The 124,338-nt window shown below is 38.2% G+C and overlaps 1 protein-coding gene across 3 annotated transcripts; it reads left to right on the top strand.

Moving 5' to 3' along the window:
• The first annotated feature begins 32,776 nt into the window (after window positions 1-32,776).
• On the top strand, window positions 32,777-118,889 carry ZFR (zinc finger RNA binding protein). 3 transcript variants are annotated; one of them, XM_032851271.1, is made up of 21 exons: window positions 32,777-32,912; window positions 33,206-33,305; window positions 53,223-53,246; window positions 54,717-54,999; window positions 57,267-57,411; window positions 59,776-59,994; window positions 66,476-66,723; window positions 70,104-70,295; window positions 70,798-71,089; window positions 73,252-73,445; window positions 75,350-75,469; window positions 76,671-76,816; window positions 82,702-82,864; window positions 83,920-84,125; window positions 85,053-85,203; window positions 88,271-88,412; window positions 92,954-93,051; window positions 93,920-94,015; window positions 112,094-112,205; window positions 112,317-112,414; window positions 117,354-118,889. In XM_032851271.1, the coding sequence occupies exons 1-21, from the start codon at window positions 32,876-32,878 to the stop codon at window positions 117,531-117,533; spliced, it is 3,246 nt and encodes a 1,081-aa protein (XP_032707162.1). In that variant the 5' UTR covers window positions 32,777-32,875; the 3' UTR covers window positions 117,534-118,889. The 3 variants fall into 3 exon arrangements, with proteins under 3 accessions (XP_032707162.1, XP_032707163.1, XP_032707164.1); XM_032851272.1 differs by lacking the exon at window positions 53,223-53,246; XM_032851273.1 differs by lacking the exons at window positions 92,954-93,051; window positions 112,094-112,205; window positions 112,317-112,414; window positions 117,354-118,889 and having other exon boundaries at window positions 93,920-94,016.
• Window positions 118,890-124,338: the final 5,449 nt, after the last annotated feature.

Raw genomic sequence — 124,338 nt, 5'->3', positions numbered from 1 at the left:
CCAGGGCTGCCTGCCCAGCTTCCCCGCTCCTTTGTGGTGTCTGGACCCCTCATTATGGACCCCAGAATCTGCTCTTAGGGACACAGCTTGCATTCACCCTGTGGCCCCTGGGCTCCACCAGGCTTGCAGGTCTACTCCCTCCCCACCGCCCTAGTTAGGGGAAACCTCACAACTGGAAAGTAATAGGAAAAAGGCCTTTGAAACTTCAAAACAAGCTGGTTTTCAACCAGACATTCTACTCACCTGCAAGACTTAATTTTTAACTATTGATTAGGCAGATATATTCTATTGTCAAAAAAAAATCAAAGATACCATACAGAAGCCATTGTTATTAGTTTGGAGTAAGTCCTCCCAGAACTTTCTATATGTATTTACATATGTAAATATACATAGAGAAATACATACATACATATATATGTGTATATATATATATATATATAAATGTATATACATACTTTTCAAAAAAAACAAATAAGTTCATACTGTACCCATCTTCTTTTGCAGCTTGTTTTTTAAAATTAACAAGAAGACTATTATCAGGGCACCTCGTGAAGCATGTGACTCTTGATCTCAGGGTTATGAGTTTGAGGCCCATATTGGGTATACAGATTACTTAAGAAAATCTTTAGGGGTGGGGCACCTGGGGGGCTAAGCTAGTTAAGCAGCTGCCTTCAGCTCAGGTCATGATCTCAGGATCCTGGGACGGATCTCTGCATCTGGCTCCCTGCTCAGCAGGGAGTCGGCTTCTCTCTCTTTCCTTCCCCCTGCTCATTCTCTCTCTCAAATAAATAAATAAAATCTTTTTTAAAAAGTCTTTAGTAGGTGCCTGACTGGCTCAGCCAGAAGAGCATGTGACTCTTGATCTCAGGGTTGTGTGTTCGAGCCCTACGTTGGGTGTAGACATTACTTAACAATGAAATCTTTTAAAAATTAAAAATTAAAAATCTTTTAAAAAGATTTCTTTTATCAATACATCATCCCATTTGTATATATATGGAGCCATTTAGTTCTTTTTAACTGCTACATACTGTTCCACAGTATTGAGAATTTAGAAAGCCAAAATAATACTCCTGTCTCTCCTAAGTCTGTGATCAATGGAGAAAGACAGATATAAATCGAAAACTTAACAGAAATCAAAATGTCTGTGCTGTTAACATGCTGATTGGAAAACATGGCTTAAAGGAGCATCTAGAGGGACTTGCATTTCACCCCTGAACACTTATGGCCTTACCTGTGGGGTCACAGGCATTCTTGGATATCCACATGTCCTCAGCCTTCAGAGCAGGGCACAGGCATGAATGCCCTCTAGACAGACACCTTGGGAAATGGGAGCAGAAGGGCTGAGCTAAGATGCCCAGCCCCTTCTACCTAACCCTCAATCAGGCAAACCAGTCCTCTTGTCCTAGGAACGCATGAGAGGATGAGGAAAAGGAGGGAGGACAGGAGTGCAATCTAGAATCTAACTGAGGCCAGGGAAATGGAGATTCCCTGATCATTTTCCAGCTTTTTGTTCTTACAACTATTTTAGACCAAAATGCACCATGGCATGGTTGACTCCCCCTTTCTCCCTGGAGCAGAGAACAAGCATTTATCAGAATGTTCCTGGCTTCTGCCTTCCTGAATCCATTCCCTCAATACCAATCACTACTCCTTTATACATCTGTCTTGTGAACATGCACATTGTACATTGTGAAGTTTTCAGTTTAGCCTCAGGAGTCTCTAATATGGGTCAGGACGGTCCTTTTATTAAATTGACTCCTGGACCTTGATGTTATCTAAACAAAAATGTGCTCCGTATTTTGTTTCCCATCATAAACATGCCCAATCACATTGTCCAGTGTAACTCACCAAAGGTTATACAGCAAAAAGATACTCCTTTTAAAAATGCAATATCTAACATAATAAAGGTCATGTATTAAAAACTCAGAGCTAACACCATATTGAGCAGTGAAAGATTGAAAACTCTTCTCGGAGATCAAGAACAAGACAAGGATACATGCTTTCACCACTTCTGTTCAACATAGTATTTAAAGTCCTAGGCAGGGTAATTAGGCAAGCAAAAGAAATAAAAGGCGAAGAGACGAAGAAGTACAATTACCACTATTTGCCGAAAACACGATATTATGTACATCATATATAATTATCTTTAGGGTTAAGGACTTAACCAAAAAAAACTGTTTGAACTGATAAACAATCTCAGTAAAGTAGCAGGATATAAAATCAATATACAAAAATATGTTGCATTTCTATACATTAATAATGAACTATCAGAGAAATTAAGAAAACAATCTCGGGGCGCCTGGGTGGCTCAGTGGGTTAAAGCCTCTGCCTTCAGCTCGGGTCATGATCCCAGAGTCCTGGGATCGAGCCCCGCATCAGCCTCCCTGCTCGGCGGGGAGACTGCTTCCTCCTCCTTCTCTGCCTGCCTCTCTGCCTACTTGTGATCTCTGTCTGTCAAATAAATAAATAAAAATTTAAAAAAAAAAAATTTAAAAAAAAAATAAAATAAAATAAATAAAAAAAAAAGAAAACAATCTCATTTACAGCTGCATTGAAAAGAATAAAATACCTAGGAATAAATTTAACCCTGTACTCTGAAAACTGTAAGATACTGACGAAAGAAACTGAAGAAGACACAAATAAATAAATAAGTATTCCATGCTCATGGATTGGAATTATTAATACTATGAAAATGTCAGGGCACCTGGGTGGCTCAGTGGGTTAAGCCTCCGCCTTCAGCTCAGGTCATGATCCCAGAGTCCTAGGATCCAGCCCCGCACTGAGCTTTCTGCTCAGCAGGGAGCCTGCTTCCCTTTCTCTGTCTCTGCTGCCTCTCTGCCTACTTGTGATCTCTGTCTGTCCAAAAAAAAAAAACTATGAAAATGTCCATGCTACACAAAGTGATCTACAGATTGAGGAATCCTTATCAAAATTCCAACAGCATTTTTCATAGAAATAGAACAACCCTAATATTTGTATGGAATCACAAAAGACCCCAAATAACCAAAACCATCTTGAGAAAGAAGAACAGAGCTGGAGGCATCTCTCTCCTTGTTTTCAAACTATATTACAAAGCCATTGTAATTAAAAAACCATAGAAATCAAAACAGACACATAGATCAGTTGAACAGAATAAAAAGCCCAGGAAAAAAACCCACATATCTTAGATCAATTAATTTACAAGAAAAGAGCCAAGAACATACAATGGGGAAAGGACAGTCTCTCCAGTAAATGATGTCGGGGAAACTGGACGGCCAAACATGAAAGAATGACACTGGACTGCTTACACCATACACAAAAAACAGCTCTAAGTGGATGAAAGACTTGAATGTAACACCTGAAACCATAAAACTCCGAAGAAAACAGTAGGCAATCAGCTCCTTGATGTCCTTCTTGGCAAAGATTTTTTGGATTTGACACAGAAATCAAAGGCAACAAAAGGAAAAATAGGGGCGCCTGGGTGGCTCAGTGGGCTAAAGCCTCTGCCTTTGGCTCTGGTCATGATCCCAGGTCCTAGGATCAAGCCCCACGTGGGGCTCTCTGCTCAGCGGGGAGCCTGCCTCCCTTCCTCTTTCTCTGCCTGCCTCTCTGCCTACGTGTGATCTCTGTCTGTCAAATAAATAAATAAATAATCTTTTTTAGAAAAAAAAAAAAGGAAAAATAAAAAAGTGGAACTATGTCAAACTAATAAGCTTCTGCACAGCAAATGAAACCAAGACAACTTACCTAATGGGAGAAAATAGTTGCGATTTATATATTCATAAGGAATTACTATCCAAAATATATAAAGAACTCATACAACTCCATTAAAAAAACGAATCCATTTTTTAAAATGAGCAGAGGAACTGAATAGACATTTTTCCAAAGACATACAAATGGCCAACAGACACATGAAAAGATGCTCAACCTCATAATCATCAGGAAAATGCAAATTGAAACCACAATGAGATATCATACCTCACACCAGTTAGAATAGCTATCATCAAAAAGACAAGAAATAACAAGTGCTGACCAAGATGGGGAATAAAAGGATCACCTGTGCACCTTTGGTAGCAATGTAAATTGGTGCAACCACCATGGAAAAGAGTATGAAAGTTCCTCAAAAATTAAAAGTGGGACTACCATATGATCCAGGAAAGCCACGTCTGAGTATATATCCAAAGGAAAGGAAAACAGGATACTGAAGAGATAGTTGCACTCTTAAGTTCATTACAGAATTATTCATAATAGCCAGAAAACAACTGAAGTATCCATCAGCAGAGGAAGGGAGATCGATCGATCGATCTATAATCTATCTATACACACACATATATATACTATATATGCATTACATACTTATACATACATACACATCATATATACATACACACACACACACACACACACACACACACAGATAATGTTATTCAGTCATGAGAAAGAAGGAAATCCTGCCATCTGTGACAACGTGGATGGACTTTATAGCAATGAAATAATTATAGCAAGTGAAATAAACCAGACAAAGAAAGACAAACACTGCATGGTATCACTTATGTATGGAATATTTGTTTTAAAAATCAAACATGTAAACAGAATAGAAATGTTGTTCCCAGACCTAGAGAATGGGAGAAATAGGGAGAGGTTGGCAAAAGGCACAAACTTTTTGCTATAAGTAGAGTAAGTCCAAGGATCTAATGTAAAATGGGACTATAGTTGGTATTGTATTGTAAAACTGTATTGTAAAACTGAAATTTGCTAAGAGACTACAAGTTAAATGTTCTCACCAATAAAAGACAAACGTGAGGTGATGGATGTGTTCATTAACTAGATGGGAAGAATCATTTCACAATGTATACATATATCAAATCCCCATGATGTACACTTAAATAGCTTACAATTATATATATGTCAATTATACCTCAATAAAGCTGAAATTTAAAAAAAAAAAAACTTACTACAAAACTACAGTGATCAAAACACTGTAGTATTGGCATAAAGACAGACATATGGATCAATGAAATAGAATACAGCACCCAGAAATATATGGTTAAATGATTTCCAACAAGGATGTAAATACCTTTCAGTAGGGAAGGAGCATGTTTTCAGCAAATGGTGCTGGGAAGACTGAGTATCCACATGCAAAGGAATGAAATTGCACCATATACAAAAATTAACTCAAAATGGATCAAAGACCTAAATGTAAGGCTAAAACTATAACACTCTTAGCAGAAAACATAGGGAAAAACTTTATGACATTGGATTTGGCAATGATTTCTTGGATATGACACCAAAACGCAAGCAACAACAAAAACAAAACTAGATAAATTAAACTTCATCAAAATTGAAACCATTTGTGCATCAAAGGATTCTGTCAACAGAGTGTGGAATAAAAGAAAACTCTTGTAAATCATGTATCTGATAAGGGATTAATATTCAGAATACTCAAGGAAACCCTACAACTCAACAACAAAAGGAAAACCAATAAATCAATTAAAAATGGGCAAAGGACTTGGAGATGGTTAATGTGATGAGTCAATATTACTGGGCTAAAGGATACCCAGATAGTTGGTAAAGCATTATTTCTGGGTGTGTCTGTGAGGGTTTCATTGGAAGAGATTAGCATTTCAATCAGTAGACTAAGTAAGGATGATCAGCCCTTGCCAATGCAAGCTGACATCATCTGATTCTTTGAGTGCCTGAAGAGAACAAAAATGTGGGAGAAAGGAGAATTTCCTCTTTCTCTTTTTGAGCCAGGATATCTATTTTCTCCTGCCATCAAACATCAGCACTCCTTGTTCTCTGGCCTTCAATACTGGACTAGGAGTTACACCATCAGCTCCCCTGGTTCTAAAGCCTTCAGACTCCAGTGAAATTGTACATCTGGCTTCCCTGTTTCTCCAGCTTGCTGGTGGTAGATCATGGAATTTTTCGACCTCCGTGACAGCAGGAGCAAATTCCCATAATAAACCTCCGTCTATATATATGACATATATAACCTATTGTTTTTTTTCCCCCCCTCTGGGGAATCCTAATACAGACTTGAATAGGTATTTCTCCAAAGAAGTTATATAAAAGGGCAATAAACAAATGAATAGATGCTCAACATTACTAGTCACTAGGGAAATACAGATCAAAACCACAACAAGTTACCACCGTACCTGTTAGGATAGTTATTATCAAAAAAACAAAATAAATATTGGTGCAGATGTAGAAAAAATGGAGCTCTTTCACATTGCTGATGGGAATATAAAATGGTGCAGCCATTGTGGAAAACAACATGGGGCTCCACAAAAAATTAAAAATAGAATTATCATATGTTTCAGCAATTTCACTTCTAGGTATATATCCAAAAGAACTGAAAACAGCAACTCCAACAGATTTCTATACCCAAATTCACAACAGCATTATTTATAATAGCCAAAAGGTGGAAATAACCCTAGTATCCACTTATGGGTGAACAGAAAATGTGTATAAACATACAATAGAATATTATTCAGCATTACAAAGGAAAGGAATTCTGACACATGCTACAACATGGCTGACACTTGAAGACACTATGCTGTAGAAGAGAAAAAATAATTTTCCCTCTACTCTTCTGAGTTCTTTGCTGAGACTCCTGTAATAAAAGACAGTTTAACTCAAGAAAACCAAGTAAGTTTATTAACATATATACTTCATATGGGACATAATCAAGGAAAAATGAATGACTCTCTGAGGTGGCATTAGAATTCAAGATTAAATACCATCTTAATAGGGAAAGGGGAAGGTAAATGATTTTTAGAAGAGATGAATGAGCTCCTAGAAGAATATGTTGGTTTGTAACAGAGTTTGTCTTGGGGTGGTGTTAACTTCTCATCTGCTCTTCTGTGACAAGAGTCAGTCCTCCCTGGTTGTTGAAACTCCATGGGAAGGGATTGATGACAACTGAGTTCCTTTGGATGACCTGTCTTTGGGAAGATACAGGGAGATCAGGGAAAGCCTCTTCCTGCATTTGCTGTTTTTCAAGTGCCTGTAGCTTAAAGTAATCAGTATACTAAAGCAGCATATTTTGGGGTGATATATTCTGCTACCCTTCAATGCTAAGTGAAAGAAGCCGGTCATGGAAGGACAGATACTGTATGACTCCACTTACATGAGGTACCTAGGATAATCACATTCATAGACACAGAAGATTGAATTTTATCTGCCAGGGGCTAGGGGCAGGGGAGAAATGGGTAGTTGTTTTACAGGTATGGAGTTTCAATTGAGGAAGATGGGAAAGTTCTGGAGATGCATGGCATTGATGGTTGCAGAGTAAGGTACGTGTACTTAACACTATTGAACCATACACTTAAATAGTTAAAACAGTAAATGTTATTTGATGTTATGTATATTTTGCCACAATAACCAAAAACACAATATCTGTAACACAGAGATTGGAATATGTTCTCCCTCCTACAATGGCTAGCTCATAGAAAAAGTCCAAGGACAGAATTCCCTTAACCTTGTTAGTTAAAGTTTGAAGAAGTTAAAATTCAAAATTCTTCCTCTCTGGTTGATTTCTTAATTATGCTCAGTTTCTGTCTGAAGTTTCTCACACTGATGCCCAGTCGAGTGAAGTTTATGTTAGCAAAATGCATCCCTGTTGATGTCCACTGGAATGAGTGTAGTTCTTTTTTTTTTTTTTTTTAAGATTTTATTTATTTATTTGACAGAGGCAGAGAGGCAGGCAGGGGGGGAGGGGAAAGCAGGCTCCCTGGTGAGCAGAGACCACCCCCCCACCCCCTCACCCCCACCCCCGCCACCCTACCCCCACCCCCAGCCAGGCTATCAATCCCAGGACCCTGAGATCATGACCTGAGCTGAAGGCAGAGACTTAATCCACTGAGCCACCCAGGTGCCCCAAGTGTAGTTCTTTTAAGCCCTCACACATGGAATGAGGTAAGACTCTGATGTCAGACTCTAATGTACCTCTCAAAGAGTAAATAGATTCTATTTATAAGTAGATTTTACATGAAAAATATAATATAGAATATATATAATAATTATATATAATATATAAATTTATTCTATAAATAAATTCACAGGACTGTCACAGCATAAGTCACATACATACCCTATTTTGGGAACTCAAGCAATTCCCAGTCCCCCATGATGGATGTAAGTACACAAAGCTTGAGTTAGAAACTTACGATTACCAAAGAACAAGGCCATGGGATCTGAGAGAAGACTAGTTGGAGAAATCTTTGATTCCAGCCCTACCAGAAAGCAAATCATCCACGTCAGCTATCTGGAGACCGTAGCCTGAAAACAAACTACATCCAAAAAAAAAAAAAAATCAAGAGGTGAATGAGAGAACCATACATTTAATATACATAGAAGAAAAATGTCTCCTCTGGAGGATGGCACTTGAGACATTCCTAACTTCTTGCAAACTCACCATGTTTTATCTAAGGTTCTTTTCTTAGCCGCCCACTGACTTCCAGACTCTTAGTTTATATCTCCCCCCTGTGATCCTGGCCACTCAGTGTTCTGCCTGGTGACAAAGCCTTCACACTCTTTCTCGAACATTTTTGGTCCTGGGCTCCTCTTGCTGTAGATATTCTGGTCTATGCAGGGCTGAGATTCAGAAGAGATGCCCCAGGAAAGCTCTTGCCTTTGTTCAGCACCAACATTCCTTGGGACCCAAGGGCCTGTTTTCCCCAGTCCCCACTATGGTTTTAGCTGGAGCCTCCTGCAGCAGATTCTGAACTGAAGCATTCTCCTAGAGGCCTGGAGAGGGCCCATACCTCTGCCATCTGTTCTCCCTCAAACCCTATGCTTTCTTTAGCTTTGCATCTTTTTGAGGTCCTGTCTTTGAATTTTAGGTCTTGAATTACTTTCTTCTGCCAGATCTTTTTCTATAGTAACGAGATAAACCTCTGGGGTTCCATATCCCCTGTAGTTCCCATCCTCCTTCCGGATGATTCCAAGCAGTATAGCTAGTTATTTATGTCCATTCACTCTCTTCTCTGACTCCTGTGTGGCTGGTAATGCTAACTGTGCCCGAGTGCCTTCATCCCTACCAACCTTTTGCTTTCTGGCCCAGATATTGTTTTTCTAACATAATCACCTGGAATTCATCTTGTGGGGTCCCTGAGAGAGAAACATTAAATCAGTGAGTTCTGGGTTTCCTGAAAGCATTCATTTTCAAACAAAAGACAACAACAAACAAATTCTAATATCTTCCTGAATCAAACAATTCCATCCTGGGGGTAGGTATTGGAAAAAAAAAAAGAAAAAATCCCTCTACCCTTTCTAAGTTCTTAACTGAGACCTCTGTAATAAAAGACATATTAACATGAGAAAGACAAACAGAAATCTATTAACATGTATACCTCATGTGCTCATGAGAAATAGCCAGGAGAAAATGAGTAACTCCTAGAAGGGGCTTTAGAATTCAAGATTAAATACTATCTTAAAAGGGAAAGGGGCAGAGGGATGTAGGCCTCCGGCAGAGAGTAAATGATTGTGGGGAAAGATGCACGGGCCCTTAGAAGAACAGATGGAATGTATGGCAGTTCATGACAAAATCTGTCATTTTCTCTTTCAATTCCACCTAGCCTATGCTCTAAGATAGTTCTCGATCTTTTAGCAGGGATCAGAATCTCCTGGAAGGCTTGTTGCTGGGCCCTACCCTTGGAACTTGCATGAAATAGGTCTGGAGAAGGGCCACAGTATTTGCATTTCTATCAAGTTCCTAATGACCTTCATGCTGATGCTCTGGGGACCACACATTGATGCCAAGGCTCTTAGATCTCAATCTTTTCGAAGACAATCTCTTCATTTATTTTGCTTGCATTCTTCCACTGCTATATCCTAAAGCAGATTTTTTTTTTTTTAAAAGCAGGCTCCATGCCCAGCATGGGGGCCAAGAACAGGCTAGAACTCACAACCCTGAGATTAAGACCTGAGCTGAGATCAAGAGACAGACACGTAACTGACAGAGCCACCCAGGCACCCCCTCAAACAGATTTTTCAGACTCCTTTGAAACAACTCGTTCTTCTTTGACTCTTTGACTCCTAGATTTGGTCTTTTATTTTTTTTTTTTTAAGATTTTATTTATTGATTTGACAGAGAGAGATCACAAGTAGACAGAGAGGCAGGCAGAGAGAGAGAGAGAGAGGGAAGCAGGTTCCCTGCTGAGCAGATAGCCCGATGTGGGACTCGATCCCAGGACCCTGAGATCATGACCTGAGCTGAAGGCAGTGGCTTAACCCACTGAGCCACCCAGGCGCCCCTAGATTTGGTCTTTTAATCACCTTCTTAGCTTTTGTCTTTGTAGTAATTCTATTGAGTTGTTCTACTTTAACCCAAAATGGTTGGCATAGTTGCTAATAAGATACTTTTTCTATTTTGACTGAGTGGTGGGTATTGGTAGTGCTCACTTGAGTAGTTTTTTGTATTTTTTTAATTTTAAAAATATTTTATTAATGGGGCACTTGGGTGGCTCAGTTAGTTAAGCATCTGCCTTCAGATCAGGTCATGGTCCCAGGATCCTGGGATTGAGCCCCATGTCTGGCTCCCTGCTCAGTGGGGAGCCTGCTTCTCCCTCTCCCTCTCCCCGTGCTCATGCTCTCTCTCTCTCTCTCTCTGTCAAATAAATAGGATCTTAAAAAAAAAAAAAAAGTTTATTACACACCCATGCACAAGCATGCGCACACACAGACACATTCATTCTGATGATGGAGCTATATTTTTGAGTCTCTAAAATCCAAAGTCATGGTCAGAGGTTATATAATTGGTCAGCATGGTGGATGTGACTCTTAACCTGTAGACAAGCCAAACAAAGAGGTTAGTTTCCTGCTTGACCCTAAAAGCTGATATAAAAAGTGACTGCATTTCAAACTGTTTTCAAAGTCAAGGGTAAAATGAACTTTGGCCCTGTCCCTCCTACAACAGCAACAAAGCCTGATGCCAGCAGCCCTGGTTGTGCCAGGAGCACGATCTCTCCATGTGTTGTTTTCTGTTCTTTTTTTTTTTTTTTTTTTTAGATTTTATTTATTTATTTGACAGACAGAGATCACAAGTAGGCAGAGAAGCAGGCAAAGAGAGAGGGGGAAGCAGGGTCCCTGCTGAGCAGAGAGCCTGATGTGGGGCTCGATCCCAAGACCCTGGGATCATGACCTGAGCTGAAGGCAGAAGCTTTAACCCACTGAGCCACCCAGGCGCCCCTCGTTTTCTGTTCTTAAAGCCAGTCCCAGTCTACTGCTCAAGGTTCCAAGTTGTTGGGTTTTTAGAAGGCAACTATTTACAGTTCTTTATTCCCACCCCAAAACAGAAGCACCTGAAGAATAGATAGTAGACCACAGTGTCTGCTTTTTCACTGCTGAGCACTGGATAAAACACGGATTCAAATCTTTGGCTACAAGCGGTTCAGCCTATAATTAGATAGATGGCTGGAAGTAGATAGGCTTCCTCATTCATTTACTACTGTGTCAGGCAGTAGAAAACAGGTCAAAATGCATCGTCCCTGAGGGTCATCAAAAAAGAGAAAAAGGAAGGACTTGGCTGAGTATGTCCAGTTCTTTCTTTCAAATTCACTAATCATAGACATCCCCCTCTTCCCATAGAGAGGTCTGAATAAGGGGACAGAGATGGGACTCTAATTTCCTCTCGTTGGAAATATGAGACCAGAAAAAAATGGAAGTTCCCCCGTCATACAGTATGGGCCAACCAGAGTCTTTTTAACACCCTCCCCATTGATTGTCTCTAGTCTTTCACACAATGAACGGGTGCCAGGGGAGATCCTATATGTTTCACAGCACACATGCAAGTGTCCTCAGGCAAGCCATCTGGAAACTGAATGTATAAACATTAAAAAATTTAATAAAGACTGACAATTTGCTTTCCAAAAAGTCTACACATGATTTGCACTTAAGCCAGAATGTGTGTAAACAATTGTTTCCCCATATCTTTGTCAATGTTCGTTTTAAGTGATTTTTACCTTGTTGCCAACAGGACAAGTAAAAACGATATTATATTTTTGTTTTGGTTTACTACATACTGCTCTATCACTGGGGAACATGAACAACTTTTTATGGTTTTGGCCATTTGTATTTCTTCTTCACAGAACTGTCTGTTCATTTCCTTTGCCCATACTTATATCAGGTTATCTTTCCTTATTAATTTATAGGCATTCTTTATATATTTTAGGTGGTAATATTTTGCCTTTTGTATTTGTGATATCTATTCTTTCTAGTCTTTTGCTTGCTTTGTAAATTGAGTGTGTATCTTTGGTAGTACAGAAATTTTATTTTTATCAAGTTATCATAATTCACTGTTTTTTTAATTTAAAAAAAAATTTATTTAAGTCATGTCCACATCCAATGTGGGGTTCAAACTCACAACCCTTAGATCAAAAGTCTCGTGTTCCTCCAACTCGGTCAGCCAGGCACCCACATAATTAATTAATTAATTTTGAGTGAGAGAGAGTGAGAGCAGGAAGGAGGGGCAATGGGAAAGGGGGAGGGAGAGAGAGAGAGAGGGAATCCCAAGCAGGCTCCATGTTTAGCATAGAGCCTGACTCAGGGCTCAGTCTCTGGACCCTGAGATCATGACCTGAACCAAAATCAAGATGTGGACACTTAACCCACTGAGCCACCCAGGCACCCTAAATATCCTGTGTCTTTAGGAAAAGACTGAATTATGTTTAGGTCCCTTTGTTTTTTAAGACTGTTAAGTTACATATTTTAAAGCAATTTCTATTTTTAAAAAGTGGTTAAAATAAACCGTTTTGGCACTTGAAGGGGCAAGTTTCCATTACATGGAAATATCAGTTGCATGGGATCTTGATTTTCACACACTGTCAGTACACTAAGTGTTGCTGACTTAGAAAGGAAGTCATGGTAGAACCAAGCTCATAAATGCAGAGCAAGGGAGACCTTACCGTCATTTTAAACAAACTTGAAAAAGACCCAAGAGCTTTATTTTTCCACGCCGGGCCTGGCTGCTGCATTTCACTGCCTGAACCTACAGCCCCTTCCATGACAAGCTGCAGCCTCTACTCTGCTCAAGTTCTCAGCCTTGGTGCTTCCTGCCAGAGACAGAAATTCATGGCCTTGTAACCTGAGCTTCCACAGGCTCATATTTTAGCCTGGGGTTAGAAATCAAGGAGGCTCAAATTTTAGCCTGAAGGGTAAAAATGAAGGAATATGTATCAAAGTAAGAGTAACAAAGGAACAATCTTGGCTGTATGGTCCTATGGTAGAGATTGTACTCTTCTCCCTCAAGATGTTTCCATGGTAACTGACTTGTGACTCTAAACAGCTCTGATGGACCCCGTAGGGTATTAGGTTACTGCTCCTTCACTTCCTCCCAGCAAAAAAAGAAACATCCAGAGCCTGCCACGCGACTTCGCAGGATCTCCCAGTACAGTGACTTTTCATGCCTCATTGATGTCAGGCTAGACTCTGGGGTTGGTTTGTTAATGGAACATTCGTGGACGTCACACAAGCAGAGGCTTTAAATGTGCTTGCAAGGTCTGGCGTGGCTTCCTGGACCTAGCCGTGTGCCAGGAGAAGCTGCTGGTCCAAGCGTAAGAGACATAGGAAGCTGACCTGAACCAGACCCACAGCTTGAAGCAGAACCACTCCAGCAACTTATGGTGAGAAGCACAGATGTCGTGATATTGATATAAGCCTCTGAAATTTGAGTTAGTGTTTTTGGTTTTTTTTTTACACAAAATCATTGCAGGAAAACCTGACTGATCCAGCTTTTTGTTTTTTCTTTTTCTTTTATTTTTTTAAAAGATTTTATTTATTTACTTGAGAGAGAGAGAACACAGAGAGAGAGAGATAAGCAGGTTCCCCACTGAGCAGGGAGCCCGATGCAGGGCTTGATCCCAGGACTCTGGGATCACGACCTGAGCTGAAGGCAGATGCTTAACTGACTGAGCCATCCAGGATCCCCCAGCCCTCACCTTTTAATAATAGAAATTTTTCTAAAATATATTATTACCTGTCCTAAAAATAAAAGGGCTCCAGGGATGCCTGGGTGGCTCGGTCAGTTGAGCATCTGACTCTTGATTTTGTCTCAGGTCGTGATCTCAAGGTCGGGGGATCAATCCCCACACTGGGCTCCCCACTCTCTCTCCCTCTACCCTCCCCTAGCTTGCATACTCTTTCTCTTTGTCTCTCCAAAATAAATAAATAAATCTTTAAAAAAAAATTTTTTTTAGAGCTCTAGGGGCACCTGGGTGATTCAGTCTGTTAAGTCTCTCTCTCTCTCTCTCTCTCTCTCTCTCAAATAAATAAATAAAACCTTTTTAAAAAAAAAAAATGAAAGGGTTCTAAACATAATTTAATCCAGCCCCTTGCTGGGCATATCCCCAGAGTTTACTGCACACTTCTCCTGTCATCCCAATAGTCACTACTCACCAGACACACACTGAGACTTGCTGCACAAGTCTTCACCCTCCCCATTCTGGCTGGTGCCCCCACCATCCCCTATAACATCTCTCGTGTCTCCAGGGTCACGGGTGAGGTACAACTCCCCTCAGTTCCTGCTGACATGAAACACTTACTTTCTTCCAACCTGGGTTAAACTGTACAAGGTCACCAAACAGAGCCATACTGTGCTGCTATCTACTGTTCTGAAGCTTAACTAATTCTTTCATTTTAGCGTAAGACTTCTCTCCCCAGGAGACAGTTACAAGACAACTGGACCTAAAGATCATTTGAGACTCACTGAGGAGGCTGCATTCAAACCCTCTCTCCTCAGCAACCCAACCAGTGCTCATGGGCCAATTATGAGTGTTCCTGCTGGGGTGAGTTGCTTTCCTTTTAGAATACCACGAAGAAGGTTAAGGTAAACTTAATGATCTCTGACTGAATGTGGGTTCAGTCCTGGGGGCCAGGTGTCAGTCCCAAGGTACCAGTATCAGACTCTTGAGAAAAGAATCCCCGATAGCCCATGTGGAAATTCACATGAACTCCATAGCTTACGCCTGCCCTCTGAGAGTCTAAGTAGGATAACAAGCTGGTGTTTTTATTTTCCCATTCTCTAGAGAAGATAAGTCTGTATCAGACCAGTCCTAGAAGATGCATTCACTGAATTCACTCAACAAATACTTATTCAATCACTGATTTAAGCCCTAGAGATACAATGGTGAAACACACAAAGTCCTTGGCCTCTTGAAGCCTACATTCCTGGGAGGAGGAGGGGAAGGAAACAGAAAATAAGGAAATAAACATAAATATATCATTTTAAGTGGTCATAAGTGCTATACAAAAAAATAGGGTATACAGGAGGGTAAATGACAAGAAGGAGTAAGGCTCTTTTGTATAGAGCAGAGAAAAGACACTTATTAGAACCTAACATCTAAGTAGGCAGTTGAAACCAAGGGAGGGAACAAGCTGGAAGAACCAACTAGTAGAGAAAGAGCAAATACTAGGACCTGAAACTGTTGCAGACATTCGAAGAGCATCACCAAGTCCAGGGGCGAGAAGAGAATGAGCCAAAAGGAGCAGGAATCAGAGGGTAGGCAGGAGTCTGTCAGCCATGGAAGGAATTTGAATTTTGTTATAAGTAGAAAAGGAAGCCACTAGAGAGAGTTGAGAGGGAAGTAGGGGGTGACTTGTAATCTGATTTAGTATCTTTAAAACCTAATCTTCATCGATACAAATAATAAGGCAGGAAGTAGCAAAACCGGTTGGAAGCTTACTGCAGTGACTCAGATGAGAGACACTAGTGATTTGGATCGAACAGTAGCGGTAAAGCGGTGAGCTGGAGTCAGGTTTGGGAAACAGCTTGAGGGTAGAGTCCCTGGGACTTAGTAAGCAGCTGGATGTGGACAGCAAAGAAAAGAGAAGCATCAGGGATGACTTCCTTGGAAGGACACAGGGGTACGGGGGAACCTTGAGGAAACAGCTGGCGCCCTGTTACACAGAATATCCTTGAGCATTGAGATGGGAAGGTCACAAAGTCAACATTTGAGTAGGCAATCAAGAGAGAGGGCAGGGCTGGAGGCGTGAGCCTGGGAATCATCGCCTTGTAGATGAGTAGAAAGCTGTGAAGTGGGATGAATTCTTGAAGGAGAAAGTGTAATGAGAGAAGGGAGTTGAGAGTTGGACGTATCTCACACTCTGGAACATGTCCTGAGAACTGTGGATGGTTCGCCATTTAGGCGTAATGGTGGACTCATGTTCTTGAGGGTGGGGGCCCTATCTTAATCATCTAGGCGACCCCTCTGGGTTTTGCATAAGCCCCAGTGTCTGACTCCTGTCTCTGTAGCAGGAAGAGCCTCATTCAAGGCTTCAGCTGGGAACCTGAAGGAACACAGCCAACTCAGGGCTGAGTTGCAGCCAGAAACCAGAAGTGAGCTGACAATTTACTTTGTGTTGTATGTGGTTTCACACGGGTTTGGTTCTGCAACCGGAATGACAATTATATTGTGTGGGAGGAGGAAAATGGAGATGAAAATTTCTTAGCATCTGAAACTTTCAACTATCTTTTGAATGAACCTCTAAATTTTTAAATAAGTCTTTCACAGTTGCTGAGGTAGAAATAATTACCTACAATTAAATTGTGCTAGACATATCATAATTCTTTAAATCTTTTTATTTGTAGAGAATTTCCAGCTTACACAAAAGTAGACCAAATAGTATAATAAGCCCTCTATGTATCACTTAATCCCCAACCATATCAACCATGACAATTTTGCCCCATCCACACCCTTGTCCAATTAATTTTGAAACAAATCTCAGACATAACATTATTTCATACTTAAAATTTTGAGTATGTTGGGGCGCCTGGGTGGCTCAGTTGTTTAAAGCCTCTGCCTTTGGCTCAGGTCATGGTCTCAGGGTCCTGGGATCGAGCCCCGCGTCGGGCTCTCTGCTCGGCAGGGAGCCTGCTTCCCCCCCTCTCTCTCTGCCTGCCTCTCCCTACTTGTGATCTTTGTCTGTCAAATAAATAAATAAAATCTAAAAAAAAAATTTTTTTAGTATGTTTCTTTAAAAGATAAGTTTTTTAATATGTAACCACAATACAATCATTACACTTAAAAAAAAAAAAAAAAGGGAGGGGCGCCTGGGTAGCTCAGTGGGTTAAGCCTCTGCCTTTGGCTCAGGTCATGATCCCAGGGTCCTGGGATCAAGCCCCACATCGGGCTTTCCGCTCAGCAGGGAGCCTGCTTCCCCTTCTCTCTCCCTCTGCCTGCCTCTCTGCCTACTTATGATCTCTGTCAAATAGATAAATAAAATCTTGAAAAAAAAAAGTTTAGTGTCAAATGTGTTGTCAGTGTTTAAATTTCCAATTGCCTCATAAATGTTATGAATTTTTCCATTTTCATTTTTTGGGGTTTTTTAAAAAATGGGATCCAAATAATGTCCATATATTGTAAATGGTTGCTATGTTTTTAAAATCTCTTAATCATAGGTTTTCCTTCTACTTCTTTTTATAACACTTGCAATTTCTCTGTTGAAGAACTAGGTTGTTTGTCCTGAATAGTTTCCAATAGTCATGGGTTTTGTTTATTGTATCACATGGTTTATTAAGTGTGTCCTTTGTCCTCTGCATTTTTTATAACTGGCAGTTGGAGTTGGATCATTATTTATAATATGACATTTTTTAACATAGATCATTTGAAAGCATACCAAAAAATAGAAAAGCTCCCCCAAAAAAACACCATTTATTCAAAGTTCCACTACTTACTTTTACCCCTCTTTTTGAACAGTAAAGAATAAAAATGAAGTTCTCCCTTCTCCTCCTGAAATTGGACCCTGTACAAGTAACCGCCAGTAACAATTTAGGATTTGGAGCAGATAGTTCCAATTCAAAAATGAAGGAAGGTGTGATGGTTAAATTTTTTTAAAGATGTATTTATTCATTTGTGGGGGAGGGCAGAGGGAGAGAATCCTCAAGAAGACTCCCCACTGAGCGTGGAGCCCAACTCAGGGTTCCATCCCACAATCTATGAGATCACGCCCTGAGCCAAAACCAAGAGTCAGACACTCAACTGAATGAGCCACCCAGGCACCATTTATGGTTAATTTTATGTGTCAACTTGACTGGGCCATGGGATGCCCAGACATTTGGTCAAATCTTATTCTGGGTAGGCTGCATGTTTTTGGATGAGATTAACATTTGAATTAGTAGACTGAGTAAAGCAGATGGCTCTCCTTCATGTAGACAGTCTTCATCAAATCGGCAATAGAACAAAATAGACTGGCCCCCTTTCAAGTAAAAAGGTACTCCTCTTGCTTGACTGCCTGAGCTGGCCCATTGGCCTATTTTCCAGACTTTGGACTCAAACTCAAACACTGACTCTTGAGCCTGTGGGCTTTTGACTCAAACTTACACCATCCAGTCTCCTGGTTTGAGTCCTTTGAACTTGGTCTGGAATTACACAGAAACTCTCCTGGCCCTCCAACTTGTCAATGTAGATCTTGAGACTTCTTATCCTCCATAACTGCATCAGCCATTTCCTTGCAATAAGCATCTAAATCACATATTGTCCATATAGGATATACACATATGTCCCCTATTGGTCCTGCTTCTCTCGAAAACCTAATGCAGAAGCCTAAGTGGAGGGAATGGAAACTGAAGGATTTGTGGCACTTAAACGGTTAAAGACAAGGGGAAAGAGTATGCCAGCAAAGCAGAGTGGAAGAGTCTGGAATATGAATGTGTTATTGGGGTTCAGAGTGGAGATTGGGCAGACTGCAGCTAAGATTTGGTGGTTTTGAATTACACAGAGTTTTGGAGGCCAGGGTTGAATAAGTACACTATCCTACAAGCAAACAAGAATCACTGCCTACTACTTACCAAGATGGAAAGGCAGGTATTGAAGAAGTCTGCTGTTGTACGCAAAACGGCTCAAAGCCACGGAATTTTCTGGACAGATTCCATTGTGGAATTCTGAAGGAACCCAAGATTCTCATTATCAACCTAGTGTCAGAAGTCTCACATGCATGTTAAGAAACACATTTGGAGGGCAGAGATGCCTGGTTGGTTCAGCTGGTAGGACATGCAATTCTTGATCTTGGGGAGTAAGTTCAAGCCCCATGTTGAGTGTAGCAATTACTTAAAAAATAAAATCTTAAGAAAAATAAAAAAGAAAGAAAGAGGTGCCTGGGTGGTTTAGTTAGTTAAGCGTCTGACTCTTGATTTCAACTCTGGTGATGATCTTGGGGTCGCAAAATCGAGCCCCACACTGGGCTCCAAGCCTAGCATGGAGTCTGCTTGAGATTCTCTCCCCTGACCCTCACCACTCCCCTCACTTGCATTCTCTCTGTCTCTTTCAAATAAATAAATAAAATCTTTTTAAAAAATAAAGAAAGAGGGACACCATGGTGGCTCAGTTGTTAAGCATCTGTCTTCCTCTCCGGTCATGATCCCAGTGTCCTGGGATCGAGTCCCACATCAGGCTCCCCGCTCAGTGGGGAGTCTGCTTCTACCTCTCCCACTCCCCCTGCTTGTATTCCCTCTCTGGCTATGTCTCCTCTCTCTGTCAAATAAATAAATAAAATCTTAAAAAAGAAAGAAAGAAAGAAACAAACAAACAAACAAACACATTTGGGAGCTCTCCAAAGGGAGGTACAAGGTAAATGAGGGCTAAACACAATTGTGCCTCAACATGGTCACTCCCTCACACCCCAGCTCTGTGACACTCCCTCCTACTCTCCAACCCTTCTGGCTCTCTGGTTCTCAAACTTGGAATGCATCTGCATCTGTGTCTTCTTGACTTCTCATTCATTCTCTTTGCCAGTCCATAGTCTGCTTTGGGGCCTAGGTTTATCTGCCTGGCTTCCATGAGAGGCAACAGAGGCTACAGCATTTGAGTACCTCAGGAGCCATATTGTCAACGTTTAAATCCCAGCTCTGTCTCTTCAGTCAATGGACTGCTTTATTCAGTCTACTAATTCAAATGTTAGCCTCATCCCAAAACACCCTCCCCAGCATACCCACACTAAGGTTTGACCAAATGTCTGGGCACCTCAGGGCCCAGTCAGGTTGACACAGAGCGTGATCTGATGCAAGTGCCTTAAACTTTCTGAGCCTCAGTTTCCTCATCTGTAAAATGAGGAGCATGATGGCAATGTACACAACAGGGTTCTCAGGACGACTGAAAAGATGGTACATGTGAAGTGCTTAGAAGAGGTCTGGTGCAATAGTCATAGCTGTTTTTCATGAAAAACATAAGCAAAACATGTGGTCTCTGCTTCCACGGCTCTATTCCACTGCTGAGGTAATCCGTGGCCCTGAGTCTCAGCCTCTCTGATCTCAGAGCTGTGTGCTCCCCTCTCTCAGAGAGCTTCCCCGAGAATGTGGGGTTTCTGCACTTGCTAAGCTGGTTTCCTATCCTTTGCCCCTAGCTAACTGAGCCTCTTCACCAGGAGAAGAGACGCATGATATCAGTCCCTGCTCAGCTGTGGGCCTTGAGGCCTTTCCCCCCAACTCCCCACAACCCCCAACAGGCTGAGCCGATCCTGACTAAGAATGGAGGGGTATTGGGAATACCAAAGCCACCATGGAAGGATCTAGAATCAGTCAGGCTGCCATAGGCCTAGTCCTCCTAGTACCTGCTGTGCTTACTTCTCAAAGCCCTCATCCACAAACAGGTCCCCTCCAAACCTCTGAACTCCGCCTCTACCTCCCATTGCTGCTCTAGATAAGGAGTCCTCCCCTAGACAAGCCTGGCTTGTATGTGACACCCTGCCCTGCCCTGTCGGGCCCAAAAGGGCTCTCTCTCTGTTTTCCTCTAAAGGCTTTATTGATTTTTTTCCTTTCACATTTAAATTTGCAAGCCATCTGAAATTGATCCTGCCTTTAGCTCAAATGTTCTGCAGAGAATTGAATTGAAAATGGCTGGCTTTCATTCATTAGACAATGGTATCTATCCAGGCTATTCCAGAAGCTCCTGCTTCTTTACTTTCCAGAGCGGACTTTGTTCCTACCCAATTCCCAGCGTGATCCTCCAGCCTTCCTGCTAAGCATGTGAGCTTTCTATAGCTTCTTCTAAAGCCCCCTATGGATTTCATCAGCCAGAGTTGTTTTCCATTACTTGTAATCAAAGTAATTTCTAATACCCAGAAAGAAATTTCTAATTTCTCATCCCACTCATGCTCTCTCTCTACCTCTCTCAGATAAATAAATAAAATCTTAAAAAAAAAAAAAAAGACAGTCATTGAACTACTATTCCCCTTTTTCAATAATGGAAAATTGGGGTGGGCACATCAATCAGTTATGGCCAACGAGATGGGAAAGAAAGCTGGCCATTAAAAAAAATCCTTTTTCCTCTGCCCCTTCCTCTGTCTTGTATAGTTGGAGCATTGGCAGCCATCTTGTGACCAGGAGATAATATATGAGGAAGAAAAGCTAATTACCCTGATGATGGTGAAACCAAGGGTACTTAGGGATACCGAGCCATTTAACAATTCTGGGACTTCCTGTTAAGTAAGCAATCAATGTCCTTATTGTTCATATTAACTAGTCAGCTTTCAGTTATTCAAAGCTGAATATAATCTCATTAATACTGGAGACCACCAGACTTGTCCCCAGGCAGGCTGAATTGCCAAGGCCATTTAGTCAATGGAAGACCACACTACGTCTCTATGCCTACGGTACAGGTTCTTGGCAGAGGGATGTTCTCCTTGGGGGGCAGAATGCCATACCTGCTAAGAGATCCAAATTTGGAATAAGATGCCTGGGTTCAAATCTATCCTGACTTATAACACCAGAGACTAATTTTGCCTGGTTTTAGTTAAGACTCCAAGTAAAAAATTTTAATTATGGGAGCTGATGAATGTGTTAACACACTTTATCGTGGTAACCATTTCACAACATATACATGGGTCAAATCATCACATGGTACACCCTCAACTTCTGTAATATATCAATTATATCTCAGTAAAACTGGGTGAAAAAAGAAAAGTTTTATGAAAATGACACAGAACCTGTACCTATGTCTTTTTTTCTCAATGATATCTTTGTGAGTACCATCTATGCTGCTGCATGTTTCAGTCATTCATTCTCATTGCTGAATATTATCTCAGGAATAGACTAGAACTTATTTTACCTCTTTGTTGATGAATACTTGAACAGTCTCCAGTGTTCGATGATATGAATAGTTGCTCCTATGAATATTCTTGAACATATCTTTTAGTGAACATATATATACACATTTCTGTAGATACAGCCAGGAGAGGTATTGCTAGGCAGTAAACCTGGACTTGTGGAGCTTTAATAGATATTGCTCAAAGTTTCCCAAAGTGGTTGAAACAATTGGCCCTCCCATTGTAGTTAAGACAGACCCACTTGGGGCGTCTGGGGGGCTCAGTTGGTTAAGCATCGGCCTTTGGCTCCAGTCATGATCCCAGAGTCCTGGGATTGAGTCCCGCACCCAGTCCCGCATTAGGCTCCCACTCAGCCCAGAATCTGCTTTTCCCTCTGTCCCTCCCCCTCCAATCCTTCAGCTCCCCCCTCCCCGCTCTCTATGCAAAAATAAATAAAATCATAAAAAAAAAGCTCCATTTGTTCCACACTTGGATGTTTAGACATTTAAATGCATTTTTCCGACCCCACCTGACACAGAACATTGCTTGTGGGGCTTTGAGATGCAGCTACGAGAAACTAGGGAGGTAGTACTATGGCTACAGCTTGGCTTGGAGTCCTTTCTGAAAGTACAGGAGGCTGACCGCTACTTCAGGTCCCTGTTGGCAAGGGCAGGAGAAAGGTCTTGGCTGAGTGACAGCCAAGCCCAGAGGCTCCGAGGCTCTGAGGGTCTGACTGCGTCTCTGCAGGAGGATGACAACTCCAGGGCCTTCCAGGCAGAGAAAGGGTCTCTCGGTCTGACGCTCCTGGCCTCCAGCCTAGCTGGGTGACAGCAGAAAGGCGGGGTGGACCACACAGGTGGAGTGTGGAGTGGGCAGAGGAAGGGGAGATGAGGGGGCAGTGAGACAGCTAGAAAGCAGATTCAAGGTAGGTGGGAGTGGGGAAGCCCGGGTACAAATGACTATATTTCCAAGATGTATGCAAATCAGATGTACTTAGAACCAGATTTTTCATTTAAAAAATCAATTCATTATACAAGGAGAACTTCTCAGCCACCACAAAAGGGCAAATAAAGTCTCTTCCACCTCTTAGAAATTCTGGTCCTCCAGGCCCTTTCCCCAAAGCGAAGCAAGTCCTCTAGAAGCAGCCTGATTATGCAAGCATAGAGCCAGAGAGGAAGGTGTAAGGAGCACAGTCTGGAAAGACCCAGCCTCTACTTCTCCTGGTTATTTCTGACATAAAGGAGAATAAGGGCACTTAATACAAGTTTATTTTGCCAAGTTGGGATTGTTATTATTCATTAGTAATAAATCTCTATGTTGAAATGAAACTGGCTTTGGAATAGAAGTCGAATGTATCTGGATATGGTCCCGTGGTTAAGGAGTTCTGTGATCTTGGACAGATCACTTAGCTCTCTAGACCTATTTCTTTATGTATACAGCAGAAGAATGGATTGGGTGGTATCTTATTTTACTGATTCTAAGATGTATGGTTTGTGGGTTGTTGCTGTTGTTTTTCACATTTTAATATCTCTGAACTTGGAATGCATATATAATAATTATAATCAACTTTTTCTTACAATTATTATTGACAGAGTTATTTTCCTTGCTGCTTTTATAACCTATGGCAGACTAGGACCAATGAAATTTATTAAATGACATTTACTAAAAATTCACTTCTAGCCTGGGAGACTTCTGGACCCTAGGAGAGACCTGACTCGGAGATACCAAGTACCTAGGAGAACTGTCCATCATGAACTGGGTATTATCCTCCCCACCAAACTAAAAAATGAAACACATCTAACACCATCCCAAAATAAAAGTGGTATATATATGAGACCAGGCTGGAGCAAAATACACTATCACAACCAGGCGGCCCAGGATCCCCCTGTTACTTGCTCCTGTACTTTGCTCTCTCTTCCTCCAGTCATTGTTAGCTTCACCAGGAATCCCTGTGATCAGTGAATGAAAGAGGCAAATGCAGAAGAATCCTTGATCAATCTGTATGCTGTACCGCTTCCAGCTAGAATTGGAAGATTTTTGTCTTACTGCCCCACTCAGGGTAGCCCTGAAATATAGTGGTAAAGGAAAATCCTCCCAGAGGGCATTCCCAGAGGATTTAAGGTGTACGCCTTATTATCTACTTCATGTGTAAATAAAGATAGACTGAGCATAGATCTATATTTATTAATGAGCACTGGCTAGTAGCTTGGCCAGCTGAGCAGGGACTTGAGAAAGAAGAAGCCTAGAAAATGATGACAGGAAGATCCAGGGGAGAGGTACCTGGATGGACTTTTCAGAATGGTCAGTGAATATGAAAATGTCCCTATCCCATGTGTGGTAGGAAGAATAATGGTCCCCTAATCTATATTCTCTTACACGGCCAAATAAATTTGCAAATGTGAGTATGTTAAGGATCTTGAGATGAGGAGATTATCCTGGATTTCCCAGGTGGGCCTAATATACCACAAGGGTTCTTAAAAGAGGAAGACAGGAGTGTCAGAGGCAGAGAGAGATTTGGAGATACTCTGCTGCTGGCTTTGAAGATGAAGGAAGGAACCATGAGCCAATTAATGGAGGTAACCTCTAGAAGCTGGAAAAGGAAATAGATTCTCCTCTGGGGCCTTCTAAAGGTATGCATCTCTGTGACACTTTCATTTTAGCCCAGTGAGATTTCTGAACTGCAGAATTGTAAAATGATATGTCTGGTTGCAGGTCAAGAAGTTTATAGTATTTGCTATAGTAGTAAAAGGAAACTAATATGCCATGTAAATACCCACAACAGTGTGTTCCCAGCGGAAGCAGCACTCTACTAATCAGGTAGACTAGATGACCCATTTTTTGTATGTCAGTTGGCCTCTTTCCCAAGCCACCCCAATGCTAGCTTGAAGTGTATATGTAGTCACTTAATCCTCACACCAAATTTATGACATTAGTCCTATTATTACTTTCCCCATTTTATAGATGAGGAGAGCAGGCACAGGAGGTTGAGCAAATTGGCTAGTCATATAGTAAAGTCAGGATTTGAATGCAGATCATCTGATTCTAGTGCTGTACTATCCAATATGGTAGTCATTAGCCATATTTAGGTGTTTCAGTTAAACAACACTAAAATTCTAGTTTCTATCACCAATACACCCTTCAGCGTCACTCATTAATTTCATATCAATCTCTAAATGAGATCACAGGGGCACCTGGGTGGCTCAGTGGGCTCAGGTCACGATCTCAAGGTCCTGGGATCGAGCCCCGCATCAGGCTCTCTGCTCAGCAGGGACCCTGCTTCCCACTTTCTCTCTGCCTGCCTGTCTGCCTACTTGTGATCTCTGTCTGTCAAATAAATAAAATCTTAAAAATAAATAAATAAATAAATAAGATCACAGCACAGCTTAGCCTCTTCTCCAAGCCCCTAAATAGCTATTCTTCCTGGCTATTTTGAATTCTGCATGTTCTTTCAATTTCTTAGAATGTGTTACTAACACAAAGAAACCCTTACAGCACTGCTGTTGACACTTAGCAGCAGATAATCCATGCTGAAGTGTCCAGGGAACTGGGAGGACTAAAAAAGGTTGAACTTTTCATATGTGCCTAGTACTGTGCCAGGTGGTAGTTGGCGGAGTATAGAGGGAGATATCAAAAATACATATCATAAAACCATTGTCCTCAAGAGATGAAAAACAGAACTACTCTCATTCATCCCACAAATAGTTATCAAGTGCCTACTATGTTCTTGCCATTGTTCTAGGCATTGGGAATTTAACAGAGATAAAACAGAAATGGTTCCTGACTCTGTGGTGCTTACCACATTCTCTCCCAGGGGAAAGAAAGACATTGAACAAGAAATGACAAGTTTGATGTATGTGAGGAAAATGCAAAGTATGGGATGCTTCAGAAAATAGAGAGTTGATAATATAAATACTCCAGGAATTTATGAATGAGATATAGCCATGTGCTATAAGTAATAGGCCATGTTTTTACTTTAGCCAAGCAGAAATCTTTGTAAGGACTTCAGCAGGGGAGACATGTTGGCCAGAGGTGTTTCAAGAAGGTGGTATGTCACAGAGGTTAGGCATTCTGGAGTCAGGTTAGATTTAAGTCCTGCCTCTGACACTTACTAGCTTTGTGAACTCAGCTTTATCATCTCTAAATGGGATACACATAATAGTCTCTACCTCAGATTTTTAAAAAGATTATATTTATTTGTGAGAGAGAGAGACAGCAAGCACAAACAGGGGAAGTGGCAGGTGGAGGGAGGAGCAAGCTCCCTGCTCAGCAGGGAGCCCGGTGGGGGACTTGATCCAGGAACCTGACATCACGACCTGAGCCAAAGGCAGACACTTAACCGACAGAGATACCCAGGCAATCCTCTACCTCAGATTTTTTAAAAGAATGAATTATTGTAATGTACATAGTTGTTCTTACTATTATTAGTACCATTTTTTCAATCTTAGGTCCTTTGATACTTATGTGGAGAATGGGATTGAGAGGATTAGATCCTTAGAAAGACCAATTAGTAGGCTGTTGAAAGGCCTTGGCAAGAGACAAATTAGGGCAGTGGCTGTGCGGAGAAAGGGAACTTGAGATATTTAGAAAGTTTTTTTTTAGGTGTATACCGGAAATTGCTCTCAGGAGAACTGAAAATAGTCAGTGCAAAATTTTGTATTAGTCAGGGTTCTCCAGAAAAACAGAACCAATATACAGTGATATATATAAGAGGATATTTATTATATGAATTGGTTCACACTGTTATGGAGGCCAAGAAGTCTTGCAATCATCTATCTGCAAGCTACAGAACCAGGAAAGCTGGGAATGAAATTTAATCTAAGTCTGAAGGCCTGAGAATCAGAACCAATAGTATAAATCCCTGTTGGAGCTGAAAGGCCCAAGAACCAGAAGCTCTAAGTCCCAGGGCAAGAGAAGATGAATGTCTCAGTTCAAGCTGAGGCAACAAATTCCCCAGACCTCTGCCCTTTTGTTCTCCTCAGGACCTTGACAGATCAGATGATGCCCAGTCATAGAAATGAGGGCATCTTAATTCAGTCTAGTGATTCAAACCCTAATCTCTTCCAAACACACCTTCACAGACACACCCAGAGATGACGCTTTACAGCTACCCTTGGCTCAGTCAGGTTGACACATAAAATTAACCATCACAGGTGTTCATAGTAGTGTTATTCTTCCTAGCAAATAGTGGAAACAACCAAAATGTCCACCAACTTATGAATGATAAAAAGATGGGATATGTCCAAACTATGGAATATTATTCAGTCATAAAAAGGAATGAAGTAGCAATACATGCTATAATATAACGGAAACTTGAAAACATTAGACTTAGTGAAAGGAGCCAGACACAAAAAGCTATATGTTATATGATTCCATTTATATTGGGTGTCCAGTACAGATAAATCCATAAAGACAGAAAAGAGGTTAGTGGTGGCCAGGGACTTGGAGGAACAGGGCCTGAGGAATTTTTGCTAATGGTTTCAGGATTTGTTAATGGGGTCATGATTGCATTGAGCATTTGCTATGTGCCAAGCGATGTTCTAAGAATTTTTCATGTATTAATTCATCTAATGTCCATAGCAACCATATGAACAAGGTGTTATTAGTTCCTGAAGAGACTGAGTCTCAGAGAGGTTATATAACTTGTCCTTGGTCTACACAACTAGTATGTGATACAGATAGGACTTGAATTCACAAAAACTACCCCTAGAAGAAACCACTGTATCACAAACTCTCTTTGTTTGTTTGTTTTTAAAGATTTTATTTAGAGAGAGAGAGAGATACTACAATTAGGCAGAGAGACAGGCAGGGGGCGGGGTGGGGGGGGAAGCAGTCTCCCCACTGAGCAGAGAGCCCAATATGGGGCTCGATCCCAGGACCTTGAGATCACGACCTGAGCCAAAGGCAGAGGCTTAATCCACTGAGCCACCCAGGTGCCCCACAAACTCTCTTAACAGAGATGAAATACATCATCTTTCCACTAAACCCCCATTTGCACCAGTCAGTGTCACTGTGTTTATCAAGGATGCATTTTATCTCTGTGGATTCCCCGAGTGTCTGACCTTGGACCATGGTTCTGTTTGCTCCTCAGTTCTTTAAGAGTCCTTCATGTCTCTATCCATTTATCCACCACCCACCATCCATTGGCCAAAAACTCAAGAAAGAACTTAATTGGATTCTGAAGAATATCCTTACTACAGCGCATTTCCAAGACTACACAGTTATTCCTCCAAGGGAAGGGAGGAGAGTAGAGGGAAGGAGAAAAGGAGAAAGGAGTGAGGGGAGGGGAGGGAAGAATTTAGAGGGGAATGCTTCCTGGTCTTTCACATCCGCACCACCTGGAGTACCTCCTTCAGTTAAGGTTCCCTTGATTAAAATCAGAACTTTTCCAGGGCTCCTGGGAGGCTCAGTTGGTTAAACGTCTGCCTTTGACTCAGGTCATGATCCCAGGGTCCTGGGATGAAGCCCCACATCAGGCTTCCTGCTCAGTGGGGAGCCTGCTTCTGCTGTCCCTCCTGCTTGTTCTCTCTCTCTCTCTCCCTGCCAAATAAGTAAAATCTTTTTAAAAAATAATAAAATCAGAACTTTCCCTCTGAATCATGAACATTGTCCTACCCATTTGGCCCTTAAAATTCAGTCTGACAGCTAGGTCAGCTCCCTAGCCTGACTCTGTTGTCCTCCACGTGCTGTCCACTCCTAGCACCATCTGCCTATGTTGGTAAAGTCCCGGAATGCCTGGAATCTCAGCCTGTCCAAGTCATGCCCAGAGCTAGAGCCTCATTTCCTGTTCTTTCTTTTGTTAGCCCCAAATGCAATGGCTGTAACTAACTTGGGAAACCATCGTAGGTTCCAAGTGAGTTTCCTGGCCTTCTTGCTCCCTCCCTTGGTTCTGGGGGAAACAATGACGCAGACGCAGCCTGCCCCTTGCCTCCCCTTGCATGCCTCATGCATGATCCTCTGTGCCCCTACTCCTTTCCCGGTCCCATCATGGGCTTGAGCTTACCCTTCCCCTACATCCCATCTTTTGGCGGCTTCTCTGGGTGACAGGAATGGGTGATGGTTCGAATAACCAACCAACATTCATAGTACTTGCAATGAACCCCACATTGACCTAGGACCTTTACCTCTAGGAAGTTGTTAAAGCCCTATCACTTAGTGAGAGCTGAGATTTGAAGTCATATGGGTGTAGCTTCAGAGACCAATGCCTCATTCGCCATGCCATACTCTCTTGGTATACAGAGTAGCTCATATACTATCCTTTCTGACAGGTTTGCATTTTAACAAGGCCTTTTAGGATACCAGGTCTCAACTCAAAGGTGTGACTAAACATGACTAGATGTATTTGGGGTGAGTTTAGGGACAGGCCTTCTCAGACTAGCTCCGCCTTGTGGTTAATGGGTCTGCTGATTAACGTTTTCTCATTTGCCTTCAGATGCTAATTGAAGTTCTTAATGATGACCCTGAGGCATTACAGGTTCCTGAAACTGCCTTCTGAATCATCAAAGATTAAGCTGTGCACTACCTGGTTCATTTATTCAATCAGTACTTACTGGGTGCCTATCAGCAGGCACCCAATACTGGCACCCTGCCTTCATCAAGCTGTAGTTTGATGGCAGGAATAATGCTAAGCAAACAATGGCGCAATAAGTGTGAGATTGCAGCTGTCACAAAGGCAACTTAAGGAGGGATGCCTGAGGCTCTGAGAGCATAATCAGGGTCTGATGGACCAGGGGGTCAGAAAAGGCTGAGGAAGAATTGATGGAGTGGAGATCTTGAAGCATGAGGGTTAACTAGGTGAAGAGAAGAAGGAAGAACCATCTAGTCAGACAGAACATGCAAAGCCCTGTGGTGGGAGGGAGCATGGTAAAGAGGAGGCCAAGGTAGCTGGAATGAAGAGAAGGAGGAGGAAGATGCTGGAAAAGGCTTGTATGCCTGACTACAAGGATTCTATAAGCCATGTGAAAATTTTGCTTGGTCCTAAGAGTGAGAGGAAGCACAGAAGGATTTGATCAGATTTGCATTTTGAACCCATCACTCTATCTGAAGTGTGGAGAATGACAGCTAAGTGTAATTTTTTGTATTCTAGTGCCAACCACTTCTGGACATGAAGGATGACGGATATTGTGATTGGCTTCCTCCAGTCAAGTCTCCCACCTGTTTTTGGTCTAGAGGATTACATATGACCATGTTGGCTAGACTGGGGACACTCTGGGACATAAAGCCTCCCAGGGCAGAGCCACCTACTTTTTGGTTTTAGGTGACTGACTTGCATAGTGCATTCACTTACTAGGATTCACAATCATCCCTCCTAGTTCTTTTTACATAAATACTCTGTGCTTGACATTGTTTTATAGAAGTGCTACCTCATTTAACCCCCACCACAGTCCTTTGAGGGAGATATTATTATTATTCCTGTCATAAAGGTTGAGAAAGATTAAATAATGTGTTCAGGCCGTACTGCTACTAAATACGGAGGAAAAGGACCCAAGTCTTCTTAATTCCAAGCCCATCCCAAAACTCTTTCCTTGAATAAATCCATCCAAGGGTAAGTTCAGCCCTTCCTACAGATTCTCTCTTTGAAGAGTACACTGTTGTAAACGATTTTCACCACTGCCACACTTATTCTGAACTCTAGGAACTGTTACCAAAGAGACACGCCTTCCTCTTCCTAGTTAGCTGCTTGCTCACTGGGGTGTGCCAGTAGCCTTCTTCCATCCTCTAAAGGCCTGCCAAGCAGCCAAGCATAAAATTGGCCTAAAAATAATCTTCTTAGGCAGGTGATTAACACCTGTCTTTTCTCCTCCAGTTTTATTGAAGTAGCCTAGTAACTAATAGTACAAGTTTATCAAAGCAGTTACAGTCAGTGCCTTAAAAGCTTTATTGCTCCATGAAGTTCAAGACCTTTAAATGGGGTTCTAATATCCTATGTGTAGGAGACACTTTTTCCTAGCATCACTCTTGGACTGCAAATAACTTTTGCCTAGAGAAACATCAGTATTGTCAAAAACAATGACATTGATTTTTTTCCCCCAATGTTCTACAGTTTCTCTTTTTTGAAATGAGTAAGAGGATAAATCAGACAGGTTCTTAGAACTCATACCTTTGTAGGAGGTGTGGGGGAGTCAGGTTGGCACAAGTAAGAATTGAAGTATTGTTTCTGCTATGGCATAAAAAGGTGGGATAAAGCCCTAAACCTCATGAGTGAGTTCTGATTCACCCTTTGCATTTCTTTTTAATGCTCATGTTAAGCATTGAGGAGGGGCACCTGGCTGGCTCAGTTGGAGGAGCACGTGACTCTTGGTCTCCGGGTCATGAGTTCAAGCCCCACACTGGATGTAGAGATTACTTAAACAAACGTCTTAAAAAATGGTTAGATTATTTTTAAAGAATAATTAAGTGAATAAATAAACACTGAGGAGAAGCCAGTAGCAGAGGGTCTGGGGCATGGTGAAGATGAGAAACAGGTGAAATGGAACAGTTACGCATTGTTCAGAGTCAGGAAGTAAGGGGGAAGGAAATAGTCCATCAGAAGACGGACTGTAAGAATAAAGAGTGGGTGGAAATGAACGGGGAAAGTAAAGAGAAAACAGAGAGAAAGCAGAGGGAAGAAAGAAATGCTTGCATGAGGGAGAGTAGTATTCTGTCCTCACCGGGAAAGATTTGGCATCCTTACCAGGGACCTTTCTGAAGATCCTGCCTCCTTACCGCTCAGCTCCAGCCTCACTAACTTCCTTGCTGCTCCTGCGCACTCCGGCTTTAGGCCCTCCATTTGCTGTCCTTCTTCCAGGTATCTACCAGGCTCTTTCCTCCTTCAAGGCTCTGCTCAGGAGACTGTTCTGTCCACACTCTACAAAAAACGCCTCCCTCCTATCTTTGCCTGGCTTTATTCCTAAAGCTGCAGTCACTGTCCGCTATACTATTTGGTCCTTGTCTGACACCCTCCTCCTTTCTCCCCAGAAGGTAAATTCCATGTGGGCAAGGGACTTCCTTTTCTCCCCACCATACATCTCCCCGACATAGCCTGCCACTTCGTTGGGATGGGGGTGGGAGGGTTGAAGGTGGGGGAAGAGGGTGTTCTGGAGGGATGTTTGGAGTTGTGCTTCCAGTCCAACAGACTAGCATTCTTTTCCTCTCCTCCCCCATCCTTCCCTCCCCAAGTTTGAGGCTGGGAAGAAGAAGAAGAATGAGCGAATAAGGAAGTATCCAAATTCATCTAGCTCAAATTCCTTTTTTTTTTTTTTTTTTTTTAAGATTTTTAAAAATTTGAGAGAGTGACAGAGAGCGCACAGATGGGGGAGAAAAGGGAGAAGCAGGCTGCCTGCTGAGCAAGGGAGCCCCACGAAGTGGGGCTTGATCCCAGGATCCTGGGATCATAACCTCAGCGAAGGCAGACGCTTAACCCACTGAGCCACCCAGGTGCCCCTCCAGTTCAAGTTTTCACGAAGAGTGCACAATCGAGCAGGACTGAAACAGAGCATTGCACACGAAAAAGTGAAAGGATGAAAAGTAAGAAGAGAAGGCTAACAGACGTCACTCTCTGTGGTCACTCTCCCTGATCCCCCCACGGCAGGACGAGGCGCTCCTCGCACTCTTCTCTATCGCCCTTGTTGCGGCTCCCTTCCCTGGTCACCTCCCGGTTGAGAGCTAGCTGCCAGACCGCCTTCTCCCGCCGGTTCCCCCAGGCCCGCCTCGGCCCGAGGCCCGGCACGCGCCCTCCAGAGCCGCGAAGGCGGCCGGGACTACAGCTCCCAGGGTGCCGAGCGCGGGGGGCGCCTGCGCAGTGCGGCGGGAGGTGGCGGTCTGTTCTCCGCTGAGGAGGAGCGGGGCAGAGGAGGGAGGCAGTGGGTGAGAGTTCAGAGTTCAGCAGCAGCTGCCCGAGCCCATGATTCCCATATGCCCTGTAGTTTCTTTCACCTATGGTGAGTATAATGTACCCCGCCGAGGTCCTTGCCCGGCCCCTTACCCGACCCGGGGCCGCGGGGAGACGCGGGGGTTGGGGCTGGCTCCGGGCAGGAGGCGGCGGCCGCCACCGGGGCGTGCGAGTGAGTGAGGGAGTGCGAGGCGGGAGGGGGAGGCGGCCGCGGCCGCGGCCCCGGCCCGGCGAGGGCGGCTTCTCACAGCGCCTCTCTCTCTCCCTTTCCCCCCCTCGGCGTTTCTGCCCCAACGCACCTCTCCTCCCGCCATGGGACCCGACTCTCCGTGCCCGCCGCAGTGCCCAGCCGGCTGGGGGAAGATGCCAAAATGGCGACCGGCAACTACTTTGGATTCACCCACAGCGGGGCGGCGGCGGCGGCGGCTGCGGCCCAGTATAGGTAACGGCTCCCCGCCCTCTCCCTTCTTTCCCCCTGCTCGCTCTTCCGCCCGGATCCCGTCGACACGACGCCCCCGCGCCGGCCCCCGCCCGGCGGCCCCGAGCCCCGGCCCGAGGCTGGCCGGGCCCGGGGGCCTCTCCCACCCCACCCCGCCCGGCCCGGCCCGGCCCGGCCCGGCCCGGCCCGGCCCCGCGGCGGGGAGCGGCCCCCGGGGGGAGGGCGGGAGCGAGGGACGATCGAGGTGTTGAGACGTGGAGGGCCGCCGGGGCTTCCCGCGGCCCCGCAGCTAAAATGGCCTCCCGCGGCCTCGGAGCCCCGCCGCCACCTCCACCCGGCCGGCTGAGGGAGGGAGCGAGGCCGAGGCTCGGATCTCCCCCCAGCCCCCGCCCCGCCTGTCCAGTCCCCACCTCTAATCCCTCTCCCACTTGGGGAACGGAGAGGGTGGGCGAAAGGGAGTGCGGAGGCGCGCTGCCCACCGGCCTCTTCCGCGACGCCTCCCGTGCGCCAGTCTTCGCCCGGTGCTGCCCAGAGCCCAGATAACGTGTCGTTTTCTCGGGTACCTTCTCCTTCGGCTCCTCCTGTCCCTCCGCTCAAAGCGTGCAAACAAACTGCGGGTGTCACTACATTGATTGGGTTCCTTTAGTTTTTTAACTCCGGGGAGAGATGTAAACATACCAACCACCTGTGAATTTGTAGTTGGTGGACTGGAAAAGATGTGCGAAGTTTCTCGTACTGGTAAATGAATCCCTGGCCTTGTTCTAACTGTTGAGTTTTGGCTGGTGGGGGGGCGGTAATAATTCCCCTTGGCGGGTCTTTCTCCCAGGACTGGGTGGGGGGGTTGCTGGGGGGGGAGTGCAAGTGACATTATATTGACTTACTCTGATGCATCCTATGAAATCTCTACATTAAGGGAAGCTCTAATTTCTGAAGTGTCTGTAATTCATTATACATCTTACCAAATGAGAAAAACACGCAAGATTTTGTGTGTGTGTGTGTGTGTGTGTGTGTGGTCGGTCCTTGTTGCTTTTGAGTCAGTCTGAGACATTTTCTTTAGATTCAGACCATAAACCTACAGGGTTCCTAAGTGACAAGCTTTTTATAGAGAGAGATTATATTAGATAACTGTGTGTTAACTATTTGGTTAAATCCAGGTAATTTTTTCATCTCATTAACTTCACGTGTTGGGTTGTGTAATGGAAAGGGCATCACTGGGAATCAGAAGACCTGGCTTCTGTGTCTTTTTTGCTCTTGAATTTATGACGTTGGGGACATACTTTGCGCTTTCATTTTCCTCATCTGTAAAATTAGATATTGGGCTATCTTCTTGGGTAAAAGCCTGTAATTCTGAGAAAGTTGCCGTATTTCATGGAATTCTAAGATGCCATTTATTTGTAAAGCGTGACGTTATTTTATGTATCATTAAAAGAAATTGCTGCTATTTAAAATATGATACAATGGTTACAACCCCATTGATTCTAAGAGCTGTTAAAATGTGTAAATGCATTATATTTACAAAATTGGTATTTTTATAATTGTTTTGAGTGTCTTGAATGCATGTGGCATTTTTTTACAAATCTGTTCTATCTTGAGACATATTCCAGAAAAAGGACTGAGATGACAAATTATTGGGGCAAAGTCTTGGGACTTTTTAGATATTAAATTCTTTGCTTATAAGTTGTGATAATTAAACTAACAAAGTGTCAGTTACTTTGATAAACACCTTTTAGACCAATAATTTTTGTGGGGAGAGAAAAAAATCAACCCATTTTCTTTTTCTGGGAAACAAGATAGCTAATCAGCATCTGTGCTATAAATCCTATGCTACCAAGTACTATGTGTTCTAGACAAAGCTGTATTTAACCATTAAAAATGTTGACTTGTTTCACACAGTATTTTTTGTTGTTAAGGGCAGAATGATAGATTTTAGGATTATTTACTTAGTAAAAATATAGTGGGTTCTTTGGCAGTTTTGAAGTATTTTTTCTATTGCAAACCTACAGGCAGAAATGGAGGATATGGCAACTTAAAGATACTTTTTTTTTTTTTAATAAAATAGTTGGTTGTATGTAATTTATCCTGGTATAGAAGATTAGTACAGAATTTCTGTATCTGATTTTTTTCTTTGGCTTTGAATCTCAAGTTTCAGTAAACTGTAACAACTGTCCAAATTACTAAATTGTTTGTTATGTGTATGTCTAATGAGGAAAGACTAGTCTTTGGGCTATACTTATTTATGCATACATATGTCAGCAAAACTAATTGTTAATATGCTGTGTCCCTCTTATACAGATAAGGTACATGAAAAGTTGTTTGCTTTTAATGGGAAGAAACCAGGCCCAATAATGCTAATACTTTGGCTCAAGGAAGATAAGTAGCCATAGTAAAAGGATATGCAAAGAATGCAGTGATGATGCTTATTTTTTTTCTGCCTAGAAATCATTATAATGTAACTTTTAGATGGAAGACCAAGGCTTACTTTGCAAGTTTTTTGTTGTTGTTTGTGGGGTTTTTGTTTTAATTTAAAGGATGCAAACTTGGGGAACTTTTAAGCGTTTACATGTGAATGATGTGAGTAGTTGCTATGCCTGTCGTTGAATACAGATAACTGAAAGTAACCTAAATCTTCATTGCATCCTGCTTCTTAGTTTTCTTGGTTATGTAGCTACGTAAAGCTCTGAATTCTGCTACTTCTGTTAACCGCTTGATAAGCCAACTTTTTCATTTGTGTAATGCATATTAAATCTTTTTGTGATAAGCATTTACTTAGTCTTTGTGCTGCACGTTCCATCAGCTACTGAATATTTTTCTTCCTCTTTGTATTTTTTTAAGTGAATAAACCTATTACGCCCATTTGCCACTCTTGCAAATGCAATCTTTTCATTTTCTGACCTTTCATGTGCTTTTTACACTTGGAAATGAAGAAATCAAGATATTTTAAAGTATTAATTTGTATGTGTTTATGTATGTGTATTTGGTAGAATTTGTGGGGCACAGGACAAAGCAGATCTCACGTAGGGTGAAAAAATAGGATGGTTTCGAGGCAGAAAGGGGACTTGGTTGGGTATGTAACCTACTTTAATAGAGTTACCTTTTTTGTTTGAGAAGATAGGCTTACAGATAAATCTAATTTTGTAATCTTGGAAAAACATATTTCAACAGTTAGGAGGACTTAGGGTAGCAAAGAATGGGGGGGAAGATAATCCCCAGTGGAAAAAAAGTTTTCTGATTGTTTCATAGGCTTAAAATCATTTTTTTTTTCACTCCTTCATTGGAGGTGATACAGAAGTTCTCATAGGTGTTCACTTTCAGAGAGGAGTTTGTGTCACACACAAATACATATATGTAATATAAATATAAAGTAATCCATTATATCCTGCTATTAATAGGACATAAACATTTCTTTGAGTTTTAAACAGCCAGTTTCCTTTTGTTATTTAGGAAAGCCTTAGACATCAATTCCTTGACGTTATCTAATCAAGCTACTTGTCTGTTAAAACCTGGATAATCTAAATCTTTAGCCTGTGCTTAAACTAATTTTCTTTGTCCTATATATACTTAGCGTATCACTAAATAACTTCAGTAAAGTTAGCGATTTGAAAAAAACATTTTGCAACTTTTTTTAACCCTTCTTATATCTAGTATTTATTGAATTCAAAGGCTTTAGGGTAGAGATTATATAAAGATGCAGAATAATTACTTTACCCCCATAGTCTTCGAGTCTTAGCAAATATTGTTAAGTGGGAAATGTTTAGGTGAATCCTGACTTTTTGCTGGACATTAGTTTAATTATCTGCTACAAAGGCATCTCATCCAGTGATTCTTGAGATATCTTTACTATGTCTGTTCCTAAAAGATAATTATTCTCTTCACATCATTGAGATAGATAACTTGGGTAGGCTGATTAGCTAGTGAATTTTCCTTTTCTCCTTCTCTTCCTTTTTTACTTTATTTTGAGTGTAGTAAGAAAACTATGTCTTGAGGAAAGAATAAGAGTATCACTGGTAAGGTAGAAAAGGAGTAATCACTCACCGAGAAGGTGAAAAACCAGGTGAACAGGTTTCCGAAACCAATCATGGTGATGGAAATTTACTGGCTCTACAGAAAAAAAAATTCTGCAACTGCTAATTATATCAGCTCTTTCATTGTTGAATCAGAGATCTTGGGATTCATATTGCATGAATGAGTTTAAAATAATGAAAATGTTCTAAAAGGATTGCTGCTGTTACATTAATGATACTTCTGTGTTATTAATAGTTTTAAGAGCAGTTGTGAGCCAAAATACTCCTGTATAGAACGTTTAAGTTATATGTTTGTGCTTTCCTAAACGGCTTTACCATATACTCTCATAGGAAGAGCATGGATTTGGAGCTTCTGAGACTTCAGATTTGAATCCAAGCTCTATCTCATCAGTCACTTGGCCAAATCACTTCATTTTTCTGAGACTGTTCCCTCAGTTAACTGTCCTTTGATCAAGATTATATATAAAACCATTTACCCTAGTGCCTGATTTTCAGAAAGCATTTTACCAATGTTAGTTATCTATGAAGTATAGGTATTTGAATAATACTATAAGGATTTTAGAGGAACTCCTTAGTTGATGTCTTTCATATACTTTATATAGAGAACATCATAATCTTAAGTTAAATGTTTTAAAAATAGGTATTTGAGTATCAATTGATAGGTCTCAGGTTCCATGTCAGTTTAATCGGGAAGGAAGGAAATTTTTTATTTGCAAGTGATAGACAAAAATATGAGATATAATAAGCATTCAGCAGATTTTCTGGATCTAAGATTAGGTAGAAATTGGTAAAGATACTGTTTCAGCAATATTGAATTAATAAATTTCAAATTAAATCTTGTTTTTATATAGCCACAAAGCCTATTAAGTAGAAATAAAGCGAATGAAATTTGCAGAACACTTAAGGAAAAAAATGCATTAGGATATAAAGCCCATAAAAGAAGACATAAATAAATGAGGATGGGCTGGGTTCATGGAGTGAAAAAAATCAGTACTCTAAAGTTACCAATTTTCAGGGCACCTAGGTGGCTCAGTCGTTAAGCATCTGCGTTTGGCTCTGTAGTGATCCCAGGATCCTGGGATAGATCCCTGCATCGGGCTTCCTGCTTGGCAGGAAGCCTGCTTCTCCCTCTCTCACTCCTCCTGCTTGTGTTCCCTCTCTCGCTGTGTCTTTCTCTGTCAAATAAATAAATAAAATCTTCTTAAAAAAATTTATCAGCTTTCTCCTAAGTAATCTATATATTTAATGTAATTCCAATAAAAATCACAACAGGTTTTTTGAGTTACTGTATCAAAAGAGATTCTGATACTGGTGATGAAGACAGTATTTGTCCAAAAGTAGTCATGACAGATTTGTAATAATATGACAAGCAAGGTCTTATGTTACCACATACCCAAACTTTATTTAGTATGGGGATAGACCTAGATCACTGGATTAAAACTGAGATGGAATTATGCTTATGAGCAGTTGGATTATAAGGTATAGATGCTTAAATAGACATATTTGTAAAACCAGCCAAATTATTTTTCGGAAGTACACCATCAGGTTAACCAGAAGACAAAGCTTGGGGCTTGTAAGTGTAGTAATTCACAGATTGTGTTAGAATTACTAGGTACATGATTAAAGGTGTGGAGTGCACCTACTGTGCTCAGACAATTTACGTCCTTGGCACTCTTATCTCAGAATTAGGGTCACTGTTCAGAGTATAGCATTTCTGAGTGTTGTGTGAGAGCTGTGTGTTTTCATGCATGTAGAGGACAAATAAAGATTAAATAAATATGACATTGGGTTTTTTTGTTGTTTTAATATAAATCTCACATATAATATGTATGTTAAAATACATTTTTACGGAGTAACACATGATATTTAATGAGTTATCTACAGTATGTGCAGTCCCTGCACTCAGGAGTTTACATTTATGTAAATTATGATCATACCTGAATTTTAATGAAATACTAAAATGGGGAATTGGAGGATTCTGACTCTGAAGTTAGAGGTATGCTTCGTAGTCTTCCACACAGAAAATTGAGGGAAGATTATTTTATTATTCTTTTATTTTCCTTTTTTTTTTTTTTAAGATTTTATTTATTTATTTGACAGAGATCACAAGTAGATGGAGAGGCAGGCAGAGAGAGAGGAGGAAGCAGGCTCCCTGCTGAGCAGAGAGCCCGATGTGGGGCTCGATCCCAGGACCCTGAGATCATGACCTGAGCCGAAGGCAGAGGCTTTAACCCACTGAGCCACCCAGGCGCCCCTATTATTCTTTTATTTTAAAGCATTTTATTTTTTTATTTTTCCTAAGATTTTATTTATTTGAGAGCATAAGCAGGGGGAGCAGCAGAGGGGAAGGGAGAAACAGGCTCCTTGCTGATCAGGAAGCCTGACTTGGGGCTCCATCCCTGGGATCATGATCTGAGCTGAAGGCAGATACTTCACCAGCAGAGCCACCCAGCTGCCCCTGAGAGAAGATCATTGTAGACAGAGGAAATGTGTTGAGCCAGGACAGAAATATATGATGCTTGGTATGATTGAGAGTGGATGGGTCTGAAGTCAGACAACCTGAGCTGAATCCTGGTACCCTATACCACTTGCCATTTGACAGTGGAGAAACAGTCTCTTGATACTTAAGTTTCTTCATCTTTAATCTGGAGATAATACTGTTCCTTACCTCATAGGATTGAGATTTTTAAAAAAATTCTGTTAAAGTGCAATATATATAAAAAGAACTGCTCATATAATAGTATAGCTTGATGAGATGTCATATACTGAATATACCTGTATAACCAGCACCCAGATGAAAATAAAAACAATATTACCAGCATTCCGGGAGGCTTCTACATTCTCCATTGTGTTTTGAGGATTCATTAACGTAGTATTTGCAGAGTTCTGGAAACAGTCCCTGGCATATGTTACATCCCCATTAATGTTAGCTATTATATTCAGTAGACCATTTGGAAATGGAGCTTAGGAAAGGGATAAGAGTTGGTAGTATGAATCTGGGTATCATTTATATGGTAGTGATCCCCATTGTATACAGTGTATGACATGCATCATTTAGTAAACATTTTTGAATGAATGAAAGAAAAAAACAGAGCCGTGGTTGCAGACTTGGGGAACATCTGTGTTTAAAGTAGGGCCAGAGAAAGAAACAAATACAGGGTAGGCAAAGAGCTATGAGAATATGTCATAAAAACCAGAAGAAGAGAGGTAGTAAGCAATGTTAGTTATCAAATTATAGGTATAATTTTAATGGGTAGCCATTATAGAAAACCTCAGATCTACTTATTTGGAACTACAGAAAGACTGTGATAAAACTTTGCTTAAAGTAAGTTTTGTGGTCTCTATTAGGGCATGCACAGTGTCCCTGGAGGGAAAGGCCTTCTCCCTGTTTCTCCAGCCTCATTGTGGGGTGGAAAAGGTTAACTTCACTCCTTGTGTCCTAGATCTTTTGTTAGAAAGCTGCTTTTCTGTCCACATACTTGGACCTTCATCCTGGGGGCTAAAAAAAAAAAAAAAAAAAAGTTTTGTGGTCTAATTTATTATTCATATAAATTCTTGAGGGTCTTAGAGATCAAAGGGGCATAAAATATTGGGAAGCACTATTCTTGACAACGAATGAAAATAAAATTTTTAAATCTTTTTTTTTTTATTTCTGGGAAAATATAGTATATAAAATGCATTACAATGATAGGGTAGTCAGCTTTAACTCAAAGAATGTTCTTGAAAAGAAGTTTGAAGAAATCTAATACTTTTTTGATAGGAAAAATAATACAGAAGCCATTTAAATAGTAACCATATAGATGAAGGCAAAGAATGCTGTGATTTATGAAGATGGCTTTATGGCTTCTCTCACTCCAAGTTATACATACCCCAAACCATTCATTACTATAAACAGATTGCTCATCATAAAATGTAAATTCAGCACAACACTCTTTTGCTTACAGTCTTACCTGGCTATCCATTACTTTTAGAATATCTGGTTATCCTACCTTTAAGAATTTCAGGATCTTATTTTACACATTTATAATTCGTTTTCCACATTTATGAAATCAAAAGACTTCTGAAAATACTCCTAGTGTGTTTGTAAAACATTTGACAATAAAAACTGACCTTAAGTGTTAGGAGGCTATTTTTAGTTTTATTTCATCTCACTTAGTGTGAGTGTTCTATTCTTTGCTGGCGAAATTTTTCTTGAGTTCAGAAAGTTACAGGGCACTTTGGTTTAATTGACTTATGGTACCTACCAGCTTTTCTTTTGCTGGCAAAATTTTTCTTGAGTTCAGAAAGTTAAAGGGTACTTTGGTTTTATTAACTTATGGTATCTAACTTATGGCATACATAATTAACTTATGTACCCAGACATTTGTGGGGTTTGATTTTTGAGCAGTTTTATTTACAAATAGTTAAAAGGATTGCCATTTCATGACTTTTTCTTCCTTAGAGGTCTTCCAAAGAAAATCCTCTAATTTTTAAAAGTGGAATAGTGTTGGGGTGCCTGGGTGGCTCAGTGGGTTGGGGCCTCTGCCTTCACCTCAGGTCGTGGTTCCAGGGTCCTGGGTTCGAGCCCCACGTCAGGCTCTCTGCTCAGCTGGGGGCCTGCTTCCTCCTCTTTCTCTCTCTTTCTGCCTGCCTCTCCACCTACTTGAGATCTCTGTCAAATAAATAAATAAAATCTTCAAAAAAAAAAAAAGATGAAATAGTGTGCCTGGGTGGCTCAGTCAGTTAAGCCTCTGTCTTCAGCTTGGGTCATGATCCCAGGGTTCTGGGATCGAGTCCTGTGTCGGATTTCCCTGCTCACCTAAGAGCCTGCTTCTTCTATCCCTCTGCTACTCCCCCTGCTTGTGCTCTCTGTCAAATAAATAAATAAAATCTTTTTAAAAAAAAAAGTGGAATGAAATCCATTTTATTTTCCAATGACTATATGGATCCATTGGATCCTTTTTATAAGTCTAAGATTTACCGTATGATAAATGGTAAATGGATTTTATTTTTTCCTGTCTTGAAACATTTTGCTATTTCATTATCTTAGGAATTATTTCCTCTTGTCACTTTTTGCCAACTACTCTAAAAAAGACTAATACGATAGAAAAATGGAGGAATGTTGGAATTACCTAGAAGGGTGGTACAATAGTAAAACAATTGGAAGACACTTCATTGCCCAAACTTTTGCATCTTTTATTTTTTTAAAGATTTTATTTATTTGAGGGAGAGCAAGATAGCAGGGTAAGGGGCTTTCCTAGCAGGAAACCTGATGCCAGGCTCCATCCAGGGACTCCAGGATCATGACCTGAGCTGAAGGCAGACACTTAACCAGCTGAGCCACCCAGTCACCCAATTTTTGCATCTTTGAAGATGGTATGAAAAAAATTAGAGACACTGCTGCCTTTGTAGTTAGCTTTTTAGTTTTTTCCTTCAGCACAGCTGAGCATTCTAAATTGTCCAGACTCTGTCCATATTGGCAGAGAAGAAAACACAGGAAGATGTTTAACAATTATTAGATAAATAACATGAATGCAAAAAAAAAGCATCACATGATAGTTAGTAAAATTGATTGTTAAAGCAAAATCTCAGACCAAGAATCTTCAGGTACAGTGTCTTAGGTGAAAATTTTTTTAACTGGGAAGTCAGTGAGTGAAAGATAGTTTTTCTAAGGATAAAAAAAGTAAATATGGTGTTTTTATCAGGTCAGTTAATAAGAGTGACTTCGTTGTGTAATATTCCATGACAAGATCTCGAACATCTCAGTTTGCTAAAAGTGTATGTGGCAGGAGTTCTTTCATCTTCTGTGATGTTTGTGCACCAGAATTTACTTCATATGATTTATTAGTGGGTAGATGCTGAGGGCAGGTATGTATTCAAAGAAAATTTGGAGGACATCAATGGTGTAGAAAGGAAAAGATTGATTATATATTGATCATTCCAAAGTTAAAAATGTTTTGCGGTTATGGAGCAAAGAAGATGACTATCTCTCTTAAAGCCATCAAATATTTTTTGTGGGTTTTTTGGGTTTTTCGTTTGTTTGTTTTTGACTGAGCAAGAACACGCGCAAGTAGGGGCAAGGGCAGAGAAGGAGGGAAAAGCAGGCTCCCCGCTGAACAGGGAGCCTGATGCGGAACTCAATCTCAGGACTCTGGGATTATGACCTGGGCCCAAGGCAGATGCTCTAACCCTAGCTGGGCCATCCAGGCACCCCAGTCCATCAAATGTTTTTAAAAATTTTGCAAGCATTGCATTTTGGCAGTTCAGGTGCAAAAAGAAGAACCAGAAGTAATGATAAGTTAGAATTCATTAGAGATAATATTTGAAATCTGCAGGCAGCATTTATGAGAGAGAAATGTTCCAGGTTCGTGCATGAAAGTTGATTAGCAGTTCTGTTCAGAGAACATGGTTCATTTTAAAACCAGGAGCAAGTGGAATAAAAATTAGGGTCTACTGCTGCTTTTAAGATTTCTGATAGGTTTTATTATCATCAATGTTGTTATTATCCCTTATTCTTGTGTACATAATTTGTCAAATGACTTCAGAAGTACAAAAGTGCAAAAGGTCCAGTGGATCCAGGTAATGGTAATGACTCTTTTTTTCTTGGTATACTATGAGTTATGGATCCCAAGAAAACTTAACAGTTTTCATATTATATAACATTTAACCACCCTGACCCACTAGTAGTCTGCTAGTATAATGTGTTAGTAAAAGTTGTAGGATTGATTATTTTATTTGTTCTAGTTCTTAGAAGACATTTAAATTTCTTCTAAAATTCTATAATACAGTTATTGTGTTAATAGTGTTGTAAAGGTAATGGGAGCATGATATATCAAGTGTACAGAATAAAGATGGTTTGTCTTTGGGGTGATTCTCTGAGGAAGTTTAATTTTGTATCTTTGTCACATCATAAAATATTAAATGTAATATAAAGAAAAATCTGTGAATTGGTAGTTACATAAAATGCCATAATTTGACCTAGAAAATAGAAAAGTCCAACAGTGTTGAACATTCAGTTTGGACTAATGAAAAGACCAAATTGTATTTTGTATGCCATGAAAAGGAAAAAAGCGTTTTGTCTGTCAGTTACTTTGCCATTTTATCCAGAATTGAAAATAATGCACACACACAGAATATGTTTTCCAGGGGAGCAGAAACATATCCAATAATGTGAGTACAGAAGCTATCTCATTTTCTTGATTGAGACCTTGTCTCATTCCTTTTATAAGGTCAGAAATTGAACATTCTGCTTCCGTTTTATAGTGGTTCCTCTAGAAATTTAGCATGAAGACTTTATGCAGTTTAAAGTAAATCATTATCTTTATTTACATTCCTAAACAATGCAGGGACTTAAAATGCTTTAGCTTTGATCAGTCTTCTGCTGATTTTTGTGTTATTATTGTATAGTATTTTACATTTTAACCCCACAACCCATCATTGTTGAATACCATTATTTTATATAGTCATTGATTATTTAAATTTGCCTCCATATTTCACTTTTTTAACATGACATTCATTCTGAGATCATTTTCATTCTTCCTAAAGAAAATCTTTAAGAATGTCCTTTAATATGGTTGTACTAGTAACAGGGTTTTTTTTTTTGTTTTGTTTTAATCTCACCTTCCTCATTTTGGAGAAGTTCTCAGTCTCTGTAGGCACTTTGTTTTTTTCCCCTCTCAGTGCTTCTCTATCTCTGTTGGGGCTTTCAAATTAATCTTTCATTAATTTTGGGAAATCTCAGATACTCTTTTTAGATGTGTTTCCTCTATTCGTTTTCTCCATTTGCAACTCTACTTAGATGTAGAGTATATATACTTATTTATATAAGTATTATCCTATCTTATTATCCTATCCTCATTGTTTTTTAGCCTCAAATATTTTTCATCTCTTTGTCCCTGAGTGCATTCTGAGTAATCGTGGAGATAACTTTCTAGTTCACTAAGTTTTTTGTCAGCCATGTCTAATCAGTTATGTAATGCCTTTCTAAGTTTCTGCTTATAATTTTTATATACTGTATTTCATTTCTGGAAGGTCTTTTCTTTTAAAAATTCATCTGGTTGTTTTTTTTGTTGTTGTTGTTGTTGTTGTTTAATCAACTTCGTGGTCCTGAGTCTTAGTTTTGATAGTCTAATCGTTTACCTATTTTTTTTTTTGTAATTATTTTTGTTTGTTTTTTTTTAAGTAGCCTCACACCCAGTGCAGAGTCCAATGCAGAGTTGAACTCGTAACACCTAAGATAACACCTGAGCTGAGGGGTGCCTGGGTGGCTCAGTCAGTTAACTGTCTGACTCTTGGTTTCCACTCAGGTCATGATTTCAAGGTCGTGAGATTGAGCCTCTCATGGGCTCTGTGCTGAGGAGTTGGCTTGAGATCTTCTCCCTCTGCCCCTCCTCTCTCTCTTTCTCTAGTAAATAAGTAAAATCTTAAAAAAAAAAAAATGGGCTGAGATTAAGAGTCAGACGCTTAGTGGACTGAGCCACCCAGATGCCTCTTTTTTATTTTTTTAAGTATACTTATTTTATATTTTGTATTCAATAATTCCAATGCATTCAGGCTTTTAAGATTTTTTTTTTTATTCTGCAAACTCTTGCTTCTAGTAACTTGTTTCCTTATAGGATTGTTGTGTTGTTTGTATTGAGATCTCCTGTTTCTTAGAACACTGTAGCATTTAGAGAGGAAAATGTATTTTCTGGCATGTGAAAGTACTGTCAGCTCAGAGATATACTAAACTAACTTCTTAGCTTGGAGTTTTCCTAGTTAGATAAGGTGAATTCCAGAACCCAAACCTAAGGGAAGACTAACTTGTCATAAAGAATTGTCTCAAGAGGGGTGCCTGGGTGGCTCAGTTGGTTAAGCTTCTGCCTTTGGCTCAGGTCATGATCACAGAGTCCTGGGATCGCATCCCGCATTGGGCTTCCTGCTCAGCGGCGAGCCCGCTTCTCCCTCTCCCTGTATCCCCCCACCCTGCTCATGTGTTTTCTCACTATATCTCTCTCAAATAAATGTTTAAAAAAAGAAAAGGAAGGAATTGTCAGGTAAGGAGTGTCTGGATGCCTTTGTAGGTTAAGCATCCAACTCTTGATTTTGGCTCAGGTCATGATCTCAGGGTCTCTCCGGGTCGTGAGGTGGAACCCCCTGATGGGCTCCATGCTGGGTGTGGAGCCTGCTTAGGATTCTCTCCCTCCCTCCTTCTGCCCCACTCCCCCACCCAATGCTCACACACTGCTCTCTCATTCAAAATAATAATAATAATAATAATAATAATAATAATAATTGTTAGGGATATTTCTCTCCCTTTTACCCAGGGCCAAGGCTGAGCTAGGAAAGGTTCTTCTACAGTTTTCCCTTGAAAGGGAAAATGGACTTTTTTCTAATTCACCTTCTGTGCTGGTTTCTTGTGGGAGTCCCAGAGTTGTAGGCCATTGCTTCCCAATACCTTTCATGTCTCCTAACACAGAAAATGATGTTTGTGAACAGCACACTGGGTAAACTGGGAGATTTGGAACCCTTGATAGGAATATTGCAGTTGTAGGCAACAGACCTCGGGCTCTGACCATGTGCGCTACTCATTTGCTCTGAGAACTGTCTCCCTGTTACAGAATAGAAGAAAATGTTTTTTGTTTAAAGGTATAAAGAGCAGGAAAATGAATGATGAATCAGAGTTAATGCTCTGTATCATAAAATGGTAGTTCTTGACGCTAACGGTTTTGGGGCCCCTAAAGCAGTTATAGTTATCGAAGACCCCTAGAGCTTTTGTTTATGTTGGTTATACTAACAGTTACTGTCCTAGAATTTTTAAAAAGATATTTATTAAATAATTTCAAAATAAAAATAAGATTACTACATGTTAACCCCAAGTTTCTTTATGTAACTATAAAGGAATAACTATATCCTGTCCTCCAAAAATAGGGAGATGAGGCATTGTCTTAGATCTTTACAAAGATTTTTATAAATCTTTTTAATATCTCAATTAAAATGATTGGAGCTTCAGCAAAGGAAACAGTCAACAAAACCAAAAGACAGCTGACAGAATGGGAGAAGATATTTGCAAACAACGTAATCAGATAAAGGGCTAGTATCCAAAATCTATAAAGAACTTATCAAACTCAACATCCCAAAAAACAAATAATCCAATCAAGAAATGGGCAGTGGATATGAACAGACACTTCTGCAAAGAAGACATCCAGGTGGCCAACAGATACATGAAAAAGTGCTCCACATCACTTGGCATCAGGGAAATACAAATCAAAACCACTGAGATACCACCTCACACCAATCAGAATGGCTAAAATTAACAAGTCAGGAAACGACAGATGCTGGTGAGCATGCGGATAAAGGTCACTCAACTCCTGCACTGTTGGTGGGAATGCAAGCTGGTGCAACCACTCTGGAAAACAGCATGGAGGTTCCTCAAAAAGTTGAAAATAGATCTACCATACGACCTAGCAATCGCACTACTGGGTATTTACCCTAAAGATACAAAATGTAGTGATCCGAAGGGGCATGTGCAGGCAAATGTTTATAGCAGCAATGTCCACAATAGCCAAACTATGGAAAGAAACTAGATGTCCATCAATAGATGATTGGATAAAGAAGATGTGGGTGGGTGGGGGGGGTGTGTATACACATACACACACACCCACACACACAATGGAATACTATGCTGCCATCAAAAGAAATGAAATCTTGCCATTTGCAACAATGTGCATGGAACTAGAGGGTATTATGCTGAGTGAAATAAGTCAATCAGAAAAAGACAATTATCATATAATCTCCCTGATATGAGGAATTTGAGAGGCAAAGTGGGGGGTTTGGGGGCTAGGGAAGGAATAAATGATCTTTTTATCGGGAGGGAGACAAACCATAAGAGACTCTTAATCTCACAAAACAAGCTGAGGGTTGCTGGGGGGTGGGGAGGTTAGGGAGAGAGTGGTTGGGTTATGAACATTGGGGAGGGTATGTGCTAAGGTGAGTGCTGTGAAGTGTATAAGCCTAATGATTCACAGACCTGTACCCCTGGGGCAAATAATACGGTATATGCTAATTTAAAAAATATTTTAAAAAATTTTTTTAAATGGTTGGTGCTTGGTCTTCTTCTGCATTCAGTTCGTTGCAATAAATTGTTTGGATTAAATTATATGAAGGCACTCTGTAATTGAAAAAGGGGTAACCTCTTGGATCCTAGCAGGCCTTGGATCCTATTTTGAAAATCACTGCTGTACAGAAAGTAAAAGAGGTATAGGAATGTTTTTCCCGTTACCAGATGCCACTTACTGGAAAGACCATTAGTATGCATAGTTGTTTTAATGCTGGTAGTGACTGTAACCTTAGTATAATGTAAATCCAGGTCATAATGGAATTTGAAAGCATTAAAAATGGGCTCAGAGTTGGGTATAGGTTAGAGTCGAGACCAGAAATGTGGAAATTAGAATTGAGTGTGCTTTCCTCTCTCCCTCTAACTGCCACTCTGCATGCTGTGCTGTCTCTCTTTCAAATAAGTAAATTAAAATCTTTTTTAAAAAATTATATTGGAGGGTGTCTGGGTGGCTCAGTTGGTTGAGCGGCTGCCTTCGGCTCAGGTCATGATCCCGGACTTCCAGGATTGAGTCCCACATTGGGCTCCCGGCTCCTTGGGGAGTCTGCTTCTCCCTCTGACCTTCTCCTCTCTCATGCTCTCTCTCACTCATTCTCCCTCAAATAAATAAAATCTTTAAAAAAAAAAATTTTATTGGAATACCTAGACAGGAGTATTTTAAATTTGTGGTTGGTTGGTCATTCAGCTAACCAGTTAGAAAATTATCTTTTATGCCCCTCCCCCAGAATAGTACATAATGTAATTTAAAATAGTATAGAAGGGAATTTTTTTAGATTTTATTTATTTATTTTAGAGAGGGAGTGAGCACACGTGTGCACCTAGTGGAGGAGGAGAGGGAGAGGCTCTCAAGCAGACTCCACACTGAGCGTGAAGCCTGATGTGGGGCTCAGTCGCACAACCCTGATGAGATCATGACCTGAGCCAAAACCAAGAGTCACTTAACTGACAGAGCCATTCAGGCACCCATAGAAGGGCTTTTAATGAAAACAGCATTTACTTTTTTTCTTAATCCCTTATCCCCAATTCCACTTTGTAGAGACTCCCACCTTTAATGCATTCTGGTTTTATTTCTAACTCCATATCCTTAAATAATATGCTTCTCTGTGTCTTAATTTATTGACTTTTTATACATTATATTTTGATTTCCTATAATCATAGTTAAGATTTAGTATATATCCTCTCATGCTTCTCATTTCTCCTTCCAAGTTAAATTATATGGCTGTTTCTCTCATTTTCAGACACTCCCCCATTTCCAACAAAGGTAGTCAGTATCTCGGTACTCTCTATTTTAGGAAAAGAATCTTGAAACTGGTGCTTTACTTTTCCTTCTTTTCCCACCCTGTCCCCAACTTAGCTGTAGTTCTACTTGCGATTAACATTTATGTTCTGTAATCATAGTTTATCTTCTGTAATTTAGGTTGATTCTAAAACTTGAAGGCAGAAACTTTATTATGACTGTAAATAGTACTTACTGTGGACCCAGGTGGTGGTGTTCTATGATTATTATTCCTAATGTGTTCCATTTTTACAACCGTGTACCACTTGATAGAAGAATATTCCTCAGTTCAAGTTCAAACAGATGTTTGCTATTTTTACATCCTACTAATTGCTTAACTGTGGTGTCTTTTACCAAGATCATGCCTTTCTTGGGCAATGTCTTATTTGCTGAAGTCTTTTTTTTTTTAAATATTTTATTTTATTTATTTGACAGACAGAGATCACAAGCGGGCGGCGGTGGGGGGAGGTTAGCAGAGAGCCCGATGCGGGGCCCAATCCCAGGACCCTGAGATCATGACCCGAGCTGAAGGCAGAGGCTTAACCCTCTGAGCCACCCAGGTGCCCCTGCTGAAGTCTTTGATTACCTTTTTTCCCCCAAAATCTTTTTGGTGCCTTGATTGTATTTTAAGACTTTATTTATTTGTCAGAGAGAGAGCACACAAGCAGGCAGAGAGGCAGGCAGAGGCAGAGGGAGAAGCAGGCTCCTTGCCCCTCAAGGAACCTGATGGTGGGATTCGATCCCAGGACCCTGGGATCATGACCTGAGCCAAAGGCAGAGGCTTAACCCACTGAGCCACCCAGGCATCCCCCTTGATTATATTTTAATGTTTTTCCAGGCTTCTGGTCTACTGTCTGTAGTCCAGTCCTTTATCTTCCTGGATATCACTCTCCTGGAGGCTTCTGTCCTTTTTCACTTCGAGTCCAAGCTCACTGCTTCTTTGGGCCCGATGCATAGCTGCTGACCTGGGCTCTCATCTCCCTCCTGGGTTTGGATCCACTATTTATAGGACCCCGTGATTTCTTTCTTGGTTTATTTTTTGTTAAAGTACATCTTCATGTCACGTCCAAACAGAAGGTGTATAGGAGGTAAACTCTTTCAGTTCTTGAATGTCAAAAAAAAAAAAAAAGAAAGGAGAAAAACCCTTTATTCTGTCTTAGTGATTTAGCTGGGTACAGAACTCTGTATTAATAACCATTTTCTCTCACGTTTTTAAGACTTTAGTCTGCTATTTTCTAACCACTAGTGTTACCTATTAAAGGTCTGGTTTTTGTTTAGTTGTATGCAGGTGACTTTTTCTTTGGAGACTTTGAAAGATTTTTTTTTAACCTTGAGATGTTGTGAAATACTGTATGTCTCTAGGTGTTATCCCTTCATTCTATTTTGCACTCTGTAGGCCCTTTTTAAAATATTTCATTCATTATTTAAGAGAGAGGAGGAGAGAACACAAGCAGGGGGAGAAGCAGGCTCCTTACTGAGTAGGGAGCCTGATGGTGGAGCTCTATCCCAGGACCCTGGGATCATGACCTGAGCTGAAGGCAGATGCTTAACAAACCGAGCCACCTAGGCACCCCTCTGTAGACCCTTTAAATTTGAAAATATGTGCCTCCCTTCCAGAGTAGGAAGTATTCTTTCTTAATTTCTTTTACTTGCTTTTTTCTTTTCAGAATTCCTTCTAGTTGGATATTGGACTTCCTAGATTTATCTTCTTTTTTATAGTTTTTTATATCCTGATCTTGTCTGTGTCCCTTAACTTTATCTTCTGACTGATGTTAAGTTCTTATTTTATGGCTACAAATTAGAGTTTGTGAAAATTCTTGTTTGTTGCATTGAGATATCCATTTCCTGCAGGACCATTCCTGTTTCTTTTGCAGTTTATATAGGCTTTCTTCGACTGGTGATTTTGGTCAGCTATTTTGTAAGGACTCTGGCTGGTTTCACTTTCTGGTAAGCAAGGAGAGAGCTGGCCATTAACCTCCAGGTTTAGTCCAAGAATATAAAAGTGTTACTATTTTTTAATATTAATAATTCCTTAAATACTTTACCTTTTTCTCCTTCCAAGAGAAATACCCTTCCATCTTGTGTATTTCTTAACCTTGCTCGTCCCATATTTTTGTTTTTTAATTTATTATTCAGTTTGTCCTGGTTTAAAACTGATTTATTAGATTTAATTTATCTACAAAGGATATTATCCAAATAGAAGCTGCTTCTCTGCTGGATGAAAATGAAAGTCTTTGCATATTTCACAGATGTTTTTATGGCACAAGATTTGGGGGTTTTATTTACTTATTTTATTTAAAAATCATTTAGTGACCATTAAGTCTTAAGTTTTATGAAGGCATATAATTTAATAGCTTTTATTTGAGTACTACAAACCAGGCGAAACCTTGGTTTAAAATATTTCAATCTTAGACTAATTTTGCTTAAACTAATTTGAATTTCATGTGACCTGAATTTTTGAAAATTTACGTAGCCGCTAGATACTTAATTGAATTGCTGTAACCCAGGCTGGTCATATACATCACATAAAAGGCAATTTTCTAAGGATATTTCGGATTGAAACGAATTTCCCAGATGGGTTTAAGATAACACACTAGAAAATCTTTATTCTGAACAGCAGATCGTTGCCCTAGCCCTTTATGGGAATTAGAACTAGATCATTATTCTTCATGATGCTGTTAGTAGAGGATATGGTTCCAGCCATATCCTGGCTATACAGAGCAGATCTAACTATACAGATCAGACTTCGTTAGGCAGTCCTAGGCAATGTAGCATATGGTAATTGCTAAGCGTACTGACACCCTGTTATATGCTTTCTGGGAAGGGAGATTATAAGATTTATTGTTCAAACTGAGACACACAGGTGTGGAGCATACTGTTAATGATTATGAGGGGGCAGTAGGCTTAAACCAGGGCATATCATCATCCCTTTTTTAGTCACATGGACTTTTAAGGATCAGAGTCAGTATAAGTCAGATTGCTTGCCTGGTTGACTTGACATTCCTATTCTGTTCCCACTCTGTTTTTTGTCCTATAGGACAAGTTTTGGAGACCAGGAAGTGTGAACAGATGTGCAATAAAGAGCAATGGGATGAATGGAAACTGTATAGGAATCCAAGATTATCTGAATTTTTACATAACCAAACCCTTTTTATGCAGTGTAGTCTGAATGTGTGAAATTTTATCAGTAAATGTTAAATACAAGTTTCACAGAACTGGTATATTTATATTTTAAATATAATTCTTTTTTCAGTTCTAGGAATTTTGAAGAAATACGTTATTGGCATTTTTTCTTAAGGCTATGGAATTATCCATAGAAAATGTCAATCCCAAACCAGTTTTTCCACTATTACAATTTAAATTTCCCTTTTTCTGTCTTTTAATTGTCATATATGTAGAAAATATTAGCTACTTTTAATATCAAAATGTGGAAAACCTCATCCAAATATAAATTATAAGAGTTTCTTTGGACTTTGTTCTAAGTTTTTGTTTTTTTTTCTTTTTCATATTGGGCTGGAATCTGCCACCCTTCCATCCATTGGTTCTAGTTCTGTTCTCTGGAGCAGCATGGAGTAAGTCTTTTCTATTAGAAGGCAGCTCTCATATCTTCCCCAGTCACCTCTTCTAGACTGAATGTTCCTCCACTTTTTATGTGAAATAGTAGCCATACTTATAAGCTTCATATTGATTCCTTTTGAATACATTGTAATTACTAGTGTTTTCTCTAATACAGTTAAAATGCGGTGGCCCCAAATTTTAATTCCATGCCATGTTTGTACGGTAGTGTGCACACCAGGAAGACTATGCTGTACTATAACCCATGAATCAGACACTTCTTAGAGTAGCTTCAGCTTCAGTCAGGTATTTTTTTCTTGGCTATTCTTAACTGTTGGCTCATATTAAGACTTATGGTCATCTAAGACCTGTCAGCTAAGTAACTGTTGGGGCTCTTCTTTTTTTAGAAGGCACTTCTGCCTTGGTGAAAAAGCTTTAGCAAGTATAATTGTGAGTATTTTAGAGAACCTAGAACGACAAATAGACTTTCATATGCTTAACATCTATAAGCCTTGGTTTTATGTAACATAGACTCTCAATTTAAAAGTTAAAATTTTTAAAAAGTTAAACATTACTCTGAAAACCAGCTGGAAATTTATTTCATACATTGGAAAATGTTTTTGCCTCTTTGCGTTTTAAATTGTTATGATTGCAAAGCATCTGACTTAGGTCTCCTTTTGCAACATGTGCTACATTTTTGAGAGAAAAATAAATGTATAATGAAACGCTGCCTGTAACTTGAGTAATTTATTTAAAATAATAGAGAGTCTGTTGTAGATTTTGTGCCCTAGAGCAAGATTTCTCAACCTCAGCACTATTGACATTCTTCGGATAATTCTTTGTTGTGGGTAGCTGTCCTGTGCACTGTAGGATATGTAACAGCATCACTGGCTTCCACCCACTAGATGCCAGTAGCACACACCACCACCTCCTCTGCAGTTTGACCATCAAAAATATCTCCAGACATGCCAGATGTCCCTGGAGGGCAAAACTCCCCCAGTTGAGAACTACGATCCTAGAGTATCAGAAGTATTTAAGTCAACTGGGTAATAGTTTCTGCTTCAAATGTTTTCTACAGTTGGAGTTAGAATTCAGTATTTTTAACATGATTTCTTTGTAGAGATTTTTTTTAAACTGTAGAACATAATAAAGAACTCCACAAGCAACAAATACTTTTTTAAATTCCTAGTTTCATCAAGTTTTCTTTTCTTCCTACTACTGCTTTTTATCCCAGTTTGTCATCCCTGCTTTGTAATACGGTCCATGATTTTAAGCATAGTATGTGTGACTGTCTGATGCATTAAGATTAAGGAATAAAAATCATACAACAGTAACAAATATGGTATTGACTAGGCTTATTGTGTTCAAATACTTGGTGTTTCATAGTCGATAATTAAATTTCTAAAAAAATGTGCTTTTTACTGTATTAAACTCTTAGATTTTAAAATTAAGTTGTATTGTGTTTATTCTTCTACTCCACAATATAGCCAGCAGCCAGCTTCGGGTGTAGCCTACTCTCATCCAACTACAGTTGCTAGCTACACTGTCCATCAGGCTCCAGTAGCTGCTCACACAGTTACTGCTGCCTATGCACCAGCAGCCGCCACGGTCGCAGTTGCCAGGCCTGCTCCAGTAGCTGTTGCAGCTGCTGCAACAGCTGCTGCTTATGGAGGCTACCCCACGGCACATACAGCAACTGACTATGGTTATACCCAGAGACAACAGGAAGCACCACCACCACCACCCCCAGCTACTACACAGAACTACCAGGTAAGAAAACTACTAGTTTCAGTAGCCTTAACACGCAGCCTTCACTGACCCCGGTGTATGATCATAATGTCCAAGCCAGTGTTTGTCAAACTTGGGTCTTCCAAACTATACCTCAGATGATAGAAATGAATGTGTATTCTTAGGTAATTTAGGGGCATAGTCCAAGAATTAAGTTCCCTTGCAGTGAGTTTTTATTAATAATTCCCCAGAGTGCATTCCAGTCCATTTTATATCTATGTCTACTTTAATTAGAAGTAATTTGCTTTAATTACTGGTTAAATATTTAACCAGGGTTTCCAGAAGAATGAAGACATAGGGAAAATGCTCCTTGTTTGTACTATGGCGGTATTCCTCTGTCTCCTGTTTTGAGATCCGTGAGCCTAAACTATATGGGCCAAACAATTACATCATGTCTTTTTGGTACTTTACAAGGGCAGAAATTCTGTTCCCTGCACATTCTTCCTCTCAAAGTCATCTTTCTTCATATGTAACAGAAATTGATGCTGCTCTTGTATCCTGTAGTTGCTTTTGGTTCTGTCTTACTTGGGACATGAAGATCTAATTCCCTTTTATAGTACTGTGTTTGTTATGGTACTAAATTACTACTTATTTAAATTTTATTCTAATCCTTTATTTTTCTTTTAAGATATATTTATTTATTTGAGAGAGAACATGCAGGAGGTAGGGGTGAGGGAGGGAGAGAATCTCAAGCAGACTCCCTACTGAGTGCAGAACCCGATGCAGGGCTCAGTCTCCTGACCCTAGATCATGATCTGAGCCAAAATCAAGAGTCGGACACTTAACCTACTGAGCCATCTAGGCTCCCCTGGTTCTAATCCTTTAATAACCTGTTTTCTTTTTGTTTGCTTTAGGATCTTCGGAACTTTGCCTAGTTTTTCTATTTTCTTTCTAACGTATATGAGTTTATTTTGTTAAGTAATGAATTGACATATAAATTATAATATTAGTATTTTTTATTAATATTTGGCAAGCTGTGGGGCATCTGAGTGGCTCAGCTGGCTGTGTTTAACTCTTGATTTCAGCTTGGGTCGTGATCTGGGGTCATGGGATGAGCCCCACAGTGGGCTCTCTGCTCTTAGTGGGGAGTCTGCTTGAGATTCTCTCTCTCTCCCTTGCTGCTCCTCCCTGTGCTCTCTCTCTAAAAATAAGTAAATAAACTTTAATTTTAAAAATGTGCAGGTTACCAAACTCAGAATTCCTTTTGCCATGTGTGATTGTTTTCATTATGTCCAGAGATGAAATGTAATAAATTCCATTGTTTTTAATAAGGTTAATGATGCCCATCATTCTCTGGGCCTGGCCTACTTCTTCAGCCTCCACCTACATACCTTCCCATCCCTCCTCACTTTGTTTAGTGCCAGAATTCACCCAGCTCACCTTGATCCTCACTGTCTTGGAGATTTATATATAGTGTTCCTTCTACCTGGAACCTGTGTTCCCCTTTCCTTTCCCTGATCCAGAAGTTTCTATCCATTAAGTTAATGATAGTGGTAAATAGGGACACCTAGGTGGCTCAGTCGGTTAAGCGTCCAGGTCTTAATCTCAGCTCAGGTCTTGATCTCAGGGTCATGAGTTCAGGCCCTGCATTGGGCTCTGTGCTGGACATGGAGCCTTTTAAAAAAAAAAAAAAAGTTGTTAATAATAATAATAATAGTAGTAGTAAATAAAGAAGAATGAAAAGCTGGAATAGTCACAAAGCTTAGAACACACAGGTGGTCTTTGGTCTCTCTGAGATCCAATTTTAAAGCAAAACTGCTATGAATTTCTTAATAGAATTTTTTTTTTTTTAAGATTTATTTTTTTGAGTGTGAGAGACACAGTGAGGGAGCAAGCAGGGGGAAGGGTGAGGGAGAGTGAATCCTCAAGCAGACTCCCTATAAAGAATGCAACACCAGACTTGATCCCAGGACCCTCAGATCACGACCCGAGCCTAAATCAAGACTACCGCTTAACCAACGAGCCACGCAGATGCCCCCTTTCTTAATAGGATTTTAAAGATAAGCATTATTTTGAAATGTTTCAGTAATTTTTTTTTTCCCCTGATGTGGAAGTTAAATAAACATGCTGCTTGAAATGGTTTTGACCTTATTTTCAAAGTCCAAAAATAGATGCCCTTTGTTTTGAATTTGACTCTTAAACATAGATCTGTAGTTAGTTTTTTGTTTTCCTTTACACTTTTATAGAGTTAGGGATTTTTTCCTACCACTTCACTTATGGCAAGATCTTCTTTCATTCCCTTTCTTTAGGACTCGTACTCCTATGTAAGATCCACCGCTCCTGCTGTAGCGTATGACAGTAAGCAGTACTACCAACAACCAGCGGCCACTGCTGCTGCTGTGGCCGCTGCTGCCCAGCCTCAGCCTTCTGTTGCCGAAACCTACTATCAGACAGGTGGGTTTTATTAGCATACACAGTTTCATCGAAAACTGCTGAAATACATTATTCAGTGTGCTTCATGAAAATACCCTTTTGAGTCCACCTAAGCTATTTTGTTATTTTACCTCAAGAAGCAAATTCTAGCCATGTCCTTCTCTTCTTCTGCTATGTGCTTTGAGTACCGAAGAGGGAGGGGGCCGTGGGGGCAAATCATAATCATGCTCTTCTCGCCCAGAAATGTATTTTTGTTCCTGGTCTTCAGCTTTACAGTTCTCTTTCTGCTATGAAATAAGCTGTACAATAGGAGTTGTGGTGATAACTTCTGGCCACATCCTTAGCTTTGCCAGAAATGCCCAGAACATACTGCTTGATTGCCTTTGTGTAGCCAGTGGAAACTCTTTGTGGGCCCTTATTTTTAATTCATCTTCCTCTGATCAGTAGTGACAGTTGCTTCTGTTTCCAGCCTCTGATATTACAGTAAATGTAATGGTTCAAATACAGGAAATACTTTGTTTTCAAGGAAGCCTACGTATTTGTAGTCTTTATTTCTTTTTTCTTTTTTTAAAGATTTTATTTATTTGACAATGAGAGAGAGAACACGTGTGTGTGCACAAGCAGGGGGAGTGGCAGGGAGAGGGAGAAGCAGACTCCCAGCTGAGCAGGGGCCCAATGTGGAGTTCAATCTTAGGACTCTAGGAATATGACCTGAGTTGAAGACAGAGGTTTAACCTACTGAGCCACTCAGGCACCCCAGGATTTATTTACTTTGCAGAGCTCATGTGAGCAGCAGGGAGGGGCAAAGGGAAAGAATCTCAGTCAAGAATTGGATGCTTAACTAACTGAGCCACGCAAGCACCCCTTGTAGTCTTTAAAAGATGGATTTTTTGATAGAGATTCTGCTGAGAATTTCTAAAACAAAGCTGAGTTCAGAGAAGCAGACAGTTTATTTTAGTTAATTTTTTAAGGACCATGAGACTGTGGGTAGAGCCTCCGATTAGGAAAGAATCGGACTGGCTTCTAGTACTGGCTTTACCACTAATGTGGGTGAGTGATTTTTACTCTTTTCATCTCTGTTCTCTTATTTGTAAATGAGGTAGTTGACTCTGGGGTACTTCTAAGATTTCTATGAGTCCCATAAAAGTGATATAAAAATATTTTGAATTATAATGATCAACTTTTCTATAGTTTCTTTTCTAATAATTTGTGGGTACACTGATCTGTAGCGAACTTCCTGGTTAATTATCAAAGTTAGATTGTGTTAAAGAGTCAGAAGAGTCTTGATTTAGTCTTAGCTCTGATGTTGACTGTGTGCCTTGTAAGCCATTTAGCTCTTAGACATTAGTTTCCTTTTGTAAAATGTCCTCATCTGTGTGTTGTGTGGATCAGGTTTTATAATTGTAGATAACAGTTTTATAAACTGTTAAGTGCTATTTATTTAAGGTGCCTTAACTAAGCATAAAGTGATTTGTATGCTTTAGTGATCATTAATAAGATTAATTATTAATTTAGGGCTTGATAATAACAGTTCATAAGCTTCTTAAAGCATACATTTATTTTGAATATGGTCAAAGGTAGCGAAATGTGAATGGTGGCCTTTTTTTTTTTTAAGATTTTTTTTTTTTTTAATTTATTTATTTGACAGAGTGATCACAAGTAGGCAGAGAGGCAGGCGGCGGGGGGTGGACAGGAAGCAGGCTCCCTGCTGAGCAGAGAGCCCAATGCGGGGCTTGATCCCAGGACCCTGGAATCATGACCTGAACCCAAGACAGAGGCTTTAACCCACTGAGCCACCCAGGTGCCCCAATGGTAGCCATTTAAAAACAGCTGCACTCAAGCTATTGATATTTGAAGAATTAAGTCAGTGGCACTTTGTGAGTTGGAATTAGACTGACATTCACCATAGAGGAATTAATAAAAGGCAATGAATGGTATATGAACACATCCGATATAATTAAATTTTGAAAGTTTTACTGTGAATTGAAATCATATTTGAGGCTCTTTATTCTGTTCACAATATTAAGCATAACCCTCAGGTTAAACTAACTGACTCAATACACACACATATACACACACCCCTTTACCTAAAAACTTTATTAGTACCTATTTTAAGTGGCATTGCTATTACAGGTAGTTGTAAATTTGGACAAAAATGCCATTTTGGAAATACATGGAAAGCATCTGGGAAGGGATGATAAATGAATTTATGTAAAGGTTATATTTTACTCAGTTGGTAATAAAAATTTCAAACCTTTGCCAGGAAGAAATTGCTGGCATCAGATTTATAGTTGGTGTTTATACTTTTCTAATTTTCAAGAATATTGGTACAATAACTGTTAAGGTTCACCTTTCTCATTTTCTGAAATCTCTTTTCGATTTTAGCCCCCAAAGCGGGTTATAGCCAAGGTGCAACTCAGTATACACAAGCCCAGCAAACTCGACAAGTGACAGCCATAAAACCAGCCACACCAAGTCCAGCTACCACCACTTTCTCCATTTATCCTGTATCTTCCACCGTACAGCCAGTAGCAGCTGCTGCTACTGTGGTGCCATCCTATACCCAGAGTGCTACTTACAGTACCACGGCAGTTACTTATTCTGGTAAGACGGATAAACTGTGTTTGAATGAGTAAACAAAATTAGAAACTATCTTGATGTTCTGTGGAATAATCTTAGTCCCAGTAGCAAGACTTGAATTGATAGGTGTCGATATATATGTATGTATAATGTGACAAATGGACCATAATAAGTTGTGTTCTGGGGCTTTTTGTTTTTTTAAGCCAGGAGATAATTAACAACGTAAAATTCTCTTTGGGCATTTGAAAGCCAGCCATGAGTCCTGGCCTAGCATTGCAGTTAGAAAAAATAACACCTAGTATTTTACAGGGTCATTTTTTTTCTGACTTTTCCAAATGAATTTGAAAATTTCAGGTTAACATTCAAGGACTAACACTGACAAATTGTATTGTTTATTTCAGCCACCAGGGAACTCTTATCAGGAATAAATCTTGAAAATATTGGGTAGCCTTTGTAAATATCCATAAGATTGTTATATAACATACGTCTCTTGGAAGGACAGAATAGCTCTATTATCTTAAATAATTATATGTTTATTTTATTAAGGAAATTACGTATTTCCTTAAATAATCATTATATTAAGAGAAATATCACTAAAATCTTGCTATGTCCACTGTTTTTGCTAATTTCTAGCTAAGGTATTTTGCATTATTTCAGTGATTAAAATCACATGTTGCTTTTTTTGTAGACATGTAACCTTGTACTTCTGTATGGTTTATTTTGTTACGCATTTTATTTATCTTTCTGTACCTTGTCTTGTTCTATGGAGGATTTAAGGCAGTATGGGCAGTTTTAGTTATTTCATCCAGTTTGCTTGTTAAAAGCCTACTAATGAATAAAAATTTTGTTGTTGTTTTTTCAGAGTTTGTTTGCTTTGAGAGAGTGTGCAGGCGTGTGCTTAAGCAGGGGAGGAGAGGGAGAGGGAGAGAGACCACACCCAGCTTAGAGCCCAAAACGGGACTTGATCCCATGACCAGAGACAGCAACCTAAGCCAAAATAAAGTCACACGCTTAATGGACTGAGCCACCCAGGCGCCCTGTTTTTCAGAGATTTTTATTTCTTATCCTATGCTAAATTCTTGTGCTGGGTGCTAGGGATATGGTGATGAATTAGGCTGACCTGGAGTATTTAGTAACAAGTTTTTTGTGGCTGGAATCTAGGATATATGGGGTAAATATCAAGAGATAAGGCTAGAAATGTCATGTGAAAAGCCTTGCAGGGTCTGTTAGGGTGTCTGTCTCTATCTCGAGGGCCAAAAGGGTGCCAAAAGGAGCAGTGGAGACAGATTTATAAGTTAAACCATGCAGAAATGAATTGGGAGTGAGGAGAGGTTGTTAATTCCTAGATCTGTCATTCAGGATTGACCAGATACAACCTTTCTGGCCCTCTTTATCTCTGACTAATTTTTATTTATATCTGATTAATCAGTTATAACTCTAAGTGGAATAATTTTAGTGAGCTCTGACTGAACATTTTTTTTTTTTTTAATGTCCACATTCAACAAAATAAGGAGTACAACAGTATCCTTTCCCGTTAACTGCTTCTGTCTTCCATGTTGTCCTATCTTTTCTGTCTCTCTTCCTTTGTCTCAGTTGCTTGGATATATCTTAAACAGGATGAAGTTAATTATTTTTATTTATTGCTATATTATGTGAATAATACATCATTTAAAACTAGATACTATAGATAAAAAAGAAAACATTAAATCACAGGACATGTACCCCTAGATGCCAATTGCCATTAACATTTTGGTGCATGTCTTTCTCGTTTTCCTCGTGGAAATATACATATGCAGTATATACCTTTTTTTTTTTTTTTTCTTAAATAAAAGTGAATTTGGCCAACACATACTATTTTGTTAGTTGCTTTTTTCTGATTGTGAATGTTTGTGCATGTCACTAAGTATGAGATACATCATTCTTCTGATTTATGTTTTTCCCCAACTTCTTCTTTTAGAGAACTTTAATTCTGCAGAAAATTCAAAAAAGTGTAAAGTCTGTATACCATTTACTTAGATTTACCTATTAATATTTTGTCATACTTGCTTTATCTCTTGAAACATTTCAAATGGGTCAGCATTATAAGTTGCAGATGACCTGGTGCTTTGCCTAGAATTCTTCAGCCTGTATTTCCTAAGAATAAGAGTATTCTGTTACATAACCACATGCAAATATCATTAAAAGGAATTGAACATGAATTTATCTAATTTTTTTAGTTGTCCACAAGTGTTTTTTATGGCTGAGCTTTCTGTGTTTGATGTGTTTTTGTTTTGTTTTAAATTCAGGTTCTAACCAAGGATTGTGGATTATACTTGGTTGTCATATCTTCAGTTTTCTTTAATGTGGAATAATCTCCTGTTTTTATCTTGTCTCCTGACCTTGACATTTTTTAAGAGTTCAGGCCAGTTGTCCTATAAAATCCACAATCCAGATTTATCTGCTTTCTTTATGCTTAGATTTTGTCAGTTTTTTAATCAATAAAACTACCTGAGTGAGCTTTAGCATTTCATCACATCAGGAGCACATAAGTAATGCTATAAATTCCTTATTGATGGCAGGTATAATCACTTATTAAAGTGGTGACTAGCAGATCTCTCCATTTTAAGGATACCTTTTCCCCTTTCTACCTATCCAAATAGTCTATGGGCTTGTTACCCAAACTACTTTTGACTATGGTGTTGGATCCTTTGAAAGTCTCTTAAATGAATCAAGTTCTACAGTGATGGATATAAAATCTTTTTACGTTGATTCTCAGCATTCTTCTCTAAGGAAGCATCACCTCTTTTTAGCATTACTGTGGACTCAGTATTTTTTGATCAGTGTGGTATAATCCATTACTTTCATTTTTCTTTTTGAGGCACATACTTTCTCAATTTTGGCCAATGAGATCCTTTTCAAACTGGCTCCTGAGGCTTTTGGACTTGGCATCATTATTTTTTGAGCACTTTTTCCTTTTTTTTCTTCCACAGTAGGACATTACTGATACACTTAAAGCATTTCATGCCAAAAACTCACAGCCATTTCACAAAGAAGCTGCGTTTTCTAATATGGTATTTAGAAGTCAGAATCTATACTTAGAAATACATAGTTTTAATGGCTGCATAATATTTTATTGTTTGGTTGTACTATATAGATTTTAAAGTTTCTTTCTTGGGATGCTAAGTTTCATATTATGGAAAAACTAGAAACAACAGTGGGTAAAATAATCCTTGTATGAAAAGATTTGTAAATTTGCCAGTTGTTTAAATTCCTGGAAATTGCCAGTATATCAAAGAGTATGCACTTTTTAAAAAAAAAAAGTGATACATGGTGTGAAATTGCCATCAAAAAAAATCATTGTTAGGACTTCTGAGTTCTGTATATGCAATTTTATATCAGCTACAACTTAGGTCAGCTGTTTTTTTCATCTCATTAAACTTAGTTCTAGAATCTCAGTACCTGCTAAATGGTGGCTTATAACATGCTGAATTTACTACTGAAATGATAGGTTTTTGTTTCTGATATTGTACATTGTATTTAAAAATAATATTTCAACTTAATTTGTAACTTACTAATTGGTAAGGATTTTTTTTTTTTTAAGATTTTATTTATTTATTTGACAGACAGAGATCACAAGTAGGCAGAGAGGCAGGCAGAGAGAGAGGGGGGAAGCAGGCTCCCTGCTCCGCGTGGGGCTCAATCCCAGGACCCTGGGATCACGACCTGCGCCGAAGGCAGAGGCTCTAACCCACTGAGCCACCCAGGTGCCCCGATAAGGATTTTTTTTTTTAAGATTTTATATTTATTGTTTTGAGAGAGAGCATGAGAGGAGAGACATCAATGGGAGAAGCAGACTCCCTGCCGAGCAGAGAGCCCGATGTGGGACTCGATCCTGGGACTCCAGGATCATGACCTGACTGAAGGCAATCGTTTAACCAGTTGAAGCCACGCAGGCACCCCTAATTGATAAGGATTTTTAATAAAAGTACTTTTTTCCCCCTAGAGGCCAGGGAGAGGGAGAGAGAATCCCAAGCAGGCTCCACGCCCAGCACATAGCCCAACATGGGGCTCAATATCACAACCCTGAGATCATAACCTGAGTCTAAATAAAGAGTTGGGTGCTAACCGACTGAGTCACCCAGGTGCTCCTAATATAAGTACTTTTTAAGTGAAAATGTTTTAGCCCTCAGAAATTGAGCTTTTATTTAGAGATGCAACCTTATATTTACTTTCCAGTAGTGCTTTTATGAGAAATGTACATTTGTTTGCCAATAGTCATAGGAGATTAAGTAGTAAGCTATATAGTTAAGCTTACCTTTTATTAGTTTTAGACTACAGATACGCAAATGAAGATTAGTTTGTAAATATTAAGCTTAGCGTGGTGATTTTTATGGTTTAAATAACTCAGTGTTTAAAACACCTCACAGGGGCGCCTGGGTGGCTCAGTGGGTTAATAAGCCGCTGCCTTTGGCTCAGTCGTGATCTCAGGGTCCTGGGATCCAGCCCTACATCAGGCTCTCTGCACAGTGGGGAGTTGCTTCCCCCTCTCTCTCTTCCTACTTGTGATCACTCTATCGAATAAATAAAATCCTTTTTAAAAAAAATAAAGCACCTCACAGTCTCTTAGCCTGTTTTCTCATCTGTCAAGTAAGGATAATAATAGTTGTCTTATAGATCTGTTTTGAGACTTCACTGTGTCTGGAACACTGCCCCAAATACTGTGGATTTTCAATTAAAAAAAGCTGAAAGTCCTGGTCATCCAGCGTTGTAGGATGCTATTGCCCTTATGCTACTTTTTATCTTCTTGATACATTAATTCATGAGGTTACATTTAAGTGGTATTTTTAGTTTCTGTACACAACAGCTAGTCATTTGGAAAATATCTTTAAAAATTTTCAGATAAAAATCATGGTCCTAGCCAGTTACAACTTAAAAATAGCTCTGTTAATTTTAACTAGACAATTTATGGTGCTTTAAAAGTGAAATTTAAACTGCATATTTCTGCCTATCACGTTGAAGACATTTGGTCTTCTGCCACATTTTTAAGTACCATAGGACATTGGTAAGACTGGCCAGAAGTTTCTCCTTTGATCAGTTATATCAGTTGTTATCTGATTGTTTCTTATGTGATCATATCCTTATTATTAATATGCCTACCTGCCTCTTCATGTTTTTACTTTTAGATATTTTCTTCTCAAAATACTTTCTATCTTTATAAGCACTTATATAATTTAATAGCCTGACATAAAAGTCTAGGAAGGCTTTTCATGCAAATTACTTGATTGCACTGTTTTCTAGATATTTCCAGTCTCAGGTGCTTGTTATTCTCACTTATCACGCTTCTTAAATCCTCACCTTTCCAATTCATGTTTTCATTCCTGTGTATGTAGATGGCCTCAGAGCTAGTGGGTCATAAGTCTTTTCAACATAGCAGTCTGCATTTAAGAGACCAAAAAGTTTAGTTTTCCTTAACTATTTCTTCTGTGCCATCTTGGCAACTAGAAATATTTTTCTTGAGCCTTACATGTCTTTGCTCCACTCAATTCCACTTCAGAAAAAAAAAAAAAAAGAAGTCTTGCTGTGCGATAAATAGGGAGTCTACCAAATTTCCAGAGACCTCAGTTTAGAAAAGGGATAAGTTTTCTAGTTTTGAGATAGGCTTATAAGTAAAATCAGTAACTTTGTCAAATTTAAAACTTCTATAGATTTTTAAGTCTATAAATCGCTGAACATAAGCAGCATGTATAAGTTATGTCTGCATCAGTAACTAGCTTGTTGTGCTTATTCATTAGAGACTTTAACAATGGAAATGTATGGATGGAATCCATATGAATAGAATCAACCCATTCATTCAGCCAGAAAATACAGTGCTCATTTTCTTTTGGAAAATGAGAACCAATGTATTTCGTTACTAATTCCAAAATTTTTTGTCTGTTATCTTACATATTCATCTGAACTCCAGCTTCACATCACAGACTTCTGCTAAGGTTTCTTCACATTGCTTCTCCAAAGCAGCTTCTGTCAACTCCTTGCTTTTATTAGTTGCACAACCCATCACTCAGTCACCGGGATTCAAAGTCTTTTTCTGTTCCTTTAAATCTTCTGTCCTCTCAGGCATCAAGCATATACTTAAATGAATTCTTTTCCTGTCTAATATCCTAGTTCAAACTCTCCTTCAAGTTCAGCCCTTCCAAAATGTATGCAGAGGAATTCTCTTTGGGGAAATACTAACAGATTCTGTAACCATGTATATTTTATCACTGTTGTATCCCATCAACTGGGAAGTTTCTTGAAGTCAAAGACCAAATCTTACACTCTTAGATCTTTATAACACCTGACATGTGTTGAGTTAAAAATTTGTTGATTGACTTATAATTTTTCCAGGTTTTGTGAGTTACTCATTATTTGTAAATACGCACATGTAAACCTGCCTTTACTAGCAAAATTTATTGAATTTAAATTCAACGCATTTAACTTGGCCTGTTGTAATTATGTAACGTAATCTTTGTTTGATTTTGTTTGTAAGGTACGTCTTATTCAGGTTATGAAGCAGCAGTGTATTCAGCTGCATCCTCCTACTACCAGCAGCAGCAGCAGCAGCAGAAGCAAGCAGCGGCGGCGGCGGCAGCTGCTGCTGCAACAGCTGCCTGGACAGGGACCACCTTTACTAAAAAAGCACCATTCCAAAACAAACAACTGAAACCAAAACAGCCTCCCAAACCGCCCCAGATTCACTATTGTGATGTTTGTAAGATCAGCTGTGCTGGACCACAGGTACTTATGTTGTATGTTTTACTACGAGCCTTCAAGTTATTTTTGGTAGTCAAGTATGGTTGATAGTCTCACACTCACAGAAAAGGTTTACCTTTTCTTTCCTGTTAGCTTTTAGCTAACACATACACATATTTCACTAAACGGTCTTTTTTTAAGAAGTATTTGTATTGAGACATAAGAATTCTATTTAAAAAAACCTTAGAAATGATTATGTTAATGAAAACGGGCAAATTATACTTTTTTCATGAAAGATAATTTGCCCCTTAAATAAAACTTTAACTTAAAAGTTTTAATTTTAAATTAATTAGGGTTGGGGATAAAATTGACTTTTTTTTTTTTTTTTAAGATTTTATTTATTTATTTGACAGAGAGAGATCACAAGCAGGCAGAGAGGCAGGCAGAGAGAGAGGAGGAAGCATGTTCCCTGCTGAGCAGAGAGCCCAATGCGGGGCTCAATCCCAGGACCCTGAGATCACGACCTGAGCCAAAGGAGCAGCTTAAACCAGGCGCCCCTAAGATTGACTTTTTATTTCTTTTAACTGTCACAGCTTGCTCTATAAAGCCTTTATACAAAATTCTTCAACTTAACACAGTTGGCTTTTGATTTCCTTAGCTCTTGTTCGAGGTCCATGACTATATGAATAGAATGTTGTAGCTGAGAAAGGATGACCGTAGAGATAATTCAGTTTTATATACTTGAATTAAAGATGAGAGGACTTTGTCAAATGTGTTATTTTTTGGAGCATATAAATAGCAGAAGAAAATTGTCTTTCTGGAGTTTTGAAAGTCCTTAAAATAAGTTCTTTTAACAATCTGTAGTTTGCAAGATGACATTTTTTTTTTTATTTGCAGGATAACATTTCTAATAAGGCTAACTTTTGTATATGTTTTATAGAATGTTACTTATTTCTGTGTAATTTCCTTTATGAAGGAATAGAAACTTTGGGAACAAGAAAGATGTGGGGAAGTGTCTTTTTCAAAAATATCAACTAATGAAGCATGTAAAATATTTATTCCCTTTTTTCCCTAGGTTTTCTTTTTTTTTTTCCTGATTGTTATACCTTAAAATGTGATTTCGGCATGAGTGTTTATAAAGTCTAATGTGTTGAACCCTTATCCTGACGTTATTTGTTAATTTCTTTAAGAATGTCTTTTTATAGGGCGCCTGGGTGGCTCAGTGGGTTAAGCCTCTGCCTTCAGCTCAGGTCATGATCTCAGGGTCCTGGGATCGAGTCCCGCATCGGGCTCTCTGCTCTGCGGAGAGCCTGCTTCCCCCCCTCTCTCTCTGCCTGCCTCTCTGACTACTTGTGATTTCTTTCTCTGTGTGTCAAATAAATAAATAAAATCTAAAAAAAAAGAAAAATGTCTTTTTATATAAGAATTGACAAGCAGTTTGGAAGATAAAAGGCATATTATGGTAAAGGAACAGTCTTTGCCTCTGTAGTAGGTTCTTTCAGTTATATTGTCTCTGCCCCACCTATATACATTCTTCTTAATTTACTAGATTAGTTGTATCTGCTTCTTAATACTGAGTTTTTAGATTATTTTCAATTACCAGCATTCCCTGAGTTACACAAATTAGGGAATAATTATGGAATATTTAATATATGTGACTAGTTCCATAAATCCTTGTTTCTCCCTATTTTGAGTGTGATAGGAAATCGTTTCATTGTGATTACATGGTGGGGGGGAGAGGGAGGATGTAGGGAATGTTGGCAGGGACCCAGGATTAAACATGGAAGGAGTATATCCTATTCTGCAGTGGCTGTTGAGAGGGGATGATGCCGTGAGTGGCAAATGTAGGCCTAAGAGATGTGTTGAGTATCTGGTACCCATATATGATAGAACATGGGTCTAGGATCATAGGTAAAAAGTAGCATTTAGGATGATATCTATAAAGCTGACCATCAGTTTGGAGTGCCTAGATCTTTATGAAAGAATAGGCCAGGGATACTTCTGCAAGTCGGAGGCAGTGCCTTAAGGGGCAAATGAGAAAAGCATCATTGGCATTTTAAGTTAGAACCTAGGTCTGGACATGAGGAGAGAGAGTAAGGTTCAGGTTTAAGGTTCCCAGACCTGGCTCTGCCACTTTGTGGCTTTGGACAGTTGGAGACCTTCATTTCTTTGGGCTTTTGTTTCCTCACTATTAAGGACTTGCCCTAAATAATTGAGGCTCAGACTGCTTCATGGAGCCACGTCAGGCCACTGTAGATAATGAGAGGAGAATCAGATGACTGGGTCTTAGGTCTCCCTCTTTGTTTCAAAACAGAGCAACTTCCCCTACTTCTGCATAAGATTTCATTTGGAGAAGGGATTCTCTTGTTTAAAAATTAGAAAATCATTGTTTTAGGTAATCTCTAAACTTCCATCCAGCTCCAAAATTCTGTGATGAATATACAGATTTATGCTAATGATACGTCTGTCTTAAGAATAATTTTAAAAATAAAACACGGAAGAGGAACTATTTGGCCCCACTCAAGGAAAAAGAAACAGCAGTCCTTATTAACCTCCTCATTTTAATAAATCTGCTACCTTTTATCAGCTGATTCCAGACAGTTGTTTTTTAGAGTTTTGTTTTGTTTTGTTTTGCTAAGGATTTTATTTATCTATTTGACAGAGAGCGAGCACATAAGCAGAAGGAGCAGGAGGGAGAGGGAGAAGGAGGCGCCCCTCTGAGCAGAGAGCCCAACCTGGGCTCAGTTTCAGGACCCTGGGATCATGACCTGAGCCGAAGGCAGACACTTAACTGACTGAGCCACTCAGGCATCCCCAGATAGTTTTTAATATAGTTTCACTATTTTATTGGCTAATATTACAATAATACTGTTTTTCCTTGCAAATATATGTAATTTTGGCTGTTTCGTATTTTAGATAAGTTTTTGTTTAGGATGGTATGGGTTCTATACAAAAACACATTCTGAGTTAGAAAAGTTAGTTTTATAAATAAACATACCTGTTCATAAAATGTCTTGTTACCATACAGTAACTTTTTTTTTTTCATGATATAGATACATTCCTCTCTCCTCTTAATTCTACAGTTAAATAGTTTGTGGAATGGTCACTCTGTCCATCATTATACATAAGCAGTAGAAGATTCAAATTCTTAAAACTGGGTGTGGTTACCTTATATTGTTAATATGGCTATGTATGAAAGTCCTTTGCAGATCAAAGTGTTGGATAAGTATATTCTTGGTAAGCAAAGTACAGAGAACTACAGGTACATCACATCTATAGGGGATCCCACATGCTCTTGTTCAGTCGCTTTTACAGTTGTTGAGCCCGCATTATTAAATGAGTACTAGAGATTTGAGAATTGAATAATTTCAAATGATATAGATAGAAAATTAGCAAAGCAACATTTATCCTTTTGTTTGAAACAGACTTACAAAGAACATTTAGAAGGACAGAAACATAAAAAAAAAGAAGCCGCACTGAAAGCCTCACAGAATACCAGCAGCAGCAACAACTCTACTCGTGGGACTCAGAATCAGTTACGTTGTGAGCTCTGCGATGTGTCTTGTACAGGAGCAGATGCATATGCTGCCCACATTCGTGGTGCTAAGCATCAGAAAGTAGGTGTTTTTTCCCACACACCCTTATGTCTTACTCTTTTTTCTTTTACTTTTTCAATGGAGGGTTTAAATATAGGTGTCTTTAAAACTTGAAAACTTTGAGTGGATTATAGGCCTTGTTTCTATGCTAATATACCTAAAGGTAACATCAAATAGTCATTGCTTAAAGAGGGAAAGATTGGAGACTTTTTTCCTTTGAATTAAACTAGATCATTTATTCTTCCATTTGGAAATGTGTTGTATGATTATTTTCCTCTTGTCACGCTCAGAGCATCCAAGGGTATTCACAGAGTTCTCAAAAAAGGACTGGATTTTATTTAGTTTATGTTGTTTAAAGCAGAGGATGTGTGTGTGTGTGTATATATATATATATTTTAGGGTTTTTATTTAAAATGATAAGTACCCATTTCCTTGATTTCTGAAGAAAAAATAAACTCTTTTAGAAAAAAGTTAAAAATCAATGCTTTTTGAGTTTTCTCACAAATGTGCTTTTATTTTGTAGGTGGTTAAATTACACACAAAACTTGGTAAACCTATTCCTTCAACAGAACCAAACGTTGTTAGCCAAGCTACTTCTTCAACAGCTGTGTCTGCTTCAAAACCGACTGCCTCTCCCTCAAGCATTGCAGCAAGCAATTGTACTGTGAATACTTCATCAATTGCAACTTCTTCAGTGAAAGGTCTTACAACTACAGGAAACTCGTCTCTTAATAGCACATCCAACACTAAAGTATCAGCAGTGCCTACAAATATGGCTGCCAAGAAAACATCTACACCCAAAATAAACTTTGTTGGCAAGTACTGAAGATTCTGTGTTCCTCCTAACTCTGTCAAAGTGATGTTTCTCCTCCATGCCAGGCCTAACCCTTCTGTTTTATGCTCTTGTACCCAACCGCCTTCTTCTCTGGGGTCTTATTTGATCACATACCTGTTTTTTTCTCTTGAATTTTTAATCAGTCCTCCGTCTTCTAATGGTTTCTTTCTTTGGTATACCTCTGTTTCCATAGTCTTTAAAAAAGGTAAGAGAAATTAAAGAACACAAAATAAAAAACCCAGACATTTTCTCATTACTGTAATCCTCCCACGCTGCAGCCTAATTCTTACTCTCTCTGCTTCTACACTTCTTAGCCAGTCCTTAGTCTGTTCCACTGTTTGCACTCTACTCTTTTGAAACTGCTTTCAGAAGTTACCAAAGATCTAATTGCCAAATCCAGTGACCAGTTTTCAGTCTCACACTGGTGATTCCTCTGACATTTGACACAGTTGACTGCTGTGCCTTAAAGCTTAAAGTCTCTATTCTGTGTCTGTCCACCCCATTCTCAGGTGTCTCTTTTGGGTCTCCCGCCTTCATGTTCATTAAATGGTGGTGCTTCTAAAATTCTGATTCTAGTTCTCATCTCACTCAGTATTCACAAGTAGTCTCATTCATTCTAGTATGCAGTAACTTTAAAATCTCTTGGGCAAACTCAAAACTCCCACCTTTTCAAGCTATGCTGGAGGAATTACCTGGTTATTATCTATATGGGTTTCTGTGGGCATCCAGTATCTGATTCTGTCACAAGAATGTCGTGAAATAATCTCTTCAAATTGCTGCTTTTTTCACGTGGAAAATTTTACTGACATTATTTCTACTTGTTCATTGTCTCCTTCGGTTGTTTACTTAGTCCTTTTGTTTCTGTTATTATAGTATTTCTACAAAAAGATGTATTTTTTCTTCATAGCTGCTGCCTTGTTTTAGGCCTTCAAAGTCCCTTCCTCAGAGCTTTGTCTTATACCACATCCAGTCTCTCCAAGCTTATCAAAGTCGTTTTGTTAAAATACATGTCAAATTGTTCTAGTCTCCTGCTTAAAAATTTTTCAGTGGCCTTCTCCTTGCATGTAGGAAAAAACTATGTTCCTTAATTATCCATTCAAGGCCTTCATAGTCTGAATGTGTCATCACGTCTGCCTACATAGTAATTGATGCTGATGTCTTCTTTGAATTTACCATAGTCTTTTAAACTTCATATTGTTGTGCATAGTATTCTATTTAGACATTCTCTTCCTTCTTCTGGGCCAAATTCATACTTAATTACTCTTCTTTTAAAGCCCAGCTCAAGGGGCATCTGGGGGCTCAGTGGGTTAAAGCCTCTGCCTCTGGCTCAGGTTATGATCCCAGGGTCATGGGATCGAGCCCTGCATCGGGCTCTCTGCTCGGTGGGGAGCCTGCTTCTCTGCCTACTTGTGATCTCTGTCTGTCAAATAAATAAATAAAATCTAAAAAAAAAAAAAAGCCCAGCTCAAGTGACACACCCTTAGTGAAGCCTTTGCTAACTGGATCATGTTAGAGGATAAAGGGTCCATGGGCTTGTTTGTTTGTTTTGTTTTGTTTTGGGAGGGTGGGGGTTTGGTTTTTGGTTTTTGGGTTTTTTTGTTTGTTTGTTTTTTGTTTTTTGTTTTTTTTAAGCATTCCCACTTCACTGTGTTCCTACTTATTATAGCACTTAACATAGTATTTATTTGTATCTTCCCTTAAATTGTTGGTACCTCAAAAGCAGCTACATTATCTAATTCTTGTATTATCAGGACTGGGTGATATCCTATCATATATATATCATATGATATCCTATCACCCAGTTGCTTGGGGGGAGGGAACTAGGGATACAAACATGAATTGTGCTTAGACCCTACCTTTTTAGGTACTTGCTGTCCCCTTTTAGGTATTTGTTGTTATGAGGGTCATGGTGGGGACAGGATCATTGGTTGTTGGAGAAGGGAAAAAATCCAGGTATCTATTTCATTAACAGGAGAAAAAGGCCAAGTGGTTGATGTGTTCTTCAAAATTCTGATTGTATGTCAACCAGGAGTTGGACTAATGGTGAAAAAAATAGAACTTTATCTGAAATTTCTTTTGTATCAGATTATACATTTACAAAAGAAAAATGGAAATTACTGTAATTCTTTTATGCTCCTCTAGGTGGGAATAAGCTGCAATCAACAGGAAATAAAACAGAAGACTTAAAGGGAACCGAATGTGTTAAAAGCACTCCTGTCGCCTCTGTACAGATTCCAGAAGTAAAGCCAGACACCGTCTCAGAACCAGTCACACCTGCATCTCTTGCTGCTTTGCAGAGTGATGTACAGCCAGTGGGCCACGATTATGTGGAGGAGGTATTGACTTGAGAATACCATCACTGTGAGATTAGTATAGGAAAGAAGTGTGTCACTTTGTTGGCGCCTGGGTGGCTCAGTTGATTAAGTGTCTGACTCTTGGTTTGAGCTCAGGTCGTGATCTCAGGGTTGTGAGATTGAGCCCCATGTTGGGCTCTGTGCTGGGCATGGAGCTTGCTTAAGATTCTCTCCCTCTGCACCACCAAACCCCCCCCTAAAAAAAGTGTCATTTTGTTGCAGGAATGCTTTATGTGTAAAATTAATTTAGGTTACTTATAAAGGAATATCACAGGAATCTTTGTTAAAAGTTTTTTTTTTTTTTTTTAATATTTTATTTATTTGACAGAGATCACAAGTAGGCAGAGAGGCCGGCAGAGAGAGAGGAGGAAGCAGGCTCCCTGCTGAGCAGAGAGCCTGATGTGGGGCTCGATCCCAGGACCCTGGGATCATGACCTGAGCTGAAGGCAGAGGCTTTAACCCACTGAGCCATCCAGGCGCCCCTGTTAAAAGTTTTTAAAAAGCACGCCCTTGGGGCGCCGGGATGGTGGTCGATTGAGCGACTGACTCTTGGTTTTGGCTCAGGTCGTGAGATTAAGCCCCATGGTCCTCTCCAGACTCAGCAGGGAGTTCACTTGAAGATCCTCTCCCTCTGCCCGTCCACCCTCAAATAAATACATTTCTTGCTCTTTAAGCTTGCCTAAGTGACATCATAATTTTTTTTTTTTTTAACTTTATTCCTACCAACACCATCACTGTGATGTAAGATAACTTTCTATTTGTTTGGTAGGCATTCTTGTATCCTTCAAGTATCTGGCGTATAAAGAGTAAAAAAAAAAAAATTGTGAACCACAAAATAATAGAATATTTCTTTCTGGACAATCATGTAGTTTCATTTATAAAATTAAAGTTGCTGAGTTACCAGATCATGTTTATTTGATTTGTCAAGCTGATTAGAAATCTTCCTGTTTTACAGGTAAACTCAGTAAATTGAGGAATAAGGGAACATTGGAGGGGCCTAATAGATATTTGCTATTAGCAAAAGCCCAACATAGAGTGGTGTAGTACTACTCTTTACTTTCACTGTATTGTAGAACATATGTAAGTTCTCTGAACTTCAGTGTCCTGATCTGTAAAACTTGGGTATTTCCAAAGTTGTGAAGATTAAATAACAGTACCTAGAATAGTTCCTAACATATTGTAGATTTTTGTTAAATAGTTCTTCATTTTTTTCCCTCCCATCAAGAAAAATTACATACTATGTTGTCTTTGCCAGATAGAAAAGTGGATTAATATAGTTTATAAGTAGTTCACAATTTTAAAATGTCAGATCTTAAGAGAGTAAGGTTTGGTTATCTAAAGAAATGTATATGGCCAGGACACCTTAATAATCTTTAATGATATTTGTCAATTAAGTAATCCAAAACTTCAGAGAATTGGATCCAGAGCCAGTTTTAAAAGCTTCCACAAATAATTTGAACCTAGTATCCATTACAGATATCTTAATAACCCTGTACTTCTCTTCCTAACTGGTTGTACATTTGGGAAAAAATTGACGTTGATTTTCCATAAAGTTACATATATAAGATCTTAAGCTTTGTAGAAACTTGTATGCCAAAATAATGTCTTTAATACTCTTATTTCCATCTCCAAGAACAATAACTAGCCAATAGCAGTTGTTTACTATTTATTAGAGAATTTATTAGAGAATTATTATCCAGATGCATTTAAATCTAAATGTTTACACATAGATAAAGGTATTGAAATTAAAGTTAATATCAAAAGCAAATACATGCAAATTTAATTGTTTACATATATTCATCACAGAATCTGTGAGAGTTTATGAATGAAGTCTTCAACTATAGTATTTTGTTAATGATTCTTGAATTCTTTTTTCCCATGTCAAGGTACGAAATGATGAGGGAAAAGTTATTCGATTCCATTGTAAATTATGCGAGTGCAGTTTTAATGATCCCAATGCTAAGGAGATGCACTTAAAAGGGCGAAGACACAGACTTCAATATAAAGTGAGTAAAATTTCAACTGTCGGGCAGTTAGTCAGTTAAATGTTTAGTTCTTGATTTCAACTTAGGTCATGATCTCAGAGTCTCTATCCCTCTGCTCCTCCCCCTCTTGAAAAAATTTTCAGGAGCACCTGGGTGGCTCAGTCCATTAAGCTGCTGCCTTCAGCTCAGGTCATGATCTCAGGGTCCTGCGGGTCCTGCGAGCCCTGCGTCAGGCTTCCTGCTCAGCAGGGAGTCTGCTTCTCCCTCTGCCTCTCCCCACTCTCATGCCTCTTCACTCACTGTCTCTGTCTCTCTTAAATAAATAAAATCTTCTAAGAAATTTTTTTTTCGTTTTTTTTTCTGTTATTATAGTATTTCTACAAAAAGATGTGTTTTTTTTTAATTTTTTTAAACACCGCTTGGAACCTTTTCCATAGGAAACAAAACATCTAAATATAACTCAGTTCATGAACTGTATGCTAACATTAGCATGTCATGTCTCACATTCAGATGTTTGGTTTTTATTGATCAGTTTTTTATACTTAGTCAAGAAGAGTATGACCATATTTGATCATTTTTAGTGAAAGTAACATTGCCTAGATCAAGTAATCATGTATATATAGATAATTGCTTTACATAAAGTATTTTGAAAGAAGTATTAGGTCTCCATCTATTTACCTTCTTTGTCTTGGTAAAATTCCCACTAAAATGAATTTTAAGATGAGGAATTCCTCATTGAAAACACTTCAGATGTTAAGTTAAATCCACATCATTCAAAAAGTTTTTAATTAGCCTAGACTAATGCACTAGATTCATGTTTTCCATTCTAAACAAAGAGGTGGTGAAAATTAAAATAGTCTGTTTTTTAACCTCCACAGTCAGACATGTAGAATCATCTGCTTACAAACAAGTAAAGGAAAATGAAATATCCATTAGTTCACGAAGGATTTCTTCCATTGGTTAGTTATGTACTTTTTAGATACTAAGTATGTCATTGAAAATGTAGACAATTAAGAATTTAGGGGTGGGAGGGAAAGAAGAATGTTTATTAATGTATTCTGAATCTTTCCTCTAATACAACTTATTTTACTGATTTTACTCTTACAATGAAAAATTTGCAACTGAAAACCTCTATGATAAAAGAATATGGGGGATTGTCTGATGAATAATATGTGTAGATTATTAGAGGGCCAGCTGATTTTTTAAATGTCCATATTGACAGAAAAAAGTAAATCCAGATTTGCAAGTAGAAGTAAAGCCCAGTATTCGAGCCAGAAAGATTCAAGAAGAGAAAATGAGGAAGCAAATGCAGAAAGAAGAGTATTGGCGAAGACGAGAAGAAGAAGAACGCTGGAGAATGGAAATGAGGTAGTATCTTTAACTTTTAGTACCATGATAGACAGTGGTTCAGCCTTTCTAAAAAACTTAGCTATTCTGAGTGACTCCCATTCAAAGCAATCCAGATTTATTTGATGTACTTAAGTTTTCACTTTTCAGGAAGATCCTAGGTATAGGAAAGAAATGCATTACAATTAAGTTATTGGCTATTCTAGTATTTGACCGTGGCCTTGGTGGTATCTTATATATATTAAGTATAAGTGGTATCTTATATATATTAAGTGCATGAAGCAATAGTTAAATTATATATAGATTTTTTTTTTTTTTTTTTTAATGTACCCTACTTAGGGTGGGGCTTAAACTCAAAGACCCAAGATCAAGAGTCACCTGCTTTACTGACTGAGCCAGCCAGGTACCCTGGAATAGTTTAATATTATAAATAAATGTCTCAGTTTAAAACAAAATAGAACATTTGGTTACATGGTAAAAATATCATGAGTATAGGATCTGGTAGATTCTAGACAAAATTGTGTGCTTTTTAAAAAGAAACATCTATCATAGAAGCTTGAGGCTATAGGGAAGAAGAAAGGAGAAAACATGTCTTCCAGAGATATGTTAATGTTTGGTTTTTTGATATAACTGATGACTTTTTTCCTTTTTGGCAGGGGTGGGGAGTGCATGCAAGCTGGGGAGGGGCATTGATGGGAGAGAGTGTGTCTTAAGTGGCCTCCATGCCCAGTGCAGAGACCCATATGGGGCTTGATCTCACAACCCTGAAATCATGACCTGAGCCCAAATCAGAGAGTCAAGTGCTTAACTTTCTGAGCCACCCAGGTGCCCCAGCATATCCTTAAGTAATATATCAGGGGCACTCAGCTGGCTTAGTAGAGCATGTGACTCTTGATTTCAGGGTCATGAGTTCAAGCCCCACATTGAGTGTGGAGGTTACTTGAAAAAATTAAATGGTACTGTTCAGTGGTTTTTAAGTAATATTCACAGAGTTGTACAGCCTTCACCACAGTCCATTTTAAAACCATTTTTGTCACCCCCCCCCAGAAGAAACCACAAACCCGTTGGTAGTCACTCCCTATTTTCCCCCAACCCCTACATCTACCCCTGGGCACCCACAATATACTGTCTGTCTATAGACTTTTTCGGGGGGTTACCTGCGTGGCTCGGTTGGTTAAGCATCTGCCTTCAGCATAGGTCATGATTCCAGGGATTAAGTTCTCCATTGGGCTCTTTGCTTAGCATGGAGTTTGCTTCTCTCTCTCCCTCTGTGTACTCCACCCCCCCCCTTCAAATGAATAAATCTTTAGACTTATTCTGGAGATTTCATATAAATGGAATCATACGATGTATGGTGTTTTTTATCTGCCTGCTTTCACTTCACCGTGTTTTTAAGATTCATGCATGTTTTAGCATGTAACAGTACTTTGTTTCATGGCTTAATAATATTCCATCATAAGAATGTGTAACATTGTTCGTTTATCAGTTGATGGACATTTGTGTTGTTTCCACTTTTGGGGTGTCGTGAATACTGCTGCTAGGAGTATTTGTACAAGTTTTAAAATATATTGGGGCGCCTGGGTGGCTCAGTGGGTTAAAGCCTCTGCCTTCACCTCAGGTCATGATCTCAGGGTCCTGGGATCAAGCACCACATCGGGCTCTCTGCTCAGCAGGGAGCCTGCTTCCTCCTCTCTCTCTGCCTGCCTCTCTGCCTACTTGTGATCTCTGTCAAATAAATAAATTTTAAAAAATATTTTTTTAAATAAATAAATATTATTTCAGGGGCTCCAGGTCATGGGATTGAACCCCACATTGGGCTTCCTGCTCAGTGTGGAGCCTGCTTCTCCCTCTCTCAACACTGCCTGCTTGTGTATATACTCACTCTCTCTGTCAAATGAATAAAATCTTTTAAATATATCTATATCTATAGATACAGATATAGATCTATATTTCAGAAAATAAGCATAATGTACGCTTTTTTTTTTTTTTCTTAAGTTTTTTTATTTATTTGACAGAGTACAAGCAGGGGGAGTGAGGGGGAGAATCAGGCTTCCTGCCGGGCAGGGAGCCCAGTGATGGGCTCAGTCCCAGCACCTGGGATCATGACCTGAGCCAAAGGCAGATGCTTAACCAACTGAACCACCCAGGCACCCCTGTACACATTTTATAATTCACTTTTTTCATTTATACGTCAATTTAAAAATTAAGCTAGGATTATTTTCTTTTTTGTGACAGCATAGTATTCTCTTATGGATGTGTAATTTTCTTTATAACTTGTCCTCCTTTGTTAGATACTTGGGTTGTTTCCAGTGTTTCTGTACCATGGTTATTACATTGACCATGCTTGAGGCTATATTATTGCATAAATTATGATTTTATGTTGGTAATAATAATATTTCCAAAAATAGAAATATTTGTTTGAAGGAAACCCATGCTTCTGCCTATACTGAGTACTCTAACTTCAATTATTTTCAGATATTTTGGTTTCAGGACCCTTTATACTCCATTATTACTGAAGATAATTATTGAAGATATAATTATTGAAGATAATAATTGAAGATAATAGTTGAAGAATAGTAATAAAGATAAACTCAGTTGAGTTTCAGGACCCTTTATACTCAGTAATTATTAAAGACTCCAAATAGTTTTTGTTTATGTGGGTTATAGCTGTCAAGATTTCACTGTATTAAAAATTAAAACTGAGAAATTTAATATTTATGAATTCATTTAAAAATGACATTTTAATTATATTTGTTACAATATAAATGTATTGGGTGCCTGGGTGGCTCAGTTGGTTAAGCGGCTGCCTTCGGCTCAGATCATGATCCTGGATCAAGTCCCACATCAGACTCCGTGCTCAGCGGAGAGTCTGCTTTTCTCCCTCTGCCCCTCCCCACCTCTTGTGCTCACCCACTCTCTCTCATTCTCTCTCAAATAAATAAAATCTTTAAAAATATGTATATAAACAAATTGACTAATTATATTACATTGCATATATTTAATAAATATAACTTGGTGAAAATTGATCGTTATATAACTATTTCTTCACCAGAATTGTGTGAATGATACTGTTTTACATTTTTGCAAATCCCTTTAAATGTCTTGCTTAAAAGAAGGCAGCATGATTCTCATGTGTGCTTCTGTGTTCATTTTGTTGCAATACCACATTCTGCCTCTGGATAACTCCACTATACATTCAAAAGAGAGTTAAGAATGGAAAAGGTGTATGATGTCTTAATAAGACATGGTTCCACTGACAGGGCCTCAGGGACCATCTGGAGTCTTTGGGCCACACTTTGAAAATTGCTGCTACAACATTAAAGTTCTCTGCCAGTGAGAGAGAGAAATACGAAATCCTTTTTTGGTTGGTTGGGTTTTGTTTTCAAAGTTGAAATTTGGGATAGGAAAGGTAAATCTTTTCAAATTTGTTTCAGTTCAGTTTGAATTATAATTATATTACTGGCAAATTTTCAAAAGCTTTTTTTGAATATAGTTGACACACAATACATTAGTTTTAGGTGTACAACATTCTGATTCAGTAAGTTTATACTTCATACGTGCCCACCACACATGTAGCTACCATCTGTCCCCAGACAACACTGTTAACAATATCACTGACTATATTCCTTATATTATGCCTCTGTGACTTACTCATTTCATAACTGGAAGCTTGGATCTTCCACTCCCCTTCACTCATTTTACCCATCCCCTCAGGCCTCTTCCCTGTAGCAAACATCAGTTCTCTATGTTTATATCAGTTCTCTATATTTTGCTTGTTTGTTTACTCATTTGTTTTTTAAGATTCCACATATGAGAGTAATCATATATTTGTCTTTCTCAGTCTGACTTATTTCACTTAGCATAATACTTTCTGGTCCATCCATGTTGTTGCAGATGGCATGATCTCATCCTTTTTTATGGCTGCATAATATTCCGGTGTGTGTCCATCCACATCTTCCTTATCTGTTTGTCCATCAGTGGACACTTAAGTTGCTTACATATTTTGGCTATTGTAAATAATGCTTCAGTAAACATAGATGTGCATGTATCTTCTTAAATTAGTGTTTTCAGTTTCTTCGGTTAGTTATACAGTAGTTGAGTTATTGGATCAGATATTTCTATTTTTAATATTTTCCACCTTGGCTGCACCAGTTTACATTCCCACCAGCAGTGTACAGGGGTTCCTTTTTCTCCACATCCTTGTCAACCACTTTTTATTTCACATATTGAATTTTATTACATGTTTGAACATTTACATTTCCTCTCTAGTAAATTGCCTGGGTTTTATTTATTTATTTACTTACTTAACTGTTATTTTGTACAGATACTATATTGTAGCTATTAACCTGTTATTAATGTGTTATCTTCAGATAGTTTTTACTGTTATGTATTGGTCTTTACTTTTTAATATGTTTAAATATATCAGTCTCATTTTTTGTGAATAATCTGCCTTTGTAATGCATTTGAAACTCTCTGTACTTAGATATGGAACTTTTCCTCTTTTGTTGATATATCAGATATTTATTAAGCACCTACGATGTGCTAGAAAATTGCATGTAGTGTGTTAGGCACTGAGTATGAATTGGTAAACAATGGATAAAAATCCCTGCCCTTATATAACAAACATTTGTGTTCAATAATAACAATAAACTATTCAAAACTGGATGAGTGTAGTTTTTCAGGGCCTTCAACCTGTTATTCACTTTCTCTCAAGGCCTAAATAACAGAGAATTATGTTTCTATACTACTTCTAAGTAAGATGACCCAAAAAAGCACTGCTTATTCCCAATCTGAGGAAATTGGTAGTTTCTAAAGAGCTACGTGAGAAGCATACTTGGGTTTGTTTTTGTTTTTTATTTTGGAGAAGTGTGCTTCTTTTACATTAAACAAATTTGTCTAGTAAAACCTTACTCCTATCAAAATTTGCGTTAGAGACATAATTTCTCTTTGTAGTTATCGGTACCCTAGTTTGAAGCTAAAAGTAAAGACAGAAGTGAGAGTGAGGTAGTAAAAAAGAAATTAGATTCTGAAAATGACCATTAAAGCAGAAATTATACAATAGCTGCCCACAGTCCAGGTTCAGCCCATGGAACTTTCATTTGATACACATAGTATTTTTAATTTGAGCCAACACTAAAGATTCTGAAAAACATTAAAATCCTGATGATCTTGGGATTGGAACCCTGTATTCCCTTATGGCAGTAATTAATTAGGGCTGAGTAGCAGCTGTTCTCTTTAGCCAGAACATGTACTTTCTCCTCCCCCCTTAAAATTTTTATTTAAGTGCTAGATAACAGACATGCTTTCTACTTGACCATAGTCCTCCCCAACCTTAATATGTCCCCACAAATGAGACAGAATGTGAGTTGCCATTCATCACTGTCTTGCACCGTTGTTTTTCCTCAGTAGACAAATTTGTGTATACCTGTATCATAAATGGGGAAATTAAAAATAGTCTTAAGAGAGTCTCTCTACATAGAAAATAGGAGGGAGCACATTTCTATAGAGACAGGAAGAAAATTCCTGAATGTGTGCTTCAGGTTTTTCATTCACACATGTTACTGGTCCAGCCACTATAGGTAGGCATTTAAGTTTACAATATCTTAAAGAAGGAGAGATTGAAGGAAGCTCTGAGGTTTCTAGTGTTTGTTCCTTTGGCTTTGACATCAGGCTATGAAATTTTGTGTTGCTTTTCTCTTTGTTTTCTCACCTCTTTTTACTCATACTTGCATCCATTTGTAGATGAAAGCAAATAAAGGATATTAGTTACACGTGGGAAAAAGGAAGGTGTTAGCTAAGCTGATCTGGGACAGTTTTTTTAATTGCATTTTTTGTCATTATTGATGTAAGTTCTTGGGTTGTATTTTTCTTGTAATAAGGTTTGTAATATCATTCTCTGTTTTCAGACGCTATGAAGAGGACATGTATTGGAGAAGAATGGAGGAAGAACAACACCATTGGGATGATCGCCGCCGAATGCCTGATGGAGGCTATCCTCATGGTCCCCCAGGCCCATTAGGCCTTCTGGGAGTCCGACCAGGCATGCCTCCTCAGCCACAGGGGCCTGCAGTAAGTGTACACATAATTTACTTAGGGGATAAAAGTGTTAAGATTGATTCAGCATTAGAAGATAACAGTTTGGGGAGACTAATTCTTAGATTTAATAGTCTCATAATGTCAGTGTAAGGTTTTCATCTGATTTAGAATTTTCCCTCCTTTTATTACAGCTTCTAACTCATGTCTTATAAAGGACTTCATAGAGTGTCCATGAAGTTTTCTTAATCTTAAAAGCTAAACAGGAGCAGAGCTTTTGTTCTGTCAAGTGTTCTTTAACATTAGAGATTTTCTTTCCTTTGTTTTTCTTGACATTTGCAAGAGCAACCACTTTGGAAGGCAGCTGCTTTGCCTTCAAAATTATTATCTTCCCATTACCTGTTGTTGAGAATCTTCTTTCCTTCTTCAAAACCTGACCATCTAAAACCTGCTACTGCTTCTGAATTGAGTGCAGGATAAGGGGTATGTAAATGGTTCAACTTGAGCATCACAGTTGATGTACTAGGAAAAGTATAGGAAAGATAATGCATCTTGAGGTTTGTGTTCTATAGAAGCTATATAAGAGAAGAGACACCAGCTTATGAAGAGCATTCCATAGAAGTTCCGACTACAAAACTAGAGAATTTTTTGTTGTTTTCCAGAGAGCATTTAGGAGAAACAGCAAAGTCCTCCTCTTTAATTTACTCTCTTTCTCATTTGTCTTTACATAGAACAAGCATTTGTAAGACCTGTTTTATCAAAGTCAAAAAAAATTTCACAATCAACAATCTTTAAAGTTGAATAAGAAGTATTTCCATAACCTTAGATACGGTGTTCAGGCAAAGCATGTGTACATACAGAGATAAGCAAATGCATACATATACAAGCATCCGACTCTTGATAGTATAACTTTCCAAAGTTTGCAGTTTTGTTTTTACTAAAGTAGAAAAGGGGAAGATAATTTTAAGTGGACATTTTGCATAGTTGACTTTTTTATTAAAAAGATATGACAAACATACATATAGTTGAAAAATATGTTTATTTTTGCCCAGGAAGCATTGCTTTTAAATTAAGTAACTTTTTTTCTCTAGCCCTTACGTCGTCCTGATTCATCTGATGACCGTTATGTAATGACAAAACACGCAACCATTTATCCAACTGAAGAAGAATTACAGGCAGTTCAGAAAATTGTTTCTATCACTGAACGTGCTTTAAAACTTGTTTCAGACAGTTTGTCTGAACATGAGAAGAGCAAGAGCAAAGAGGGAGATGATAAGAAAGAGGGAGGTAAAGACAGGTGTGTTTTCAGAGTTACTTTGCTTATTTTTTGTTTTTCTTTCCATGTACTTCTTACACTTGAAATAAAAAGTTACAGAGACTAAAAATTCTCTGGTATGAATGTACATGTCTTGCTTGGGTAGATATTTAATGTATTTAGCTGCTTTTTGCTAAAATAAATAACACAGTTCCTTAAAATCTCCAAACTTATGATTTTACTAATTTTATTTTAATTTATATAAAACTATTTTGAGTCTTTTTTCAAAGCCGCCTTCATAACTGCATTCAGCTGCTCTTCAGTTTTCCTTTGTTGTATCTGTCCCACATTCAGTCCTTGTTTTAGCAATTTGTTTCCTTAGTTCGTTGACCATAAAGCATGAAGAAACTTAAGCTTTGGAAACTTTTTTTAGGTAGGCTCCAGGCCCACTGTGGAGCCCAACACAAGGGTTAAACTCATTACCCTAAGATCAAGAGTCAGATACTTAACCAACTGAGCCACTCAGGCACACCTGGAAACATCTTTCATATCAAGTTTTACGTTGTGATTTTTCCTTTTACCATTTGCAAATATTTTTACATTACATTAAACATGACTCTTGGGGCACTTGGGTGCCTCAGACAGTTAAGCATTCAACTCTTGATCTTAGCTCAGGTCTCAATCTCAGGGTCATGAGATTTTAAAAAAAGGAACCATGACTCTTATTCTGATTTGTAAAATGAGACACAGAAATGTTAATATTCTTTGAAATTGTCCCCGTGAGATCTTAGTTCTTGATTTATTTATCTATATATTTTATCTAAATGAAGGCTGCTTCTTAAAAATATTAAATATTTTTAAACTATAGTTGATAGCATAAAATTATTTAATTTGCTATTATATATTTAGAGATTATCATGGCTGTGGCTGGGAAGACAAATGTCATAGTATAATTTGATTTCACCACAGAGCTTTAAAAGGAGTTTTGCGAGTGGGAGTATTGGCAAAAGGATTACTTCTCCGAGGAGATAGAAATGTCAACCTTGTTTTGCTGTGCTCTGAGAAACCTTCAAAGACATTATTAAGCCGTATTGCAGAAAACCTACCCAAACAGCTTGCTGTAAGTATTATGGAAATGTTCATTTTTACCCCTTGTCTGGTTCAGAAATTTTTGGCAGGACTAACTGTGCTTCAGCCTAAACCTAAGCCAGCCTTTAAATTTTTGGCTTGACTTTCCATTTTGAGATTTTTTTGTTTTTTGCCAGGATGGGGGTTTGGTGGTTGTTGTTGTTGTTGTTGTTGTTGTTGTTGTTGTTTTGCTTCGTTGTGCAAATTGGTAGGACTATTTTCTAGTTTGCCTTTTTAGGTTTTATAGTGCTTACATTTGACATGAAGCCATCGTGCTAATTTATTTAAAAATGTAAAATTGTAGCACATGTCCTCATCCTGGTTTTTTTTCCAAGATTTGAAGCATAAGAGAGAAGGCAGTTGTTGACAGAAAATGGTTTTTCTTTTTCTTTTTTTTGTTAAAAACAAAGCCCCTGTGTAGCAAGCTTGAATTTTTAAAATCTGTGAACCTCTCGCCTGTTTAGTTGAATACATGTTTTTAATAAAATACAGTAAGAAATAGTCTTTCCAATTTGAATTTCCCTGGTCTTACTGGGATTTTTCTTTTTCTGTCTTTATAATGATAGGAATTCTGTCTTTGTCCAGCAAATCATGGCAATGCACAATTAGTAGAATATCCCCCTTTTTGGTCTTACAAAAGCAAACTTTTTAAGTTTGAATTCTAAAAAATGTTACACATTAATCTCATAATCTCAGATTGGGATTTAAGGTAAATATTCCTTGGGGAGCCTGGGTGATAACAGTCAGACGTCCAGCTCTTGGTTTTGGCTTGGGTCTTGAGATCAAGGCCCACATTGGGCTCAGCCCTCAGCACAGAGTCTGTTCAAGACTCTCCCTCCCTCTCCTTCTGCCTCCCCCACCCCCAGCACACACACACCCACCCCAGCACACTCCCTCTCTCTCTCTCTCTAAATAAAATAAAATTTTTTTTAAAGATTTTATTTATTTTTATGATAGATGGAGATCACAAATAGGCAGAGAGGCAGGCAGAGAGAGAGAGAGGGAGAAGCAGGCTTCCCGCTGAGCAGAGAGCCCAATGTGGGGCTCAATCCCAGGACCCTGAGATCATGACCTGAGCTGAAGGCAGAGGCTTTAATCCACTGAGCTTACCCAGGTGCCCCTAAAATAATTTTTAAAGAAATATATTTCTTGAATAATTTAATGTATATAATTTATTTTAAAACCTTTTTGGTTTTAAAAATTAGTTTAATTAGGTATTCTAAATCCAAGGATTGACATTTCATTGGTAATGTGTATTCTACAGCAATGAGTCAGAATAAATAGTACCTGACCACAGCAGAGCAACTGGTAACAAAAGGGATAGTGAACCACAGTGTTGAACTTAAGCTCTGACAGCTAACATTTAATGTTGTTTGCTTTATGTTCCCATTGTTCCAGATATGAAGTTTCTCATTGTGGATGAGTCTTTTAAGTGCTAGGAACCAGAAGAATTGGCATTGTGTGTCTGCTTTTTATCCCTCTGTTGAGGCTGCTAGGGCAATGGGATATGAGGTGCAGAGTGCGGTTTGAGGGCCTCGAGAGAATTACATAATTTGCCAGACATACGTTGATCTTAATTGTGATGCTTGGGGGCACCTGGGTGGCTCAGTCATTAAGCATCTACCTTTGGCTCAGGTCATGATCCCAGTGACCATCAGGCTCCCTGCCCTGCTGGAAGCCTGCTTCTCCCCCTCCCACTCCCCTTGTCTGATGATCTCTCTCAGTGTCTCTCTCTGTCAAATAAATAGATAAAATCTGGAAGAAAAAAAAAAAAGATGCTTAATAAAACTACGAAGTAGGGAAATATATCCTATGGAAATAATCACGCAGTTAGACTAAAAGCAAAATACCCTTTCCAAATCAGACTGTACTTACTATACAAGGGAATGAAAAAAGAATTCTTCATCATCATTGTCATAGTTGACATTTATATAGTACTTAGTATGTTCCAGGCACTGGTTTTTTGTTTTGTTTTGTTTTTTGTTCTTTAAGATCTTATTTATTTATTTATTTATTTGAGGAAGAGCACACGAGCTGGGGGAGGGGAGGGGAGGTGCAGAGAGAGAATCTCAAGCGCATCCCTGCCGAGCACAAGCCCCAACATGGGGCTTAATCCCAAGACCCCCAGATCATGACCTGAGCCAAAGTGAAAGACTTAACTGGGCTGACTAGGTGCCCCAACCAGGCATTGTTTTAAGGGCTTTATATAGTTAATTCATTTAGTTCTACAAGTTAGGTAACAATTTCTGTCCCCATTTTATAGAAACAGGGTAGAGGAGTTAAATAATTTGCCCATATTCACAACACTGGTAAAGTAATAGCTGGAATTTGAACTTAAATATTGTACTATAAACACTCAATGTAATTTCTGTAAAGCATTCATTCATAGAAATTGGGGCTTATCTATATCAAATTACAGTGGAAACTGGGGCTTTTCTATATCTATAAAATTACAGTGAATCTTGGTTTTTCTGGATCTTAATCAAGACTTTTTGCTCTCCAATTATGATGTATAGATGTGTTGATTTCACAATGTACATACAGTGGGAATGGTTGAATTCAAGGATCTATTTAGTTTCATTCAAATTCTGCAGATGTAGAAGAACTTAACTACCCAGATGCAATTTGAAGGTACAGTAGTAAACACAGCAGTGTTTCTTTTATTCAGGAATTTATAATCTAAGAGGGACATATACAAATAACTCCTGATACAAATAATGGTAAATATTAGCTCAAGAAAGAATTGTAAAAGGAAAGTATAGTAAGAGATGAATGATATTCGCATTATTGTAAGGCTTCTTGGAGGAGGAGTATATTGTCTACTCCTTATAAAAGGATTGAGGTAGGGCCCTGGCTCATTCCATCAGTAGAGCACGCAACTCTTGATCTTAAGGTTTTAAGTTTGAGCCCCATGTTGGGTGTAAAGATGACTTAAAAAAAATTTTTTTTTAAATAAGTAAAAATGCTTGAGATGGTGAGAAAATGAAAGAGCCATAATGAAACTGCTTTGTCTGATAATGTAAAAGTTCAGCTAATTTTTTGTGCTCTTCATTACATAGGTTATAAGTCCTGAGAAGTATGATATAAAATGTGCTGTGTCTGAAGCGGCAATAATTTTGAATTCATGTGTGGAACCCAAAATGCAAGTCACTATCACCCTGACATCTCCAATTATTCGAGAAGAGAACATGAGGGAAGGAGGTTGGAAAGCCATTAAACGTTCTACTTTTCTATTAACTTTTTTTTCATTTACCTATTCTTTAAGATGGCATTAAGCCCTAGAAGGCAACATGCTGGCATTACATATGAATTTGATAGATTTGACTTAAGTAGCAACCAGTTTTGCTTAATAAGATCATTTCCCAGAAAGTAAATGCTCTTTTTAGTAATGTACTTCTATATAAAACACTCATGGTATTATTGACTTTCTTGATTTTTTTCTTTTCTTGCTAACCTCAGATTTCTGGAAAAAAAAAAAGTTCAAAATTATTCTTGCTGACATAGTGGACACATGAAAAAAATTAAATGTTGGTAGTAAAGGGCCACAAATTTAACTTCTGTTAAGAAGTTCTTGTTCTTGCCTTGTCTTATAAAAAAGACGAGAGTTTCAAATAAAATTGGTTATATACTTGTAATATGTTTTAAGAGGCATTGTTATATGTGTAATCATGGATTTGGCTTGTCCTGAGGTAAATATTTCTAGTTCTCTGAGGTTGCTCTTTGGTTTGGAGAGTTTTCATGAATGCAGAGCATCCTAATGCACATAGATTTGGGCATTTAAACCCAATATTATTATACTAGAGATACTGAAAAATAAGTGGTGTAGGCTTAGTAAGTTATAGTACAGTACAGGATTTTTAAACTTACTTTACAATTGTAGAATATGAAATCCTGCTGGTGCCAGCAATGTTGCTTTAGGGACTGTTCTGTAACATTTTCAAAGCTTCAAAAGCTTTTAAGCCAAAAAGCATGGTCAGTGTCTGCCTTATGTTGGTTCTGTTGTTTTATGGGTCAGATAAAATTTACTTTGTTTCCTTTCATGTTGTTTTTGTACATCTTAACTTGTTGAATATGAAGTTATATAGTCTACACTAATATTTCTTTGTGATACAGATAGAAAAGAATACTGTATATTAAATACTAAAATTGTTTAACATAGTATCAGTAGGCTCTTAGTTACTGTCCCTTTAAATTTGTTTTCTTACAGCAAAGCATTTTTTTTTAAAGGCACTGGGCTTTCCACAACCCAGAAAGAGAACACTTTATTTAAAATGTGGTCATTGGGAGGCATGTCTAATCTTGCATACTTCACATATATATCATATCAGGACTTGTATGTTGTATAAGCTTTGCATCTTAAAAATAATTGGGTTTTGTGTAAAGGATCTTTTATATGAACATGAGTTTCCATTCAAGGTCTGACTGTGGGTGTTGCTGGGGAAAATAACAGTTCCTGAGTCGATCTGGTCAATTCATATGCAACATATGACCCTTAGGATTTGAAAAATCTTCTAATATGATAAAAGTTGTTATACTTAGAATGAAATTACACTCATACAACCATTTAACTATTTCAGAGCACATCTTTTCCAATTACATTTAGCCTTAAATTTATGCAATATCAGGTTACTTTATTATGTTGCAAAAGTAAAGTTCATACCACATTTGTAGTAGAGTCTTTGATAACCTATTCCTTCTAAAGGAAACAAAATTATATTTTTGTCTGACCCAGAATTGAGTTAGAATTACTGTTCTGGATTTCATAAATACTCTGGTGAGAGAAATGATCAGTCCAAAATTAGAAGATTTTACTACAAGACACTGAGCTGAAAAGTTGGATGTGCAAAAAGTATAGAAACATTGATAGAATGTTCCTTGCTGCAGATAACTGCAGTAAACTATGTCTTTAGCTTCATTATGAAGATTGCTTCTTTCTTGCTGCAGAATAACGGTATGTATTCTCTCTCACTGCAGCTCCCAATGCTCTGTGTCTTAAAATCACTTAAAGCCTATAGCTTGCTTTGGGGAGTTAGTACAGGGGGTAAGGAAGGCTTTGCCGGAAGAACAATTATAAATCTTGAGACTTGCGCCTTGTGCAGTGTGGTAGCTCTTTAATGGTCCTGTTTAATACCAAAACTTATTTTTCAATTATTTTTTAAAAATTATTAAATTGCCCAAATAACTGTTAAACGCATGTCAGATCTATTTTATGGTACTGTGTTTGACAGTTAAACACTATTGACTTGAAGCTTGAAATGTTGGAAATGCTCTAACCCTTGCTACAGTGTCTTTTCTGCAGCAAGTCAAGTATGTGTGTGTTTTTTTCCACCTGTAGCTTATCAGGCCCGGTCCAAAGCCTTCTAGCAGAGGGGATTGATTCCTGTCAGGGGTTGCTGCCAAGACATCGGAAGGATTTTTGACCAAGGTTTTCAAAAGCTCAGTGTCACACCTGCCATTTGATTAAGGAGGGATTTTGGATGCAGAGTCTGGCATTTATTGTCCTTTGTGTGGCTGTTTTGTTTGTTTTGTCTTTGTCTATTCCAGAATTGAGCAGTGTTCACACTAGTTTTTAAATGGTTGTGGGTGGATTATATATTTTACATAACCATGTTAATTTAAATTAATATATTCCCATTAACTTTTAATCATAAAATAGTGTGGACACAGCATGTCTTCTAACTAGTGATTAACCCCTTAAAATTTATGAAATACATTTATGTAGGATAAGAATTTGCTCTTTTTTTTTTTTTTTTAATAAATTTGTTAACTGGGTATTAGGCAAGAAGTATAATTTTTTTGTTTTTAGTACAATATACCTAAGGGGTTAATCCACTTGAAATATAAAATGGGTGCAAAAATCCACACTCTAAATTTAACAGAAACTTTCTACTTAACAGCTCTTAATTTGTTTTTAAATTGCAATAGGTGTCTTGGCATCTTTGAAATTGTATCATTAATTAAAATTTTCAAAGTTAAAAATGTTTGTGTGCAAAAAAAATTTTCTTACATATTGAAGGAAATTATAACATTGTGAAAATAACATATAGAAATTCAGAAACTTTTTTAGAAAGAGATTGCACATTGTCACCTATTTGCATTTTAGCTTTAGCAAGTAATGTAAATAAGGGAGTAGAAAGAAGGTCCTTAAGCATTTTTTTAATCCTGCATTAAGAAGTGGTTTTTTATTTTTTTATTTCTTTTTTTTTTTTTTCCTTAGTTAGCTGTGCTTTTCTGTATCCCTTTCTTTCCTTATCTCAGAAGAACCCTATATCTTATGGTCAGTATGTTTCTGATTTTAGTAGTAGGTCTTGCAGGTTTTGAGATTGTCCACTATTTTTTAAAAATAACTAATATTTTGTCTTGATAGTTTCTTTTTAGTATCCACATTCTTTCTTCTTTCAGAATGCTACACAATGTTCTTTGATTATCTGAAAATCGCCCTTCTAACATGTCTTCTTGAAAAATCTGGATCATTTGATTATTTGAGGAGAACTAAGAATAGAAAGCCCATTGGATAGAGTTATCATTTTTAGAATATGCTTCTTTATGTATTATCTCCTCAAAATAAGGACAAGTGTCTTTTAAGATAACTGAATGCTCATACAAAATATATACAATTAAATAACTTGCCTAAAGTGCAATAATACTCTAAAAATCATCTTTAACTTCTTTTATCATATTATTTCTTTTGTCCCTCATACTCATTTGGTAACCTCAATGATTTATTAAATTATATTTTAAATACCCCATAATGTTGGTGCACTTTAGCCAGTAGACTGTGAAATTCAGTAGATTATTCACCTAGAATGTAATTATGCTGTGTTTAGAAAATACTTCTACTGTTAAAATAATTAAGAGCTATGAATTAGATTGACTTAGTTGTTATTTTTATACACACTTTACAGATACGTTTAGATGAACATAGCTGGCCTTCTATCATGAATGTAAAATTAACTTCTTGTCCTAGTTAGGTTCAGATTTTCTCAAGTTTTTTAGATGGCTCCTTTGTTTTAACACAATAATCGAATTTAAAATCAGTTGTTACAATTTTAGACCATACCTATTATTTATCATCAAAGAGTTCTTATGCATCTCTTCTTTTTCTATACTTATCCTATTTAACCATGCTAGTTCCTATTGCCCTTTTCCTCTATACCCATTATTTCTCTCCAGTTATTCTTTGGGATATTTTATGGAAACTTTCTTAAAGAGCATTTCATATTCCCTTAAGCTAAAATCTCCTTGTAGAAGAGAAACCATTGACCTCTTAGAAATGCATATTTTTGGCTCTTTGTTTTTTTTCCATAATTATTACTGTATTGATCATTCCATGTTTATTATTAGTTCTTTGCTATATGAGCCCCAGAATAACCTCTGACCATTTAGAATACTGAACAAACTTAATAGTTTATCATGAACTCTCATTCATTAAGGTGGATTTTTGTGTTCCCTCTTGTCTTGTCTTTGTGCTGGTGCGCTGTGTCCAGTAATCCTTCCTTTTGATTTTATTTTGGTGGGTAGGGTTATTTGCAGAAATCATTTATTACATTTCTTAAGAGTTTAAATGCTTGTGATTTTCACATTGGATTATATAAATTTGCTGAAAATAACTCTGGGTACATTAAAGTGCTGGTAAACTCGCAAATGGCTCATGTGACACTGATGCTACTTTAAGAAAGTGTCTTGCTCACCTGGTCAAACACCCATTCCTCACTGCATTTTGCCAATTCAATCCATTTTAGATGTAACCTCGGGTATGGTGAAAGACCCACCGGACGTCTTGGACAGGCAAAAATGCCTTGACGCTCTGGCTGCTCTACGCCACGCTAAGTGGTTCCAGGTTCGGAACATCATTTTACTTTTTTCTTGTAGCCTTATGAGAGAGTAGTTCAGTAAACATGTTTAACTGTGTTTAAACATTTCAAAAGATTGCCCAAGCAATACTATTTTAAATTAAATCTCAGAAAATATGTTAACATAGAAAGCTGGGTGTGAAGATCTGCATATTGCAGTTACTATTAATTTGACAATAACCTTAGGTTTGGGGGTGTTTTGTAGTTTGGGTTTTTTTTATTTTTATTTTTAGTGGCTATATTTAAAGTTTACTTGTTTAGGAACATCACATGTTTGTGTATATATATTATATTCCATAAGGCTGCAGATTAACTTTTGCTTTAAATAATGGAATATGTGTTTAAAGCTTTGTGTATAGTTTTAAGATTTTTTTCCCCCTCTTTCTCTAAGTTAATAAGTGTAGGGAGTGAAAGGTGAGGAAGCAGCTGTTTGGTTTAGTGACTTTGCAGTCATGCAAAGGCACAGAAGGGAAACCAAACAGATTTCCTTAACCTTTCAGTCCCTAGACAAACTTTTTAGCTCTTTACTTTTTCTTTTATTTCTAATGTAGGCAGAATTTTTTTTTAAGTTTACTGTTTTAAATGAACACAGGTCAAGGTTCACAGGGGATCAAGAAATATTATTCTTGTATAATCTGTTTACTTTGACCTAAAATACCAGCTTTTAAATACTAACCCTGGCATAAAATATTGCTGTAAATGGCAGCTCATTGAATCCAATTTTAAGTGTGGTTATTTTTGTTTTATTTTTATCTGAGCTTCCATTGAACAGTGGTATTTTAACTTTTTTTCATCAAGGGATTATTTTCAATATTTCTAAGATTAATTCACCTGGGTTTTTGTGTTGCTCTCAAGGCTAGAGCTAATGGTCTGCAGTCCTGTGTGATTATCATACGTATTCTCCGGGACCTCTGTCAGCGAGTTCCAACATGGTCTGATTTTCCAAGCTGGGTGAGTAGTATGTAACTTTATGGTATGAAAAATAAATATTTAGGAAACACTATCACAGTTTTTATAATCTCCTCTTACATTTGATTGTCAACTTTATTTTCATTTGCTAAATGTACTTTGTTTCCTCTTCTAGGGAGAAATCTTGAGGGTCATAGAGTGTCTAACTTTCTGAGATTTTATTATTTAAAGAATTGCACTTGATGTTTCTTTTTGTATTATCCTCTATTTTTTTTCTTTTGCTCTTATGATTATTTTTTAAGATAACAGCAATTGTTAATCGGCTTTTATTTACATAAAGGTACAAAGACTAAAAATTAAGCTATTAATCTCCCTATGCAGAGTTCTGTTAACAGGTTTTGTTTTGTTTTGGTTTTTTTTTTAGTAATGTAGGGGTGCCTGAGCCCCTCAGTCAGTTAAGTTTCTGACTTGGGCTCAGGTCATGATCTCAGGATACTGGGAAGAAGTGCTGCATTGGACTCCCCAATGAGCCAGAGAGTCTGCTTGTCCTTTTGTCCCTCCCCCTACTCGTGCATGTGCACGCTCTCTCCCTCTCTCAAATAAATAAAATCTTTTTTTAAAAAATATTTAAAAATTTAAAAATTCCAGAAATACAGGTTGTGAAATAAAATGTGAAGAAGAAAAAGAAATATGTGAAGTTAGGAAATTCAAATAATGCAGAAAGTCACCAAAAAGTGAGTCGTCTTATTATTTAATGGCAAATTATCTGTAACATTTGTTGTGATTACTTCCAGGAAAAAAAGTGCATGTATATACACCATATATGTTCTTATTTTTATATATGTACTATTATCCCTGTGAAGTTTGAGCCCTTTTGGTTCCTGAGTAGCAAGAATTCAGTTGGGGGGGTATTCAAAAATATAATTGAACCTATTGGTTTCAGAGTTGGGTTAGTGAGAAGTGAATAGCTAGGTAACTTGAATTCTTTAATTTTTTTCTAAACATGGGTGTTCATGCTATTTAATTATTTGCATTTTCTTAACAAAATGCATCTTGGAGCTCTTTGAGAAAGGCATAGTCAAATCCACCTTATTCTTTGCATTCACTACATGGTAATCCCTTTGTGTGAACATGCCATATTTTATTTAACTAGTATCCATTTGATGACATTTGGTTGTTTGCAGTGTTTTACCATTAAGTCTTCATTATACTGTTGTCAAGCTTTTGTATTATAATTCATGTAATAAATTACTAGGGCTAGAATTCCAAGGTCAAAGAACACGTGCCAGTTATTTTTGAGAAAGTTGGATCATTGAAAACATCCAGAAACTGGTGGATTGATCATTTCCTTCACACCCTCACTGACTCTGGGATATCATCATACTTCTTAACAATATAATAAATATAAAATGGTCTTGTTTTTTATTTACATTTTTTTATTGTGATTGCTGGCATTTAGAATTATTTTTCTCTTAGCCAGCAGTTCCTTTGTTACTCAACATTTTCTTACTTTATATTAAATCTTTTTATAAGAAATTAGTCCTTATCTGTAACAAAAATGATGTTTTCCAGCTTTTCAGCTATATTACCATTTTTGTTATATCAGAATTTTTAATTTTTGTAAATTTTAATCCGTTAATCTTTGACCTCTGTGTTTTATATTCTACTTGTAAAAATCCTCTTGTATTTTAGATTATAAATTAGTTCACACATGCTTTCTTCGAAAGCTTTTTTTCCCCATCAAATTGCATTTTTTACAAGTGCATATATTTATATTTTTTAATACATAACAAAAGCTTTGATAAGGACATATTCCAGCTTATAATAGGGGTTGTTTCCGAGGAGTAGGAGAACGGGATGATTATGATAGAGATCTGTAATGTTTAATTTTTACCAGGACAAAATGTATATACATTACTTGTATAATTAGGGGCACCTGGGTGGCTCAGTGGGTTAAAGCCTCTGCCTGCCTTCGGCTCAGGTCATGGTCCCAGGGTCCTGGGATCGAGCCCCACATCGGGCTCTTTGCTCAGCAGGGAGCCTGCTTCTCTTCCTCTCTCTCTGCCTGCCTCTCTGCCTACTTGTGATCTCTCTCAAATAAATAAATAAAATCTTAAAAAAAAAAACATTACTTGTATAATTAAAAATAATTTTAAATTTTAAAAAAATTTTTAAATCATAAATGGATTTAGCTAAATGTTTTTTTAGAGCAATTGCCAATTATTCCAGTACGACTTAATAATTTATTTAACAATAATACCTTCCAACCCCCAGTTTGAAATACAACCATTATTATAAACCTGTGGTTCTCAACCAGGGGTGGTTTTGTCCACCAGGAGACATTTGGCAATGTCTGGAGATATTTTGGGTTATCAAATCTGGTTATTGATAGCACCAAGGTTGAAAAACCCTGTCCTAAACCAAAGTTCCTTTTTTGTGGGCCCATTTCTGCAGTTGTCTGATTCCTTAGTCTGTTTTCTTCTGTAGTGCTGAACTCTTTAACGATTGAAGGTTCAGAGATTTAAATTTCTGATTGTCCTCATCATCACATTCTTCCCTCTCTGTTCTTTGCCCATTTTTAAACACCATCTTGCTCAGAAGAATTTTTTTGGCTTTTCTTACGTATTGGTTTTTCCAAAGGAACTTGACTAAAACTTTGTTCAGTTTCTCCGAAGTTCTTGTGATGTTTCCTTAAGTAGTACTGCGTTGAAATTAATAGATGTTGGGGGAATTATCATCACTTTTATACTGACTCTTCTTACCCTATACTCTAGATGTGACATCAAGTTTACTGAAGTTAATTTTACGTACCTGCTTAGATTTGAATGTGTTCTGTGCATGTTAAGTTTTGGTTTTGTTTGTACCTAGGTATTTTATCTTTTAGAGGCTTTTTCCCCCTTCACATCTATTTTCTGGTTATTGTTTGTGTATATAAAAACTGTTAACTTTGGATATTAATTTTGCAACCCCTATCACCTGACTGCATTCCTTTATTTGTAATAATTTTTTTCATATGATTTTCTTGGGTTTTTTAATCTTAGAATCATACCTAAATGATATTTTGTCATCTTTCTTTTTTCTAATTTAACTGATACTTCTAGAATAAATAGGAAATAAAAGAAAATACATGCATGCTATGTTCCTAATTATAAAGAAAATGCTTCTAAGGTGACTAGTGTACTAAGCGTGATGGTTAGCCTTTTATTAGAGATACTTCTTTATCAGGTTAGAATTATCAGTCCTTTCCTAGTTTGCTAAGTAATTCTGAATCAGGAATAGAGGGACACCTGACTGGCTCAGTCGTAGAGCATGTGACTCTTGATCTCAGGATCTTGAGTTCAAGCCTTAAATTGGGTGTGGAACTTACATTTTTTTAACAAAATTTTTTAAGGTTAAAAATGTCAGGAATGGAAATGAAACCTTATCAGATAATCTTTCAAGGTTTATTTACATGATTGTATAGTTTTTTTCCTTTCAACCTGTTCAGTATTGTTCATTATACAAATAGATTTCCTCATACTGAACTAATTTTGCATTCCCAGTGTGACTCTCATATATGAAAATGATATTAATGAACTATTAAGTTTACTGATAACCTGGTTAGGAATTTTCTTGGTGACGCAAAAGAAAATTTTATAGTTTTATTTTTGTCCTCTTTCAGATTTAGAATCACTGGTGCACTAGCTCTCTAAAAACAATTTGAAAGTTTTTATTCTTTATCCAAATTCTGGAACACTTTTAGAGGATCAAACTACTATCATTTGATGACATTATTTCCCAATCTATATTAATAAAGGGGGTAACATTTTCTCAGTTTTTTCTGTTGCAGTAGTCTAACTTTTATCTCTCCTATTTAATTTTGGCAACTTTTGTTATCCTAGGAAAGTTGACCAGTTCAGCTATTCACATTTTTATATGATAGAATTTTGTTCTTGGGGTCTTGGGGTTTTTGTTTTTTGCTTTTTTTGTTGTTTTTTTTCTTTTTAGGTTTTTGGGCAGAGGTAAGATTGATTTATTTATTTTAGAGAGAGACTGCATATGAGCCAGAGGAGGGGCAGAGGGAGAGAGAATTTCAAACAGACTCCTCCTGCCTTGCCACCCCAATGTGGAGCTTGATCCCAGAACCCTGAGATGACCTAGAGGCTTAACCAACTGAGTGGCCCAGGTTGCCCCTCAGGGTTTTTTTAAGTACTTGGAGCATCTTCATTATTATTTTGTTTGTTTTTAATTCTTAGCTTGGTTGATTAGACTAGCCAGCAGTAGTAGTTGCTATATAGGAGCAAAATGACAGATGGGTGTTTCATTATTTGTAATGTGGTCAGAATTCATTAAATTCTTAGTGGGTTTTTTTTTTTTTAAGATTTTATTTATTTGTTTGATAGAGACACAGCAAGAGAGGGAACACAAGCAGGGGAAGTGGGAGAGGGAGAAGCAGGCTTCCCGCTGAGCAGGGAGCCCAATGTGGGGCTTGATCCCAGGACCCTGGGACCATGACCTGAGCCGAAGGAAGACGCTTAACGACTGCGCCCCCCAGGCACCCCAGTTTTTTGTATATTTTAATATGAAAATCTGTTCAGTATTATCTCACTTCAAATTTTTTTAATGTACAAAAATATATGTGCTATAAGGGTGCCTGGGTGGCTCAGTGGGTTAAGCCTCTGCCTTCAGCTCAGGTCATGATCTCAGGGTCCAGGGATGGAGCCCCACATCGGGCTCTCTGCTCATCAGGGAACTTCAGTTCTCTACACCTGTGTGCCCTTGAGGCGGTTTCTGTTGTATTAAGTCCAAGATACGATATTTCCGAGACTGGACTCAAGCCATTCTTTCTAGGCTACTCTTGGAGTCTAGAGGTTCATCACTATAGATGGCCCTGCCCTACAACTTTATTTTTCCTCTTTATCAGAGGGAGATGTGAACTTCAGACACCCTTTGAGGCGGCAGAGCTTTATGAATTGAGTGGAGAAGGGAGAAAAAGGTGTAGAAGGAATTAGAAAAGCATAGGCCATGGCAGGGTAATGATAGGAGAGTCAAAGAGGGCAAATGAAGCTGGTGATTATTCTTTGAAATGATGTACGTAAAATAAAGTACACCGGTTTTTTGATTGTTTAAAACACACAAGAGGGGCGCCTGGGTGGCTCAGTAGGTTAAAGCCTCTGCCTTCGGCTCAGGTCGTGATCCCAGGATCCTGGGATCGAGCCCCACATCGGGCTCTCCGCTCAGCGGGGAGCCTGCTTCCTCCTCTCTCTCTCTGCCTGTCTCTCTGCCTACTTGTGATTTCTGTCTGTTAAATAAATAAATAAAATCTTTAAAAAAATAAAAATTAAAAAAAAATAAAACACAAGAATGTCAGTATTTTGCCATTTTAAAATGTTCCTAGTATTGCCGTCTTTAGGCAGTGGATTACTTTTCATATTATTTTTTCCTTTCCCCAGAGAATTAGCTCCTTGTATTTATCTGCCAGATCTACCATTTTCCTATTTAATCCTAATTTCATCTCTAATTTTCTGTTTTCCTTGTTTATTTTATTCTTTTACAAACTTCTTGAGTTGGATACTTGTTTCATTTGCTCTTTATTTTAATTCCAGTATAGTTAACATGCAGTGTAATATTAGTTTCAGGTGTATAATATAGTGATTTAACAGTTCCATACATCCCCCAGGGCTCATCAAGACAAGTACACTCTTGATTTTTTTTTGTAGGATTTATTTACTTATTTTGGTTTGTTTGTTTGTTTTTAAATATTTTATTTATTTGAGAGAGAGAGAGATGACAAGGAGGCAGAGCAGCACACATAGAGAGAGAGGGGAGGAAGCAGACTCCCCACTGAGCAGAGAGCCCGACGCGGGGTTCGGTCCCAGGGACCCCAAGATCATGACTTGACCCTAAAGGCAGAGGCTTAACCCACTGAGCTACCCAGGCACTCCTGTTTATTTATTTTGGAGAGAGCATGCACACGCACAGGGGTGAGGGGTGTTGAGAGAGAGAGAATCAGAAGTAGACTCCCTGCTGAGCACCGAGCCCAATGCAGGGCTATATCCCATGAACTGAGATCATGACCTGAGCTAAAATCCTGAGTCAGACACTTAACTGACTGAGCCACCCAGACGCCTCCTTGAGGGAAGATCCTAATTCTGTGTGATTGAAGGCAGGCTACTTTTTTTTTTTTTTTTAAGATTTTACTTATTTATTTGACAGAGAGAGAGAGAGATCACAAGCAGGCAGAGAGAGAGGAGGAAGCAGGCTCCCCGCTGAGCAGAAAGCCCAATGCGGGGCTCGATCCCAGGACCCTGGGATCATGACCTGAGCCGAAAGCAGAGGCTTTAACCCACTGAGCCATCCAGGCACCCCGAAGGCAGGCTACTTTTGTTTCTGTAAATAATTTCTAGTTTTTGTAGCATTGTAATCTGATAAATACATTCTATTTACAAATTTTGGAATTTAAAGTTTTGTTTTATACTCTAGTATGTACAGTTTTTATGATCTGTGGGCATCTTTTTCCCCCTATGGGCACCTTAAAGAGGTGTTCTCAAGGTGTAACACACAGCATACACCTCTTAGTTCAGCTTAATCATTTTGTTCATATCTTCTGTATTTTTTCCTTACTTATTTTTTGTCTACTTCATCCATCCATGGATTGATGAAAGTGAATTAAAATCTGTTTCTATTATGTTTCCATTTCAGTTCTATTTCCTGTAGTTTATGCTTTATTGTTTTGTTGCAGGGATAATTCTGGACATAAACAATACAGTTATGTCATCATTGTGAATTTGAACCTTTGCCATTATAAAGGGTCCCTTGTTTAACTCTTTCTGTCATGAGTTAATAAGTCTTGTCCATTGATTAACATTGAAACTCTAGCTTTCTTGTCATGAGTATTTGTCTGGTATGAGTATATTTATGTTTGTTTTCTTCTGTGCTTTACCTTAATTTTTATTCTTTCCTTTTTTTGTTCTTTTTGTTACGTGAATGTTTTTTCTTTGTGACAATTAGTTGTTGCTCTTCTAGTTTTATATGATGTTCTCATTCATCTGTTAACAGTTTTATATAGTATCTGTCAACTTTCACCCATAAAAGCTGAGACATTTTTCACTTATATCCCCCCCCAATCCTTCTTTGGGTTTCTTGTTATGTAATCTTTCATTTGTTCCATTAATATTTTTTAATGTATTTAATGCTTCTTGATTAACTTACCTTAAAATTTGTTAATTCCACTTGGAAAATAGACATTTACACACTTGGGCTTTTTAAATGTTAAAAAAGTGTAAAAATAACTGCATTTACCTTCTGTATTGATATTCTCTGATTGTTTAATGTTCTGTGTTTAAATGGTTCGGTGCAAACCACTAGGTCTTGTACTGGGGCTTTTCCCTTTTCATTTCTGATTGCATTTTATCATCAAATAGTTTTTATCAAAAGGTATTTAAGTTTTTAAAAATTCTGTCATGTTTGAGAAGCTCTGCCAATCGCCATTACTTTAATGAGAAATATATTGTTAGGTCAACAGTTTTTCCCCCTCCCCATTTTTAGTTTCACTTCACTACCTTCCAGCACTGGGTATTGGTAAGTCTATAAGTTCAGCCTAGTTTTTTTGGCCCTGATTTTTTTTTACAGGCTGTTGAAAGAATTCTTTCTTTATCTTTGCATATCATTAACTTTAGCCAAATTATGTCTTGGAATCTGTTTTTCAGTATCAGCATTTTATTGAAATCTTTGTCATTTTGTCCTGCAGATTTGCTTTTTCTTTCCGTTAGGGGAGAAAACCATCTTCCATTATGTCTGATTAATAGCATTCTCTATTGTAGGGGCCCCATTATCCTTATGTTGGATTGCTTTTGTCCTGCATATCTTTTATCTTTGTAATTGTTTTATTTTTAAAAAATTTATTAATTTATTTGAGAGAGAGCACCTGCACATGGTGGGGGAAAGGGAAAGAGAGTCTTAAGCAGTCTTCCCTGAGTGTGAGCCCAGCATTGGACTTTATCTAACCACCCTGAGAGCGCGACCTGAGCCAAAACCAGGAGTTGGCCACTTAACTGACTGTGTCACCGTGACGTCCCTATAATTGTTTTAAATCTTGTCTTCTTTACTCTTGTGTCTCCTGTGATTATCTCTTTGGTGGTAACTTGGTTTTCAGCTCTGTCCTAGTCTTCTTTGCTATTTATAATTCATTTATTCTCTAATAATGTTATTTTCTATTTCAGTGTGCTTTATTACTTCTGTAATCTTCCTTTTCATCTCAACTTTTAGTTTTTAATTTTACTGGTTTTTTGCTCATCAAGTTCTCTTATAACTCAGAATACTAGCAGATTGATTTTATTAGCTTAAACTAAGATCCTTCCGGAACAGGTTTTTTATTTTATTTTTTTAACAGACATTATTTTTTTAGAGCAGTTTTTGCATCTTCTACTCTCACACATGCACACCCTCCCCATCAGCATTTCTCCCTAGAGAGGTGCATTTGTTTTAAGCAATGAGCATAGATCATACATCATTATCATTCAAAGTCCATAGAGAATAGACTTTTCATCTCTATTTTTTGTGGTGTGTTCCACCCAAATACAGAGATATCATGCCTAGTTTGGTTTGGTTTTGTTTTTTTTCGTCTCATTAGTTTTCAGTTCCATTACAAAATCATCTTTTTGTGCTCCAAACAAGAATTGTCTTTGAACGTTTCCATGCCTTTTTAAATGGCTCTCCTTTTTCTTCCTCTGTGACCTCTGCTTTGAGGATTAAACAAAAGATGGATGGATTTGCTGCATGCAGCGTTGTTGCAGACATAGGTGGTGCTCTCTACTGCAGCTTGATTGAATGTGTTCTGCTACTCTGTGAGGTAGATTCCAGTGGCATACCTTCATGCTTTGGTTTTCAAACCCAGGGTGGGTACCTATAGCCTTCACCTATGCAGAATCTGTGCTCTCTCTCTCTCTTTTTTTCTCTCTTCCTTATTCACCATCCCTTTTTAGGAACAACTTCCATTTCCCGGAGCCAACAGAGTATTTTGAGTATGTGAAGCCACTTTGGAACACTTCTGTTGAAAGTTACAGCCATCCTCAATAATACCTTTTCCCTAGCACTTCCCTCTTTGGCAGATCTTAATCTTACTTACCTTTCTTATACCTTTCTTATATATTAGCCAAATATCTGTTTAGACATGATTAGATGTGGATAATTAGGATTCTTTTATTCTTCTCTTCCTCCCTTCTGCAAGAGTCCTTAGGATGGTGAATTCTATTTTCCTCTCTCTGATAAGGAAGGGGGGAGTAGAAGGGGATTTTACATTTAGAAAATTTATTTTTCTGAAGCTGCGTTCGGTATGACTTATTTATCTACTTCTCTTAGTTGGGCAGTTATTGGTGAATTTTTTTTAATTTTTTTCACTCAGCTGCCAACCCTTCCCTCATCTTCCCTCTAGATAACCGAGTTATGAGCTCCATGGAGAGAGTTACTCGGGGCACTCAGTTCCTTGGAAAGATTCTTTCACTGACCTTTTCCTCTGTTTTTGGTTGAAACTGTTACATTTTTGCTTGGGTGTGTTGTAACATATTTATTTTGTGTTTGGGCAAGAGATTCTGAAATTAGGCTTTATACTATCACCTTAAGCAGAAATAACTTTTGTTTTTTTTTTAAAGACTTTATTTATTTATTTATTTATTTGAGAAAGAGAGCGAGCAAAAGAACACAGGCAAGGTTGGTTTGGGGGACAGGGAGAGGCAGACTCCCCACTGAGCAGGGAGCCCGATGCAGGGCACCATCTCAGGACTTCCGGATCATGACCCGAGCCAAAGGCAGACACTTAACCAACTGAGCCACTCAAGTGCCCCAAAAGTAATTTCCTTGATTTTCATAAAAGAAATGTGAGATTCTTATGAACTTTATTATTTTCAGTTTTATTTAGCATTCAGTTTACTTTGAGTAAAAAAGTAACAGTACCACTGGGTATTTACCCTGAAGATATAGATGTAGTGAAAAGAAGGGCCATCTGTACCCCAGTGTTTATAGCAGCAATGGCCACGGTCGCCAAACTATGGAAAGAACCAAGATGCCCTTCAACGGACGAATGGATAAGGAAGATGTGGTCCATATACACTATGGAGTCTTATGCCTCCATCAGAAAGGATGAATACCCAACTTTTGTATCAACATGGTTGGGACTGGAAGAGATTATGCTGAGCGAATTAAGTCAAGCAGAGAGAGTCAAGTATCATATGGTTTCACTTATTTGTGGAGCATAACAAATAACATGGGAGGACATAGGGAGATGGAGAGGAGAAGGGAGTTGAGGGAAATTGGAAGGGGAGGTGAAGCATGAGAGACTATGGACTCTGAAAAACAATCTGAGGGTTTTGAAGAGGTGGGGGTGGGAAGTTGGGGGAGCCAGTTGATAGGTATTAAGGAGAACATGTATTGCATGGAGCACTGGGTGCAAAAACAATTTTGTTACGCTGAAAAGAAATTTAAAAAAAAAAAGTAACAGTGCCTACTTTTAGGCTTTCCTTCACTACTACAGTGAGTACTGAAAATGATACTCTGCCCTCAAATTAGTTCCTCTTGTCCTGAACCCATGGTAATGAAGTAAAGAAAATACAGGTAGAATTCTTGTCAAATTGGTCTGACATCAGAATTATGACATAGTATCTAAACCTCCTTTGGAATGGTATATGTGATATAATTTATAAAAGGCATATACTTAATTTTTTAAGTATATATATATAACATATTATTATATGTTTTATTTCTGAACAGTGTAGATTAGGTTAAGGAATATTTTACAAAAAAGGACGATTTGTAACAATAGATAAGCCTCCCAAAACATTACATTAAGTGAAGAAAGCTAGACACAAAAGGTCACATTATATTTTTGCATTTATGTGAAATAATCCACAAAATTCATACAGACAGAATGCAAATTGGTGGGTTGCCAGAGACTTGAAGGAAAGAGGGACTGGAAGAAACTTCTTAATGGGTTAAGGGTTTTTACTCTGGGGTTATGGCATTGTTTTGAACTAGGTAAGAGGTGGTCATTGTACAACTTGGTGAATGTACTGAATACCGCTGAGTTACTTACTCGCTTTAAAGTACTTAATTTTAAGGGCGCCTGGGTGGCTCAGTGGGTTAAAGCCTCTGCCTTCGGCTCGGGTCATGATCGCAGAGTCCTGGGATCGAGCCCCATATTGGGCTCTCTGCTCAGCAGGGAGCCTGCTTCCTCCTCTGCCTGCCTCTCTGCCTACTTGTAATCTCTGTCAAATAAATAAATTTTTTTAAAAAATAAAAATAAAGTACTTAATTTTATATTATGTGAATTTTACCTTGGTTTTTTTTTTTTAAAAGCAGTCTGCCAAATGTAAAAGGACAGTTTTCAAAGAAGAGGCTGAGAGAACTACCATAATTCTACTTTGTGCTCAGATAGCTGTTGGAATATGTGATTCAGTATTTCTTTGTATGTATTTCGAGGGGTTGTGTGTGTGTGTGTGTGTGTGTGTGTGTGTGTGTGTTTTAAGAACATAAGTAATTTAGATTTTACTGGTGGTAGCTTGTATAGTAAGAAAGTTCCTGGCTGTCACTCCACCCCTTCCACACTGCCCCCCTCACCCCGTAGTAATCTCTTTACCCAACAGGGGGTTGGAACTCAGGGCTCTTTAGAGTTCTGGAGTCTCAAGACCCAAGAGTCGCCTGCTCTACTGACTGGGCCAGCCAGGCGCCCCCTGTCTGTCACTTAGAACCAGTGAAGAGCTTTTAAATGATAGGAAACTGACCTTCATGGCAAAGAACTGTTGTCTTAGCTTGCAAAAGAGTTCACAAATTACACTTGAAGTGTATCATCTCATTCACTTTAGCTTAAAAATAATGTATGTCTAACAGAAACCATCTACTTAAAGGTATATGCACTACTGAATCCCCGAAAGCTGTAAGTCTTTTTCCTAAAAAACATGACAATTTTTACCAAGATTGTTGAGTATGAAATAAGGTGCTATACATAAATACAATACAAAAATAGAACATCCTACACATGGACTTACGAATGGAAGTCTGTCATGCATGTATTAGCCTACATCAGCTGGAATATAGAAATGGTTTTTGTGTATACAGTTGCTTATTGTAATGGTATTCATAAAATTCTATTTATTAATATGAGCATCTTCATCTGTCAAATAGGAATGATAGTCAAGTCTATCACCAAAAGGTGATTGTGATGATTTAAATTGGTTAATGCTTAGTTTATAATAAGCTCTCAGTATTAGCTATAATGGAGATAATTACTATTCTTTTTATTATTTAACCAGATTTTCTTGTGTTAGATATCTTTTGTGGTTTCATTTTTTTTAAAAAGATTTAATTGATTGGAGAGAAAGAGCATGCAAGCAGGCAGTAGTGGAGAGAGAAAGAAGCAGCAGATTCCCCGCTGAGCCAGGAGCCTGACGCAGGGCTCAGTCCCAGGACCCTGGGATCATGACCCTAGCTGAAGGTAAATGCTTAACTGACTAAGCCATCCAGGCACCCCTTTTTGTGCTTTCATTAAGTGTAATACCCCTACTGTAAATTTTTGAATTTGTCAGTTATACGCTTAAAAAGGTTTTACCTGTTTACACTGCCACCAAATGAAAGCATTTGTGTTACCACAATTTTATAAGGTGTACTTTTAGGCATTGGAGCGCCTGGCTGGCTCAGTCAATGGAGCATGTGACTCTTGATCTCAAGTAGTGAGTTGGAGCCCCATGTTGGGTATAGAGATTACTTGAAAATAAAATCTTTTTTAAAAAAGGAACTAATATGCAAGGAAACTAGTTATCAGTCTGGATCCACCCATTAATGCAGGATATTTATTGAAATATAATTGTGGGTTTTTACAAAACAAAAATACATTTCAAATCAGATCTGGGTTTGAATCCCAGCCTAATTTTTATGTTTTAGCTGTGTAACGTTGGACAGCCCATTTAAGTTGTTTCCCCCACCACCCCCATTTTTAAAATTAGGGTATAATAGCATCTAGTTATGAGAATTAAATGCAATCATACATATAAAGTGCTTAGCATGTTGTTTGCCACATAGTAAACATTATTACGGAAAAACAGGCTTCACTGAGGGGTAGGGTAGGGAAGGCACAAATAATTTTTATTTTTTTATTTATTTATTTTTACAAATACACCGAAAAATCATGCAGTCCTGCTGGCATTGAATAAAATCCTGGGCTACAAGTCTAAATATGCTTTTGCAGCTGGTTCTGTGATAGCAGAACCTTTCATTTTGCCTTTATTGCTTACTGTTACCCTGCATTACCTTCAAAATAGAGATACACACCATCTTTTCTCCAAATGACTTTCATTATTGAATTACCACTTTTCTATGTACCTTCTTTCTGAGCTTTGGTTTGTCTTCATTGTGGCCGTCACCATCTCACCCATGCTAGCAGCAGAAAGTCTGTTCAGTCATCCCTTGGTCCCCTTCATAGGGATATGCAGATTTTTGGTTCCCGTGTTATCAGCACAGTTGATCATGGCTCCTACCAGAAGACCCAGGGACAGCTGGAATTTCACACCAGAGGACCCACCATATTCTCACTTCAACATCTTGAATGCCAGAGAGGGATTTTGAGTGGTTTTGAAAGCAAATATTACAATCATAGATTACAAATAATTTAATATGGAGAGCTTTTCTCTCTAAATAACTTAAGCTACCAAGATCCTTTATGGTACAGTCTAAATACTATTTCTTTTTTTTTTTTTTTTTAGATTTTATTTATTTATTTGCCAGAGAGAGAGAGGGAGAGAGAGCGAGCACAGGCAGACAGAATGGCAGGCAGAGGCAGAGGGAGAAGCAGGCTCCCTGCCGAGCAAGGAGCCCGATGTGGGACTCGATCCCAGGACGCTGGGATCATGACCTGAGCCGAAGGCAGCTGCTTAACCAACTGAGCCACCCAGGCGTCCCTAAATACTATTTCTTTGATTCAATAGTATGTATCTTTGATGTTGTCCTTTTACTTTGCATACATTTCAGAGCTTATAAACCATGTGTATTCTGCTTTTGCTTTCCTAACTTACAGATATCTGCTTGGCAAACAACTATGTTCTATAGATAATCAGTATTTTTAAATTGTTCACTTTATAGCAAGTGATCTCAGAAGGCACATACTGGACTTAGTTGTTGTTTTTTTGTTTTGTTTTAATTTTATTTTTTATAAACATATATTTTAATCCCCAGGGGTACAGGTCTGTGAATCGCCAGGTTTACACACTTCACAGCACTCACCACAGCACATACCCTCCCCAATGTCCATAACCCTACTCCCCTAACCCCCCTCCCCCCATCAACCCTCAGTTTGTTTTGTGAGATTAAGAGTCACTTATGGTTTGTCTCCCTCCCAATCCCATCTTGTTTCATTTACTCTTCTCCTACCCCCTTAACCCCCCATGTTGCATCTCCTCTCCCTCATATCAGGGAGATCATATGATAGTTGTCTTTCTGCAATTGACTTATTTCGCTAAGCATGATACCCTCTAGTTCCATTAGTGGACTTAGTTTTACTGTGCGTGTTGATGTATTGACTTTTGGTTTTCCATAAGTCATTTCTTTCTTGGGTTTTAGTTTCTACCTTTATGTGCAAGTATAAATCATAAATTTTCATATTTTGGAGCGCCTATGTGGATCAGGAGGGAGCCTGCTTCTCCCTCTCCTGATCCTCGCCCGCTACTTGTGCTCTCTTGCTCTGTCAAATAAAAAAAATCTTTAAAAAAAAAAAAAAGTAAAAATAAGTTATCATTTCTTAAGATCAATTAGTAAGCCGATTTTGTTAAAGTTTTGAATTACTTGGAACACATCCTATATCGTGGCATGCCAAGATTATAGCTGATTATTTAATACTTATTTTTCTCTTAACATTCTCTGAAAGTACTTAATAAAAAGTTTGAGGTACAGTTGACCCTTGAACAATGCAGGGGTTAGGAACACCAATCCCCACACAGGTCAAAATTTATGTCTAACTTTTGACTCTAACTACTCACAGCCTGCTCTTTACTGGAAGCCTTACCAATAACACAGTTAATACATTTTTTGTGTTGTATGCAGTAAATCTTGTAATCTTTTTTTTTTTTTTCCCTCAGAGACGGAGAGGGTTGGGCAGAGGGAACGAGAGAATCTTAAGCAGGCTCCACACCTAGTACAGAGCCCAACATTGGGCTTGAATTCAGAGCCCTGAAATCACAACCAAAATCAAGTCAGATGCTTAACCAGCTGAGTCACCCTGCTGCCCCTATATCCTGTATTATTATAGTAAGACCTTTTTCTTAAATTCTTTTGATATTTCAAGGCTCTGTGGTTCATCTGTCTTTTCAAATTGTCACAGATGTCCAAAAAATTTTCTGATAAATTTATTGGGGAAAAAAAAAAATCCACATGTAAGTAGACCCATACAGGTCAAACCCGTGTTATTCGGGGTCAGCTATATTTACGAAAGTTGCATATTTTGTGACTCAGTTTTGTAATTTAAGCATAGCATCAATAATTTTGATAATTATTACCTTTAATTTCTCTTACAAGCAGGATTATTTTCAAAAGTATTTTGTTTTCTAAGCATTTTATTATTCAGTATTTTCTATATGTTGGCCACTTAATGCTAGGCACAGGAGCTCAAAATAAATGACATTGGTCTCTCCTTAAGGATTTCACAGTTTATTAGACATCTTAAAATAATACTTGGTTTGTTTAAAAAGTGAGAGAGATTCATAATACATTTCATAATACATTCATAGAATTATCGAGTAACTGAAGCTGATTTCTTAAGATACTAAAAATTTTTAATGAAAATCCTTTTTGACCTCTACCCCTGAAACAAATAATACGTTATATGTTAATAAAAATAAATAAAAGAAAATTCTTTTTTAAAAAAGTCTTGAACATCTCCCTGTATTTTTCTAATGAATAAACTGAACTAAATTTTTTCATTGTGATTTACATTTTTTTCTTTTTTGTTTCAATCCTGCGCTTCTTGGCTATCATTTTTTTGTAGCTGTTAATGTATACTGTCTGTTTAAATTTCCATCTCTCTTATAATGTATTCCTAATTTGTTTAGAATTGCAGTCTCCACATGTCCAAACTTTTCAGAGTTATTCCTATTTAAAAGATCTGCGAGATGACCTTGGGTGAATAGGTGGATATGGTTTTTACCTCAGGTTACATCCATAAGCTTCTTAGGTACACAACTAAAAATAGGTTCTCACGGGGCACCTGGGTGGCTCAGTTGGTTAAGCAACTGCCTTCGGCTCAGGTCATGATCCCAGGGTCCAGGGATCGAGGCCCGCATGGGCTCCCTGCTCATGGGGAGCCTGCTTCTCCCTCTCCCTCTGCTGCTCTGCCTGCTTCTGCTCTCTCACTCTCTGTCAAATAAAGAAAATCTTTAAAAATAATAAAATGGGTTCTCACTAAGGTATATTCAGCTTCATTATCTTTTTAAGGATTTCATTGTAGTTCCCGTCTATTCAGTTTCTTTGAATGTTATATTGGTGGTCATATTTAAAATTTTAGTAAAGGCTATGATATGAGTGGACCTTAAACATTATGCTGAGTGAAGGAAGCCAAATCCAAAAAGCCACACTTTATATAGTTCCATTTGTAAAAATGTCCAGAATGGGCAAATCTATAGACATAGAAAGTGGTTTGCCAGAGGTTGGAGGAAAAGAAGGATGGGGAATGATTGCTAGGAGTATGGAGTTTCTTTGGGGAAAATATTCAGGAATTAGATAGTGAGTATGGTTGAACAGCTTTGTAAGTATATTAAAAACCACTGAATTTATACACTTTAAAAAAATGGTTCTTATGTGAATTATATCTCTAGTTTTAAAATATAAATGAAAGCAAATTTTTCTAATAAGAACATTCAGAACACTTCATGTCTTCTAAGTCTATAACTTCCACTTTTCTCTTTTTCACTTTTCTCTGGTTTAAATTTTGAGTCTCGTGTAATTTATAGCAAAAGCATAAGTTATATTTTCTTTAAAGATACAGAAGTTCATTTGTGCATTAAGTGAAAATTTAGATAATATACATTGTTTATAAAGAAAGAACAAGTCTTCATTACTTGGGATATTAACCTGCTGTAACTGTAGGGGGGTTTTTTGTTGTTTTTTTATTTTATTTTGGTTTTTTGAAGATTTTATCTATTCACTTGAGAGAAAGAGAGAGAACACATGAGTGGGGAGAAGGGCAGAGAGAGAGAAGCAGACTCCCTGCTGAGCAGAGAGCCCAGTGCAGGGCTCAATCCCAGGACACTGAGATGATCCTTAACTTAATCATGCCCTAACCAGATGCTTAACTTAACTGAGCCACCCATGCACCCCTAACTGTAGGTTTAAAGAAAAAACATGTGAGCCCTAAATATGTAAAGAATTTTAAGGACTGAGGTGCCTGGGTGGCTCAGTCAGTTGGGTGTCTGCCTTTGGCTCAGGTTGTAATCCCTGGTTCCTGAGATCAAGGCTGGAGTCAGGCTCCGTGCTCAGCAGGGAGTCTGCTTCTCTCCCTCTGCCCCTCTCCCCACTCATGCGTGCTCTTTCTCAAATAAATAAAATATTTGGGGTAAAAAAGAATGTTAAGGACTGTCATTTCATAGGAAAGACCAGCAGTAATTAAAACTAGAAACCAAAAAAACCCTATTAATCTATTTTACATTTTTCTTCATTAAGCATAAATTACAGTATCTTTTTAAAATGTAAGTTACATATTGCCTCAAGAGTTTTGTATTCATTGCTTGTTTTATTTCATTTTGATGATTTTTATATGTGATTCATATTCTGGTTTCGTGATCTGTTCTATGTCACGTTTTCAGTCTTTTAAAATTTTTAATGACCACTTCATAAGTAATTTGTCGTTCTAGTGTGTAAAAATGAATGATTCCTTTGGGGGTGCCTGGGTGGGTGTCATTATGCGTCTGCCTTAACTAAGATCATGATCCCAGGGTCCTGGGATGGAGCCCCACATTGCACTCCCTGTGGGAAGCCTGCTTCTCCCTCTCCCACTCCCCCTGCCTGTGTTCCTGCTCTTGTTCTCTCTCAGATAAATAAAAATCTTAAAAAAAAAAAAATTAGTGATTCCTTTGGTCTGTAAGCTGTTAAACACATTTTTTATGTTTTTAGGCTATGGAGTTACTAGTAGAAAAAGCAATCAGTAGTGCTTCTAGTCCTCAGAGCCCTGGAGATGCACTAAGAAGAGTTTTTGAGTGCATTTCTTCAGGCATTATTCTTAAAGGTAAGTTTTGCTTTGTTCTTAATGTTTGGGTGTTGATAACTGACTAAGAACTCTTTCTTTTACAAAGGGGTAATGCTAATGCCTTTTTCTCCATATATTGATTGCTTGTAGGTAGTCCTGGACTTCTGGATCCTTGTGAGAAGGATCCATTTGATACCTTGGCAACAATGACTGACCAACAGCGTGAAGACATCACATCCAGCGCACAGGTACCAGTGTGTTCTTAATCCCAAAGCTTTATTGTTGGGTCACTGCCCTTAAAGTTTTGGTTTTTATAACTGTCCTTCAAAAGAAGTCACTGTATAATATTTATTTCTCTTTTTCTTTAGTAAGTAAGCCCTTGGAGGGCGTATAATTTAATTAGATTTCACTAACATAACCTTAAATTGTATTTAACTATAGTATGTATGTCTGAAGTAAGCTATTATATAAAAATACAGCTGTATTTCCAGTGTCTTATTAAATGTGGGAGTTAGGTTCTATGTCATGATCAGTCTGGGAACTGTGTATGTACTCTGGTTGTAAGAAGCGATATGCTGTGTGGTTTGTGGTAATTATTGTTATAATTTATATGTCTCTCTTGCTACTGGAAAGGCTATCTAATTTAGTTAATTAAAAGTGTGTGTTCAGGGCACCTGGGTGGCTCAGTCAGTTTAGTGTCGGACTGGTCATTTCAGCTCAGGTCATGATCTCATGGGTTGTGGGATTCAGCCCTTTGTCAGGCTCTACACACAGCAGGGAGTCTGCTTGAGTTTCTCTCCCTCTGTGCTCCCCTCCACACACCCCTGTGAGAGCTTGTGCATGTGTTCTCCCTCTCAGAAAAATAAAATCTTTTGAGGGAAAAAGAGTGTGGGCTCTAGAGTCAAGATTCCCTGAGTTTGAATACCACCTGTGCTGTCTCACCTGTAAAACAGAGATAAAAGTAGTATCCTGTCTGAAGCAGGATTATTGGGAGGATTAAATAGGTTAATGTGTTTAACTGTATTAACAGTATCTGGTGTATGGAAGGAGCTTAGCAAATGTTGGCTATTATCATTATCAATTGATAATTTTATTGGAAAAAAATTTATGGAAAAGAAAAAATATGTGAACCTTAACAAATGAATGAAAAAAGTTAATCTAAAACTACTGTAACTTTCATTTTTTTTATTCCAAAACTGTACTAAGGGGAGAAAAGGCAACTAGCAATGAACTAGTAATAATTGACTCTTAAGACATTTACATTTAGGTACTGGACTTAAGTTCTTGATTTGTTATCTCTTCTGGCAACGATAATTTGGAATCTGGAAGATGTCAAGATTAAAGTAAATTGTTAAGTCATATTAAGGGATTAATTTATTAGACAAGTTTTGTTTGTATTTCTTTGGGTTTAATTTTTGGGGATGGAGATAGTTACTTTAAGTGGCTTTGTTTCTTCCTTGGTGCTTAAAGGAGGAATTATTTGTAAATTCTAAGGGAAAGGAAATTCAGGGTTAGGAGCAGGGCATTCAAAAACTAAAAGAATTCACATTCGAAAGGCATTTTTTTTTTAACGTCACTTTGAAGAAAGTGGTCTGGCTTTAGGTAGGAGTGACAGATGTCCTTGTTAAAAGTGAAGGAGTTAACTGCATTGTTTCATTTATGTAATATTCATGAAATAACAGAGATGGAGAATAGTAGTGGTTCCTAAGAAGGGATGGGGGTGGGTATAGGGATTGTTAATGGTGGCTGTAAAGGGAGTCTCTGGTGATGGTACAGTTAATATCTTGATTGTGATGTAGCTTTGCAAAGTTACACATATGACAAAATTGCATTAAAGCTAAAGACACACAGGAGTGCATATATAACTGGTAAAATCCGAATAAGCTCTATGAATTACAAATTGCACCCTTGTTGATTTGAGTTTATTTCTTGGTGACCTATAGCACCCATGTTAATAATTTTCTTCTTCCTTTGTCTCTGTTCCCCAATAATGCTTATCTTTATTTTTGTGTATTTCTGTAGTCTTAACTCTTCTTTTTTTTTTTTTTTAAGATTTTTTTTACTTATTTACTCGACAGAGATCACAAGTAGGCAGAGAGGCAGACAGAGAGAGAGACATTCCTTTTGCTGTGTATTGACAGAGATCATAAGTAGGCAGAGAAGCAGGCAGAGAGAGAGGAGGAAGCAGGCTCCCTGCTGAGCAGAGAGCCCAATGCGGGACTCGATCCCAGGACCCCTGGGATCATGACCTGAGCTGAAGGCAGAGGCTTTAACCCACTGAGCCACCCAGGCGCCTCTCTGTAGTCTTATTCTTCAGTAATCTTTACAAGTTGCTTCTTCAAGATACAGCCTTGGTCATTTATTCAGATCCTTTCCCATAGGTATTAACCCTCCCCCCTCAAAAAGTAATTGTAAAGTAAACCTCAAATCTTCTTTGATGTAATTTTAAAATTCCAAGATATCTTTGAGAATTATTCCAGTACCAGTCCTCAAATTTTGTTTGCTGGTAAATAATTGCCAGTTGTGTGGCAGAATTTTCCCTTGTTAAAGTTAGAAATACATACAGAACAAGAGGTTATAGGATGCTCACTCTAGCTTCAAATGCTTAATTTTACTTACTGGAGTATTCTTTCATTTAGAAACTTATAGTATTCAAATAGGCTGATGATTAGCAGCAATATCCCCGTGGTAGAAATGTATTAGTATTCATTATTATATATCAGATATCTTTGGGTATTTTCCATGAATACAGAAGAAAGCATTATTCTGTTTATCTTTTCTGAATCTCTCAATAAAGAATTAGTATTCTATTGGGGCACCTGGGTGGCTCAGTGGGTTAAGCCTCTGCCTTCGGCTCAGGTCATGATCTTGGGGTCCTGGGATCGAGCCCCACATCGGGCTCTCTGCTCAGCGGGGAGTCCGCTTCCCCCCTCTCTCTCTGCTTGCCTCTCTACCTACTTCTAATCTCCATCTGTCAAATAAATAAATAAAATCTTAAAAAAAGTAAAATAAAATAAAAAGAATTAGTATTCTATTAACTATAAATATTCCTAGTTCTCACTTCAGAAGGTTATCAGCCTTATAGCTTAAATGAGTAGAAAAGCACCCACTACTGGCAAAAATCCAGAATTACGGACTAAATAGAATGCTATATCAAGTCCTTAACACAGATGATTTGGAGACTTTGAGGATTTCAAAAGCCAACATATGAGGCAAAGTTCTAAGGAATTGGAATCGTATAATTGGGTAAAGTTCTAGAATAGTGAATTCTCATACAGATAATTATAACAAACAACTAAATCTCAGCTGAAGAAAATAATTAGGTATTAAAAATAGTCTCAGGGCACCCAGGTGCCTCAGTCAGTTAAGTGTCCAACTCTTGATTTCCTCTCAGGTCCTGACTTCTTGGTCGTGGGATCAATCCTCACATTGGGCTCAGCGATGGGCATGGAGGCTGCTTAAGATGTGGTCTCTCCCTCACCCTCTGCCCGCCCCCAGTCCCTCTCTGCCCATATACACACTCGCTGTCTGAAAAACAAGTGCGGCGGTGGGGGGGCTGGTTCAGTTGGTTAAGCCCTTGCCTTCAGCCCAGGTCATGATCCTGGGGTCCCAGGACTGAGCCCTGTATCAGGCTCCTGATAGCCTGATTATATATATATATATATATATATATATATACACACACACACATATATATATATACATATATATGTGTGTGTATATATATGTGTGTGTGTGCGCGCTCTCTCTTGCTGTTTCTCTCTCAAATAAATAAAATCCTTTCTTTAAAAAAATAGTCTAAATAGCAGCCACTTTGTTAAGTGGAAGAAGCCAAGCCAGATGTTATATGAAATATCCATAGCATGCAAATCTTGTAGAAATGGAAAAGTAGATTAGTAGTTATCATGACCTAAGGGTGGATGGGTTTAGGAATGAATAACATTGGGTCATGGGGTTGTGGGGGTGGAGGTGTGAAAATGTTCTGTAATTAGAGAGTGGTTATGGTTGAGTAAGTATACTAAAAACACTGAATTGTACCCTTTAAAAGGGAGACTCTTAGGATATGTTAATTATATCTCAAAAAATAATCTAAACATTTACATTGAAGGTTATGACCATATAGTGAAATTTGCCATATAATCAAATGACTTCATCTCCTTGAATCAATTTAAGAGGTATATATTCCCAGAAATTTGATGAATGTCTTAATGAAATCTTGTTATATTGATGCCTAACATATTTCTGCATGTACATAACCATTTGGTGAAGATTTTGATTTTAGTTCATGAAGTAACAAGTTGAAGAAATGTGACCCTTTTTGTAAACCTGGGAAAGTGTGTGTGCATGTGTGTATATGTGCAGCCTATACACATGGGCATCCACAGAAAAAATGGGAAAATACATGGGTAGAAACTGAAGAGGGATTTCCTCAATGAGATTTACATTCCTTTTGCTGTGTATTGTTTCAGTTTCAAGGGTTTTTTTTTAAATGACATAATACTGAATTTTTGTAAAGACTTCTTTCTTAACTTGTGTCTTTTTTTTTTTTTTTTTGAGAGAGAGAGAGAATACAAGTGCATGCAAGTACGGCCAGGAGGGTTCGTGGGAGCTGGGGAGAGAATCTTAAGCAGGTTCCATGTCCAGCTTGGAGCTGACTTGGGACATGATCTCATGATTCTGAGATCATGAACTGATGCAAAACCAAGAGACCCTTAACTGATTGAGCCACCCAGGCACCTCTTAGCTTATGTTTTAAAAACCAAAATGGGGGGCGCCTGGGTGGCTCAGTGGGTTAAGCTGCTGCCTTCAGCTCGGGTCATGATCCCAGGATCCTGGGATCAAGCTCCGCATTGGGCTCTCTGCTCAGCAAGGGAGGCTGCTTCCCTTCCTCTGTCTCTGTCGGCCTCCCTGCCTACCTGTGATCTCTGTCTGTCAAATAAATAAATAAATCTTTTTAAAAATAAAATAAAAATTTTAAAAAAGAAAAAAAAAAACAGCGTGGGTACAGAAAAACCTGAAAATACAAACACTAGAACATACAGAGCATTTAGGTTGTAAAACTTAATTTATTATTCAAGGGGTTTAATTAAATATGCTTTTTTACATTATATGGAGATATAAGCCTACTTAATAATTAATATTTTGGTTTTTAAAATTAACTCTGAATTCTGGCTCTTTTTGTTGCAGTTTGCATTGAGACTCCTTGCATTCCGCCAGATACACAAAGTTCTAGGCATGGATCCATTACCCCAAATGAGCCAACGTTTTAACATCCACAACAACAGGAAACGAAGAAGGGATAGCGATGGAGTTGATGGATTTGAAGCTGAAGGGAAAAAAGACAAAAAAGATTATGATAACTTTTAAAAAGTTCCTGTAAATCTGCAGTGTTAAAAACAACAGGTGCCCATTTGTTGGTTGTTTTTCATTCATAATAATGTCTACTTTGAAAAATTTATCAAGAATTTAAAGAATTTCATGGAAGAACCAAGTTTTTCTGTGACATTAATATCTTAATGTACAGTGTTAGGTATTATATGAATGGAAAGACACCCAAAAAAAAAATGTGCCCCAACTAGGGGAAAAACAATGCTTCAGATGTTTTCCCCATTATTTTGGTTTTATTTACTGGTTGCCCTAGCACCCCCTATTTTTGTGTCTTTTATTAACTAGTCTTATTAAATCTTTACTGTATTTAATGCAGTATTTGTGCTTCAGTTGCTCTGTGTATTTTGATATTTTTATTTAGGAGTTTTATTTGCTCTTTGACACTAGTTGTTACTTTGTGTTATAGGTGATATCCTTTACCCCTTCTTAATATTTTACAGCAGTACGTTTTTTTGTAACGTGAAACTGCAGAATTTTTTCCTTTTGTTTGGTTATTCTGTATGTGATGGATTACAACACAAAAAGTTATCCTGCCATTTAAGTACTCAGAACTGAATGTTTCTGCAGATCTTGTGGCATTTGTCTCTAGTGTGATATATAAAGGTGTAATTAAGACAGATTTCTGTTAATCTAATCAAGTTTGCTGTTAGTTGTGCATTAGCAGTATAAAAGCTAATATATACTATATGGTCTTGCAACAGTTTTAAAGCCTCTGCATAATTGATAATAAAAATGCATGACATTTTTGTTTTTAATAGACTTTTAAAATTATAATTTTAGGTTTGACACGTAGATCTTTGTACAGTTGACTTTTTGACATAGCAAGGCCAAAAATAACTTTCTGAATATTTTTTTCTTCTGCATAAGTGGAAAGGGCATTTTTCATATATAAGTGGGCTAACCAATATTTTCAAAAGAACTTTATCATTGTGCAACTAACAACAGTAACTAGCCCTTAATTATGATGACAGTTCCTTATTGGTGTGTGTGAGATTACTCTAGCAAACTATTACAGTATAACACAGTTGAATGATTCCTCCCCTGTGCCCTCATGCCCCATCACCCAGGTAATTTACAGTTATCTTAACAGTGAGGTTGATAAAGTATTACTGATAAAAAATTAAGGTTATCTAAGGAAAAAAAAAACCAGAAAATTATTTGGTGTGGCCATCTTACATGCTTATGTGTCCTACAAAAAGCTAAATATTCTAGCAGTGGTGTAATGAGAAGTTACATCTTACTGTTGATGTATGTATGCTCTGGTACACAGATGTCATTTTGTTGTCACAGCACTACAGTGAAATATACAAATAAAAACTTAAATTCACATAATGACTTAAATGTATATTATGTTAGAGTTGACTCAAACTACTTTTGCTTTGAAATGACTTGTGCTTTGAAATGACCATATTCGGGTTTATTTGGGTACTTACATCTTGTTATTCCTGACAACTACTTGTTGTCTGAGCACATAATTTCCAGAAAAAATTATAATTCAATAGTATATTGACTCATTGTCTTTCTGGAGTTAGAATCTTTCCCTGGACCCTTAGTAGACCAGGAAACTATAGGAGACAGCCACTGGAGAACTGGAAAAGGAGACATATCCCAAACTTGTCACATACTATCTGTGTAACACAGACAAGTCTTTTTCACCCCTACCCCCAGTTTTGTGTTTCTTAAATGTTTCTAGGTCTCATTTTACTCTTTCAAATAATTAGTTTTGAATAATAAGTTTTTTGAATGATTGAATATTTGAATAATTAGTTTTGCCCAGTAAAATTTTAGAGTGTTGGTTCTCACTGTTCTCTTAGGAAAGGCAAGAGCTTAACATCACACCCCAGTGACATGCTAGGTCATTTCACATGTTTTCCCATCTTAAACAAGAAGTGACAGTGCTGTATTTCATATTTTTCAGATGAGAAAGTTGAACCCCAAAGTAGCTAACTGACAAGATCACAAATAACTTATGTGACAGGATTGAAATTGAGTCAGGTTTCAAAATTCATGCTCAGCACTTTTCCAGGCTGCTGCCTTCAGCTTGCAGTTATGTTCTAAACATGTTTTCAGCCTGTTACAAAATTTTGATTTGTTTTGGGTGTCTTCATCCAGATAAACAGTTGGTGCCATTAATAAATTTTTTATAAAAATAATTGTTTCAGTACCAAGTTTTTGCATGACTTAATTTCTATTATTATGGCTAGACCCACATTAACCATCTTATATGAAATAACTTCGATTCGTTACTATCTTCTGCTTTGACATTTTTTTAAAAGATTATTTCAGAGAGAGCAAGCAGAGGGGAGAGGCTTAAGGAGAGGGAGAGAGAATCCCCAGCAGACGGCACTCAGTGTGGAGCCTGACTTACGGCTGGCTCGCTCACTTACGGCTTGCTCAGTCCCACAATCCTGAGATCCTGAGACCACAGTCTGAGCCAAACCAAAAGTCACTTAATGGAATGCACCACCAAGGAACCCCATATTGATAATTCTTAAAGAAAACTATAAACTCTAGTGAAAAGATTTATTGGGAGGAGCGTGCATGGGTGGCTCAGTCAGTTAGGGGTCTGCCTTTGCCTGGGATAGAGCCCTGGGTTGGGCTCCCTGCTCAGTTTCTTCCTTTGCCCCTCCCCCTGTTTGTGTGCTCGGGCACACATGTGCTCGCTCGCTCTCTCATAAAAGTCTTTTTAAAAAAAAAAAGTGTTGGGCATCATCCTTATACATTCTTGAACCAATTGTTTTGGCAACTAATTATCAGTTATTCTCTGCATCTCAGGCTGGCTTTCCCTGTTGTTATGTTAGAGTAATTTAATGATAAATAAAACAAATTGATTACTTTCATCCACCCCCAATTATACAGTGCACTCCAAATTAGTACTTTTTTTTCCTTCACCACTATTCTTCTGTTTCTTAGAATAAGTTAGAATTAAAAATGCAGAATTTGCACAAACAGCACAGAAGAGATCTGATTTTTTTTTTTTTTAAGATCTCTGGTTTTTTAAGTCAGTATTTTAAATAATTTTTTCCTGATTCTTAAAAAAAATTTTTTCTTGCATGGTCATGCATAATAATATGTTGTCAACGTATGTTACGAATTGAAGTTATAAACAGCTGCTTCAATGGACCCACTACTTTTTATACTGAATTTGACAGCTATCTAATTTTTGAAGATTTTCCCAATAAAGGGCAAGCTTTATAGTATCCTAGAGAGATAATATTCATAACATTGGTCTCAAAATTGGCTGTTCAATGAGAGTTATCTGGAAAACATAAAAATTACTATTTTTAAGCCCTAATTCCAAAACTTGAGGAGGGCCAGAATAAGCCTAAGAATATTGTTTGAGTGGATGGTTCATACACGTTTAAAATGTAAAAGAGGTAAAGAAGTATATGGCATAAAATGTCTTCTGCCTCATAAGTTGCCCCTTCCCAGAGGGAGTCAGTATTTATCCATTGTATGTCCTTGTACACGTGGTCTGTGCAGATGGTCTGAATATGTGCACCCTTTTGCTCTTCTATATATGGCTGCATACTATGTGTATTCTGTGGCTGCCTCTCTTTCCTTTACTATCTTGGGAGTCCTGGAGATTTTTCCATATCATTATACATAGGGAAATTACTTTTTCTTTTTTTTTTTTTTTTTTTAAGATTTTATTAGAGTGTGCGTGTAAGCGGGGGAAGGGGACCGAGGGAGAGGGAGAGAGAATTTCTGGCAGACTCCACTGAGCATGGAACCCAACTTGGGGCTCGAAATCACAACCCAGAGATTTTGACCTGAGCCAAAACAGAGTCTAGACACTTAACTGAGCCACCCAGGTGCCTCAGGAAATTTCAGTTTTAACAAGCACTATAGGATCATTACAAATTAGGTTTTTTTTTCTTTCAAGATAGGTGGTTCTGGTGCGAGTGGTACATTGATCATGTTTGAAGAAAAAAACATGCTTTATAGCAGTGACCATCATGTACTCTTAAGTCCAAAAATTATTATTTTTACATATATATATATATATATATTTTTTTTTTTTTTTTTTTTTTTTTTTTTTAAGGAGGCTCTACACCCAGCATGGGGCTTGAACTCATGACCCTGAGATGAAGAGTCTTATTCTCTACTGGCTGAGTCAGCCAGGCACTCTGCAAAACTATATTTTAAATTTAGTATCAAAGGTATTTTATTATCAGCCATACTGTATATATATATAGCAATAAGCTAATTGGAATATTTAGCAAATCATAATGCCCATTCTCTAAGCAATTTTACTGATGAACTGTAGGTAATTTTAGTCTTCATCTTGTTTAGTGTGATAATATTAGATGTAAAATAAAATGTGAAAATGGAAAACAGTAACTAAAAGCTTGAATATTTTTTAGCAGTACCTAAACTGGGGTGCCTGAGTGGCTCAGTGGGTTAAAGCCTCTGCCTTCGGCTCAGGTCATGATCCCAGAGTCCTGGGATCGAGCCCCGCATCGGGCTGTCTGCTCAGCAGGGATCCTGCTTTCCTTCCTCTCTCTCTGCCTGCATCTCTGCCTACTTGTGATCTCTGTCAAATAAATAAATCTTTAAAAAAAAAAGAAGAAGAAGAAAAGAAATACCTAAACTGGTCTGTTAATTACAAACCTACTATATTCACCTCTTAATATAGTTCCAAGTAATACCAGGTATTAGAGAAATAGGGTCTTTGGTTTGCACAGGACCATTTAATCAGTTGAGTAACAATGTGAATGCTTCCTTACAGTCTATTGAGTCAGAGTATGAAAAGGCAATTAGTTAATTTCCATTAGCTTAATCACTCTTAAAATGAGTTCAGAAATAGGGAAAACAGCACATACCTAGGGCTTGGATCAGTGGAGCCCTATGTTAAAGCAATACAGAGTAATGCAGTATGACAGGTTCCTGATGAGAAAAAACTCCAGGGTGTTGTAATTTACCTTGAGCTTTGCTATGAGCTGTTTAAAAGAAGCGTGCTGCCCGTCAGTGCAATTTAGTGTGCTTTATAATGTAGATAAAAACAGAAGGCCTGGGGCACCTTTCATGTGACTCTTGATCTCAGGGTTGTGAGTTTGAGTCCCACGTTGGGTATAGAGATTATTTAAAAATAATAAGTCTTTAAAAATGTTAGTGCAGTGTGCTATGGTGAGTGCAGTGAAGTGTGTAAACCTGGTGATTCACAGACCTGTACCCCTGGGGAAAAAAATATATGTTTATAAAAAATAAAATTAAAAAATAAAAAATAAAAATATATATATAAAAAAAATGTTAATGCAGGGGCACCTGGGTGGGTCAGTGGGTTAAAGCCTCTGCCTTCAGCTCAGGTCATGATCCCAGGGTTTTAGGATCGAGCCCTGCATTGGGCTTTCTGCTAGGCAGGGAGCCTGCTTCCCCCTCTCTGCCTGTCTCTCTGCCTACTTGTGATCTCTGTCAAATAAGTAAAAAATAAAATCTTCAAAAAAAATGTTAATGCATAGGTAAGGGGTTTGGAGGAAAGTTCAAACCTCCATTACCAATCCCAACTAATTTTAGTGAGCCAGCATTGAAACTTAACCCAGAAGGAGCTACTTCTGTCCTTTATCTGACACCCAAAATGAGAGATACATATCCTTGGCATTGGTCACACCATATCTAGAACCATGTTGTTCAATTCTGGACATTTTTTTTTTTTTAAATAAGTTTTATAACCATCGTGGCCCTTGAACTCAAACCTGAGATCAAGAGTTACATGCTCGGGCACCTGGGTGGCTCAGTCAGTTAAGCGACTGCCTTCAGTTCAGGTCATGATTCCGGGGTCCTGGGATCGAGTCCCACATCAGGCTCCCCCTGCTCTGTGGGGAGCCTGCTTCTCCATCTTCTGCCTGCTACTCCCCATCTTGTGCTCGCTCTATCTCTCTCTGTGTCAAATAAATAAATAAAATCTTCTAAAAAAAAAAAAAAGTTACATGCTCTATTGAGAGCCAGCCCGGTGCCACCTGGGCATTGTTTTTTAAAGTGATACTCTGACCAAGATAGTGAATTTCCATGTAATCGGAACCACAGAGCAGGAGGGACTAGAGATGATGTGGGGGAAAGAGGATTATAAGTATCTTCAAGTATGAAAAGCTATAGAAAAAAAATCAATTGAAGAACTTTTTGAAAATGTTAACTGCAATAGTAAAATAGGTAGAGGTCATTTGTAAAGTTGCCTGTGTTCAAAATTACAACTACTTGCTTAAGATTTTGGTTAAAAGTCCTGGCATTAGGTATGAAAGTACATAAGATAATCAGATCTTTTCCAAGTTGAAGGTGTGATTACCAGGCATACCTCGGAGGTACTGGGAATTTCAGTTCCAGACCACTATAATACAGTAAATGCCACAATGAGGTGGTTTCCCCGTATATATAAAAGTTACATTCATCCATTAAGTATGCAATACCGTTAGGTCTTTTGTTGGTTTAAAAGATTTTACTTATTTGAGAGAGCATAAGTGGGGTGTGGGGCTGGGGTGAAACAGGCTCTCCACTGAGCAGGGGACCCAATGCGGGGCTCAATCCCAGGACACCGGGATCGTGACCTGAGCTGGAGGCAGATGCTTAACCGACTGAGCCACTCAGGCGCCCCTACCATTATGTATTTTAAAAAACAAAGTTTTTAAAAATAAATTTTAAAGCTAAAAAATGCTAATCGTCATCTGAGCATTCAGAGAGTCATAATCACTGATGACAGACTGCCATAACAATTATAATAAAAAAGCTTGAAATATTTTAAAAATTATCAAAATGTGATTTAGAGGTGCACCTGGGTGGCTCAGCTGGT

This window comes from Lontra canadensis, unplaced genomic scaffold, assembly GCF_010015895.1.
Source record: "Lontra canadensis isolate GAN:19392208 unplaced genomic scaffold, GSC_riverotter_1.0 scaffold5, whole genome shotgun sequence".
NCBI classification, from domain to species: domain Eukaryota; kingdom Metazoa; phylum Chordata; class Mammalia; order Carnivora; family Mustelidae; genus Lontra; species Lontra canadensis.
This window is presented reverse-complemented; position numbering and strand designations above follow the sequence as displayed.

What these genes read in the sequence shown, in the direction of transcription:
- ZFR (XM_032851271.1), top strand. Translation starts at nt 32,876, where the DNA reads ATGATTCCCATATGCCCTGTAGTTTCTTTCACCTATG. An exon ending in CGAAACCTACTATCAGACAG is followed by an intron (nt 57,412 to 59,775) that starts GTGGGTTTTATT and finishes TTTCGATTTTAG; the next exon opens with CCCCCAAAGCGGGTTATAGC. An exon ending in AGAGAACATGAGGGAAGGAG is followed by an intron (nt 88,413 to 92,953) that starts GTTGGAAAGCCA and finishes AATCCATTTTAG; the next exon opens with ATGTAACCTCGGGTATGGTG.